This window comes from Oncorhynchus gorbuscha, linkage group LG18, assembly GCF_021184085.1.
Source record: "Oncorhynchus gorbuscha isolate QuinsamMale2020 ecotype Even-year linkage group LG18, OgorEven_v1.0, whole genome shotgun sequence".
NCBI lineage: Eukaryota > Metazoa > Chordata > Actinopteri > Salmoniformes > Salmonidae > Oncorhynchus > Oncorhynchus gorbuscha.
This window is the reverse complement of record NC_060190.1, coordinates 47604120-47742695: the sequence shown is the minus strand read 5'-3', so window position 1 is coordinate 47742695 and position 138576 is coordinate 47604120. Positions and strand designations below refer to the sequence as shown.

Below are 138576 nucleotides of genomic sequence, written 5' to 3'. Positions count from 1 at the left end.
TGGAGAGAGTTTGCTGCACTGAAAGTAAAGGGGCTGAATAATTTTGCACGCCCAATTTTTCAGTTTTTCATTTGTTAAAAAAGTTTGAAATATCCAATAAATGTCATTCCACTTCATGATTGTGTCCCACTTGTTGTTGATTCTTCACAAAAAAATACAGTTTTATATCTTTATGTTTGAAGCCTGAAATGTGGCAAAAGGTCGCAAAGTTCAAGGGGGCCGAATACTTTCGCAAGGCACTGTATGTGGTGTCTTAAAGATTATTTACGGCTGTCATGGTGTTCTTGGGCTTGCAAGCCTCCCCCCTTGTTCCTCCAAACATAATGAGGGTCATTATGGCCAAACAGTTCTATTTTTGTTTAATCGGACCAGAGGATATTTCTCCAAAAAGTACGATCTTTGTCCCCATGCGCAGTTGCAAACCTTCAATATGGTGGTTTTGGAGCAGTGGCTTCTTCCTTGCTGAGCAGCCTTACTCGGTTAACTGTGGATATAGATACTTTTGTACCTGTTTCCTCCAGCATCTTCACATGGTCCTTTGCTGTTGTATTGGGATTGATTTGCACTTTTCGCACCAAAGTATGTTAATCTCAGACTTTTGGTAATTGCTCCCAAGGATGAACCAGACTTGTAGAGGTCTATCATTTGTTTTCGGAAGTCTTGGCTAATTTCTTTTGATTTTTCCATGATGTCAATCAAAGAGGCACTGAAGGTGATTCTTGGTAAAGATTGCCACTCCCCCACCGTTAGAAGATCTGTCTAACTCCAAATCTATCTTTTAGTAAAAAAAACATATTAAAAAATGTGAGAATTGAAGGTAGGCCTTGAAATACATCTAGGTACACCTCCAATTGACTCAAATGATGTCAATTATCCTATCAAAAGCTTCTAGAGCTATGACATAATTTCTGGAATTTTCCAAGCTGTTGAAAGGCACAGTCAACTTAGTGTATGTAAACTTCTGACCCACTGGAATTGTGATACAGTGAATTATAAGTGAAATAATCTGTCTGTAAACAATTGTTGGAAAAATTATTTGTGTCATGCACAAAGTAGATGTCCTAACCGACTTGCCAAAACTATAGTTTGTTAACAAGAAATTTGTGGAGTGGTTGAAAAGTGAGTTTTAATGATTCCAACCTGTGTATGTAAACATTTCACTTCAACTGTACACGTGTAAGGTGACTAGGCATCAGGATATATGGTAAACAGTACTGAAGCAGCAGCGGAAATGATGATTGTTTGTGGATGTGTGGAGAGTTAGTATAAATGTGTGTGCATGTCATGCAGGTGAAAGAGGACCCAAAAGCGACTTGGCGAAAACAGAGTCTTTAATCCAGTAAAGTAAATACAAACAAAAACACAACTTTCACTCGAAATGACGAGGACAAACTGGAGACTCGATCTTGAACAGCAGGTGAACAGCAGGTTGCCTTCGGGAAGGCACTTGAACCAGACAGACTCAGACACCTGCTCACCACGCAGCATCTGAGGAAAACACGACACGACAGGGCGATACACAAACACAGCACGGTGAATTCTAGACAAGGAACCGACAGGACAGGAACGGAACACAAAGGAAGAAATAGGGACTCTAATCAGGGGAAAGGATCGGGAACAGGTGTGGGAAGACTAAATGATTGATTAGGGGAATAGGAACAGCTGGGAGCAGGAACGGAACGATAGAGAGAAGAGAGAGCGAGAGAGTGAGAGAGGGAGGGGGAGAGAGAGGGATAGAAAGAGGGAAAGAACCTAATAAGACCAGCAGAGGGAAACGAATAGAATGGGAAGCACAGGGACAAGACAAGATAATAAATGACAAAACATGACAGTACCCCCCACTCACCGAGCGCCTCCTGGCGCACTCGAGGAGGAATCCTGGCGGCAACGGAGGAAATCATCAATGAGTGAACGGTCCAGCACGTCCCGAGACGGAACCCAACTCCTCTCCTCAGGACCGTAACCCTCCCAATCCACTAAGTATTGGTGACCCCGTCCCCGAGAACGCATGTCCATGATCTTATGTACCTTGTAAATAGGTGCGCTCTCGACAAGGACGGGAGGGGGAGGGAAGACGAACGGGGGTGCGAAGAAAGGGCTTGACACAGGAGACATGGAAGACAGGATGGACGCGACGAAGATGTCGCGGAAGAAGCAGTCGCACAGCGACAGGATTGACGACCTGGGAGACACGGAACGGACCAATGAACCGCGGAGTCAACTTACGAGAAGCTGTCGTAAGAGGAAGGTTGCGAGTGGAAAGCCACACTCTCTGGCCGCAACAATACCTTGGACTCTTAATCCTGCGTTTATTGGCGGCTCTCACAGTCTGTGCCCTGTAACGGCAAAGTGCAGACCTCACCCTCCTCCAGGTGCGCTCACAACGTTGGACAAACGCTTGAGCGGAGGGAACGCTGGACTCGGCAAGCTGGGATGAGAACAGAGGAGGCTGGTAACCCAGACTACTCTGAAACGGAGATAACCCGGTAGCAGACGAAGGAAGCGAGTTGTGAGCGTATTCTGCCCAGGGGAGCTGTTCTGCCCAAGACGCAGGGTTTCTGAAAGAAAGGCTGCGTAGTATGCGACCAATCGTCTGATTGGCCCTCTCTGCTTGACCGTTAGACTGGGGATGAAACCCGGAAGAGAGACTGACGGACGCACCAATCAAACGACAGAACTCCCTCCAAAACTGTGACGTGAATTGCGGGCCTCTGTCTGAAACGGCATCTAACGGGAGGCCATGAATTCTGAACACATTCTCGATAATGATTTGTGCCGTCTCCTTAGCGGAAGGAAGTTTAGCGAGGGGAATGAAATGTGCCGCCTTAGAGAACCTATCGACAACCGTAAGAATCACAGTCTTCCCCGCAGACAAAGGCAGACCGGTAATGAAGTCTAGGGCGATGTGAGACCATGGTCGAGAAGGAATGGGGAGCGGTCTGAGACGACCGGCAGGAGGAGAGTTACCCGACTTAGTCTGCGCGCAGTCCGAACAAGCAGCCACGAAACGGCGCGTGTCACGCTCCTGAGTCGGCCACCAAAAGCGCTGGCGAATAGACGCAAGAGTGCCTCGAACACCGGGATGACCAGCTAACTTGGCAGAGTGAGCCCACTGAAGAACAGCCAGACGAGTGGAAACAGGAACGAAAAGGAGGTTACTAGGACAAGCGCGCGGCGACGCAGTGTGCGTGAGTGCTTGCTTAACCTGTCTTTCAATTCCCCAGACTGTTAACCCGACAACACGCCCATAAGGAAGAATCCCCTCGGGATCAGTAGAAGCCACAGAAGAACTAAACAGACGGGATAAGGCATCAGGCTTGGTGTTCTTGCTACCCGGACGGTAAGAAATCACAAACTCGAAACGAGCGAAAAACAACGCCCAACGAGCTTGACGGGCATTAAGTCGTTTGGCAGAACGGATGTACTCAAGGTTCTTATGGTCTGTCCAAACGACAAAAGGAACGGTCGCCCCCTCCAACCACTGTCGCCATTCGCCTAGGGCTAAGCGGATGGCGAGCAGTTCACGGTTACCCACATCATAGTTGCGCTCAGATGGCGACAGGCGATGAGAAAAATAAGCGCAAGGATGAACCTTATCGTCAGACTGGAAGCGCTGGGATAGAATGGCTCCCACGCCTACCTCTGAAGCGTCAACCTCGACAATGAATTGTCTAGTGACGTCAGGAGTAACGAGGATAGGAGCGGACGTAAAACGTTCTTTTAGAAGATCAAAAGCTCCCTGGGCGGAACCGGACCACTTAAAACACGTCTTGACAGAAGTAAGAGCTGTGAGAGGGGCAGCAACTTGACCGAAATTACGAATGAAACGCCGATAGAAATTAGCGAAACCTAAAAAGCGCTGCAACTCGACACGTGACCTTGGAACGGGCCAATCACTGACAGCTTGGACCTTAGCGGAATCCATCTGAATGCCTTCAGCGGAAATAACGGAACCGAGAAAAGTAACGGAGGAGACATGAAAAGAGCACTTCTCAGACTTTACGTAGAGACAATTCTCTAAAAGGCGCTGTAGAACACGTCGAACGTGCTGAACATGAATCTCGAGTGACGGAGAAAAAATCAGGATATCGTCAAGATAGACAAAAACAAAGATGTTCAGCATGTCTCTCAGAACATCATTAACTAATGCCTGAAAAACAGCTGGCGCATTGGCGAGACCAAACGGCAGAACCCGGTACTCAAAATGCCCTAACGGAGTGTTAAACGCCGTTTTCCACTCGTCCCCCTCTCTGATGCGCACGAGATGGTAAGCGTTACGAAGGTCCAACTTAGTAAAGCACCTGGCTCCCTGCAGAATCTCGAAGGCTGATGACATAAGGGGAAGCGGATAACGATTCTTAACCGTTATGTCATTCAGCCCTCGATAATCCACGCAGGGGCGCAGAGTACCGTCCTTCTTCTTAACAAAAAGAACCCCGCCCCGGCCGGAGAGGAAGAAGGCACTATGGTACCGGCGTCAAGAGACACAGACAAATAATCCTCGAGAGCCTTACGTTCGGGAGCCGACAGAGAGTATAGTCTACCCCGAGGAGGAGTGGTCCCCGGAAGGAGATCAATACTACAATCATACGACCGGTGAGGAGGAAGGGAGTTGGCTCGGGACCGACTGAAGACCGTGCGCAGATCATGATATTCCTCCGGCACTCCTGTCAAATCGCCAGGTTCCTCCTGAGAAGTAGGGACAGAAGAAACGGGAGGGATGGCAGACATTAAACACTTCACATGACAAGAAACGTTCCAGGATAGGATAGAATTACTAGACCAATTAATAGAAGGATTATGACATACTAGCCAGGGATGACCCAAAACAACAGGTGTAAACGGTGAACGAAAAATCAAAAAAGAAATAGTCTCACTGTGGTTACCAGATACTGTGAGGGTTAAAGGTAGTGTCTCAAATCTGATACTGGGAAGATGACTACCATCTAAGGCGAACATGGGCGTAGGCTTCTCTAACTCTCTGAAAGGAATGTCATGTTTCCGAACCCATGCTTCGTCCATGAAACAACCCTCAGCCCCAGAGTCTATCAAGGCACTACATGTAGCACCCGAACCGGTCCAGCGTAGATGGACCGACAAAGTAGTACAGGATTTTGATGGAGAGACTTGAGTAGTTGCGCTCACCTGTAGCCCTCCGCTTACAGATGAGCTCTGGCTTTTACTGGACATGAATTAACAAAATGTCCAGCAACTCCGCAATAGAGGCACAGGCGGTTGGTGATCCTCCGTTCCCTCTCCTTAGTCGAGATGCGAATCCCTCCCAGCTGCATGGGCTCAGACTCTGAGCCAGAGGAGGGAGATGGTTGCGATGCGGAGCAGGGAAACACCGTTGATGCGAGCTCTCTTCCACGAGCCCGGTGACGAAGATCTACCCGTCGTTCTATGCGGATGGCGAGAGCAATCAAAGAGTCCACATCTGAAGGAACCTCCCGGGAGAGAATCTCATCCTTAACCACTGCGTGGAGTCCCTCCAGAAAACGAGCGAGCAGCGCCGGCTCGTTCCACTCACTAGAGGCAGCAAGAGTGCGAAACTCAATAGAATAATCCGTTATGGACCGTTCACCTTGGCATAAGGAAGCCAGGGCCCTAGAAGCCTCCCTACCAAAAACTGAACGGTCAAAAACCCGAATCATCTCCTCTTTAAAGTTCTGGAACTTGTTAGAGCAATCAGCCCTTGCCTCCCAGATAGCTGTGCCCCATTCTCGAGCCCGGCCAGTAAGGAGTGAAATGACGTAAGCAACCCGAGCTCTCTCTCTAGAGTATGTGTTGGGTTGGAGAGAGAACACAATCTCACACTGCGTGAGAAAGGAGCGGCACTCAGTGGGCTGCCCGGAGTAGCAAGGTGGGTTATTAACCCTAGGTTCTGGAGGCTCGGCAGGCCAGGAAGTAACAGGTGGCACGAGACGTAGACTCTGGAACTGTCCAGAGAGGTCGGAAACCTGAGCGGCCAGGTTCTCCACGGCATGGCGAGCAGCAGACAATTCCTGCTCGTGTCTGCCGAGCATGGCTCCTTGGATCTCGACGGCAGTGTAACGAGCGTCTGAAGTCGCTGGGTCCATTCCTTGGTCGGTTCCTTCTGTCATGCAGGTGAAAGAGGACCCAAAAGCGACTTGGCGAAAACAGAGTCTTTAATCCAGTAAAGTAAATACAAACAAAAACACAACTTTCACTCGAAATGACGAGGACAAACTGGAGACTCGATCTTGAACAGCAGGTGAACAGCAGGTTGCCTCGGGAAGGCACTTGAACCAGACAGACTCAGACACCTGCTCACCACGCAGCATCTGAGGAAAACACGACACGACAGGGCGATACACAAACACAGCACGGTGAATTCTAGACAAGGAACCGACAGGACAGGAACGGAACACAAAGGAAGAAATAGGGACTCTAATCAGGGGAAAGGATCGGGAACAGGTGTGGGAAGACTAAATGATTGATTAGGGGAATAGGAACAGCTGGGAGCAGGAACGGAACGATAGAGAGAAGAGAGAGCGAGAGAGTGAGAGAGGGAGGGGGAGAGAGAGGGATAGAAAGAGGGAAAGAACCTAATAAGACCAGCAGAGGGAAACGAATAGAATGGGAAGCACAGGGACAAGACAAGATAATAAATGACAAAACATGACAGTGCATGTTATGAGTGTGTTGGAGTGTTAGTGTGCGTGAGTGTGTAGAGTCCTTTGAGTGTGCTTAGAGACACTGAAGACCTTGAAGCTCTCGACATGTGCTAGACCCCCCCCCCCCCATTTCCTGTAGTCCACAATCAGCTTCTTGGTCTTACTGACATTGAGAGAGATGTTGTTGTCCGGGCACCACACTGCCAGGTCACTGACCTCCTCCCTGTAGGCTGTCTCATCGTCACCGGTGATCAGGCCTACACCGTTGTGTCATCGGCAAACTTGACGATGGTGTTGGAGTTGTGCGTGGCCATGCAGTCGCGGGTAAACAGGGAGTGCAGGAAGGGACTAAGCACACACCCCTGTGGAGCCGCCATGTTGAGGGTCAGCGTAGCGGAGGTGATGTTGCCTACCATCACCATCTGGAGACGGCCCGACAGTAAGTCCAGGATCCAGTTGCAGTGGGAGGGGTCCAGTCACAGGGTCCTAAGCTTGGTGTTGATCTTGGAGGGAACAATTGTGTTGAATGCTGAGCTGTAGTCAGTGAACAGCATTTTCACATAGGTATTCCTCTTATCTAGGTGGGTGAGGTCAGTGTGGAGTGCAATTGAGATTGCATCATCTACAGCTCTGTTGGAGCGGTATGCAAATTGGACTTGGTCTAGGGTGTCTGGGATGATGGTGGTGATGTGTACCATAACCTTCCTTTTAAAGCACCTCATGATTGCAGATGTGAGTGCTACAGGGCGTTAGTCATTGTGGCATGAAGCTTTAGAGTTCTTAGGAACAGGAATGATGATAGTCAGACTGGGACAAAGAGAGGTTGAACATTTCTGTGAATATGCCTGCCAGCTGATCTGCACATGCTCTGAGAATGCTCCCTGGAATATCGTCTGGCCCGAGGCCTTGCGAATGTTGACCTGATTAAAGGCCTTACTCACGTCGCCCTCGGAGAGTGAGATCACCCAGTCCTCTGGGTCGGTGTGGCCCGCAAGCACGGTACATGTTGTTATTGTCAAAGCGTGTATAAAATGCATTGAGTTCGTCTGGAATAGAGACATAGTTGGGCAGATCACGGATGTGTCTTCCTCTGCAATCCGTAATAGACTGTAGCCCTTGCCACATGCAGCGGGCATCAGAGCGTATGGTGTGTGATTCTACCTTATTCCTATATTGGTATTTTGCTCATTTTATGACTCTGCTGAGGGCTACTTGTACTTGTTCCTGTCCTCGGCCTTAGCTTCAGGGTTGTCTGAGATAGCCTTGTGTGTGGTAGCCCTGTCCTTTAGTTTAGTGCCAATTTTTGTGTTAATGCAGGGCTTTTGATTGGGGAAGCAGAGAACCTTCACTGTGGGGACAATATCAGCGATGCATTTCCTTATGAAGCTGGTGTTGGAGGTGGTTAGCCCGTCTATGTTATCGGTGGAGTATCAGAACATAATCTCCCCTGGCAAAGCAGTCCTGTAGCATAATCTCTGATTATGATGACCATTTATCAACAGAGTGAGTCATGGTTACTGCTTCTGCTTGTTAACAGGAAGCAGGAATATGGACTCATGATCTGATTTGCTGATTGGTGGATGAGGGAGGATCTTGTTTGCTTGCTTGTGGGTAGAGCAACAGTGGTCTAGGACTTTATTGCCAATAGTGGTGAAAGAGACGTGTTGATGGAAGTTGGGCATCACATGTCTTAATGATGCAAAATTAAAATTGCCGGTGACAAGAAAGGCAGCCTCTGGATGTAAGTTTTCCTGCTCGTTTATAGCCTCGTACAGTTTGTTAAGTGTCAGCTTGTTATATATCTTGTCCTGAGGTGGAATGTATACAGCAGTCACGATAACAACTGAAAACTCCCTCGGGAGGTAGAAGGTTTTGGCTTTTGACCATCAGATATTCCAAGACAGGTGAACAATGAGTAGAGACTACCACTACCACACTACCAGCACACCATGAGTTGTTGATGAGGAGGAAAACCCCTCCCCCTTTCGATTTCCCTTACTCCATTGTCCTGTCAGCTCGGCGAATAGAGAGTCCATTGAGTTGGATAGCCATGGGGAGTATCTTGTCCGAAAGACATGTTTCAAAAAAGCAGAGAATATTGCAGTTAATCGTGTCCCATTGGTAGCAAATCTGAGTTCTGAGGTCATCCATATTATGATCAAGTGGCTGTACATTGGCCAATAGACTAGAGGGAAGAGGTGGTCAGTTTCCCCTTTTGCCTTAATCTCGCCAGGTCTCCCCCTCTCTTGCCTCTAACGCAGGCGTTTCCTCTTGATACCCCGAAAATTGGGTTGCAATTACAGAAAGAGCCCAGGGCAGAGGAGTCTAAATTGAAGCCGGAATTGGGGTAAGTAACTGCCAATCTGATGTTAAAAAGTGATCATCGGTTACAAGAAATGATAGGGGATACATTTTGTGAAGGTAAAGTAAAGGAAACACCAAAGTAGATAAGTTGGGTCGGAACTCGCAAAACAGCAGCCATCCAGTACGGCACCATCTTATTATTATTACAGTATTACAATACGCTAGGTACGCTCTAGTAAGTGTCATTCATCAGAAGCGGTGACCTTTAGCGGTGACGTGCGAAGCCTGAGTGAAGCGAGTGACCGGGTTCATGGTCTTTGTTTGAAATGCTTATGTTATGTAATCAGCCTTTTTCAGACAGAGCAACAGCTGGGACGCCATCCGGATCACAACCGGAATGTCATGAAAATGATGTTTCCGGTCGTCAGTGTGTGTGTTTGTGTGTGTCAGAATGTTTCGTACAATACTCCAGGTGTAGACAGAGGAGTCTTAAATTCAACTTGGCACACCTATCCAATACGTTCATCTTACATATGAAGTGTCACCGCCAACTCTAGTGCAACACATCAAAATATTGCTCTTTAGTATTATACAGTGCCTTCGGAAAGTATTCAGACCCCTTGACTTTTTCCACATTTTGAAACGTTACAGCCTTTTTCAAAAAAAGGTTTTTATTTTTATCCTCAGCAATCTACACACAATACCCCATAACAACAAAGTGAAAACAGGTTTTTAGAAATGTTTTCAAATGTATTAAACATTTTAAACAGAAATGTCTTATTTACATAATTATTCAGACCCTTTGCTATGCGATTCGAAATTGAGCTCAGGTGCATCTTGTTTCCATTGATCATCCATGAGATGTTTCTACAACTTGATTGGAGTCCACCTGTGATCAATTCAATTGATTGGACATGATTTGGAAAGGCATACACCTGTTTATATAAGGTCCCACAGTTGACAGTGCACGTCAGAGCAAAAACCAAGCCATGAGGTAGAAAAAAAATGTCCGTAGAGCTCTGAGACAGGATTGTGTCAAGACACAGATCTGGGGAAGGGTACCAAAACAATTCTGTAGCATTGAAGGTTTCCAAGAACACAGTGGCCTCCATCATTTTTAAATGGAAGACGTTTGCAACCACCAAGACTCTTCATGGATCTGGCCGCCTGGTCAAGCTAAGGTGACCAAGAACTCCTCAGTAAAAGGCACATGAAAGCCTGTTTGGAGTTTACCAAAAGGCACCTAAAGACTCTCAGACCATGAGAAACAAGATTCTCTGGTCTGATGAAACCAAGATTGAACCATTTGGCCTGAATGTCAAGTGTCACCTGGCACCATACCTACAGTGAAGCATGGCGGTGGCAGCATCTTTTCTGTGGGGGTGTTTTTCAGCGGCAGGGACTGGGAGACTAGTCAGGATCGAGGTAAAGATGAACTGAGAAAGTACAGAGATCCTCGATGAAAACCTGCGCCAGAGGGCTCAGGACCTCAGATTGGGGCGAAAGTTCACATTTCAACAGGACAATCTCCCTAAGCACACAGCCAAGACAATGCAGGAGTGGCTTCGGGACAAGTCTCTGAATGTCCAAGAGTGGCCCAGCCAGAGCTCGAACCTGATCAAACATCTCTGAAGAAACCTGAAAAAAGCTGTGCAGCAATGCTCCCCATCCAACCTGACAGAGCTTAAGAGGATCTGCAGAGAAGAATGAGAGAAACTCCCCAAATACAGGTGTGCCGAGCTAGTAGCGTCATACCCAAGATGACTCGAGGCTGTAATCGCTGCCAAAGGTGCTTGAACAGGGTACTGAGTAAACGGTATGAATACTTATGTAAATGTAATTCCATATTTTTTATTTTCATAAATTAGCAAAGATTTTCTACAAAAGTTTTTTTCTTTGTCATTATGGGGTATTGTGTGTATATTGAGGGGGCAAAAACTATTTTATACATTTTAGAATAAGGCTGTAACATGACAAAATGTGGAAAAAATCAAGGGGTCTTTCTATATACTTTCTGTATATGTGGTGTTTGTACACTCGGTGTACGAAACATATTGAGTTGCACCCCCCTTTGCCCTCAGAACAGCCTCGATTCATGAGGGCAGGGACTATACAAGGTGTTGAAAGCATTCCACCAGGCCCATGTTGACTCCAATGCTTCCCACAGTTGTGTCAAGTTGGTCTGATGTCCCTTGTGTCAGTCTTGATACACATGGGAAACTGGTTAGTGTGAAAAACCAAGCAACGTTGCATTTCTTGACACACTCAAATTGGTGCACCTGGCACATACTAACATACCCCATTCAAAGGCACTTAAATCTTTGTCTTGCCAGTTCACCCTAAAGTGTCACACCCTGATCTGTTTCACCTGTCTTTGTGCTTGACTCCACCCCCTCCTCAGGTGTCACCCATCTGCCACTTATCCCCTTTGTATTTATACCAGGGTTCTCTGTTTGTCTGTTGCCAGTTCGTCTTGTCAGGTCTTACCAGCCTGTCGTTCTGTTTCCTAGTTTTTCCCAGTGCTGACCATTTACCTGCCCTGACCCCGGGCCTGCCTGTCGCCTGTACCTACCTGACTCTGACCTGAATACAAACCTCTGCCTGTCCTCAACCTGCCCTTTGCCCCGTGTTTATAATACATGATCTGAGAACTGTACTATCCACCTCCTGTGTCTGTATCTGGGTCATATCCTGAGTCGTGATATAAAGAAAATGAAAAAGTCCAGGCCCTGATCATAAACAGAGGGCATTATTTGGTGTGTATTAGGAAAGTGTGTCAGAATGTGGTGAAGCAGTGAACACAACATACTGAGTATTGCTTCATCTTGACAATCCATCCAGACAGCTAAACCAGGACAACTCCCCTGGTTCCATCTAACTCACAGCAGAGGCTTTCACATTGATGAGAACAGCGAGAGAGTGCCAGCACAACCACACTTTATCACCATCATTTCCTTTTTAGTTACTCTGTATCAGGTTTAGTTTTACATTTACCGGAAGTGATGAGCTCATACAAGCGCACACACACGTAATGGGCAATAAGTCTGAGTTTATGTGCTGCAGTAGTTTAGGAGTCGGAGAGATGCTAAATTCACTGGGAGGGCTCTGTGCGTTTCAAAGCACGTTTTGAAAAACATTTCCATAACATACTCAGTCTTTCTCACTTTGTGTTTATAAACAGATCACTAATTTTTGAGCCGAGGGAAGAGAGGATGGAGAGGAGAGAGAAAATATTGTGTGTGTGATTAACAAAATGAGTGAGCAATTAGGTTGCTTGAGCAAGTTCGAGGAAAAGTCAGTGGCCTGGATAAGTACAAGTACTGCATAAAAATATCACCGGCATTCAATTGAATTGCCAAGAATTTCTTTCAATTGTGACCTATTAAACTGTTAATAGGGGAGACTGGGGTTGGTTGTCAAATGGGTTGGTTTTCAAAGTGCTTATTACTCCCAATCTAGAGGGTTATGTTTAATAATTTTAAGATTAAAATGTGTGAATTATTTGAAAGAACTCATCCACCTGCTCAGTTCCTGTCAGCGTGACAAAATAATGACATGAGTGGAATTTGTGTTTTTCATAGGATAGTATAAACATACACAGTGCCTTCCCAAAGTATTCAGACCCCTTGACTTTTTCCAAGTTTTGTTATACTACAGCCTTATTCTGAAATTGATTAAATTGTTTATTTTCCTCATCAATCTACACACTATACCCCATAATGACAAAGCAAAAACAAGTTTTTAGAAACTTTGAAAAACATAAATATTAAATTTACATAAGTATTCAGACCCTTTACTCAATACTTTGTTGAAGCACCTTTTACAGCCTCGAGTCTGCAGCGATTACAGCCTCGTGTCTTCTTGGGTATGACGCTACTTGCTCGGTATACTTGTATTTGGTGAGTTTCTCCCATTCTTCTCTGCAGATACTGTTAAGCTCTGTCAGGTTGGATGGGGAGCGTTGCTGCATAACTATTTTCAGGTCTCTCCAGAGATGTTAGATCAGGTTTAAGTCCGAGTTCTTGGCTGTGCCACTCAAGGACATTCAGAGACTTGTCGCGAAGCCACTCCTGCATTGTCTTGGCTGTGTGCTTAGGGTGGTTGTCCTGTTGAAAGGTGAACTTTCGCCCAATCTGAGGTCCTGAGCCCTCTGGCACAGGTTTTCATCAAGGATCTCTATTGTACTTCGCTCCATTCATCTTTCCCCCGATCCTGACTAGTCTACCAGTCTCTGCTGCTGAAAAACATGCCCATAGCATGATTCTGCCATACCGTAGGTATGGTGCCAGGTCTCCATATGTGACGCTTGGCATTCAGGCCAAAGAGTTGTCTGAGAGTCTTTAGGTGCCTTTTGGCACACTCCAAGCGGGCTGTCATGTGCCTTTTACAGAGGAGTGGCTTCCGTCTGGCCACTCTACCATAAAGGCCTAATCGGTGGAGTGCTGCAGAGACGGTTGTCATTCTGGAAGGTTCTCCCATCTCCACAGAGGACTTATAGAGCTCTCTAAGAGTGACCAGTGAGTTCTTGCTCATGTCCCTGACGTCTTGCTAGACAAGAGTCTTGGTGGTTCCAAACGTTTTCCACTTCCAATGATGGAGGCCACTCTGTTCTTGGGGACCTTCACTGCTGCAGAGATTTTTGGGGTAAACTTCCCCAGATTTGTACTTTGACACAATACTGTCTTGGAGCTCTACAGACAATTCCTTCAACCTTATGGCTTGGTTTTTGCTCTGACATGCACTGTCAACTGTGGGACTTCATACAGACAGGTGTGTGCCTTTCCAAATCATGTCCAATCAATTGAATTTACCACAGGTGGACTCCAATCAAGATGTAGAAACATCTCAAGGATGATCAGTGGAAACAGGATATACAGTTGAAGTCAGAAGTTTACATACACTTAGGTTGGAATCATTAAAACTCGCTTTTCAACCACTTCATAAATTTCTTGTTAACAAACTATAGTTTTGGCAAGTCGAGTTAGGACATCTACTTTGTGCATGATAAAAGTGATTTTTCCAACAACTGTTTACAGACAGATTATTTCACTTATAATTCACTGTATCATCCAGTGGGTCAGAAGTTTACATACACTAAGTTGACTGTGCTTTTAAACAGCTTGGAAAATTCCAGAAAATTATGTCATGGCTTTAGAAGCTTCTGATAGGCTATATGACACCATTTGAGTCAATTGGAGGTGTACCTGTGGATGTGTTTCAAGGCCTACCTTCAAACTCAGTGCCTCTTTGCTTGACATCATGGGAAAATCAAAAGATATCAGCCAAGACCTCAGAAAAAAAATTGTAAACCTCCACAGGTCTGGTTCATCCTTGGGAGCAATTTCCAAATGCCTGAAGGTACCTCGTTCATCTGTACAAACAACAGTATGTAAATATAAACACCATGGTACCACGCAGCCGTCATACCGCTCAGGAAGGAGACGCGTTCTGTCTCCTAGAGATGAACGACTTTGGTGCAAAAAGTGCAAATCAATCCCAGAACAACAGCAAAGGACCTTGTGAAGATGCTGGAAGGAAACAGGTACAAAGGTATCTATATCCACAGTAAAACGAGTCCTATATCGACATAACCTGAAAGGAAGAAGCCACTGCTCCAAAACCGCCATATTAAAGACAGACTACGTTTTGCAACTGCACATGGGGACGAAGATCGTACTTTTTTGGAAAATGTCCTCTGGTCTGATGAAACAAAAATAGAACTGTATGACCATAATGACCATTGTTATGTTTGAAGGAAAACGGGGGGGGGGGGGACTTGCAAGCCGAAGAACACCATCCCAATCGTGAAGCACGGGGGTGGCAGCATCATGTTGTGGGGGTGCTTTGCTGCAGGAGGGACTGGTGCACTTCACAAAATAGATGGCATCGTGAGGGAGGAAAATTACGTGGATATATTGATGCAACATCTCAAGACATCAGTCAGGAAGTTAAAGCTTGGTCGCAAATGGGTCTTCCAAATGGACAATGACCCCAAGCATGCTTCCAAAGTTGTGTAAAAATGGCTTAAGGACATCAAAGTCAAGGTATTGGAGTGGCCATCACAAAGCCCTGACCTCAATCCTATAGAAAATGTGTGGGCAGAACTGCAAAGCATGTGCGAGCAATGAGGCCTACAAACCTGTTTCAGTTACACCAGCTCTGTCAGGAGGAATGTGCCAAAATTCACCCAACTTATTGTGGGAAGCTTGTGGAAGGCTACCCGAAACGTTTGACCCAAGTGAAACAATTTAAAGGCAATGCTGCCAAATACTAATTGAGTGTATGTAAACTTCTGACCCACTGGGAATGTGATGAAAGAAATAAAAGCTCAAAATAAATCCTTCTCTCTACTATTATTCTGACATTTCACATTATTAAAATAATGTAGTGATCCTAACTGACCTAAGACCGGGTGTTTTTACTAGGAATAAATGTCAGGAATTGTGAAAAACTGAGTTTAAATGTATTTGCCTAAGGTGTATGTAAACTTCCGACTTCAACTGTATGTGCCTTCAGGCCACTACTCTACTACCACATATCTACAATTCAAAATCCATGTGTACGTGTATGTAGAGTGCATGTCTTATCATGTTTATGTGCCTGTGCCTGTGTGTGTGTCTCTTCACAGTCCCCGTTCTATGTTTAAATCTGTTTTTTAAATCTGATTCTACTGCTTGCATCAGTACCTTGATGTGGAATAGAGTTCTATGTAGCCATGCCTCTATGTAGTAATGTGTGTCTCGCATAGTCTGTTCTGGACTTTGGAATTGTGAAGAGACGTCTGGTTGATGTTGATGCCTGGCCGACGTAAGGCATTAAGCTCTCTAATAGATCAGTGTTATCTTGGTGGTGCAGAAGTGGATCGTATCAGTCAGAAGTCAGATTGTAACAGCGATGTAGAATATAGAATGTAGATATTCTAAGTACATCTGTGTGACGTCTTGACAATTAGCAAACGATGTCTGAAACTGCATCTTCCAGATGCATCATGTATACGTCCGTTGGGCAGAGGAATCTGTGCCATCTGGGTTTGTTGCCTCTCTCTCATTTCTTCTGTCTCACACCCACACATTTCTTTCTATCACACCCACATGGATACGCACACATTTCTTCAAACTGCCATATGTCGTTCTCAAGGCATTAAATGCTGAATTTTGTTAGGAATATCCTTCCATCAAAAGGCTTCCTAAGACTGTATATTATATTGCTTTACTTCCTGTTATAAAAGGAAAAAGCAACAAGCAAACATTGTGACAACCAACCCCGTACTTTGCAACAAACATTGTGACAACCAACCCCGTACTTTGCAACAAACATTGTGACAACCAACCCCGTACTTTGCAACAAACATTGTGACAACCAACCCCGTACTTTGCAAAAACATTGTGACAACCAACCCCGTACTTTGCAACAAACATTGTGACAACCAACCCCGTACTTTGCAACAAACATTGTGACAACCAACCCCGTACTTTGTGACAACCAACCCCACAATGGGGCTGGTTGTCAAAAGTGGACAGAGTGTGTTTGATGGCTTATAACTCCATGTTGGAATACTATATGAGAATAAAGACGGTCCCCAATTCAACCCAATACCTTTCATTCGTTGAAAAGGGTCTTGTAAGATATACTGGTGCTGAGAACTACACATGAGAGTAAAATGTGTGACAAGCAACACTGGTCTCCCCTACAGATTTTTCCATGATGTAAGGAGGGGACTTGATTTCGCCTTATAAGCTGATGACAAAGAGAGAAAATGCAGTGACATCACTGGGCATTCCCCCCCTATTTATGCACACAAATGATTGCATCTCTGACACTGAGGTCACTGACAGACAACAGCTGCTGAACAATGTTCACATTAACACACTGACAGTCACATTACAGATGAACTGGGAGAAGGGTGGGGGGATAAAGAGAGAGAGGATGAGAGAGTGAGGGAGAGACAGAGAGAATGGGAAAGAGAGCGAGGGAGAGAGCGAGAGAGTGAGAGAGAGAGAGAGAGAGAGAGAGAGAGAGAGAGAGAGAGAGAGAGAGAGAGAGAGAGAGAGAGAGAGAGAGAGAGAGAGAGAGAAAGAAAGAGAGAGAGAGAGAGAGGTAGAGAGAGAGAGAGAGAGAGAGAGAGAGAGAGAGAGAGAGAGAGAGAGAGAGAGAGAGAGAGAGAGAGAGAGAGAGAGGGAGAGGGAGAGGGAGAGAGAGAGAGAGAGAGAGAGAGAGAGAGAGAGAGAGAGAGAGAGAGAGAGAGAGAGAGAGGAGATAGAGTCTTGAGATGACTAACAAACACCAGGGGGTTGGGAAGGGAATAGAGGTCAAGGATCAACAGGAAGACACAGAGGAATAGAAAACTACAAGTACGAGGAGAGTGTCCTAAGAGTGGAGGATGGAAAGACAGAGGAGAGAGAGAGTAGGGTAAAAAAAAGGGTAGAAGGGGGGAAAGAAAGCTACAAGAAGAGACAACACTCAGCCATGTCAATAACACACACACAAAATCAGAACCAGGCTTACCACGGGACAGAGAGCGAGAGCTCGGAGGGTGGAGGATAAGGAGACCCATCCCCTCTCTCTCTCTCTCTCTCTCTCTCTCTCTCTCTCTCTCTCTCTCTCTCTCTCTCTCTCTCTCTCAGAGTATACACACTATAATACCATGGTGATGGTGACCTCACTCAGACAGGGTTATTTTAAAACGCCAGGCAGGCAGCGTTAATTATCACTGTCACATTAGCACGAGCATTTTCTCACTGTCTGACAGGCTTTATGATAGTTACAGTAGAGAAAAATCGGAGCTCATCCAAGAGGAATGGTGGTTGAATACACTGGGATCTCCATCATGGCCTAGAGATGATGCTGTCCTCCTATATTAACTATTAAATTAGTATATTACGACTCCCTCACGACACAATGCTTGCTAGAGTTATCCCTCTATAGTGTGCGCATAAGTTTACAGTGCCTTTGGAATTATTCAGACCCCTTGAATCTTTACACATTTTGCTACCTTACAGCCTTATTCTAAAATTGATTTTTTTTTTATCCCCCTCTTCAATCTACACACAACACCCCATAATGTCACCGCAAAAACAGGTTTTTAGACATTTTACCAAATGTATCAAATATAAATAACTAAAATATATAAATATAAATAACTAAAATAATATATATACATACATTTTCAGACCCTTTACTCAGTACTTTGTTGAAGCACCTTGGGCAGCGATTACAGCCTCAAGTCTTCTTGGGTATGTCTCTACAAGCTTGTCACACCTGTAATTGGGGAGTTTCTCCCATTCTTCTCTGCAGATCCTCTCAAGTTCTGTCAGGTTGGATGGGGAGCGTTGCTGCACCTTGTAAATAAGGTATTCCTGTTTTTTATTTTTTTTAATGCATTTGCTAAAATGTCTAAAAACCTGTTTGGCTTTGTTATTATGGGGTATTGTGTGTTGATTGCTGAGGATTTTATTTATTTAATCCATTTATATTAAGGCTGTAACATATATATTTTTTGTTTTAAGTCAAGGCGTCTGAATACTTTCCGAAGCCACTAGACGTCCAGTCCCTGTCCAAATGTCTGTCTGTGTGTGTATTTACACACACCTTCGATTTGCAGTGTCTCTGTCTCTGCAGCATGGACAGACCTGCTCTTTAATCATCCCGTCCCCCACACACACACACTGGGCAATAAGCTCTCTAATAGATCAGTGTTATCTTGGTGGTGCAGAGGTGGATCGTCCCAGTCAGAAGTCAGATTACAACAGCCTGATGTTCTTTACTGCACTACGGCACAGAGCACTTGTTCATATGGCACTTCCCTGCACTTTGATGAATACAACTGTGTCAGTGGTCAAAAGTAATGCACTATATAGGGGATAGGGTGCCATTTGGGATGCAGACCACTTATTTTACAACATATCACTACCACAATCTAGCCTGTACTGTGAAAGAGACAATTCACCGTCTGTCTGCCGTCTGTCTGTGTTCTCATCATGTGGCTTCCATTACTCTGGATCTATCTCTCCACATGACTAGCTTAATGCTTTTGATGGCTCATAAACCAAGAGAGATGGCCTTATGATGAGAGCAAAGACAAATCGCCCTCTACACTGACAAATCGCCACTGACAAATCGCCCTCTACACTGACAAATCGCCCTCTACACTGACAAATCGCCCTCTACACTGACAAATCACCCTCTACACTGACAAATCGCCCTCTACACTGACGCTAACTGACACTGGACCAAATGTACTATTGTACGTCTACTCATCTGGCCCAGTGTGAGAATAATTTGATTTCAAATCAAATTCATTTATAAAGCCCTTCTTACATCAGCTGATGTCACAAAGTGCTGTACAGAAACCCAATGCTGGTGTAGAAACCAGCCTAAATGTCACGAATCCCGCCGAAGATGGTGCCTCTTCCTGTTCGGGCGGCGCTCGGCGGTCGCCGTCGCCGGCCTATTAGCTGCCATCGATTCCCTTTCCGTTTGTTTCTGTTTATTGGGTTTAATTGGGTACACCTGTTTTGAGTTAGTGTTGTTTGTAGGCTATTTAAGGGCACTAGGCCCGCTGGGTATTGTGCGGGCTTGTTCTCTGTTATTTTGGTGTTGGTGTATTAGTGTTCTCATTCTCATCTCATTATTTTCCAGACAGTTTTAGTCCTGTGTATTTTGGACGGGTGGTTTCATGCGCCCTAGTGTTGGCATGTCCATGTCTCCGCTGTCGTTGGAATAAACAGATTCACATACGATATTACCTGCTCTCTGCGTTTGACTCCTCCACCGCACCATTTATTGAAGTCGTAACACTAAAACCCCAAACAGCAAGCAATGCAGGGGCAGAAGCACGGTGGCTAGGAAAATCGAATCAAAGTTTATTTGACATGTGTACGGAATACAACAGATGCCTACTTACAGGCTCTAACCAATAGTGCAAAAAAGGTATTAGGTGAACAATAGGTAAGTAAAGAAATAAAACAACAGTAAAAAGACAGGCTATATACAGTAGCGAGGCTATGAAAGTAGCGAGGCTACATACAGACAACGGTTAGTCAGGCTGATTGAGGTAGTATGTACATATAGATATGGTTAAAGTGACTATGCATATATGATGAACAGAGAGTAGCAGTAGCGTAAAAGAGGGGGTTGGCAGGTGGGGGTGGCGGGACACAATGCAGATAGCACGGTTAGCCAATGTGCGGAAGCACTGGTTGGTCCTCCCAATTGAGGTAGTATGTACATGAATGTATAGTTAAAGTGACTATGCATATATGATAAACAGAGAGTAGCAGCAGCGTAAAAAGAGGGGTTGGGGGGAGGCACACAATGCAAATAGTCTGGGTAGCCATTTGATTACCTGTTCAGGAGTCTGGCTTGGGGGTAAAAGCTGTTCAGAAGCCTTTTTGTCCTAGACTTGGCACTCCGGTACCACTTGCCATGCGGGAGTAGAGAGAACAGTCTTTGACAATTTCTAGGGCCTTCCTCTGACACCGCCTGGTGTAGAGGTCCTGGATGGCAGGCAGCTTAGACCCAAATTAAATCAAATTTTAGAAGCTGTTTTTCAGTCTCTCTGTCCCCGCTTTGATGCACCTGTACTGACCTCGCCTTCTGAATGATAGTGGGGTGAACAGGCAGTGGCTCGGGTGGTTGTTGTCTTTGATGATCTTTTTGGCCTTCCTGTGACATTGGATGGTGTAGGTGTCCTGGAGGGCAGCTAGTTTGCCCCCGGTGATGCGCTGTGCAGACCTCACTACCCTCTGGAGAGCCTTACGATTATGGGCGGAGCGGTTTCCGTACCAGGCGGTGTGAGTGTTTTTGGTGACAAGCCAAATTTCTTCAGCCTCCTGAGGTTGAAGAGGCGCTGCTGCGCCTTCTTCACCACACTGTCTGTATGGGTGGACCATTTCAGTTTGTTTGTGATGTGTACCCAGAGGAACTTAAAACTTGCCACCCTCTCCATTACTGTCCCGTCGGTGTGGACCCAGTGATGTACTGGGCCTTACACACCACCCTCTGTAGTGCCTTGCGGTCGGAGGCCGAGCAATTGCCGTACCAGGCAGTGATGCAACCAGTCAGGATGCTCTCGATGTTGCAGCTTTAGAACCTTTTGAGCATCTGAGGACCCATGCCAAATCTTTTTAGTTTCCTGAGGGGGAATAGGCTTTGTCGTGTCCTCTTCACGACTGTCTTGGTGTGTTTGGACCATTCTAGCTTGTTGTTGATGTGGACACCAAGGAACCTGAAGCTCTCAACCTGCTCCACTACAGCCCCGTCGATGAGAAGGGGGGCGTGCTCTGTCCTCCTTTTTCTGTAGCCCACAATCATCTCCTAAGTCTTGGTTACGTTGAGGGATAGGTTCTTATTCTGGCACCACTCTGACCTCCTCCCTATAGGCTGTCTCGTCGTTTTCGGGGATCAGGCCTACCACTGTTGTGTCATCTGCAACTTAATGATGGTGTTGGAGTCGTGCCTGGCCATGCTGTTGTGGGGGAACAGGGAGGACAGGAGGGGACTGCGCATGCACCCCTGGGGAGCTCCAGTTTTGAGAATCAGCATGGCAGATGTGTTGCTACCTACCCTCACCACCTGGGAGCGGCCCGTCAGGAAGTCCCCGATCCAGTTGCAGAGGGAGGTATTAAGTTCCAGGATCCTTAGCTTAGTGATGAGCTTTGAGGGTACTATGGTGTTGAATGCTGAGCTGTAGTCAATGAATAGCATTCTCACATAAGTGTTCCTTTTGTCCAGGTGGGAAAGGGCAGTGTGGCGTACAATAGATATTGCATCATCTGTGGATCTGTTTGGGCGGGATGCAAATTGGAGTGGGTCTAGGGTTTCTGGGATAATGGTGTTGATGTGAGCCATTACCAACCTTTCAAAGCACTTCATGGCTACGGACGTGAGTGCTACGGTTCTGTAGTAATTTAGGCAGGTTGCCTTTGTGTTTTTGGGCACAGGGACTATGGTGGTCTGCTTGAAACATGTTGGTATTACAGACCCAATCAGGGACATGTTGAAAATGTCAGTGAAGACACCTGCCTGTTGGTCAGCACATGCCCGGAGCACACGTCCTTGTAATCTGTCTGGCCCCGCAGCCTTTCCCCCCTCGTCACTCTACACGCAATACCCCATAAAGACAAAGCAAAAACAGGTTTTTAGACACTTTTGCAAATGTATACAAACATTAACACTGAAATATTACATTTACATAAGGATTCAGACCCTTTATTCAGTACTTTGTTGAAGCACCTTTGGCAGCAATTACACCCTCAAGCCTTCTTGGATATGACGCTACAAGCTTGGCACACCTGTATTTTAGGTGTTTCTCCCACTCTTTTCTGCAGATACTCTCAAACTCTGTTACTGTAGCTTGGATGCTGCACATTTATTTTCAGGTCTCTCCAGAGATGTTCGATCGGGTTCAAGTCCGGGCTCTAGCTAGTTCACTCAAGGACATTCAGAGACTTGTCCCGAAACCACTCCTGCGGAAGGTGAACCTTTGCCCCAGTCTGAGGTCCTGAGCCCTCTGGCACAGATTTTCATCAAGGATCTCTCTGTACTTCGCTCTGTTCATCTTTCCCTCAATCCTGACTAGTCTCACAGTCCCTGCTGCTGAAAAACATCCCCACAGCATGATGGTGCCACCACCATGCATCACCGTAGGGATGGTACCAGGTTTCCTCCAGACGTGACACTTGGCATTCAAGCCAAAGAGTTCAATCTTGGTTTCATCAGACCAGAGAATCTTGTTTCTTATGGTCTTTGAGTCTTTTGGTGCCTTTTAGCAAACTCCAAGCGAGCTGTCATGTGCCTTTTATTGAGGAGTGGCTTCTGTCTGGCCACTCTACCATAAAGGCCTGATTGGTGGAGTGCTGCAGAGATGGTTGTCCTTCCAGAAGGTTCTACAATCTCCACACAGGAACTCTGGAGCTCGTCAAAGTGGTCACCTCCCTGACCAAGGCCCTTTTCCACCGGTTGCTCAGTTTGGCTGGGCGGCCAGCTCTAGGAAGGGTCTTGATGGTTCCAAACCTCTTCCATATAAAAATGATAGAGCCTACTGTGTTCTTGGGGACCTTCAATTCTGCAGACATTTTTTGGTAACCTTTCCCCAGATCTGTGCCTTCACATATTCCTGTCTCAGAACTCCATGGACAATTCCTTCAACCTCATGACTTGGTTTTTTCACTGACATGCACTGTCAACTGTGGGACCTTATATAGACAGGTGTGTGCCTTTCCAAATCACGTCCAAACAATTGAATTTACCACAGGTGGACTCCAATCAAGTTGTCGAAACATTTCAAGGATGATCAATGGAAACAGGATGCACCTGAGCTCAATTTCAAATCTCATAGGAAAAGGTTTGAATTCTTATGTAAATATATATATATATTTTTATACATTTGCAAACATTTCTAAAAACCTGTTTTTACATTGTCATTATGGGGTATTGTGTGTAAATTGATGAGGAAAATGTGTATTTAATCCATTTTAGAATAAGGGAAAGGGGGGATAATAAGGCTGTAATGTAACAAAATATGGAAAAAGTGAAGGTGTCTGAATACTTTCCGAATGCACTGCAGATCATCTCTATACTGACATGTTAAAAGGTTAACACGCACACCCCAAATAGGTTGTTAGAGCGGCAGTCTGTGTGCATGCATGTATGCATGTGTGTGTATGTGTGTGTTGGTTTTTATTTGAGGATGTGTGCAGGAAGGATGGAAGACTAGACGGATGTAATCCTCAGTCAGCCAGGCAGCAGATCTGCCTCGAGCCTGAGCACCTTTATATTTAGCCAGCGGTAAATTAGGAAATGAATCAAAACAGCACTGGCAGAGAGAGAGATTATCTCTACACTGTATAAACACACTTAGACATGTACACACACACACAGCCGTGGTTACAAGAGTAATAACATTTGCCTGGTTACTGTATTAGAAATGAATGTGTCTGCTTTGGCAGGGAGGGAGCTGTGTGACATCTTTAACTCATGGAGACGAGAGCTCTCCTGTACGGCTCCTTTGCCAGGGCAGGATCCCAGCACTGCTATATGGTGCCAAAGGCAGAGCTTTGATGACATGAGAGGACCTCTAGTCAAAAAGAGGAGAGAGTATCACACCGGTCAAAGCTCTATGTTCTATTTAAACTCCAGTAAAGTCCACAGCATACTAATAGACCACAGTGGTCAGCAACCTATTATGTTATTTGCCCCAATAACCAACTGTTTGACGGAAAGATATATGTGCCTCAGAACTGGACGGTTGCCACACCACAGAACCTGTAGCCCCAAAGTTAGAGCACATAAGCATTTGTCTATCCACCAGTCATCAGCTCTGGGCTTCTGTGGACAGTCAGAAAATAATGAACATAACATTTCTTCACCACAGGGGGGGGGGTTACGTTTTTTGGGGTGAAGGAATGTAGGCAGAGAGACTCTGTGACTCAAGCGTTTCCATGATCCAATGATCCGAGAACAGCACATTCCGAGACACTGCAGAGTTCCAGATGCGAGCATATCGCTGACTCTGTGTGTGTCTGTTTAGACCCTCCATCACTGAGCAGAGTCACAGCATCTATGTAAGTGTTCCATCCCTGATCAGAGTCACAGCATCTATGTAAACGCTCCATCCCTGATCAGAGTCACAGCATCTATGTAAACACTCCATCCCTGATCAGAGTCACAGCATCTATGTAAACGTTCCATCCCTGATCAGAGTCACAGCATCTATGTAAACGTTCCATCCCTGATCAGAGTCACAGCATCTATGTAAACACTCCATCCCTGATCAGAGTCACAGCATCTATGTAAGTGTTCCATCCCTAATCAGAGTCACAGCATCTATGTAAACACTCCATCCCTGATCAGAGTCACAGCATCTATGTAAACACTCCATCCCTGATCAGAGTCACAGCATCTATGTAAACACTCCATCACTGAGCAGAGTCACAGCATCTATGTAAGTGTTCCATCCCTGATCAGAGTCACAGCATCTATGTAAACACTCCATCCCTGATCAGAGTCACAGCATCTATGTAAACACTCCATCCCTGATCAGAGTCACAGCATCTATGTAAACACTCCATCACTGAGCAGAGTCACAGCATCTATGTAAGTGTTCCATCCCTGATCAGAGTCACAGCATCTATGTAAACGTTCCATCCCTGATCAGAGTCACAGCATCTATGTAAACGTTCCATCCCTGATCAGAGTCACAGCATCTATGTAAACGTTCCATCCCTGATCAGAGTCACAGCATCTATGTAAACGCTCCATCCCTGATCAGAGTCACAGCATCTATGTAAACGCTCCATCCCTGATCAGAGTCACAGCATCTATGTAAACACTCCATCCCTGATCAGAGTCACAGCATCTATGTAAACACTCCATCCCTGATCAGAGTCACAGCATCTATGTAAACGCTCCATCCCTGATCAGAGTCACAGCATCTATGTAAACGTTCCATCACTGAGCAGAGTCACAGCATCTATGTAAACGTTCCATCCCTGATCAGAGTCACAGGGCTCTATTTTCGACTGTCTTTAAGGCAGCGCTAGTGTCAAACGATTTGCAATTTCGACTTGTACATTTTCCATCCCTTGCACCATGGTTAGAAAGGTGTCAGTGACTTTAGGTAGTCTGTTTAGGAACATCTAGTCATTTACTAAAAAGACTGGTTATTGGTTTTATTTATAATTTTGTTTAGAAAAATGCATTTTTCACTTTCCTCTGTTGGACCTAACTGTCAAATCGCGGGAATTTGTCAACGGTGCTGAATCCACTTGTAGGCTATTTGACTTTAGTTTGTTTACCTTTCACGTGGCAAACTCACTGCTAGCCATATCAACGGCAATGGTAGACTATAGCGATATACATTTGGGGGCAGTGAGTGAACATTCCCCATTTCTCTTTATATTGTATCCTTTTCCAGCTCCTGTGAAAAGTTTGGATGTGGCTTAAACCCTCCATGTACCTCGTCTTAATATTATATATCCTACTGCTACGATTGTATAGGTTTATCTAGCCAGATAGCTAGCATAGTAGCTAGATAGCTAACACCACAGATGAAAGGATTAGTTATCCTACTCTTTCCTAACAAGCTATCTGCTTAGCTAGTTTGCTTATTGCATGCATGTCCGGGCATGTACACAAGCCTCATTATTAGTGAATTAACTAAACTAATATTTGTAAAAGGAGATCCATTTCTGAATACTGCACTTTTCTGTTGGAGAATGAGATGGCTTTCTGCTGCTTATTCTCCCAGCTAGATATTCCTCTGCATTCTGCAGTGTTTGTGACTCAGGCGATGAGTGGCGGCTGGCACAACAGCAGCCTTGCTGTGTAGATGGACTATAGGCAAAACCTATAGAGAATGGCTGATAAGACTCGAAGTGGCCAAAATCGGCCCGGGATATTATCTCGGCCGATTATTGGTCGTTCTCTACTTAAAACTTGTTTATTAATCAAAACCCAGACCTTTCACACCACCACACCAATCATCCCCACTGTGAAAATAACAAAAATATTTCTGACACACCCTCGGATCCTATAGCTCTATCGCTAGATAGATAGTTAGGTTTGTTAAAATAGAGCCCACAGTGTATATGTAAACCCTACAAAAAAAGGGGGGGGTGGTCAATGCAAATAGTCAGGGTAGACATTTGGTTAACTATTCAGCAGGTTTATGGCTTGGGGGTAGAAGCTGTTAACGAGCCTTTTGGACCTAGACTTGGCACTCCGGTACCGCTTGCCGTGCGGTAGCAGAAAGAACAGTCTATGACTAGGGTGGCTGGAGTCTTTGACAATTATTTAGGGCCTTCCTCTGACACCGCCTGGTATAGAGGTCCTGGATGGCAGGAAGCTTGGCCCCAGTAATGTACTGGGCCGTACGCACTACCCTCTGTAGCGCCTTGCGGTCGGAGGCCGAGCAGTTGCCATACCAGGCGGTGATGCAACCAGTCAGGATGCTCTCGATGGTGCAGCTGTAGAACTTTTTGAGGATCTGGGGACCCATGCCAAATTTGATTGGTCTCCTGAGGGGGAATAGGCGTTGTCGTAACCTCTTCACAACTGTCTTGGTGTGTTTGGACCATGATAGTTTGTGGGTGATGTGGACACCAAGAAACTTGAAGCCAATAAACTTAAACCCAATAAGCAAACTTTATATATAACCTAACTGATATTCTCTCTAACACTATGTCTAAAATGATATATTTTCACACACTGCACAGCTCACAGCATGCGACTAGCACTTTGTCTCCTGCAAACACCAGAGTAGAGCAAACACATCCAGGACCCAAATGTGTTTAATTTAATTTCCTTTGGAGGAATTGGAGTCTGAGCAAAGAGCAAAACATCACTATCAATTCTCCTCTACTGTCTCTGCCCGTAGAGAGAGCAGGAGAGAAGAGTACAAAGGAATGAGGAGCCAAGAGTAAGAAGAACAGACAGACTGATACAAAAGAGAATGAAAGTGTAGGAGAAAGATGGAGAGAATTGCCCTCAAAAAGTAAGTGAAGTCATAAGAAGAGCGGTATTCAGATTCCATTGGGTTCAGGGGGGAGGTTATGCTCAGAGTTGGTGAGTAAAGTTGAGGCTGTAAGAGGCCCCAGTCAGTAGCAGTGCATCAGTAAAAGTGACACACACCATCTCTGTCTCAATATCTGATCACAGAACAAAAGCATGGGACATTGGAGAAGAGTAAGCTACACTTAATGGTGCCCCTTTACTAGTGTTACCTCGCCTGAAAACAGATTGAATATCAACCAACAAACGATTGAGCTCTGCTGATTCTCTTGCATCATCTGATCTCACTTTCATCACTTTGATCTCCTGCCGTCCATCTCGGAGGGAAAAACACAGACTTCACGACTGCACAGACCACCTGACGTATAACTGGGGAAGCGAACTAAACTCCCATCTCATCTGAGACCAGTAAAGTGAAGAGAAGTAGCTAGGTCAAAATGATGGACATAGTGTAGAGATGTACCAACCTCGGACACGGGCATAGCAGCAGCCACACATGGCCAGCACTTTTCGGAACAAGTGTTGACATCCGCACCCCCGCTGATGGTGACCCTCCTTCATGCTGATTCACTACCGCTTGTCCCGAAAAGTCCAGGGACGGGCATGGCACAGGACACAACACACTCACCCACAAATACACAAACGCATTCCTGTGGTAATCCCCGGAAGATATCAGTATTTTTTCAAATCTGACAATAGGAAAAGAAAGCTTGTTCCACTCTCTGTTAAGTCACGAAGCAGCAGGAGGATATCCAAAGACGAGATGTGTAAAAGTGAAAGAGGGAGAGAGAGAGAGAGACGTGGAGAAACAATATGCTTTCCACGACTCACTTGAGCTCTCTCTGTGGTTAGATAGTGGGCTAACATTCTGTATGAGAGAGAGAGAGAGAGAGAGAGAGAGAGAGAGAGAGAGAGAGAGAGAGAGAGAGAGAGAGAGAGAGAGAGAGAGAGAGAGAGAGAGAGAGAGAGAGAGAGAGAAATATAAGGAGAGAGGGAGGCAGGAAGAGGAGATGGGATGGAGCGAGGGAAGGAAGGTGGAGTCTACAGCTCTGCTCGCTGGCTATTCCAGCATGTAGTTCCCTCCTCCCCTTGTTTTTTCCTCTTTTTTATCCTTCCCATTCTCCCTCACCACACCATACAGGTTTCATTCTCATTCACCCAGGGTCTGCTTCTCTCACTCAGACATTACCTTGGCAGCCCTGCCTCACTCTTCTCTTCCTATGTGCTCCATTTGTGGAAAGTACATGTTGTTTATAATACTCATTGTTAATTGGCCTCATGGTATACCTGTTTACTGTATACTTTCTGTTCTCCTTTATTCCTGGTAGTGTTGTTGTCTCCATGTAAGTGCATATATGTTTGCCTAAATGTTTGATTAGAGTATAAGGAATGATACAGTTCAATATTTATAACTGGGTGTATATAAAATGTCTAGTCCAGGGCGACATCTTTGAGGAGGCTCATTTATTTACAGACGCTTGAATGTAAACACGTGCGCATATCAACAGCATTCAGCGGCACACACACATAGGTGCACACACACACACAAGTTTAACACAGGCATGCACAAACCCTAATACACACAAACAAAGATAACCACATAGTTCATACACTCACAGACACACTAACACATACTTGACTTGAGTGGGAGGGCAACTAAAAAAAGGATGGGAACGACTTGGGCTTTCAGTGACATTTTTTTTTGCGCTTTTTTTCTAAGAAAAGGAGAAAGGACAATGACAAGTGGGAAACATGGTACTGACTAAATCAGAGAACAGCAACATAGTATCAGACCAAGTCAGGCCTCAAAGAAGTCCTCAACATAGAACCCATGAAACAGATAAACAGATAAAATAAGAGAAGATATGGAGGGAAAAAGGGAAAGAGAGAGGACAGAAGAGAGCAATGTATGGAGTGACATGGTTACATTAAAGTGGAGCAGAAATAATGCTCATTGCCCAGCCTGTGCCAACCTTGCCAATGCTCAGGCGTGTCCCAAATGCACCCTACTCCCTTTATAGAACACTCAGTTTAACCAGGGCCCATAGAGCACTGGTCAAATGAAATGTTCTATACGGATGGAATAGGGTGCCATTTGGGATGCTCAGCCTGATTACCACCAACCACCATAACTGACTGCACTGCATACCAACCAGCCCATTCACTCACTCTGTACCACTCACATCACTCTCTCTCATCTCTTTCACATCTCTCTCTCATCTCTTGCAATCCATTTTCAACTCTAATTTCTTTTCAATCCATTTTGTATATAGTTCTCTCACTCATTTTCCACTATTCTGTCATGCCTTTTAGATACATGTTTTGTATTTACAGAGCAATTATATGTGTCAGTTCAAGACCCTGGTGAGGACGATGAGCACACAGAGGAGCTTCACTGAGACGGTTTTTGACAATTTGTGCAGAAATTAATTGGTTGTGCAAACCCACAGTTTCATCAGCTGTCTGGGTGGCTGGTCTTAGACGATCCCACAGGTGAAGAAGCCGGATGTGGAGGTCCTGGGCTGGTATGGTTACATGTGGTCTGCAGTTGTGAGGCAACAACTTCTCTGGCAACAGCTCTGGTGGACATTCATGCAGTCAGCATGCCAATTGCAGGCTCCCTCAAAACATGAGACATATGTGGCATTGTGTTGTGTGACAAAACTGCACATTTTAGAGTGGCCTGTTATTGTCCCCAGCACAAGGTGCACCTGTATAATAATCATGCTGTTTAATCAGCTTCTTGATATGCTACACCTGTCAGGTGGATGGATTATCTTGGCAAAGGAGAAATGCTCCCTAGCAGGAATGTTAACAAATTTGTGCAAAAAATGTGAAGGAAATAATATTTTTGTGCCATGTGGGATCTTTTATTTTCAGCTCATTAAACATTTTTATTTTACCTTTATTTAACTAGGCAAGTCAGTTTAGAACAAATTATTATTTTCAATGACAGCCTAGGAACAGTGGGTTAACTGCCTTGTCCAGGAGGAGAGAAACATATTTTTACCTTGTCAGCTCAGGGATTTGATCTTGCAACCTTTCAGTTACTAGTCCAATACTCTAACCACTAGGCTACCTGCCGCCCCAACATGGGACCACCACATTACATTTTGCTTTTATATTTTTGCTCAGTATATATCCATCCTCTTTCTATCTCATTTGCTCTCTATTTTGACTGTCTCGTTCATGGGTGGACAATCACTACCCCCCCCCCCCCCCAGGAGATTAAGGCTATAAAAATATTGCGATGTGCTTGGTCCCGTGGCAATCTACTTAAGCCCCTTTAAAAGCCCTGCCTAAATGACAAACCAAGTGACCTGAAAAGCTTTGACCTTTTTCCAATAACCATGCTTCTGAAATCTAAACACCGCCATATTAGCCTTTCCTTCCCATTCAAAACTGTATAAACATCTGCCCCCTGACCCAACCCCAGCCCCTGTCGCACTTCTTATTTTCTGCACTCTCCTGAAAACAACATCCAACTCCTGCCAAAGGAAAAGTGTCTTGATTTCTCTCCCTACACTCTTAGAGAAAAAGGTACTTTTTTAGAACCAACAATTATTATTTGGCTGTCCCCATAACAGAACCCTTTGAAGGACTCCTTTTGGTTCAGGTATAACCCTTTTGGTTCAGGTATAACCCTTTTGGTTCAGGTATAACCATTTTGGTTCCAGGTATAACCCTTTTGGTTCCAGTTATAACCCTTTTGGTTCCAGGTATAACCCTTTTGGTTCAGGTATAACCCTTTTGGTTCAGGTATAACCCTTTTGGTTCCAGGTATAACCCTTTTGGTTCCAGGTATAACCCTTTTGGTTCCAGGTATAACCCTTTTGGTTCCAGGTATAACCCTTTTGGTTCAGGTATAACCCTTTTGGTTCAGGTATAACCCTTTTGGTTCCAGGTAAAACCCTTTCCACAGAGGGACCTCTGGCCTGGAGCCCTCCAGCTGCAGACAGGCAGGCACCCCTCTATGTGCTTACCTGCCCTGTCTGCAGCAAGGAGCCGAGGGACTCAACCCATGGCACAGAGACTGGGTCTGATGCTGCCACTTAGTGGTGAAGCAAATCACTGCACCATATAATCCATTTGGATCCATGCAGTCCACCTGAAATACTTTTGTGTGACCCACTAGATTTGATGGTTGATTTGATTCTGATTGACAGGTCAAACTGACCCTTGATAGAGGGCTACTAGATTTGACAGCACACCCCTTACCATCCTCAATCCCCACTTCCTTACATCGACCCAGCCTCCCAGTCTCAGGATCTCCCTATCTCACTAGGTCTCTGTGTCCATCTGAATCCCCTCTCTGCTCTCCACTTCTCCTCACCCGGCAGTAGTCAGTCCTCATTGGTCTCAGAAGTCTGCAATCCAAGAGAGATTCAGGACAGAGTCAAGCCTACTGAATGCATTAAGCCAACAGACTGGATAATGCACACAACAAAATTAAATTAGACTAAATTAAATCAGACTCAAACTGGATTTGGTGATTTATGTTAATTGTGCCTGAAAAGATTACATTTAACCAAGGAATATTTAAGCCTCAAGCCAGTTTATATCTCAGCCCTAGAATAAGTGGTCTCATCTCATCTGTGGAATGCCTTTGAGAAAATACACAGGGCAGCAGCACAATGTTGTCTGGAACTATGTAATGTTAACCTGTTTATCTCAGAGGGCGTGTCAGCCAGGGGCTGGATCTTATGTTAATTATATGGAGCCATCCAGTCCTCCAAAGTTTCATGTAGCGCTCTATATTCTACTTTGACCAGTAATGTCATGTTTGTCATTTATTGTCATGTCTTGTCCCTGTGCTCCCCATGCTATTCGTTTCCCTCTGCTGGTCTTGTTTGGTTCTATCCCTCTCTCTCCCCCTCCCCCTTTCACTCTCTCGCTCTCTCTTCTCTCTGTCGTTCCGTTCCTGCTCCCAGCTGTTCCTATTCCCCTAATCATCATTTAGCCTTCCCACACCTGTTCCCGATCCTTTCCCCTGATTAGACTCCCTATTTATTCCTTTGTGTTCCGTTCCTGTGCCGTCGGTTCCTTGTTTTGTATTCCATGCTGTTATTGCGTTTCGCCCTGTCCTGTCGTGTTTTTTGCCGTGATTGTGTATCACCCTGTCCTGTCGTGTTTTGTGCCTTCTTCAGACGCTGCGTGTGAGCAGGTGTCTCAGTGGACTACGGCCTGCGCCTACCCGAAGCGACCTGCAGTCTGTGGCCGCTTCTCCAGTTGTTTTCCCTCTACTATCTAGAGGATCTCAGTTATTTGGTTTTGAGCATTAATAAACTCTGTTTCTGTTAAGTCGCGTTTGGGTCCTCCTTCACCTGCATGACAGAAGGAACCGACCAAAGAATGGACCCAGCGACTTCAGACGCTCGTTACACTGCCGTCGAGATCCAAGGAGCCATGCTCGGCAGACACGAGCAGGAATTGTCTGCTGCTCGTCATGCCGTGGAGAACCTGGCCGCTCAGGTTTCCGACCTCTCTGGACAGTTCCAGAGTCTACGTCTCGTGCCACCTGTTTCTCCCTGGCCTGCCGAGCCTCCTGAACCCAGGGTTAATAACCCACCTTGCTACTCCGGGCAGCCCACTGAGTGCCGCTCCTTTCTCACGCAGTGTGAGATTGTGTTCTCTCTCCAACCCCACACATACTCTAGAGAGAGAGCTCGGGTTGCTTTCGTCATTTCACTCCTTACTGGCCGGGCTCGAGAATGGGGCACAGCTATCTGGGAGGCAAGGGCTGATTGCTCTAACAGATTCCAGAACTTTAAGGAGGAGATGATTCGGGTTTTGACCGTTCAGTTTTTGGTGAGGAGGCTTCTAGGGCCCTGGCTTCCTTATGCCAAGGTGAACGGTCCATAACGGATTATTCCATTGAGTTTCGCACTCTTGCTGCCTCTAGTGAGTGGAACGAGCCGGCGCTGCTCGCTCGTTTTCTGGAGGGACTCCACGCAGTGGTTAAGGATGAGATTCTCTCCCGGGAGGTTCCTTCAGATGTGGACTCCTTGATTGCTCTCGCCATCCGCATAGAACGACGGGTAGATCTTCGTCACCGGGCTCGTGGAAGAGAGCTCGCATCAACGGTGTTTCCCTGCTCCGCATCGCAACCATCTCCCTCTGGCTTTGAGACTGAGCCCATGCAGCTGGGAGGGATTCGCATCTCGAATAAGGAGAGGGAACAGAGGATCACCAACCGCCTGTGCCTCTATTGCGGAGTTGCTGGACATTTTGTTATTTCATGTCCAGTAAGAGGCCAGAGCCCATCAGTAAGCGGAGGGCTACTGGTGAGCGCTACTACTCAGGTCCCTTCATCTAGATCTTGTACTACTATGTCGGTCCATCTACGCTGGACCGGTTCGGGTGCTACATGCAGTGCTTTGATTGACTCTGGGGCTGAGGGTAGTTTCATGGACGAAGCATGGGCTCGGAAACATAACATTCCTTTCAGACCGTTAGACAGGCCTACGCCCATGTTTGCCTTAGATGGTAGTCATCTTCCCAGTATCAAATTTGAGACACTACCTTTAACTCTCACAGTATCTGGTAACCACAGTGAGACTATGTCTTTTTGATTTTCCGTTCACCGTTTACACCTGTTGTTTTGGGTCACCCCTGGCTTGTATGTCATAATCCTTCTATTAATTGGTCTAGTAATTCTATCCTATCCTGGAACGTTTCTTGTCATGTGAAGTGTTTAATGTCTGCCATCCCTCCCATTTCTTCTGTCCCTACTTCTCAGGAGGAACCTGGCGATTTGACAGGAGTGCCGGAGGAATATCATGATCTGCGCACGGTCTTCAGTCGGTCCCGAGCCAACTCCCTTCCTCCTCACCGGTCGTATGATTGTAGTATTGATCTCCTTCCGGGGACCACTCCTCCTCGAGGTAGACTATACTCTCTGTCGGCTCCCGAACGTAAGGCTCTCGAGGATTATTTGTCTGTGTCTCTTGACGCCGGTACCATAGTGCCTTCTTCCTCTCCGGCCGGGGCGGGGTTCTTTTTGTTAAGAAGAAGGACGGTACTCTGCTGCCCTGCGTGGATTATCGAGGGCTGAATGACATAACGGTTAAGAATCGTTATCCGCTTCCCCTTATGTCATCAGCCTTCGAGATTCTGCAGGGAGCCAGGTGCTTTACTAAGTTGGACCTTCGTAACGCTTACCATCTCGTGCGCATCAGAGAGGGGGACGAGTGGAAAACGGCGTTTAATACTCCGTTAGGGCATTTTGAGTACCGGGTTCTGCCGTTCGGTCTCGCCAATGCGCCAGCTGTTTTTCAGGCATTAGTTAATGATGTTCTGAGAGACATGCTAAACATTTTTGTTTTTGTCTATCTTGACGATATCCTGATTTTTCTCCGTCACTCGAGATTCATGTTCAGCACGTTCGACGTGTTCTACAGCGCCTTTTAGAGAATTGTCTCTACGTAAAGGCTGAGAAGTGCTCTTTTCATGTCTCCTCCGTTACTTTTCTCGGTTCCGTTATTTCCGCTGAAGGCATTCAGATGGATTCCGCTAAGGTCCAAGCTGTCAGTGATTGGCCCGTTCCAAGGTCACGTGTCGAGTTGCAGCGCTTCTTAGGTTTCGCTAATTTCTATCGGCGTTTCATTCGTAATTTCGGTCAAGTTGCTGCCCCTCTCACAGCTCTTACTTCTGTCAAGACGTGTTTTAAGTGGTCCGGTTCCGCCCAGGGAGCTTTTGATCTTCTAAAAGAACGTTTTACGTCCGCTCCTATCCTCGTTACTCCTGACGTCACTAGACAATTCATTGTCGAGGTTGACGCTTCAGAGGTAGGCGTGGGAGCCATTCTATCCCAGCGCTCCCAGTCTGACGATAAGGTTCATCCTTGCGCTTATTTTTCTCATCGCCTGTCCCCATCTGAGCGCAACTATGATGTGGGTAACCGTGAACTGCTCGCCATCCGCTTAGCCCTAGGCGAATGGCGACAGTGGTTGGAGGGGGCGACCGTTCCTTTTGTCGTTTGGACAGACCATAAGAACCTTGAGTACATCCGTTCTGCCAAACGACTTAATCCCGTCAAGCTCGTTGGGCGTTGTTTTTCGCTCGTTTCGAGTTTGTGATTTCTTACCGTCCGGGTAGCAAGAACACCAAGCCTGATGCCTTATCCCGTCTGTTTAGTTCTTCTGTGGCTTCTACTGATCCCGAGGGATTCTTCCTTATGGGCGTGTTGTCGGGTTAACAGTCTGGGGAATTGAAAGACAGGTTAAGCAAGCACTCACGCACACTGCGTCGCCGCGCGCTTGTCCTAGTAACCTCCTTTTCGTTCCTGTTTCCACTCGTCTGGCTGTTCTTCAGTGGGCTCACTCTGCCAAGTTAGCGGGTCATCCCGGTGTTCGAGGCACTCTTGCGTCTATTCGCCAGCGCTTTTGGTGGCCGACTCAGGAGCGTGACACGCGCCGTTTCGTGGCTGCCTGTTCGGACTGCGCGCAGACTAAGTCGGGTAACTCTCCTCCTGCCGGTCGTCTCAGACCGCTCCCCATTCCTTCTCGACCATGGTCTCACATTGCCTTAGACTTCATTACCGGTCTGCCTTTGTCTGCGGGGAAGACTGTGATTCTGACGGTTGTCGATAGGTTCTCTAAGGCGGCACATTTCATTCCCCTCGCTAAACTTCCTTCCGCTAAGGAGACGGCACAAATCATTATTGAGAATGTATTCAGAATTCATGGCCTCCCGTTAGACGCCGTTTCAGACAGAGGTCCGCAATTCACGTCACAGTTTTGGAGGGAGTTCTGTCGTTTGATTGGTGCGTCCGTCAGTCTCTCTTCCGGGTTTCATCCCCAGTCTAACGGTCAAGCAGAGAGGGCCAATCAGACGATTGGTCGCATACTACGCAGCCTTTCTTTCAGGAACCCTGCGTCTTGGGCAGAACAGCTCCCCTGGGCAGAATACGCTCACAATTCGCTTCCTTCGTCTGCTACCGGGTTATCTCCGTTTCAGAGTAGTCTGGGTTACCAGCCTCCTCTGTTCTCATCCCAGCTTGCCGAGTCCAGCGTTCCCTCCGCTCAAGCGTTTGTCCAACGTTGTGAGCGCACCTGGAGGAGGGTGAGGTCTGCACTTTGCCGTTACAGGGCACAGACGGTGAGAGCCGCCAATAAACGCAGGATTAAGAGTCCAAGGTATTGTTGCGGCCAGAGAGTGTGGCTTTCCACTCGCAACCTTCCTCTTACGACAGCTTCTCGTAAGTTGACTCCGCGGTTCATTGGTCCGTTCCGTGTCTCCCAGGTCGTCAATCCTGTCGCTGTGCGACTGCTTCTTCCGCGACATCTTCGTCGCGTCCATCCTGTCTTCCATGTCTCCTGTGTTAAGCCCTTTCTTCGCACCCCCGTTCGTCTTCCCTCCCCCCCTCCCGTCCTTGTCGAGAGCGCACCTATTTACAAAGTACATAAAATTATGGACATGCGTTCTCGGGGACGGGGTCACCAATACCTAGTGGATTGGGAGGGTTACGGTCCTGAGGAGAGGAGTTGGGTTCCGTCTCGGGACGTGCTGGACCGTTCGCTCATCGATGATTTCCTCCGTTGCCGCCAGGATTCCTCCTCGAGTGCGCCAGGAGGCGCTCGGTGAGTGGGGGGGTACTGTCATGTTTGTCATTTATTGTCATGTCTTGTCCCTGTGCTCCCCATGCTATTCGTTTCCCTCTGCTGGTCTTGTTTGGTTCTATCCCTCTCTCTCCCCCTCCCCTTTCACTCTCTCGCTCTCTCTTCTCTCTGTCGTTCCGTTCCTGCTCCCAGCTGTTCCTATTCCCCTAATCATCATTTAGCCTTCCCACACCTGTTCCCGATCCTTTCCCCTGATTAGACTCCCTATTTATTCCTTTGTGTTCCGTTCCTGTGCCGTCGGTTCCTTGTTTTGTATTCCATGCTGTTATTGCGTTTCGCCCTGTCCTGTCGTGTTTTTTGCCGTGATTGTGTATCACCCTGTCCTGTCGTGTTTTGTGCCTTCTTCAGACGCTGCGTGTGAGCAGGTGTCTCAGTGGACTACGGCCTGCGCCTACCCGAAGCGACCTGCAGTCTGTGGCCGCTTCTCCAGTTGTTTTCCCCTCTACTATCTAGAGGATCTCAGTTATTTGGTTTTGAGCATTAATAAACTCTGTTTCTGTTAAGTCGCGTTTGGGTCCTCCTTCACCTGCATGACAAGTAATTCTGCATAGATGTTTACCTATTGCCTTGCAGTGCTGTGATACGGCTCTTAAACCTCCAGTAATGCTACCGTACTGAAGCTTCCATGGAAGAAGATACAACTACCTGCCAAAATAATGGAAACACTTTGAAAGCAAGTGCTTCCACACAGGTGTGGTTCCTGAGTTAATTAAACAATGGGCCCAACATGCTACGGTTCATGTATAAAAAGGGTGGGCCATTATTTTGGCTACCATAGGATGACAATAACCCCATCCACAGGGTACGGGTTGTCACTGACTGAATGGTTTGATGAGTATGAAAACGTTTTATACTGAACAGAAATATGAACGCAACATGCAACCATTTAAAAGATTTTACTGAGTTACAGTTCATATAGCAGACCACCCTAGTCCCTGTGCCCAAGGTAGCGAAGGTAACCTGCCTACCGCCCCGTGGCACTCACATTGGTAGCCATGAAGTGCTTTGAAAGGCTGGTCATGGCTCACATCAACAGCATCCTCCCAGACACCCTAGATCCACTCCAATTTGCATTCCGCCCAGACAGATCCACAGATGACGCAATCTCAATCGCACTCCACACTACCCTTTCTCACCTGGACAAAAGGAACACCTATGTGAGAATGTTGTTCATCGACTACAGCTCAGCGTTCAACACCATAGTGCACATGAAGCTCATCACTAAGCTACGGACTCTGGGACTAAACACCTCCCTCTGCAACTGGATCCTGGACTTCCTGACGGGCCGCCCCCAGGTGGTAAGAGTAGGCAACAACACATCTGCCACACTGATCCTTAACACTGGGGCCCCACAGGGGTGTGTACTTAGTCCCCTCCTGTATTCCCTGTTCACCCACGATTGCGTGGCCAAACACGACTCCAACACCATCATTAAGTTTGCTAACGGTACAACAGTGGTAGGCCTGATCACCGACAACAATGAGACGGCCTATAGGGAGGAGGTCAGAGAACTGGCAGTGTGGTGCCAGGACAACAACCTCTCCATCAACGTGAGCAAGACAAAGGAGCTGATCGTGGACTACAGGAAAAGGCGGGCCGAACAGGCCCCCATTAACATCGACAGGGCTGTAGTGGAGCGGGTCGAGAGTTCCTTGATGTCCAACATCACCAACAAACTATCATGGTCCAAACATACCAAGATAGTCGTGAAGAGGGCACAACAAAACCTTTTCCCCCTCAGAAGACTGAAAAGATTTGGCATGGGACCCCAGATCCTCAAAGGATTCTACAGCTGCACCATCGAGAGCATCCTGACCGATTGAATCACTGCCTGGTATGGCAACTGTTCCGCATCTGACAATAAGGTGCTACAGAGGGTGGTGCGAACGGCCCAGCTACCTGGGGCCAAGCTACCTGCCACCTAGGACCTATATAATAGGCGGTGTCAGAGGAATGCCCATAAAATTGTCAGATGCTCCAGTCACCCAAGCCATAGACTGTTTTCTCTGCTACCACACTACAAATGGTACCGGAGCGCCAAGTCTAGGACCAAAAGGCACCTCAACAGCTTCTACCCCCAATCCAATTAGACTGCTGAACAATTCATAAAAATCACCACCGGACAATTTACATTGCCCCCCCCCCCCTCTTGTACACTGCTGCTACTTGCTGTTTGTTTGTTACCTATGCATAGTCACTTTGCCCCCACCTACATGTACAGATTACCTCAACTAGCCTGTACCCCTGCACACTGACTCGGTACCGGTGCCCCCTGTATATAGCCTCGTTATTGTTATTCTTATTTTGTTACTTTTTATTATTACTTTTTATTTTAGTCTACTTGGTAAATATTTTCTTCTTCTTGAATTGCAATGTTGGTTAAGGGCTTGTAAGTCAGCATTTCACGGTAAAGTCTACACTTGTTGCATTCAGCATTTCACGGTAAAGTCTACACTTGTTGTATTCAGCATTTCACGGTAAAGTCTACACTTGTTGTATTCAGCGCATGTGGCAAATAAAGTTTGATTTGATTTATAAGGAAATCAGTCAATTATAAATGAATTAGGCCCTAATCTATAGATTTCACATGACTGGAAATACAGATATTCAGTGTCTGTTGGTCACAGATACCTTAAAAAAAAGTAGGGTGTGGATCAGAAAACCAGTCAGTATTTGGTGTCACCACCATTTGCAACTGTTAGGCCGGTAGGACGTACTGCCAAATTCTCTAAAACGGCGTTGGAGGCGGCTTATGGTCGAAAATGAACATAACATTTTCTGGCAACAGCTCTGGAGGACATTCCTGCCGCCAGCATGCAATTTGCTCCCTCAAAACTTGAAACATTTTTAGTGTTGTCTTGTTTGTAAAAACTACTCATTTTAGAGTGACCTTTTATTGTCCCCAGCATAAGGTGCACCTGTGTAATGATCATACTGTTTAATCAGCTTCTTGATATGCCACTCCTGTCAGGTGGATGTATTATCTTGCCAAAGGATAAAATGCTCACTAACAGGGATGTAAACAAATTTGTGCAAAACATTTGAGGGAAATAAGCTTTTTGTGTGTATATAAAGTGTTATAAAGTATTGACTCATGGGTGTGAATACTTATGTAAATGAGATATTTCTGTGTTTCATTTTCAATACATTAGCAAAAATTTCAAAAAAAAAGTTTTCGCTTTGACTTAATGGGGTATTTTGAATTCAGGCTGTAAAAAATGTGGAATATGTCAAGGGCTATGAATACTTTCTGAAGGCACTGTACATAATTAATCGTCTGACAATATGCAAATGCAATAAGCACAATAAGCACTTGTTGTCTCAAATACATTGTTCCAGTTGTCGGTTTGCTAACTTGCGAATTTGAGCCATATTAGCATACACGTGACGTCAGTTAAAACAACTCAAAGCAAAACATGGTAACAAAAATAAGATAAAACTAGCTGAAACGAGCCACTTACAATTCCCTACATGGCAGTTTCTTGTCATTGTTCTTTAGCTCTCTGTCCATCCAGAATCACAACGCATGGCCTGCGGCCCATGTTAGTCCTATAAAACAATTTGGCTCCACTGGCATAAACTGCTTTTAGTGAAGCACCATTGTTGCTCATTGCTCTCTGTCTGTTCGAGTGAAAGAGGTGTTGTGAGTGAATGGGAAAAATGTATTTGGTTCTTTAAAATAAAAAATACAAAAATCGGGCTACTTCACATTTTGTATCCATGTCATGTGTCCCAGTCAAGACCATCCCATTGGTGGGGTTTAACAAACTGCAGTGTGTTTGGTAACAAGGATGTGTCCCACCGTAAACTCTGACCAGACAGGACCATGTGTAGTTGGATGGAATGAGAAGGTGGAGCGAGTCAATCTGCCAGACATGTGGGACGTCAGAGAGAATAAAGAACAGACCAAAAAAGATTATGACTGAGGCATCATGGGAAAGGCTGTTGATCAGACTTTGATATTCATATTTACCTTCTCCTTCCTGGCTTCCCTTACAGTCCTGTCTTCAACTCCACTGGACTGGTCAGTCTGTTCTGACTGCAACCTTTACACACTCCTCTGTAAGCACATTTGTGTCGTTTTTAAGCTTCACAAACCATGAATGATACATCAGAACAGTGTCCAAACTAGGGAGCCACGGGATGGTGAGGTAAGTATGACTGTAAGATAAATAACTCTCACTGGTCAGGAGGACAACCCAAGGGTGTGTTGGTTTGAGGGGAACTTTGGCACCACAGTCATACCTGACTCCTTCAAAAATGTTGTCCAATAAGGGAACGGATTAACTGAATGTAAACAATTGGGGGAAACCTTACATGACACTTGTGAGTACACTACATAATTTGCTAACACTGTGTTACAGTAGCTCAGAGAGGACAATATAATGGGAAAAGGGACAGTCAGTTAGTTTTAACGCATAGGTCTCAATGCATTTGTGGTTTGCAGAGAGATGGAAATGGCCACAGTCAATAATCCCCTCCTGAAATCCTCAGTAATTAGGATGAGGTGAGAGAGCATGTGGCTGACTCAAGACACATGATGTCTATGTTAAGACTCCTCCTCTGATCCTCATGTCATCAGGCAAACTGTGGGATGGTCAAGGGAAATGCACCGGCGTAGACGGGCCTGTGTGGGAGACCTGGATGCACCTGTCACTCACTGTAAGGACACAGGAGAAGAGGTGGACGAGGAAGTGGCTGCTGTAACTTCACACGGTTGTTTGGTGGCGTATCATATATATACATCTGGATACCTTAATTAAGACAGAAAATACAGAGAATACTTTTTTGAGCGTTTTGAACATTATCTTCTCAAAAGAGTCAGAGTGTGAAGAAACCTGTTGGATTTTGTAGGTAAGTGCATTCCTCAGGGATGTGTTTTTAAAGATTTTCGAGTAGAAACAGTTTCTACTAGAGACAGTTTTGAAGATTTAATTGTAGATTATGTGTTATTTATAATGATATGGCCTCCTAGAAATGTCAATCTCCATTTTTTCTTTAACAGTTTTGCATGATATGGGGTCACTGGGGTCGCTGAAACACTTGCACTAATGTGATTGTATCGAATCAACTCAAACTTTATTTGGCACATGTGGTGGCAAGTGTAGACTTTACCATAAAATGCTTACTTACAAGCACTTAACCAACAGTGCAGTTCAAGAAGAAGAAAATATTTATCAAGTAGGCTAAACTAAAAAAGTAATAATAAAAAGTAAAACAACAAGAATAACAATAACGAGGCTATTTACAGGGGGCACCGGTACTGAGTCAGTGTGCAGGGGTACAGGCTAGTTGAGGTAATCTGTACATGTAGGTGGGGGCGAAGTAACTATGCATAGGTAACAAACAAACAGCAAGTAGCAGCAGTGTACAAGAGGGGGGGGGGGGCAATGTAAATTGTCCGGTGGCGATTTTTATGAATTGTTTAGCAGTCTAATGGCTTGGGGGTAGAAGCTGTTGAGGAGCCTTTTGGTCCTACACTTGGCACTCTGGTACCACTTGTCGTGCGGAAGCAGAAAAAACAATCTATGTGTGACTGGAGTCTATGATAATTTTATGGGCTTTCCCCTGACACTGCCTATTATATAGATCCTGGATGGCAGGAAGCTTGGCCCCAGTGATGTACCGGGCCATTCGCACTACCCTCTGTAGCGCCATACGGTCAGATGCTGAACAGTTGCCATACCAGGCAGTGATTCAACCGGTCAGGATGCTCTCCATGGTGCAGCTGTAGAACCTTTGAGGATCTGGGGGCCCATGCCAAATCTTTTCAGTCTCCTGGGGGGGAAAAGGTTTTGTCATGCCCTTTTCACGACTGTCTTTGTATGTTTGGACCATGATAGTTTGTTGGTGATGTGGACACCAAGGAACTTGAAACTCTCGACCCGCTCCACTACAGCCCCGTCGATGTTAATGAGGGCCTGTTCGGCCCGCCTTCTCCTGTAGTCCACGAACAGCTCCTTTGTCTTGCTCACATTGAGGGAGAGGTTGTTGTCCTGGCACCACACTGCCAGTTCTCTGACCTCCTCCCTGATCACCGACAACGTCTCATCGCTGTTGGTGATCAGGCCTACCACTGTTGTGTCGTCAGCAAACTCAATGATGCTGTTGGAGTCGTGTTTGACCACGCAGTCATGGGTGAACTGGGAATAAAGGAGGGAACTAAGTACACACCCCTGAGGGACCCCAGTGTTAAGGATCAGCGTGGCAGACATGTTTAGTTTAGGTGTTTAGTCCCAGAATCCTTAGCTTAGTGATGAGCTTCGTGGGCACTATGGTGTTGAACACTGAGCTGTAGTCGATGAACAGCATTCTCACATAGGTGTTTGTTTTGTCCAGGTGAGAAAGGGAAGTGTGGAGTGCGATTGAGATTGCGTCGTCTGTTGGTCTGTTGGGGCAGTATGTGAATTGGAGTGGGTCTAGGGTGTCCGGGAGGATGCTGTTGATGTGAGGCATCTGTAATGCTTTATGCATCAGTAATAGGTATATACAAAAACTCAACATCTCTGAGGCTTATTCTCTTAAGAGAAAAACAACAGGAGTAGTTTCAGTGGCCAGGATGACAGAAATGCCTCATACAGGTGTGGCTGGATTTAAAGCCCAAACACGAGCGGCAGAAGTCCCACGTGTGACTCAGGTTATTCTTAATGTGATGTTGCCTGATTTAGCATTGTGTTCAGAAGGGATTTCAGATCCTGATCCAGTTATTCAACACTGAAGGCACGTTGAGCATGCTCAGCCACGACCGTTCCGTTGCCATACACAGAGATTAGACAGGCAATCTGGGATTCAGACAACAACAAACCGGACATCCCGACACTTTTTTGGTTAACAGCTGAGCGATGGGGCTAGAGAAATGTAACCACTCTCAAAGAGATTAGCTATCATGATCCCTGACGGAGCCTTACGTTACATTATCTTCAGTCAAACTGTCCACCATATCAGATATGTGTTGTTGATCTACAGATCCCTCTAAGAGCTCCTTGAATGGCTGTGTGGGTGTGCCCATAGAGATAGATAGAGGACTAGTGCACAAAAGCTTGTTTTAGCATGGGCAGTGACATTGAGCACTTTCACCATTTTGAAGTAATCAACTCAATGGGACTTCTTATGTGTTAAGGAAGGATCAAATAATTCCATACAGGTCCAATCAAATCAAATCAAAATGTATTTGTCACATACACATGGTTAGCAGATGTTAATGCGAGTGTAGCGAAATGCTTGTGCTTCTAGTTCCGACAATGCAGTAATAACCAACAAGTAATCTAACTAACAATTCCAAAACTACTGTCTTATACACAGTGTAAGGGGATAAAGAATATGTACATAAAGATATATGAATGAGGGATGGTACAGAGCAGCATAGGCTCTACAGTAGATGGTATCGAGTACAGTATATACATCAGGTCATCAGGAGGGATCAGCCAATGAATTATACTCGTGAGGAAACATTCCATAACTGCAGGTGGCAGTAAATTGACAACCTTGGCTTTATACCTGTTCAAACACACTACAGGTGGCAATATGCACTCTTTCAGTTTATTAAACAACTCATAGAAGTAGTAGAAGAAGAAAATTGACTACTTCAAAATGGTGTCTCACAGACGCCATAATGGGACAGATTCAATGTTGCGTTCCTCTATCTATCTTTATGGGTGTGCCTCAACTTCAATGCTAACTCAATGAACAAACTGGTCTGACCACTGGTTTCGTTCCCTAGATCTCGAGGTGTGGGCCCATGCCAGACTGTTTCAGTCTTTGACCTCTCTGGTTCTATTCCTCAGAGCTCCAGTTGGGATGTAGACTGAGGGTCCAGTTCCGTCTCTTCTACTCTGCTTTCGGGTCTCTCGAAGCCAACAGATGGCCACCGTGAATAATTCTGTGTCCGAGGACCCCCTCCTAGGCAAAGGGCCTGACGAAGACGCCTCAGAGGTGTCTTTGTCAGAAAGTGAGTCGGATTCTGGGAGTGTCCTCTCAGATGACTCAGTGCTTCCAGACTACCAGCAGGAAGGTGGTTCACGGGGCACCGCCAACACGCTGTATGAGGCGTGTGCTCGGAACAACACCCTGGCACTCCGGAAGGTTCTGGAGAGAGGGGTTACCAAAGAGGAGGTCATGAAGGTGGACCACAATGGTTGGGTATGGGTCTCTTGTTATTTCACATTTCGATGCCTTTTGGTGGTGTATGATCCAGTGTGTCGTGAGGGTTACTAGTTAAAATACCAAGAGCACCATGCCCTGTATATAGACACTGAATGCTTTCATTAAAGCCATGCAGAATTGGTTTTGGATTTAATTGCAGCCTTGAATCCGATTTTTAAAATATCATTCTAATTCTAATTATTCACCCAATAGACCGGTCTGATGGTGGCGTGCTATAAGGGTTTTTTGGAAATTGTGCAACATCTTCACCACTGTCCCTACCTGGACATAAATCACCAGGACAACGATGGCAACACTGCACTGATGATCGCTTCACAAGCAGGTTAGCCACTCTCACCAGACCTATTAGGAAATACTACACAGTAAAACAAGCCTCACTAGCAAGATTTCTAGGTTGTGTCCCAAATGTCACCACCCTTTCTAGAGTACTATACTGAACAAAAATATGAACGCAACATGTAAAGTGTTGGGCCCATGTTTCATGAGCGTAAATAAAAGATCCGAGAAATGTTCTATACACACAAAAAGCTTATTTCTCTCAAATGTTTTGCACAAATGTGTTTACATCCCTGTTAGTGAGCATTTCTCCTTTGCCAAGATAATCCATCCACCTGACGGCATGATCATTACACAGGTGCACCTTGTGGTAGGGACAATAAAAAGGTCACTCTAAAATGTGCAATTTTGTCACGCAACACAATGCCACAGATGTCTCAAGTTTTGAGGGAGCCTGCAATTGGCATGTTGACTGCAGGAATGTGCACAAGAGTTGTTGCCAGAGAATTGAATATACATTTCTCTACCAACGTCGTTTTAGAGAGTTTGGCAGTACATCCTACCGGCCTCACAACCACAGACCACGTGTAACAGTGCCAGCCCAGGACCTCCACATTCGGCTTCTTCACCTGCGGAACCGTCTGAGACCAGCCACTCTGACAGCTGATGAAACTGTGGGTTTGCGCAACGAATTTCTGCACAAAATGTCAGAAACCGTCTCAGGGAAGCTCATCTGCATGCTCATTGTCCTCCCCAGAGTCTTGACCTGACAGCATTGTAACCGACTTCAGTGGGCAAATACTCACATTCTGACTCAGATACTCAGATACTGACTGGTTTTCTGATCCACGTCCCTACCGTCTTTTAAAAGATATCTGTGAGCAACAGATGCATATCTGTAATCCCAGTCATGTGAAATCCATAGATTAGGACCTGATGAATTTATTTGACTGATTTCCTTATATGAACTGAAACTCAGTCAAATATTTTAAATTGTTACATATTGCATTTATATTTTTGTTCAGTTGTCACAGGCCTTTAATCTTTTCAATGGCATCTCATGATCTCCTAAACCCATTATCACCATGTGTCCTTCTCCAGGTCACACCATTACAGTGACCTACATCCTCAACTACTACCCCGGAGCAGACACAGAGATCCGGGACTGCCGTGGCTTCACTGCACTCATCAAAGCTGCCATGCAGGGCCGAGACGATGTGGTATCTTCCCTCGTCATGGCCGGTGTGTGAGAGGCCTCCTCCACTTCAACACTACTATACACCCTACTGTATACATCAGGGAATATCTTAGAAGTGTTTAGACAACCAAACAAATAGATGTTAGAAGTACAAAAATGTAATCTACCTACCTGTGTTTACTGGGTATAAGCCTACATTATATGTTTGTGCATCGTTCACAATGGCAAATAGCTCACATGTGTGTATTATCAGAGGCACCTCAGTGTTCGTAGTAAATAGGGGCAGACTGGCCATCTGGCAATACTGGCCAATACCAGATGGGTTGGTCCATTTTTAGCCAAGTAGGCCTGTCTAACTTGGGTTTTTTGCTCAAAATTATAATTATCCTTCTAATATGGGTGCCTCAAGGAAAAAAATTAGCCGATGTGTTGGGCATCAAGGAAAAAATGGGCTGGTGTGTTATAGATGCCGGGGACGATTTCTGGTCCCAGTCCGCCCCTGGTAGTGACACACTACAGTTGATTGTGTCCACTGCCATCTATTAGGTCCCACTAGGTGAAGTAATTCAATTACTCCAGATTCCAAAGGGCATACCTCTAAGCAGATTCGGAAAAAAGGACCAGAGAAGGAGAGAGGAGGAAGGGATAGTAATACACATTGAATAATGGGATTACCCAATGCTTTGCTCCCCAGTCAGCAAATTTGCAATTATGGTCTTAATTCATTTCTGTTCCATTTGGGGCTTGGCATGAACATACTGATTGAAGGCCTAAGGTTATAGGAAGTATGTAGTAATGTAGTTGGGTTGGGATGGGATGGATGTACCTGTCGTGTGTCTACCCATGTTTGAGGTCAGCTTTCCCTGGTTGATTGAATGTGTTATTGATGGCTGAGAGGTTTAAGGGATCAATTTGGGGACATCAACCTACCTTAATTCACTCTGCCATAATCTTTGATTCCTTCGTCTTGGTTGCCAGGGGATTATCCAGGGTTATTTAGCTATTTTGGCCTCTGCGGAAGATCAGTAGTATCCAATGGAGTCACAGTCTCTCAATGCTAGTTCACATTTATCAATACTCTGAAAGAGTTGAGGAAAACATGTTCAGCTAGCTGTAGCCTTCAAATCAAATCAAATGTATTTATATAGCCCTGCTTACATCAGCTGATATGTCAAAGTGCTGTACAGAAACCCACAATAAAACCCCAAACAGCAAGCAATGCAGGTGTAGAAGCACGGTGGCTAGGAAAACTCCCTAGAAAGGACAAAACCTAGGAAGAAACCTAGAGAGGAACCAGGCTATGAGGGGTGTCCAGTCCTCTACTAGCTGTGCCGGGTGGAGATTTTAACAGAATATGGCCAAGATGTTCAAATGTTCATGAATGACCTGCATGGTTAAATAATAATAATCACAGTAGTTGTCGAGGGTGCAACAGGTCAGCACCTCAGATGTAAATGTCAGTTGGCTTTTCCTAGCCGATCATTGAGAGTATCTCTACCGCTCCTGCTGTCTCTAGAGAGTTGAAAACAGTAGGTCTGGGACAGATAGCATGTCCAATGAACAGGTCAGGGTTATATGCTATGTAACATCATGAAAGTGTTTCAATGGATAAATATTGTGGCCTGAAAGCAATTGTTTTCCTTCTCTGTTATTTCTCTCCCAGGTGCAGACCTAAATGCTGTAGACTCTACGAAGCAGAGGTGTGCGCGGGACTGGGCACTAAAGACGGGCCGCTACGAGACGTTGAACCGCCTCCGCCGCCTCAACCTGCGACCTAGAGCTGAGCAGTTCACTGAGAGCTACGTCCCCGAATGGCCAGAGCTGAAGGTGCTGGTGGCCAAGGCCATGGCCAACAAGAGCGCCAGCCAGAAGATCACCCAGCGCATCAAGTCCACCTTCGGCTTCAACTTTCCCCGAGATCCCCAGGAAAACGGGGTCTTGGACCACATGGTGCGTATCACCACCAGCATCCACAGCCCTCTAGTGGCCACCGGCTGCCGGCCCCTCTGCCCCACCAGCCCCCCTGAAGTGGGGAAGAGGCGCCTGGCCGTGCCAGAGCTGGCGAAGAAGCATTCAGAGAAGGAGCTGGGGGAGAGCTCTGTGTGCCACAGCAATGGCTCCGTATCCTCCGTCATTCCCCACGTCCACTCAGCCAAGACCATCGCCACGTCCTGCTGTGTGGACACAGAGCGCAGGGGCAGCATAATCTCTATAGCTTCCACCGGGGTGCGCACCTTCATCCCCAGGCACATGGCCCACAGGAACAGTGTGTTCCCCTCTGGCTGTATCCCAAAGATCCAGATAGTCAAGTCTGGAGAGCCCACGCCTAAAAAGGAGAAGAAGAAGAAGAGGCACAAGGGTCATCTGGAGCCGCCCATATGGAAGTACAAGGCAGAGAAGCAGGAGAAGAAGAAGGCAGAGAAAGAAAAAGAGAAAACCAAGAAGGAAAAGAAACAGAAGAAACAGAAGAAGTGAGGTGTCTAACAATGCCAATTTATTTTAATTCCGCCCACTTCCAATATTATTTTCCTAGAGTTACACTTAAAACGTTATGCCACGTTCACACTGTGAGCTTGACTGTATCTGAATTCTGAAGTACTGCTCAGTACTAGAAGGGCTGAACTCCAGATCATTTGGCCAACGCAGTAGAAGTTTTTCTTAAGGTCATATCATTCATACTGTTTTGTAAATATTTAGTTTTGTAAAAACTGTTTTAGAGACTTTCTTTGACTTTTAGGGGATGGATTAAACTATTATCCAGGGTATACCGATAATACAATGCTGTCTTTTTGTCTTGTTGGCATGGGTGTCAATGGAGAAATACGATGTTGCTGTATCTAAAACAAATGTACTACTCAGGGTTTACTGATTTACAAGGAATTTACAAGGAACTTTCAACTGCCTTTGGTCTCTTTCAACAGCGAAAGAGACAGTCTTCCTAAACCATCATCCTAGATGGTAATTTCTCTTTACACATAGACCTACTGTATGTACAAGTTTATTGCGGAAAAGGATAGGCTTAGTCCCTTTCTGAATTCAAGACTCACAAAAACACACGTATACTAGGCCTACACCTCAGGGATAACTTAAATCAAATCACAGTGCTAAAATGATCATTTTTGCAAATGTTTAAAGGCTTATGCAAGTGTGCAAAAATATTGCGTTTTGTTGAATGCTTATATAGAAACGAAGGCACTTTGGGTAGTGCAGTTGGATATTTCTGCTGTCTGTATTTTTCCAAATTTGGATGCCATTTTCAAACAATAGCTATCTTACTACTGATATAATTAATTGATTTAGTTGATAAATGTGTTGGTCCTTTTATTTGGTAAATATTGTAAATAAACCATAGTGAGATGATGTGATTTTATGAAGAGATTTGATTATGTGCTGTGTACTGTGGTGCTGAAGATATTTTTAAGACAACTTGGGACAACTTAAAGGAAAACTCCAACCAAAAACTACCCTTTGGTAATTGTTTCATTAGTCCATTGTTGATATATTCCCAAAATGTTTTGCATGTCAGCAATCAAGTTTTCAAGATATGTAACTTCCAAACGACAAAATCTCAGTCTGAGATGGGGAACGAAGTCAAAGGTAATGGGAAGTTAGTTCTGGCCATACCATCATTAAGTATCTAAAAACAAATCTGATGGATGAGCCAGACATAAGCACACGCTGGTGCAGAGTTGGCACCTTTTAAATTATGTAGGTAAAAAAAAACAGATTTCACTTCGCCTACGCATTACCTCAAGCCTGCCAGCAGAGAGCGACCTTGTTTCTCTTTTTACATTCCTCATTGCTTTACTTGAGACTTCCTCTTCGTCTGTAAATACGATCAGGGTAAGAGGTCCTAAGTACAATAAGTGAATAAAAAATACTTTAAAGATCAGACTGTAATACACAACACTAATGAAAAAATTATACATCAATCACATTGGCTCTTTGGATTCATAGTTCTCTACTAAGAACTCAAACCCTTACATTTCTATTTTTAAAGTCTTGCATTTCAGTCTCACACTCCTATTCATCAGCCATAGTGCGTCTTACAGTTGGTCAGGCAGTGTTTGCTCTCTACCCTTCGCTCTGTGTAGGCTATGTGTAGGCCTCCCACATAAAAACATAGTACAATTTCCTATAGAATAATATAGTACTTACTATAGAATTCTATATTATTCTGTAGTAAACTTTGATAAACTTTATTATACTGTAGAATACTATACTACACTCTGTAATATCCCTTGATTATATATAGTACTTGCTATATAGAATGTTGTAGTATACAGTAGAATACTATTCTGCACACTGTAGTATCCCTCGATTCTGTAGTGCTTACAATATAATTTTGTAGTATACTACAGAATACTATACTACACACTGTAGTATCCCTTGATCATGTATTGCTTACTTTAGAATGTTGTAGTATACTGGAGAATTCTATAATACACAATGTAGTATCCCTCGGCGTGTAGTGCTTACTATATAATATTAGTATACTGGAGAATACTATTCTCCACATTGTAGTATCCATAGATCATGTAGTGCATACTATAGCATTTTACTCCAGTAAAGTCCACAAAAACACTATAATGAATACTACAGTAGACTTCCGCAAAAACACTACAGTGAATACTATAGCATACTTCCACAAAAACACTATAGTGAATACTATAGTATATAATTATAGAAATACTACAGTATTTAGAGCATAGTATACTACAGTATTTTCTCTGGGGTATAGCTGTATATATCTGTACAGTATGTGTGGGATTCAGTGAAATTCAGAGAGATAATACCCCTTCAAAGACTCCGCCTGTCTGGTCAGTCTGGCAACTGGGAGTTGACGGGGGGCCAGGGGCATGCGCCGCCATGATGTGCAGACCAATAACCCTATCAAGTTGGAGGACACACTATATTATGGTCTAGAGCTAATTCAAAAGAGTTCAACCTATAAGCAAATACCTGCAAATGTAATTAGTCTATAGTAGGGTCAATAATCATGGATGATTGATTTAATTAAGTAAAGAGATTACAAACTTTATTTTCAGTAAATTGCTGCACTTTTCATTCTTTGACTGCTGGACACGGAGAGTTACAGAGTAAAAAAGAGCTTTCTTCTATTTAAAAAAAAACGAGAGGGCGATAAAGATCACGAGTGCTTCACTGTGTTTGTCATCTAGATGGTAATCGTATTTTGGGTTCCGAGAGGAATGTTGGGAGGATACATACAGCAAGACAGAGGTGCATTGCATTGAACACTATACTGTTCTTTATGACTGCATTAAATAGCCTAATACTGGATACTTTCTATGAAGTGAAAAACTATTTTTGAATGTGTGCAGCAATTGTGTGTGTGTGTGTGTGTGTGTGTGTGTGTGTGTGTGTGTGTGTGTGTGTGTGTGTGTGTGTGTGTGTGTGTGTGTGTGTGTGTGTGTGTGTGTGTGTGTGTGTGTGTGTGTGTGTGTGTGTGTGTGTGTGTGTGTGTGTGTTTGTTTCTGTGTGATATAGATAGATAGATAGATAGATAGATAGATAGATAGATAGATAGATAGATAGATAGATAGATAGATAGATAGATAGATAGATAGATAGATAGATAGATAGATAGATAGATAGATAGATAGATAGATAGATAGATAGATAGATAGATAGATAGATAGATAGGATGGATGGATGGATGGATGGATGGATGGATGGATGGATGGATGGATGGATGGATGGATGGATGGATGGATGGATGGATGGATGGATAGATAGATAGATAGATAGATAGATAGATAGATAGATAGATAGATAGATAGATAGATAGATAGATAGATAGATAGATAGATAGATAGATAGATAGATAGATAGATAGATAGATAGATAGATATAATAAACTGGATAAAACTAGCATGGGTGACATACGTGTGCAGGGCCACACCCTCTTCTACTGTCAACGCATACATCAACCCAAGGTGGGGCTGAGTGGAAGGACAGTATGAGGTAACTCTGATGCCTCCACAATGTAACACAATACAATGAGAACAGACTAATTACTGTACTGCATCCAGCCTAAAGGCACGTTTCGGTGTCTATGAGGAAGGGATGTCTAGGAGGAAGGATGGATTTGGTTTCTGTGTCCTCTTTTCTAAATGTATAGTGTCAATGTCAATACACTCACACTGCTTATTTTTCAGAAGTTCAGTAGCATAGTCTGCTAAGGGATGTGGTATCTGTCTGACATCTAAAGCTAATTGTCTGCATTTCCACACAATCTATTATTACCCATGGCCCTTCTAGGTAAGAGATCATTATTAAATATGTTTAAGTTATTGATAAGACTTAACTAGATCAATGATAATTCAATAATCAATATTGTGTTGCACCTTCAACCAAACTGATAAATAAATACATATTAAACAGAAGGCATTTGAACCCAGTCTGGCACAAAGAGAATATTCATTTGGGAGACAGGCCCATGCACAATCTATAAACACATGATCTCTATGATTTCTATTTGACACATAGAAGCTAAATATTTATATCATTTAATTATATTATACAATTTAATGAATTGCTAGTAGTTCATTCACTTCAGTCGAAATAAAACGTTGGTAGAGCATGGCGCTTGTAACGCCAGGGTAGTGGGTTCGATCCCCCGGGACCACCCATACGTAGAATGTATGCACACATGACTGTAAGTCGCTTTGGATAAAAGCGTCTGCTAAATGGCATATATTATATATTATTATATATTATATTATATATTAAAATGTCAGTTACACTACTAGCTCCTCACTGGGAATAAATATTTTTTTCTGTCAAATTGCCGTTACCTTGCCTGCTAGATCAGTCAACTAAAGAGTAGGCAGTTTCTGATCTCATTGCTTTTTCAACTCGGAGAAAAAGTACAACACAGACAACAGCTGCCACTGTTCATATCTCCTGTGCTGGTCCTATACGCCAGCCTTTCAGAAGCTTTGCCTTCACACAGGTGGTGTCTGCGCGGTCCTAAATCCATTCTGCACACAAACCTACCAGACCGCTCTGAGGCGTCCGCATGGTCCTAAAGCACCCCCATCCCAGATTTGTATCACAAGTGCAATGATAGGGCACACAAAAATGCAATTTCATGTGGGGGGGGCCATGTCCCCCGTTCCCGTCCCCGTCCCCAGTGAAAGTTGCGCCCACCGTTCCCCATGGGTATCATAGAGATCATGTAAGGTTATATTATGTGTGTGGTACATGGTGTATAGCTACAAGGTTAAAGGCATATTCAATATGTAAACCACCTGCTTTTAAAAGTTTACGTTTTAAGCCTTGACCAGATAATACAAACGTTACATTGTGCTTTCTAGAGGGCCTACCAACTTTATTTTATCGACATACTTCATAATAAGAACTAGTTAGCCGTTACTCCCCTTTAATTAAATCCTCCACCCACCCCCTTCAACGTGTCTGTCTGTCTGTCTGTTGTCTAACTGGAGCTGTGTGTTTTTGTCCGCTCCGCTGTCAATACCACACTACTAGCCCAAATATTAATGCAATGCAATGGGAATCTAGCGATCATGGCTAAGAATCTAATTGTGTTAAATATTCTCGTCCTGGTTTGCATATTTGGAACTTATGATGGTAAGTGTAATGTTTTTCCGATTAAGTTTTTATTCCCGCCTGTGTGTATTTACTTGCTCTGTTTGTGAATGGAATTTACATTGCTTAGTAATAGCACAACATGGCGCACGGATTTGGTATCAAGCAAGTCGAGTTAGCTAATTGAACCTGATTGTTTACGGCCAATAGTATTGCAATAGAGATGAACATAAGAAAATCAGCTATCTACCTACACTGTTTGACGTTATGTTTAAATATGCTTTACTGCTTGAGAATAGCATAACGTTAGTTCTCTGGCCAGCTAGAAGCTAATTGGATGGATACTTGGATCGCGTTAGTAAACATCTCAGACATAGCACCGTTTTTAGGATTTGGGATGAACAGCCAAGGTTGTCTACCAAGGACCTTCCACCATTCCTTGATACAATTCACAATAATCCAAAAGCAGTGGTTTAACAAATTGCCTTGAGTCATTTAATCAAAGTTTAATTAATTTGCTGTATTCTCAAAAAACGAATATGGAAATATTAGTTTATTTATTTATCATAAACTACCTCATAATATTCAATATCAAAGCATTTAAATGTGCTCACTCAGATTCCTCATCAAGTAAGGAATGAGTTCCTTATTCCCAAATTTGACCTTGTGTTTTTGTCGTCATTTCCTGTGAAAATCTGTTATTTAGCAGTTTATTTTGGTGTGTGAACTGTAAACTCTGCAAACAAGATAGCTAGTGTCGTGGTTTTAAAGTGCAGCTCTAAACGCTTTTGCTGAGACTACAACACAATGGTTTAGCAAACTGGTGTCTGAGGCTGACCTATTTAGCTTCGAAGCGCTGGAGTACATTGCGAAACGGGCCATTGTGTGTTGTTCTACCAATCAGCCTGAGTTCGTTTATCATTACTGGATAATATAAATTTATGAAAAGCATAAATGAGTAAACAGAACTCGGCCTCAGTTCTCCCTCTCCATGGCCTTTAGCGTGTTTCGTACATGTAGAGAGAAGAGGCTTCAAGGTCTATAGACACTCAGTCCTAGTCTCTTAAAAAAAAAAGCCCTTGATCGTGAACTCCTAATGTTTGAATAACATGGATGATATGATTGGGCGCTTGTGGCTTCAAAAGAGTGTCCAACAGTGTAAATACAGATTTCATGTATATGGACCTTTTTCTCTGGGCAGGGCAGGGGGCTTGGTTGTATCCATGTGTGGAGATTAAAAATGCCCAAACAATGGAGATTTTCCAGTTTGTTATCTAATCTATTGGAATGAATGGCGATAAAAGCCTGGACTAAATTATCACAGCTTCTCTTTACAACTGTGATTTATTGTGAAAGTCTCAGCCTATTTCAACTTTAATCCTGTTTCTTTCTGTGGGCCTATTTAATTGCTCTTCTCAACTTTTGTCACTTAGCCTAATTTACCCATTTAAACATATCCTTTTCTATATGCTTTATCTGTTGAGTCTGCAAAGTTAAGTAACTAACTTTAGGATGATCTAGTTTACCATTAGGAGTTGGATAAACCCATTGTTGATGTGATCAATGACATTAGGCATATTTTTCTCCATGCCTTCTCTGGAAAATAATTTAACTCTGTGGAAGGTTATGCCCCATACACATCGTGATGTATTTCATTATGCTATACGTCATCTTCACGCAATCTCATTCAGTTACTACTGGACAGAGAGCATAGGGTTTCACAATAAGACAAAATGGAGGAGAGCCTAGTTTCTTGTCAGAGATCGCATTTATTTTGGGACATTGCAAATTATGACCTTTAAATTCAAGACAGAAGAAACATTGTTTCAGGTGATAATAAAACATGTTTTGTTTAGTTAGTTTTTCCTCAACTTGTTTATCTAATTTTCTAGCAAGTCAAGCTAGTTTACAGAGTAGCTAGCTAAAGAGCTGCAAGACTAGAGGTGTGTTCGTAAATTAAATCTGGAGTGCCAGAGTGCGCACAGGGCGTTTGTAAATTCAGAGGTTGACAGTTCGTAAATTCAGAACATTTCGCTGTTGGAGCGTTCAGAGTGCACACTGGACGCTCTGGGGAGAAGTAGGTTTGATCCGCGTTCTGAACTCACAACGGCACCCAAGCTAACGTTGACTATTTAAAAACTGACAATCTGGCAACGCTCTGAATTTACGAACGACCAGAGCGCACTCTTTGTCACTCTAAAGTGAATTTACGAATGCACCCTAGCTTGCTAGCAGAGCTGGTTAGGCTGTTTTCATATTATCCAGAGCATTGGTGGTTGTAACTGTGCTTAATTAAAATTAAACCATTTTAATTAAGCTTTTTTTCAGATGTTTACTGACACCGTCCATATTCAATGGGTGTTGAGCGTTCGTAAATACATCAGTTATTCTGCGCTCTGTGAATTTACGAACGCACCCTAGGTTGAAGATACTGTTGCTAGCGACCTCAACCTAATAATCATCATCAAAAACAAATGTAATTACCATCACAAACTAAAACGTGAGGCAACAGTCATATAATGTGTATTATTTAACTTGACTATTCCAATAGGCCTATCCATTCCTATAAGTGAGTACTAATTGTTTAAATTAATTGCCTAAAACCACATTTTTATCTTGTTTGGTAACTTCCTGTTCTATTGACAGACTCTGGCGACACTAAATAAGATGCAAAGTTTGGAAACGTTTTTAGTATATGGCATCCGTTTCGCCACAGAGCCTTACACTGCAAGGGGGAGCTGTGATACCACTCCAAGAATATATATTTTTTTAAATCACCATCTAGCAGGAACAGTGGTCAGAACCTGGTAATTTCAGAATGTAGGATTGGATCTAAACCTAACAATGTCAATTACTAATTCCTCTGAACATGGGGAAAAATTCACTAGGAATAAATACTAGAAACAATACTCCAAGCCGCAGCTCCATAATGATTGGTGTGGGTGGCTTTTGACCATTTATTTGGAATCCCCGTGTCTTATCCATTAACCAGGTTTCCCTCCAACATTTCTTTAGCCAGTAAAGTACATGTCGGATCAAAAAATGTATGACTGGCCTAATGGTAAACTTTCCAAATGTCGTCAAAACAAAATACAGTAGACAAGGTGAGGTATTTTTATGTCAATAAAATTAATTATGAGAGAAATGTCGGTGGAAAAGCTTTTATGCTCAAATATTGAAATAATAACAATCATATCAAAATAAAATTGTAGGCATGCGAAAAACGTGTGGACCTACCACTACAACTTGTTGGAAATGGATGCAGTTTATTAGGCTGCAGATGAAACTCTGGGCTAGAGCACATGTGACAATACCAGAGTGGGCACACTCACTTTATAACAAAACAATTTTTTTGTGAGAAAACCATGAAAATGCGATGGAAACCCATTTAACCGCAAAAGGTATTTATGTGCACTGGGTCATCACGCAAAGCCTTTTATCCGCAAGTCAATTTGATGGAAACGCATTTCCGGTGGGAAATTTTCACGTGAAAATCTGTCACCAATTTGATGGATACCTAGCTATTGTTAAAAATGCTTTGGGTCCAAATCAGATATTATGTACAATATTTATTGAATGTTATGAGTCCTATCATTTCAAATTACCAATTTGGGTCCAATCAATTATCTTAATTCCTCAGATCAAGTTATATTTCAACAAAATAATGGTGCAGGAATGCTAATCTTATCTGTTTCTAACTACAGAAACAATTTCAGAACAATCTGAAATGGAGGGGCCTCCCGAGTGACGCAGTGGTTTATCAAATCAAATGTATTTGTCACATACACATGGTTAGCAGATGTTAATGCGAGTGTAGCAAAATGCTTGTGCTTCTAGTTCCGAACATTTAATCATTTAAGTCATTTAGCAGACGCTCTTATCCAGAGCGACATACAAATTGGTGCATTCACCTTATGACATCCAGTGGAACAGTCACTTTACAATAGTGCATCTAAATCTTAAAGGGGGGGGGGTGAGAAGGATTACTTATCCTATCCTAGGTATTCCTTAAAGAGGTGGGGTTTCAAGTGTCTCCGGAAGGTGGTGATTGACTCCGCTGTCCTGGCGTCGTGAGGGAGTTTGTTCCACCATTGGGGGGCCAGAGCAGCGAACAGTTTTAACTGGGCTGAGCGGGAACTGTACTTCCTCAGTGGTAGGGAGGCGAGCAGGCCAGAGGTGGATGAACGCAGTGCCCTTGTTTGGGTGTAGGGCCTGATCAGAGCCTGGAGGTACTGAGGTGCCGTTCCCCTCACAGCTCCGCAGGCAAGCACCATGGTCTTGTAGCGGATGCGAGCTTCAACTGGAAGCCAGTGGAGAGAGCGGAGGAGCGGGGTGACGTGAGAGAACTTGGGAAGGTTGAACACCAGACGGGCTGCGGCGTTCTGGATGAGTTGTAGGGGTTTGATGGCACAGGTAGGGAGCCCAGCCAACAGCGAGTTGCAGTAATCCAGACGGGAGATGACAAGTGCCTGGATTAGGACCTGCACCGCTTCCTGTGTGCGGCAGGGTCGTACTCTGCGGATGTTGTAGAGCATGAACCTACAGGAACGGGCCACCGCCTTGATGTTAGTTGAGAACGACAGGGTGTTGTCCAGGATCACGCCAAGGTTCTTAGCGCTCTGGGAGGAGGACACAATGGAGTTGTCAACCGTGATGGCGAGATCATGGAACGGGCAGTCCTTCCCCGGGAGGAAGAGCAGCTCCGTCTTGCCGAGGTTCAGCTTGAGGTGGTGATCCGTCATCCACACTGATATGTCTGCCAGACATGCAGAGATGCGATTCGCCACCTGGTCGTCAGAAGGGGGAAAGGAGAAGATGAATTGTGTGTCGTCTGCATAGCAATGATAGGAGAGACCATGTGAGGTTATGACAGAGCCAAGTGACTTGGTGTATAGCGAGAATAGGAGAGGGCCTAGAACAGAGCCCTGGGGGACACCAGTGGTGAGAGCGCGTGGTGAGGAGACAGATTCTCGCCACGCCACCTGGTAGGAGCGACCTGTCAGGTAGGACGCAATCCAAGCGTGGGCCGCGCCGGAGCTGCCCAACTCGGAGAGGGTGGAGAGGAGGATCTGATGGTTCACAGTATCGAAGGCAGCCGATAGGTCTAGAAGGATGAGAGCAGAGGAGAGAGAGTTAGCTTTAGCGGTGCGGAGCGCCTCCGTGATACAGAGAAGAGCAGTCTCAGTTGAATGACTAGTCTTGAAACCTGACTGATTTGGATCAAGAAGGTCATTCTGAGAGAGATAGCGGGAGAGCTGGCCAAGGACGGCACGTTCAAGAGTTTTGGAGAGAAAAGAAAGAAGGGATACTGGTCTGTAGTTGTTGACATCGGAGGGATCGAGTGTAGGTTTTTTCAGAAGGGGTGCAACTCTCGCTCTCTTGAAGACGGAAGGGACGTAGCCAGCGGTCAGGGATGAGTTGATGAGCGAGGTGATGTAAGGGAGAAGGTCTCCGGAAATGGTCTGGAGAAGAGAGGAGGGGATAGGGTCAAGCGGGCAGGTTGTTGGGCGGCCGGCCGTCACAAGACGCGAGATTTCATCTGGAGAGAGAGGGGAGAAAGAGGTCAGAGCACAGGGTAGGGCAGTGTGAGCAGAACCAGCGGTGTCGTTTGACTTAGCAAACGAGGATCGGATGTCGTCGACCTTCTTTTCAAAATGGTTGACGAAGTCATCTGTAGTGAGGGGGGGGGGGGGGGGGAGGAGGATTCAGGAGGGAGGCGAAGGTGGCAAAGAGCTTCCTAAGGTTAGAGGCAGAAGCTTGGAATTTAGAGTGGTAGGAAGTGGCTTTAGCAGCAGAGACCGAAGAGGAAAATGTAGAGAGGAGGGAGCGAAAGGATGCCAGGTCCGCAGGGAGGCGAGTTTTCCTCCATTTCCGCTCGGCTGCCCGGAGCCCTGTTCTGTGAGCTCGCAATGAGTCGTCGAGCCACGGAGCGGAGGGGAGGACCGAGCCGGCCTGGAGGATAGGGGGCATAGAGAGTCAAAGGATGCAGAAAGGGAGGAGAGGAGGGTTGAGGAGGCAGAATCAGGAGTTAGGTTGGAGAAGGTTTGAGCAGAGGGAAGAGATGATAGGATGGAAGAGGAGAGAGTAGCGGGGGAGAGAGAGCGAAGGTTGGGACGGTGCGATACCATCCGAGTAGGGGCAGTGTGGGAAGTGTTGGATGAGAGCGAGAGGGAAAAGGATACAAGGTAGTGGTCGGAGACTTGGAGGGGAGTTGCAATGAGGTTAGTGGAAGAACAGCATCTAGTAAAGATGAGGTCGAGCGTATTGCCTGCCTTGTGAGTAGGGGGGGAAGGTGAGAGGGTGAGGTCAAAAGAGGAGAGGAGTGGAAAGAAGGAGGCAGAGAGGAATGAGTCAAAGGTAGACGTGGGGAGGTTAACGTCGCCCAGAACTGTGAGAGGTGAGCCGTCCTCAGGAAAGGAGCTTATCAAGGCATCAAGCTCATTGATGAACTCTCCGAGGGAACCTGGAGGGCGATAAATGATAAGGATGTTAAGCTTGAAAGGGCTGGTAACTGTGACAGCATGGAATTCAAAGGAGGCGATAGACAGATGGGTAAGGGGAGAAAGAGAGAATAACCACTTGGGAGAGATGAGGATCCCGGTGCCACCACCCCGCTGACCAGAAGCTCTCGGGGTGTGCGAGAACACGTGGGCGGACGAAGAGAGAGCAGTAGGAGTGGCAGTGTTATCTGTGGTGATCCATGTTTCCGTCAGTGCCAAGAAGTCGAGGGACTGGAGGGAGGCATAGGCTGAGATGAACTCTGCCTTGTTGGCCGCAGATCGGCAGTTCCAGAGGCTACCGGAGACCTGGAACTCCACGTGGGTCGTGCGCGCTGGGACCACCAGATTAGGGTGGCCGCGGCCACGCGGTGTGGAGCGTTTGTATGGTCTGTGCAGAGATAACCAACAGGTAATCTAACCAAACCTAACAATTCCAAAACTACTACCTTATACATACAAGTGTAAAGGGATAAAATAATATGTACATAAAGATATATGAATGAGTGATGGTACAGAACGGCATAGGCAAGATGCAGGAGATGGTATCGAGTACAGTATATACATATGAGATGAGTAATGTAGGGCATGTAAACAAAGTGGCATAGTTTAAAGTGGCTAGTGATACATGTATTACATAAAGATGCAGTAGATGATATAGAGTACAGTATATACATAAACATATGAGATGAGTAATGTAGGGTATGTAAACATTATATTAAGTAGCATTGTTTAAAGTGGATAGTGATATATTTTACATCAATTTACATCAATTCCCATTATTAAAGTGGCTGGAGTTGAGTCAGTTTGTTGGCACCAGCCACTCAATGTTAGTGGTGGCTGTTTAACAGTCTGATGGCCTTAAGATAGAAGCTGTTTTTCAGTCTCTCGGCCCCTGCTTTGATGCACCTGTACTGACCTCGCCTTCTGGATGATAGCGGGGTGAACAGGAAGTGGCTCGGGTGGTTGTTGTCCTTGATGATCTTTATGGCCTTCCTGTGACATCGGGTGGTGTAGGTGTCTTGGAGGGCAGGTAGTTTGCCCCCGGTTATGCGTTGGGCAGACCTCACTACCCTCTGGAGAACCTTACGGTTGTGGGCGGAGCAGTTGCCGTACCAGGCAGTGATACAGCCCGACAGGATGCTCTCGATTGTGCATCTGTAGAAGTTTGTAAGTGCTTTTGGTGACAAGACAAATTTCTTCAGCCTCCTGAGGTTGAAGAGGCGCTACTGCGCCTTTTTCACGATGCTGTCTGTGTGGGTGGACCAATTCAGTTTGTCTGTGATGTGTACGCCGAGGAACTTAAAACTTACTACCCTCTCCACTACTGTCCCATCGATGTGGATAGGGGGGTGTTCCCTCTGCTGTTTCCTGAAGTCCACAATCATCTTCTTTAGTTTTGTTGATGTTGAGTGTTATTTTCCTGACACCACACTCCGAGGGCCCTCACCTCCTCCCTGTAGGCAGTCTCGTCGTTGCTGGTAATAAAGCCTACCACTGTAGTGTCGTCCGCAAACTTGAGTTGGAGGCGTGCATGGCCACGCAGTCGTGGGTGGACAGGGAGTACAGGAGAGGGCTCAGAACGCACCCTTGTGGGGCCCCAGTATTGAGGGTCAGCGGGGTGGAGATGTTGTTACTTACCCTCACCACCTGGGGGCGGCCCGTCAGGAAATCCAGTACCCAGTTGCACAGGGCGGGGTCGAGACCCAGTGTTTAAGGCAGTGCATCGCAGCGCTTGAGGTGTCACTACAGACCCGCGTTCGATCGCTGGCTATGACACTGCCGGCCGTGACCAGAAGACCCGTGAAGCGGCTCACAATTGGCCCTGCGTCGTCTGGGTTAGGGGAGCTGGACGACGTTTCCTCTGACAAATGAATGCGTGGCTTTCGTCCTTTGCCCCTCCCGAGTCCGTAGGGGAGTCGCAGTGATGGGACAAGACTGTAACTACAAATTGGATATCACAAAATTGTGGAGAAAAGGGGTAAAACAAATTATAATAAAAAATAAAAAACATCTGAAATGGTGGGTGTCTATCTTTCTTGTTTTTTTTTACCCCCTTTTCTCCCCAATTTCATGGTATCCAATTGTTAGTAATTACTATCTTGTCTCATCGCTACAACTCCCGTACGGGCTCGGGAGTGACGAAGGTCGAAAGCCATGCGTCCTCCGAAACACAGCCCAACCAAGCTGCACTGCTTCTTAAAACAGTGCACATCAAACCCGGAAGCCAGCCACACCAATGTGTCGGAGGAAACGCTGTGCAGCTGGCGACCTTGGTTAGCGTGCACTGCACCCGGCCCGCCACAGGAGTCGCTGGTGCTCCTAAATATTCAGGTAGATATTTGCGTAAAATGGTCACACTGCATTCAGAGCCTTGCTTTCATATCCATAATTATGAATTTTTGTGTATTACAGATCAGAGACCCATGATGGAATTTGTTACTGCAATTCTGTTACCGGGTGTAAATCCACTTCACTTAGCGTGTAGTTCAATAAACCAAAATATATATATTTTTCAAACTCAAGGTGTCTTGTCATTCAGTTGTAGGATGTTGATCACTCTTTTGTTTCTGAGAATGTTCCTGCCCAGCAAGAAATGCAAACTTGTAGTGTATTCAAGGTTTAAAAATACTTATAACGTTTATAATTTCCACTTTAAAATGTCAGACTTGATTTGCTGTAATGAACAATGTATCAACTACTGCAAAAAAATGTTCTGTTCCTGCATGATTATTTTCCAGGTGTAACAAACTGGCTGAAATGAAGATCCTACATCTGTAGCTGACACCCCATTCTTTCTGCAGACATCTTTGAATTTTAAATTCGGAGCAGATAGGCCTATTTAACAGTTTTAATGTGGTCGCATAAAAAAAACAGAGGGCGAATTTACTGAAATGATGTTACCAAACTTTGCATCTGCACAGTTCTTCCAGTAAAAGTGTTGTAAAATGTTCAGTGTAAATTGTTTAAAATAGTCACTGTAGTCATTAAAAGTAGTCAACAGAGTTGTATTTGTTTGTTTGCCATACATTTAAAGTGAAGTGTCACAATGTACAAAGCAATACAATGTGCACAGGTAGCCTTTTTTCTCCTTCTCTCTACTGTACCCTTTTTCTCCTCTCTCCCTCCCCCACTCCCTTCACACAGCCCTGTCGCCAAACAATACCTGTACTGTGCTTGACTTTAGGAACACGCCAAACCCCCGCTTTTAACACAACCATGGTCCTCAAGTGTTTGCTCTGCCACACTATTTCTTCGACAGTCTTGACGCATCACAGCATTCTCTAAAAACGGAGAGAAAAAACACGTTGCTGTTGAAAACATTTTCTCTCACTCACTTTACTTCTACCCCACCTCCTTTCTCCCAAGTAAGGCCTAGCCTGTCTGTGTAGACATTGTAAGTTTACAGCCTATTTATTGTATATGTTTTACTATAGTGCCAGTGAATAACCTTGCCACACATTCAGCACAGGGCCACTTGACGTGTGTACTTGTGCGGTGTGTCTGTGTGTACTCAGATCTACGCTCAGATCCGGTACAATAACACAGATGCAGTTTGTGGTGTGTATTTGAAATCTCATCAAGTTCCTCCCATTTTTATCTAAAATACTTGCATCTAGATTTATATAAGCCATATTTCCTTTTTAAAAGTGCTTTTAACTTAATGGCAAAAATAGATGTTATGAAACTTTCATCCAAAATTATACAAATTCAATAACAACATAAAATAACAACCTTCTTGAGTTCATGTGTGCTGGATCATGGCATGTGTGTGCGCAAAAAAGGTCTGTGACTGGATATCAAATGTCCAGAAGGTGCCATGGCACTGTCCAGCATTGTAATCACCCCAATGGTAAAATAATTGACAGTACCAGTCAAAAGTTCAGACACACCTACTCATTACAGGCTTTTTCATTCGTTTGACTATTTTCTACATTGTAGAATAATAGTGAAGACATCAAAACTATGAAATAACACATGGAATCATGTATTAACTGAAAAAGTGCTAAACAAATCAAAATATACTTGAGATGACTGCTTTGCACACTCTTGGCATTCTCTCAACCAGCTTCATGAGGTAGTCACCTGGAATGCATTTCAATTAACAGGTGTGCCTTGTTAATTTGTGGAATTTCCTTCCTTCGTAATGTGTTTGAGACAATCAGTTGTTGTGACACGGTAGGGGTGGTATACAGAAGATGGCCCTATTTGGGAAAAGACCAAGTCCATATTATGGCAAGAACAACTCAAATAAGCAAAGAGAAACAACAGTCCATCATTATTTTAAGACATGAAGGTCAGTCAATTTGGAAGGTTTTGTCAAGTGCAGTCGCAAAACCATCAAACGCTATGATGAAACTGTCTCTCATGAGGACCACCACAGATAAGTTCATTAGAGTTAACTGCACCTCAGACATTGCAGCCTAAATCAATTCTTCAGAGTTTAACTAACAGACACATCTCAACATCAACTGTTCAGAAGAGACTGCGTGAATCAGGCCTTCATGGTCTAATTGCTGCAAAGAAACCACTACTAAAGGATACCAATAAGAAGAAACTGGAACAATTGACATTAGACCGGTGGAAATCTGTTCTTTTGGTCTGATGAGTCCAAATGTGATATTTTTGCTTCCAACCGCCATGTCTTTGTGAGATGCAGAGTTGGTGAACGGATGTCTTTCGCATGTGTGGTTCCCATTGTGAAGTATGGAGGAGGAGGTGCGACTGTGGGGGTGCTTTGCTGGTGACACTGATTTATTTAGAATTCAAGGCACACTTAACCTGCATGGCTACCACAGCATTCTGCAGCGATATACCCTCCCATCTGGTTTGTTTTAGTGGAACTATCATTTGTTTTTCAATAGGACAATGACCCAACACCCCTCCAGGCTGTGTAAGGGCTATTTGACCAAGAAGGAGAGTGATGGAGGGCTGCATCAGATGACCTGGCCTCCACAATCACCTGACCAACCCAAATGAGATTGTTTGAGATGAGTTGGACAACAAGTGCTCAGCATATGTGGGAACACCTTCAAGACTGTTGGAAAAGCATACCAGGTGAAGCTGGTTGAGAGAATGTAATGAGTGTGCAAAGCTGTCATCAAGGCAAAGGGTGGCTACTTTGAAGAATCTCACATATAAAATATATTTTGATTTGATAAACACTTTTTGGTTACTAGATGTATTTCATGGTTTTGAAGGCTTTTAATCTTATTCTACATTGTAGAAAACACTAACAATAAAGAAAACCCCTTGAATGTGTAGGTGTGTCAACTTTTGACTGGTACTGTACATAGATTGCCTTTCTTATGGGTCTATTTTAAGTAATATTTAGGCTAACTCATATTTTTGCCTTTTGAAATGTACACATTGGGGTCGATTTGATGTATAAGATAACAAAATATATATATATAATAGGCTCCACCACTAAGCATTAATCTAGTGATATCATTTTACAGTGTGTGTGTGTAGTCTGTATGAGTCAAGGCCACAGATGTCATTAAGAAATGTTTTTTCCCTTCTGACGTGGGAATACTCCCACAGCATAGTAGCTGAAACTGAAAGACCCCTCAGACACAAACGGGCAGGTGGGTGTGCGTGTGTTAATTTCTAAACCACACCAAATAAAAGCCCCCAAATAAATGATTACTTCGCTCAAGCCCAGGGGAAGCTTTAAACCACAGCTGTTCTTGTGCCAAGGTTGGGAGGTGGAAGGGTTTACTTTTTTAAAAGAATATTTGTAAAATATCCATGGCCTTTAATTTTGCATGTACGTGCCTGTTGATAAACCGCATCAGAGTAAGGAGGCTTATTAAAGGCAAACAGGATATTGTGTGTGTGTGTGTTTTTTTGTGTGTGTGTGTGTGAAACAGTATGATTGAGATGTTTGATGAAGAGAGGTTACAGTGAGTGACCAACTCACGTTCCCTGGGTTTGTGATATTTGGAAAGGGAGAGTGATTTAGATAGAGGATGGGAAGGGAGGAGCTGGACAACAAGGGAGCTGGGCGAGGTAGTGAGATAAGAAAACGTAAGTCATGGGATTTGGGAAAGAGCCATGTAATTATATTGAGAGGCGTGTATTCGTAACATGCTTGCAGCATTATCTTCTACTACATGAGTCATTCAGTCATTGAAAGAAGTCTGTTTTTCCTTATCTCATTTCTATTAGTATTATCTATAACTGTATTATCGAATCTTCTGTAGTCACTCATTGTTTTTTTTTCCCCTCCTCAAATTGAGACTATGCATCCTGTCTGAATTCCAAGGACACTTGTGTTAGGGAGTCCTTGGAGTATCTGAGGCCAGACTCCATTAGGCACTATAATTAGTTAGAATCCCCGAGCTGACAAGGTGAAAAATCCACCAATGTGCCCTTGAAATAGGACCAATATAAACACTCACCTAATAATAATTATAATAATTATCATAATAATTATTATAACCAGACACAAGTTTGGGCCTCCTAGCTATTAACTATCAGGTTTTACTGTCTGTTTAAAAATGGGAACTCTTTGAACAGACCTCGCTATGGCCTTGAATTGATCGACATGGAAACGTATTTTGTTCCAGCATAGCACTACATGTTCTCACCGATCTGATGTAGCATGTTTTCTAATACTAGAGTTTCTCCAGATTGTAGTCTTGCCTCAATGGTCAATCCAACATGTGAACGTAAACATGCCTCAAAACATTCTCACTGATTAAGTACTGTTTGAGAAATACACTGCCTGCTTAAGATCACTGAACCTGTGTCTAGAAAGCCAACTAGCTTTCGCTATAGAATTAGAAGACTGGGAGCCCAGATACAATAACAGAAGCATGCGCACACACACACACACTTCCTGTGTATCGATCGGAGTGGGATAGTCGGGGAGGTAGGGGATGGGGTGAGTACAGTGGTGTGTTTTTTTTTTTCTTCTTCTTCTTCTGCCTGGTGGCGTCTGGGTATCTTAATCAGTTATTCCCTGTCTGAGTGCTGCCTGGTGGCGTCTGGGTATCTTAATCAGTTATTCCCTGTCTGAGTGCTGCCTGGTGGCGTCTGGGTATCTTAATCAGTTATTCCCTGTCTGAGTGCTGCCTGGTGGCGTCTGGGTATCTTAATCAGTTATTCCCTGTCTGAGTGCTGCCTGGTGGCGTCTGGGTATCTTAATCAGTTATTCCCTGTCTGAGTGCTGCCTGGTGGCGTCTGGGTATCTTAATCAGTTATTCCCTGTCTGAGTGCTGCCTGGTGGCGTCTGGGTATCTTAATCAGTTATTCCCTGTCTGAGTGCTGCCTGGTGGCGTCTGGGTATCTTAATCAGTTATTCCCTGTCTGAGTGCTGCCTGGTGGCGTCTGGGTATCTTAATCAGTTATTCCCTGTCTGAGTGCTGCCTGGTGGCGTCTGGGTATCTTAATCAGTTATTCCCTGTCTGAGTGCTGCCTGGTGGCGTCTGGGTATCTTAATCAGTTATTCCCTGTCTGAGTGCTGCCTGGTGGCGTCTGGGTATCTTAATCAGTTATTCCCTGTCTGAGTGCTGCCTGGTGGCGTCTGGGTATCTTAATCAGTTATTCCCTGTCTGAGTGCTGCCTGGTGGCGTCTGGGTATCTTAATCAGTTATTCCCTGTCTGAGTGCTGCCTGGTGGCGTCTGGGTATCTTAATCAGTTATTCCCTGTCTGAGTGCTGCCTGCTTCGTTCAGAGCTCTTTCCGCCACCCTCGTCTCGAGTAACACCTCCAACCTCAACCCCAGTTTACAGAATGTCAGCAAGTAATAATCACCGATCAATTCTCACTACTTTACTGTAGATGTCCATGTTTTTGAACTCTTATCTTCACAGGGTTCTGGTTGCACTCTCAATTAGGCTCCTATCAACATTAAGCCTATTAATCAATCTATTTGCAAAAGGACGAACCTTCTGGAAACCAAAAAGCTCATGTTTCCTTCATTCCTGTGACTGTGTGTTGTGTGGGAAATACAAATGCAACAGAGGGTCTGGTGTTAACATTGAAGTCATTTACAGACTATGATGGAAGAAAAGAAATATCGGAATTTCACACCATGTCAGCCTCTGTGCCCAAATGAAATTCAATTATCCAAAATTTCACTGAGGCAGTCGCTGTCTAGACTGGATTAATGACAGCTGCAGCTGCTCACACAAGTCAACCCCCTCCTCTGTACAAACCACTACCACAAAAAAAAGCCCTCGCCGCAGGTGTTTAAAACACATTGAACGCCCCTTCTCTGCCTTTACTTTTTGTTTTTACTTCCCCTGTCCTCGTTTTCAGGACTAGGCTGCCTGGGACTAATCCCAAACCTCCAGTACAGACTACAAACTCCTAAAAAGGGGTTTCCCCCTTTCGTCTTATCACCCCTCCCTGTACACAGGAAGCTGGCCCGGAGGATGGCTTATCCAAAAAACTACATTCTGGGTTCACTCCCCTACCCCCACTGATCTCAGCTCAGTCTGGGTTGGTGAAATTCCCTGTAATCGCCACACAAAGGGCCAATGTGATGTTGATTAAGGATTATGAAATTGTATGGGCAAAGTCCACTTCTGATTATAGTAACACTGTCAGTAGAACACCACTATTTAAAAGCAAGCTGTCTGCACTAAACAGAGACCTTTTGTCTTTGAACCTCAATTCTATCAAGTATGTCTACCATTATAGAGCCTGTATGTTGAGCGTATCAAATTACCCAGATGTCTTTGAGCTTTCTTGTGATGTCTGCAATGTGCAATAACTTGTCAAATTGCTTCTCATTCTCTCTCTGTGTGTGTGTGTGTGTGTGTGTGTGTGTGTGTGTGTGTGTGTGTGTGTGTGTGTGTGTGTGTGTGTGTGTGTGTGTGTGTGTGTGTGTGTGTGTGTGTGTGTGTGTGTGTGTGTGTGTGTGTGTGTGTGTGTGTGTGTGTGTGTGTGTGTGTGTGTCATTTCTGTGATCTGGTTCACCCAAAGAGACCTCACTGCCTCTGCTGTGCTCACCTTGCTGTCTGACAGACCTGTGTAAATCTCTCATACTCCCCATACAAAAGTCTACTGAACTGGGTTGATATTGTGTGATTTTTATCCAAAAACCTGTTTCAGGCTAGGCGTTCTAGGTGAAATAGTTACGTGAGGTGCAGGTTATTAACAACAGTTTATGGCAGTGAAGGATAGTCTGTCACAAAAGTAAGCAAGAAAATGATAACTTGCCTACATTTTTACTGCTCATCACTCAAATATTTATATTTTCTCCTTAGCTAGCTAAATTAAATGAAGGCTCTGTCCTATTTAGAAAGTTAGCTTGAACTAGCTAATGTTACTTGCTCTAGCTAGCTGGTTATGGAACTTGTGGACAATAGGCGAAGTAGGAGAAGAGGATTCATAAAAATTGGTAGCAAGCTGGCCTTTTAAAACTGAACTGTATTCTTGTGAGAGATTAGAATCTTAGAAAGGGAAAGAGGTACTCAACATTGTATCTGTGCCATTATGGCATCTGTAATAGCATGGGCAACTCCATTAGAGCTATCTCCATTTTTAAAGTAGTACATTTTTTCCCAAACATCAAAAGAATAAGAAAATGTAAAGCTAATATTTGTGATTTACCGCTACTTGCAATACTGGAGTCTTGAACCAAATCTTGTGTGTCACCAGTTGGTGGTGATGTAGCTTAAAGCCATTTACAAACTAGGCAAACCAATATTAAAGAAAAATACAATTATCTTATCATTGGCTGATCACTCACAAGTTAGGAATCCCCACCTAGTTTACTACTTTAAAATAGTGGAAGCCCTCAATGTGAAATCAAATCTAACTTTATTTGTCACATGTGCCGAATACAACAAGTGTAGGCCTTACTGTGAAATGCTTATTCACAAGCCCTTAATCAACAGTGCATTTCAAGAAGTTATGAAAATATTTACCAAATAAACTAAAGTAAAAAATACAATTTAAAAAAAGATAATAATAATAAAGTAACACAATAACGAGGCTATATACAGGGGGTACCGGTACCGAGTCAATGTGGAGGCTATATACAGGGGGTACCGGTACCGAGTCGATGTGGAGGCTATATACAGGGGGTACCGGTACCGAGTCAATGTGGAGGCTATATACAGGGGGTACCCGTACCGAGTCAGGTTAGTTGAGGTATTTTGTACATGTAGGTAGGGGTGAAGTGACTATGCATAGATAAACAGCGAGAAGCAGCAGTGTACAAAACAAATGGAGGCGAGGGGGAGGTCAAGGTAATAGTCCGGTGGCCATCTGATGAATTGTTTAGCAGTCTTATGGCTTGGGGGTAGAAGCTGTTAAGGAGCCTTTTGGACCTAGACTTGGCGCTCCGGTACCACTTGCCATGCGGTAGCAGAGAAAACAGTCTGACTCTCGGACAATTTTATGGGCTTTCCTCTGACACCGGCTATTATATAGGTCCTGGATTACAGGAAGCTTGGCCCCACTGGGCCGTACGCACTACCCTCTGTAGCGCCTTACGCTCAAATGCCGAGCAGTTGCCATACTGCTCGGCATCAGGTGCCAATGTAGAACGTTTTGAGGATCTGGGGACCCATGCCAAATCTTTTCAGTCTCCCGAGGGGGAAGTCGTGCCTTCTTCAGGACTGTCTTGGTGTGTTTGGACCATGATAGTTCTTTGGTGATGTGGACAGCAAGGAACTTTAAGACTCTCGACTCGCTCCACTACAGCCCCGTTGATGTGAATGGGGGCCTGTTTGGCCCACCTTTTCCTGTAGTCCACGATCAGCTCCTTTGTCTTGGTCACACCGAGGGAGAGGTTGTTGCCCTTGCACCACACTGCCAATGTCCATGTAAAATCGAGTTATTTCCAAGTAGAGATCTCTATCCATCTCTGGAATGGCTATAAATGTTTCCCGGCCTGCCGCTGAACGTGTCTTTTTGAAATGGCCAGCTTTGGCACGCAGTTTGATTTACCTTTTGATACTCTATTTCCAGGATGAACCACCTCTGTAGGGTAGGGGTGTTGTGCTGTCTTGTTGTACTCTTGTGATGTTAAAAACACCATTAGCTAATAGGGTCAATTTTGTGACCGTTTGGGTTAAAAACATGTTTGTCCCCATCTGGAATGGTTTCAAACAACACACTTTTCTGCATCTGCTTAGTTTTGTGAAATTATGCCATTTGGGGCATGGTAAATAATTGAAACATTTCTAAGAGGTTATAGTTCAAAAGATTTTTAAAGGATCATCAAACTAAAGGGTTGTTTACCTCTTCAATGACTAGAGATTTGTACAATGTCAACTTAGTCCTAGTCCCTGACCTAAAATACTGAAGATGTTGAATCACTCTCTGGAGCCTTCTCTATCCTGATTGACCATGCTACCAGCTTTATCAAAAGGAGATATATTTCTCTTTAAAATGTCGGACTATTTTCTAATAAACTCACTGGCTATTATTTCAACGTGTCCTTACAAAAAGTAGTGTTGACGTCTGTCTGATTTTTCTCCAAGAGAAAAGCTGAAATAGTTTGGTTATTCTCTGGGAAATGGTGTTGTTCAGTTGGAGGAAAGATGTAATAAACGCAGTGAATCTTTTTTTTTTTCTTTAGTCCAATGCTTTATCTGACATGATCATAGGGAAAGTTGGTGTCAGTATAAAATAAATAGAGCCAGCACACTCAGAAGCTCCAGCACAAACAACATTTTGATCCAGCAAGGATCTTCATCAGGTCATCCTTGCAGGATCGAAACGTTGTTTTGTGAACAAAGATACCTGCTGGAGCTGCTGATTGTACTGCCTCTGTTCATTTTATACCAACTTTCTTTGGCCCTGCACCCCGCTAAAGGATGTGCGTTTGATCACGCTGGACTAAGTTGGTGCCAGGGAAATGTAATTGTCAAAGGGCCCGTGTGTGGTACTGCTGCTGTCGATGAGCGCCCTCTGCTGTATATATACTTGCATCTCATACAGTGGAGTGAAATTGTCATTAAATGTTTTTTTTTTATGTGGCAGTGCCAGCACAACTTCTTATGACATTACAGCTTTGAGCATGTTTTGAGTTTATCCAAACCATTATTCTAAAATATTGAAATAATCTCTCTCTCTCTCTCTCTCTCTCTCTGTACAGCTTTGTGGTGTAACTGCACCACAGCCCAGTGTGAGAAGACTGGCTCCCAGTGTGAGACAGACGGGGCCTGCATGGCCTCCACGTCCTTCATCAATGGGCTGGAGCAGCACATCCGTATCTGCATCACCCGGGACAAGCTGGTACCCCCGGGCCAGCCCTTCTACTGCCTGAGCGCTGAGGGCCTCCTCTACACACACTGCTGCTACACTAACTACTGCAACAGCCTCGACCTCAAAGTAACCTCTGGTGAGTGTCTTGACCTCAAAGTAACCTCTGGTGAGTGTCTCGACCTCGACCATGGAATATAAGCTGTATACCGCCACACACAAGCACATGTCCCAGGTTGCACACCTCACATTACGAACCACAGGGCTAGGATGTCTGCTACAATAGAGGACAAGGGTCTCAAAACCCAGTTCAGTGAATTGTGTTATGTTCACTCATGAAATGTGAAATATGTATTTAGTCTGATTCTTTCTCTTCCCTCTCTCAGTGACGTCTCGGCCGGGCCTGGGGGGTGTTTTTGGCCCTGATGGTAAATGGGGTCCAGTGGAGCTGGTAGCAGTGGTCGCAGGGCCCGTCTGCCTGCTGTGTGTGCTGCTAATCATGGGTGTGTTCCTGTTCCAGTACCACCAGCAAGCCTACAGCCACAGGCAGAGGCTGGAGGTGGAGGACCCCTCCTGTGACCATCTCTACATGGCCAAGGACAAGACCCTGCAGGACCTAATTTACGACATGTCCACCTCTGGATCAGGCTCCGGTCAGTACAGCCACACTAGGGCTCTGATCAATTCAAGCAGTCACAAAACAGGGAAAAAAGAGATTAGTGACTGTAGCTTTAATAATGTCTTCCATAGAAGAAAACAAAATGCATAGGGGGAAATGTGGTTGATATTAGGCATGTGTCACAATGTGATTGTCTAACTGTATAGTCCTCTTTCTTTTTGCCTTGTCTCTGTGTCCCATATGCCTTGGTCCTCTTCGTCCTGTGTCTCTGTGAAGGCCTCCCTCTGTTTGTCCAGCGAACAGTAGCCAGGACCATCGTGCTGCAGGAGATTATAGGAAAAGGGCGTTTCGGGGAAGTGTGGCGCGGCCGCTGGAGAGGAGGAGACGTGGCGGTGAAGATCTTTTCGTCCAGAGAGGAACGCTCCTGGTTCCGCGAGGCTGAGATCTACCAGACCATTATGCTGCGCCACGAAAACATCCTGGGATTCATCGCCGCCGACAACAAAGGTAACAAAATACTGGCCGTCGTTCTATGACATCACAACAAATATTCCCCTTCGAAGAGCACTGCTTGTAGATTTCTGGTGTTCGGGTCAGTTTTTCGTATTTAGGTGTAGGGTCTGAACATTGGTCTCTGAACGTATTGTCGAACAATCTTTCTGTCATAGATAATGGCACATGGACCCAGCTGTGGCTGGTGTCAGACTACCACGAGTATGGCTCTCTGTTTGACTACCTGAACCGTTACTCCATCACCATCGAGGGAATGATCAAACTGGCACTGTCTGCTGCCAGCGGCCTGGCACACCTGCACATGGAGATCCTGGGCACACAGGGTGAGGGTGTGCCTCTGTAAATATAGGCCATGCTTCATAGCTGGTAGGAAACGCCAGCTCTCCCATTCAGCCTGGTCAGAGTCTGGGTTATGGATCTGCCCGGTATGACTTATACAGCAGCCCCTCTAAACTCAAGCATCTCTGTTGAGTGCACTGACTCACACCAACAGAGATGTTCCTTGATAGGTCAATTATTGATGTCATTCTGGAAGAACATTTACGTTTTCGTCTACTGTAGTATGCAATGGTATATTGCAGATATCTATGATTGTTTGATTCAATTGAATTGGACAACATAAAACACACGTTTCACACGAACATGTTAATGATCAGTTACATGACTTCCATTGATTGCCAGGAATGCAGTAATTGTCAGGTAGGCTCACTCTCTCGGCCCTCCTCTAGGTAAGCCTGGTATTGCCCACCGGGACCTCAAGTCTAAGAACATCCTAGTGAAGAAAAACAGTACCTGTGCCATTGCTGACCTTGGGCTGGCCGTGCGCCATGAGTCCACCACCGACACCATAGACATCGCCCCCAACCAGAGAGTGGGCACAAAGAGGTGCAAACAAACACACGTCCTCAACCGTAAGAAGTACTTGGTTTCTCAACTTACAACCCTCATGCCACCCCAGCTTAATAAAACACACATTCTCTCTGTCAGGTACATGGCCCCTGAGGTTCTGGATGAGAGCATCAACATGAGGCATTTTGATTCGTTTAAGTGTGCAGACATCTACGCTCTGGGCCTGGTTTACTGGGAGATCGCACGCCGCTGCAACGCTGGAGGTCAGACAGGCTCCCCCTCAGCACACTCTGGCTGGTCCCAAATGGCACCCTATTCCCTATATAGTCAACTACTTTTGACCAGGGCCCATAGGGCTCCCTGTATAGTGCACTATTTTTGACGAGGGCCCATAGGTCTCCAAGTGGTAGTGCACTATATAAGGAGAATGGTGTCATTTGGGATGCATCTCTCTATCGCACTGTAGTTAAGTTTAATTCACAATTGATTAGAAACCTGACCTTTGACCTCTGCCCCAAGGTATCCATGAGGAGTACCAGCTACCGTACTTTGACCTCGTGCCCTCTGACCCCTCCATAGAGGAGATGAGGAAGCTGGTGTGTGACCAGAAGCTACGGCCCAACGTGCCCAACTGGTGGCAGAGCTACGAGGTAGGGACACATGGATATGCATGTTCATTTGAGGTCAATCAAACAATCCTATTATTAAAACACAGCAGTCACTCACTAATATGAAAGTGTCACTGGTTTCTTATCAGTATTACATTGTATGCAGTGTATTTTAAATGAAGTATGTTTATTTGGCGAGCTTGTTCTCTGGGGATGCATTGGTGGTTTCGATAAGCTTATTTATCCTTGTGCATATGACTTCCTCTAACCTCATTTTCCTCATGTTCGCTCAACTGTTGGTCCAATTTTCCTGAGCTTTGTATAACATAGATAAAGTACAATCTTCCTCTTTTCTCTCTCCCTCCCCGTCCCCCAAGACCCTGCGTGTGATGGGGAAGATCATGAGGGAGTGTTGGTACGCCAACGGAGCCGCCCGCCTCACCGCCCTGCGCATCAAGAAGACCCTGTCCCAGCTGAGTGTCCAGGAGGACATCAAAGTCTGAGAGGGCCCTATCTCAAAGACCTGAGGAGAGCACTGGGGACTCTGTCCTGCACTAAAAAAAATACTGAGAGAGATAGAGGAACAGTGTCTTTTCAAAGAACGCACAAGCTAACGACAGAAAATGTAAACAAACAAAATAACATCACATGACTCTCCTGACAGTTTTTTTTAAAGCCACCTCCGCCTGAGTTGTGACAAACCCTACCTCGTCTATTCAGCCAAAACTACTGGCAACCCCTGTCCATTCCTTGCCCCCAACCTATCCCACCATTCTGACCCACAAACCTGTTCCTGCAGCCCCCTTCTCTGTTCTGTTCCTACTAAAATCACTGCAACTACTGATATTACTACTGCTCCCGATAATGCCCATGTTAATCTCAATGGCAGGATAAACACTGAGTGTACAAAACCATTAAGAACACCTTCCTAATATTGGGGTGGAACCCCACCCACCCCTTTCCCTAAGAACAGCCTCAATTCATGTTGACTCCAATGCTTTCCACAGCTGTGTCAAGTTGGCTGGATGTCCTTTGGGTGGTTGACCAGTATTGATACACACGGGATAAACCAGCAGCGTTGCAGTTCTTGACACACTCAAACCGGTGCACCTGGCACCTACTATCATACCCCATTCAAAGGCACTTAAATCCTTTCTCTTGCCCATTCACCCGTTGAGTGGCACACATACACAATCCATGGCTCAAGGCTTAAAAATCCTTCTTTAACCTGTCTCCTCCCCTTCATCTACACTAATTGAAGTGACATCAATAAGGGATCATATCTTTCACCTGGATTCAGCTGGTCAGTCTGTCATGGAAAGAAAATGTTTTGTACACTCAGTGTACACTCTGTATAAAACTGTAGTTAGAGGATGTGTGTAATTTAATTTTATACAATATTTTTTATTCGATTCACAAGTACCTATACATTTGTATTTGTTTGCCTTTATATTGTATTGATGCTATGTTGAATCACTGACGGCAGAGGTCTGTTTTTCAATTGTTTTCTTTTGTCAGGGAGTGTGTGTGTGTATAGGGGGAAGATGAGGTCTGTCTTTGAATACTGTATACTGACCTCTCCGTTGTATGTACATACACACTGAGAAATTGATTTTAAAATCCACGAAGACCAAGTCTTCCTTATTTATGTGGGCATGTTATGTATCATTTATGGTAGCAGTGGTCTATGAGTCACAGAGATCAGGTTACCAGAACATAGGTTTACAGCAACCAATGTTGTTTTGTAACTCCTATTGCCTACTTAGAGGCAGGAATGGTCCATACAAACACCCGGCTCTATGGTATATCATGACGACGGACTGTATAGCCATTTCGTGTGTGTGTGTGTGCACGCGTGCGCACACACAGACGCTCTAATGACGGGTTGCTGTTATGAAATCTATTTGATTTTGATTTGAGTTTCATTTGACAACAGTTTAACACTGGTAACTGTTCTTGGATGGGAGACCATGGGAGGGGCTTATTTGTGCTGTCAATCATCCACTGACAAACCAATGGAATATCTCCAAAGCAAAACTACTGTACACTGTCATTGAAAGCGCATACCGAGTCCCTCCAATTTGATGTCTCACATTACTATAGAACAGTATTTGAGTCAAATTGTAAATAGTTTATATAATGATTTACCTCATGTCAAATCATATTACCAAATGTTATTTTCAGGAAAACTATGTACTGTTAAAATTTTTGCTTTTTGTTTTGTTGACCACTTACTCAAAAGGTACTGCGGACTTAAAGCCTCTTTCCTTGTGTTCTTAATCCTGCCAGTTTGCTGTGAGTTCCTAGAAAATGCTCTGCAGGGCCCATGTGTGCACTACTAACTCCACAGCACCGCAACCAAACCGTTCAAGTTCAACACCCCTCACTGTTTTACTGCAGATTATACCAATGAAAGCAGTGTGTTTAATATGTTCAGTAAGCATTTTAATCACAGTTCCTCAGTGATAGGTAAATACCTCTCCCAGATTTCACATTTTCAGAAAGCTAAGTAAGAGTGAGGATTCATCAGACCCTCTGTAAAGGGTGCTTATTCAGTATGGCTATAGCACATACAGGCAGGGGTTGAACCTTTGAAAAATGAAATACTACTGATACTTATGACTGCTGTTCCACAGGAAATACTGTATGTATTTAGTGTTGATGACCATGTCATGCTCACCTGTACTGTATTTTTTTAAATATAGTTCTTGGGAGATGTTTAAGAACATGTGTACATGTTCTTCCTGAAAATGTGGTTGTTTATGGTTGTGAGTGGGAGGCAGGACCTGAGTGTTTGTCTGCATACTGTTAGACAATCTCACCACACATCTGCCTGTCTTTGGTTAGGGAGTGATCCTATGCAAATGTCATAGGCCATGGTTGGGATGTGTCTATGGCCTTGTTTTGAGCACACACTGTTAAGGGGTGTTGTGACATGTATTGTGTTTAATGAAGCACTGAATTATGAACACCCAGGTCTCTATCCAGACATCTGGACTAAAACCATGAACCTTTTCAAGACTAGTTTCCAATCATGCATATAGCCTAGAGTAATAATACAACCGTTTTCCTAAGTTGTGTTTATTTTACTCACATACCAGTGTGTACATTAATGCAAAAACCATTTCCATTAGTGCCTTTTGATGTGTCCTCCAATGCAACCTTTCTACACCTCATTCAAATCAGAACAAAGGTCTAGCCCCTGATCCATGGTCATCCCATTGCCCTAAGTTAGTGCTGTATCACATCCTGCTCTTCCCACAACCTCCAGCCGACCTACAACCTTACTGCTCCACCAAAACACATTAAAAAGTACATTTTTTAAAAAACCTTTAAAACCTTTATTTAACTAGGTAAGTCAGTTAAGAACAAATTCTTATTTTCAATGATGGCCTAGGAACAGTGGGTTAACTGCCTGTTCAGGGGCAGAACAACAGATTTGTACCTTGTCAGCTCGGGGGTTTGAACTTGCAACCTTCCGGTTTTACTAGTCAAACGATCTAACCACTAGGCTACCCTGCCGCCCCAAAACGAATTACAGGAAACTACAGAAAATCTATATTTATTGCTCATGCATTAAATTACAGTTCACTTGAGGAAGAAAATAAATCATTTAAATACACATCTTATTCATACCTTAAAACCAGTGAGCAAAAGTCTATTTTGAAAAGTTGAAAATGTACTGATTCAATGGCCCAAGAAAGTCCCTTTCATACATGGTTTGCCCTCTGGGAACGTGAAAAGGAAAGTACAGGTAGTAATGAAAGGCTAAAATGGAATCCTAAGTTAATGGAATAAAGTCACGGCAAAAAAGGGACTGTCCAAAATGTCAACTGCTTCACCAAATTACCCCCAACACAATCAGGATGAAGCTCTAGGATACATCCAATCAGAAGACAGGCAATTGTGAACAAGCGACTGAGTCCATGATCAATCCACGATCAATCCACACACTCACACTGCATGTTGAAAACTTTCAAAAAATAATTTCATCTAGCGCTAGAAGGATTGAGGAACACCGTTAAACAAACCCTAAAGACACAGACTCGTGTTACTGCCATAAAAATGTCTCCAGTCTTCTGGGTTTGACAATGTGTGTGTCAAATCAAACAAGGACACACGAGCAAAATCATAACACTTCAATTCACATGACACTTTACAAACTGAAGAAAGAATAAGAAAACATTGTGAAATGTACGTTATGCCAAATAGCAAATCAGAAACAACTCGTGATTACATAAGTCAGTGGTTGTGCATCGATATTAGAAATAAAATTAATTACAGCTACAGCAGTGCCAACTCAGACATTCCAGACTTCACCTACTGTAACCAAAACAGCGGAGTTGCTGTGGTAGCTTCCAGTACTAATATATATTGTTCCACTGTGACATACATGATCTTTTGATCCATGATTGGCTTGTTGTGCTTTATAGACTCCAGCCCTATAAGGATGATGGGGGAAAAGGAATGCTGCTCAGTTAAGGGACAGGGTGGAAAGTTTCCGACTCCTCTCTCCAGTGTCTACAGACCAAATGGGAGAGAACAGGTAGGGAATGGATCTGTCTGAGAAGTGGATAATTGATCCCCTTCACATAACTAGACATCATTCCTTCACTGTATCGGTCCATCACCTGCGCCAATAGAGGGACACTAGGTTGTGTTGGGCCGCTCAGAGTGGACAATGGACATACAGCTCCACTCCATTGGCCACTTCTGGTCCGGCTTCTTGTTTGGTTTTGGCTTGGTTTAAAGTGTCCCTATGTGTCTATATTGCTGAATTGAGAAAGTCAATGGGATTCACATTTTTGTGCAGAGAGAGAGATCCTCATGTTCAAGACGTACATTTGTACAGGAGGGGTTGTTGAAAGATTCCTTTCTTTCCCTCTCCCACGTCACTCCTATTTCTTCCTCTCCTCCAGGATCCTCCTCTCTATTTATCCTCATCTTTTTGGAGGAGGCTTCCCTTCATCACTCCCTCAAGCAGTTCCTGAAATACAAACACCAGATAAATCACTATTTCACCTTAAACTATTTAATTCCTTTAAAACCACAAAACAATTTTAAAACATTGCTTCCCAGGGACTGAGTTGAAACTGAATGACATTCACATCGTTTTCAATTGATTCATCAAGGTCAGTGCATAGCGCAGGTTTGTGTTTACCCTTGTCTCCGTCTCCATTAGTGAGCACCAGTGCCTGGAGGATGTCTGAGAGAGAGACGATACCCTTCACCACCTCCTGCTCATCAACCACCACCAGCCTGTGCACCTGAGAGAGAGGAGACAAATCATAGGTTACACAAACTAAAGGCTTTAGCAGTTCCACCTTCAAGTAAGGTGATGTTGACTTAGCAATGGCAAGGTCAGATCTCAGCACCGGTGTATATATTACATTATGATTGTGTGTACTACTTGTATTGACCTTGACAAACTACCAAGAAACTGTTTAAATTGTGGACCCAAACAGTAATAGAATGTGTATACACAGGTGTCTCTCACCTCTGCCTCTACCAGTCTGTTTATGATGGACTCCAGTGTGTCGTGTGTGTTGCAGGTGAGCACTCCCTCAAAATACTGAGAGCGGTGCTGCAGGGCTTTGGTCACAGTCACATCCAGGTTGTTGTACGTCTTCTCTGCAGCTAGGTTCTGTGTGGGGGACATTATTACTTCTATATGCTGCTTGTTTTCAGTACTCTTTGCCTGTCAAACACCCACAATGAGCTAAAACAACTATTTTCTGCTGATCAGTGACTATACTGTTTAAATATGGCTCATTGGTAGCACAGCTGTCCAGTACTTACAATGACATCAAATTTGGAGTAAATGTCCACCACTCGTCCTGTGTGTTGAGAGAGAAAGACATGAGCACATGAGTACTACATACCATATAGAAGTCATATTTAACCCTTCTATCAACAAACTGTCCCCCCCTTACTCACCATTGTCATCGACGACAGGCAGGGCAGACACTCTCTGCTCCACGAAGATGCCCAGTGCTGTGTAAAGAGGTGTGTCAGAACGCACCACTGCAATCTTATGGAATGTTCCGATGCCCAGTTCCTCTAGAGTCTGGCCTAAGAAAGCAGGTTTCGGCATCTCCGATATCTGGGAATAACACAAGGTTACACTAATATAAGTGGCTGGAGAAGAAAAAAAAATCACACAAATGAAACAAAGTATATTACCTCACCACAATCAATAAACATTGGGGTGTGGATTTCATTATCAAGACCTACAGACCTAGAACTGCTCGTCTTCTCTCCTGCCGAGAAAGCAACCTTGAGATGTCAAGGAGCAGCGGGTGATAAAACGTGGTGAGAGATGAACGGGGAGAGCATGAGAAAGAGGATCACAAAAGAGACTCACAAAGAGCTTGAGGAACTTGAGGATCCTCTTGTGAGTGAGGATGTAGAGGGTGTTCCCTGTCAGAGGGTCGATCACAGGCAATCTGTGGATCTTATTCTTCAGCAGAGACGACACGGCGTCATACAGACTGAAACAGGGAAGGAGAAAGGGGATATTAAAATACCTTTGTGACCATATCAGGGCCCTTTCAGACAAACTGTGCCAGTCAACTGAATTGAGCTCTGGCTACTTGGACCAACTGTCCAGTGACAACCCTCACCATGGCAGTAGACCTACCTTTCATTGGGGGATATGCTGACTAGGGGCTTGAAAGAGTCTTGAAGGTAGACTTCTATGATGAAGGATAACAGAATAGGCACTAGTTAGCCTTATGCCAGTAGATGATCAGTCATTAATTATTACAGTTACTAAATGCCCTTACCTCTCCACGTCTCTATCTTGTGCTCCTCCAGCTCATATATCTGCACCTGAAACATTAAAACAGGTGAAAATGCTGACTAACAGAGCAAGGGTAGTGAGAGGCATGAAGGTCAACTGTTCATTAGATATGATGTAAGTGCTGCAAATCACTTGTCGCACCTTTCCAACCTCCACCACCACTGATATGATTAAAATGTGAAATTGAGATAGGGAATGCTATAAACATTCAAACATAGAAACAGTGGAATACGAGGGCAGCCTGGAAGCTAGGCCTTACCAAAGGAGACTTGTAGTAGCGATGGAGGATGTTGATGAAGTCTGTGATGGTCAGCATGCCTGCAGTGAGAGATCAGCAGCAGAACAGAGTCAACTCCACTCATTGTGCATTATTAAAAATAAAATACAAAAAATAAAACACCCAAAATCCCAGGCAACAGGTGACAATGGACAGTCTTTCTCACCTACAAAACACTGCTTCTTACAGTCCCAGAGTGGTGCTGCTCTCACCCCATTAGACACCAGAGCGAAAAATGCCTTCTTTACCTACGGAGAGATCAACCAAGTTATACACAAACACAAAGCAGCATCTTGGGTCTAGATTAATTTGACAGGAAAGAGTTCAAATCAGGATGTGGTCTTGCCTGCAGTGAAGTATCGAACACCACCAACTTGGAGCTGGTAGGGACCAAGTCATAGCACCGATGAGACTTCATAAACCGGGTGTAGACATTATAATCCGAGTCTGAGGAGAATGAGGACAAGAGGGAAACGGGTTCAAAAAAGCGTCTGCTAAATGGCATATATTATTATTATTATTATTACTGTGCATTCATTATATACTTTTCAATTGTCATATAATTTTTTTTTTTTAGAGCTGCCTCAATAGATTCCAACATTTGTCACAATATAACACTGAGGATTCCTTCCTACACAGGCAACATAATAGTTTTTACGAACTCAAGTAAATCAAATTTTAAAATTCATTAAAAAAGAGCAATCCACTCAAAACCAATAATTGCTATGATTCACATTCCTGAATAACTAATATATGAGAACAACATTTTTGGTGAACATAGGTTTTATTTTGTCGTTATAATACAATTGGGGGCAACATGAGAATCGTTGGGGATATCTATTACAGCTTAATCTACTACAAAACACACAATGCAGTGCTCTATCTCTGGTCAAGCTGGAAAGCTAAGAGCTACACACTTTTTTTTGGAGCCCCTGGTTTAGACCACGTTTCCCTCGTGAGTGGGTGTTGCCTTGGCAACGACACTCACAAACACATAGTACAAGGAGGACTAGTCTGGGTACGTCTTTTTTAGCTAACATTCCACTCCTGTCATTTGCCAGAGAGACTGCCTTTAAGCAATTTCAACGTTCAATATGCAGCCGGATTTCCGGCGCAGTTGCTGATTGGTAGTTGGAAACATTAATATTTTCCATAACAAAGTTACGAACATGGGGTGCTCACAAATTTGGCGCAATATAGAATTTGAATTTTAAGAACAATAAACGATACTGTTACAATCTGCTGCAGTCATTCTCGTCATTAGGCAGTGTCAATGGAAGATCATGTCGTTCAAAGTGGCTAGAAAGGCCTAATTATGAGAGAAAAGAAAAGCAAAACGGGCACCTGTCGTCATTCCTCGCACATAGAGCTAAGCAAGTCATCAGGACTTGCTAATTTCAGTTATATTATTTGTCCCGTCTCTCAAGTGATTGAGTCCAGACAGGCTACTTGAGGAAACTTTCTGAATGGACATTAGAGAACTAGCGAATTCACACACACCATAAAAAGGACTCAAAGCAACCAGCACCTCGCAAACACACAAATCACTTTCTCCTAAAAACGTATTCTGAACCTAGGCTCATCTCAAATCTTGGCTGTAGTCCATCAGAAAGTAGCCCTAGGCTACATTATAGCGTAATGCTATAACAGCCTATGTTTCATTAAATAGGCCATGGCATTTGGTGATGTTCAACTTCAATTCATTGGCAGGTGCATCAGACAAAATAATGACAAGTCTGATTTTCTAGAAGGTCTATGTCCTTAGAGTTGGAAAATGCAGTGCAGCAATGGTAACTGTATGTATTTCTCTCATCCCTCCATCCCAGAAATGATTTCCCCTTACGAGATTCTACCCTATGACAAATAATGTCAGTATACAAAAAGTTATTGCTCACATAAATCCTTTAAATCATATATATTTGGAAAGCTGTCATTCACAGAGGTCAGTCACATTTTTAGAATATTCATGGCAACAGAACCCGGACCTTTGACCTCTAGGGTACATATCAGAATTGCCTGTATAGATTATTTTAAAAAGAAAACCCCGATACATTTTAATCTTTGTTTGACACGTGGTTCTTCTGAAAAGGTCACAAAATTACCTACATACAGTGCCTTCGTAAAGTATTTAAGACCCCTTGACTTTTTCCACACTGTTACGTTACAGCCTTATTCTAAATTTGATAACGTTTCCTCCCCACCCCCATCAATACCCCATAATGACAAAGCGAAAACAGGTTTAGAAATTTTAGATGATATTTTGGTTATTAAAAATAAAACTTTACATAAGTAATCATACCCTTTACTCAGTACTTTGGTGAAGCACCTTTGGCTGTGATTACAGTACTAACTATTTAGCAGTTTAGGATGGGGGGGTGTTCAGGGTCCTGTTGGTTCATCGGTACTGTTTGCTGCGCGGTAGCGGAGAGAACAAGCCGAGACTTGGGTGGCTGGAGTCTGACTATTTTTAGGGCCTTCCTGACACCTCCCCGTATAGAGGTCCTGGATGGCAGAGAGCTTGGCCCCTGTGAGGTACTGGGACATACACACTACCCTCTGCCTTGTGCCTTGCGGTCAGATGCCAAGCAGTTGCCATACGAAGCGATGCTCTCAATGGTGCAGCTGAAGAAATTTTAGGATCTGAGGGCCCATGCCAAATCTTATCTGTGTGGACCATGATACTTTAGGGATGTGGACACAGAGGAACTTGAAGCTCTCGACCTACTCCACTACAGCCCTGTCGATGTGGGTGTGCTCGGCCCTCCGTTCCCTGTAGTCCACGATCAGCTGTCTTGCGGATGTTGATGGAGAAGGTTGTCCTGGCACATTACATTTTTTATTTAGTAGACTAATACATTTTTCATAGTTTTTCCGTACTGGTCCCCCGCATGCAGGATTTCTTATACGTGTCCGGATTAGTGACCAATTCCTTGAAGGCGGCAGCTCTAGCCTTTAGCTCTGTGCGGATTTTGCCAGTAATTTATGGCTTCTGGTTAGGATATGTACGTATGGTCACTGTTGGGACGACGTTGTTGATGCACTTACTAATGAAGCCGGTGACTGATGTGGTAAACTCCTCAATGCCATCGGATGAATCTCGGAACATATTCCAGTCTGTGCTAAAGAAAGTAATGTAGTTCAGCAGCCGTTTCACCGGACCATTTCCGAATTGAGCTTGTCACTAGTACATCCCGTTTGAGTTTTTGCTTGTAAGCCGAAATCAAGAGGATAGAGTTATGGTTAGATTTGCCAAATGGAGGGCGAGGGGATTTTGTATAAAACTCTGTGTGGAGTAAAGGTACTCTAGAGTGTTTTTGCCTCTAGTGGCACAGGTAACATGCTGGTAGAAATTAGGTCAAACAAATTTTGGTTTTCCTACACCGAAGTCACTAGCCACTAGGAGCATTGCCTCCGAGTGAGAATTTTCTTGTTTACTCATGGCCCTATATAGCTCCTTGAGAGAGATCTTAGTGCATTATCAGTTTGTGGAGGTAAATAGACAGCTATGAAAAATATAGATGAAAACTCTTGGTAAATAGTATGGTCTCTACAGCTTATCATGAGGTATTCCAACTCTGGTGAGCAGAATGTCGAGACTTCCTTAATACTGGAGATTGCGCACCAGCTTTTAACGAAGATACACAACCCCTCACCTGAGCTTCCCGACGCCACCTCTGTCCAGGCGATGTATAGAAAAAACAGATAGATTTATATTCACCGTGTCTTTGTTCAGCCACAACTCGGAGAAACCTAGGATATTACAGTTATTCAGATCACATTGAAAGGATCATCTCAAACAGAGCTCATACAAGTTATTCTCAGGTGATTGCACGCTCGCCAATAGAACGGAGGGTAGACGCGGTTTATTCACTCTCCGACGTAGTCTCGTCAGCTATCCCACATGTCGGCCTCTATAGCAGTCTCCTTCTTCGAGGGTCGGGGATTTGGGCCTGAATGCCTTTTGCCTCCCGACTCATTGAAGTAGAAATTTAAGTAATGATGGCTGTTCTGATGTTAAGAAGCTCTTTTCGGTGACGGAAACATTAGGTACAAAAAAAACTAAGATCGCTAAAAATACCTAAAAACAGCACAATTGGTCAGGAGCCCGTAAAATGGACGCTGTTCCTACCAGCTGACATCCATGACTATATCCATTTTACATGTTTGAAGTTTAAATATTGCACCTATTGATCAGGACATCTTTAGAAAATCAGCGATTCAGACAACCTCTTGGGCATATTCTTACCTCAATTCTGTGGATAATGTAACATCTTTATATCTGGCACATTTAGTTGAATATTCAACATCACTATGAACATTTTAAGATATTATTGGGCAAACTACAATTATATTTCATTCAGATATGGTTATGCCAAAATGTATCCAATTTTCAATTCCCCATTGAGTTGTTTGAAGGCCATATTGGAAAAAGTATTCTGTGGGGTTAATTTGTGAATCCTGTGATGGCCCTTTATCTACAAATCATTTTAAAACCCTGTTCTAGCTGTGTGTGCAATGTGGTGCCTCTATCAACAAAGTCACAATCCAAAAACATAGCTGAACCACTAAATAGAATTCTATAGCCTCACTCACACCTACAGGGTCATTGCGTTTTGGTACACCAGAAATACATTAATTTCCAATGGAACCATGCGTTTGCCTCAAGGTTATGTTGACCTGAACATTCCAAAAATGTGTCTGATGGACAGATGTGAATCTAAGTTTTCTATTGATATATTATTAAAAGAGTATAGATGCGGTAAAGAAGTCAGCACGTGGGGGAAAGATCCCGAGTCTCTTCATTGCCTCAAAGCAAAATTTGCATACCTTAAGGCTAGAAATCGGAGTAAAATACTTGTATGGATGTCAAGCACAAATAGGGTTGCACATTTTGGGGATTATTCAGAGGTGGAAACTTTCCGTGGGAATATAAGGGAATTAACGGAAATATGCAAATTAATACCATTTCAAATTTAGATGGTTTTTTGCATTGGATATATTTACCATATCATATGGAGACAGAAACAAACCTTTAACCTTATGATGAATAGACAATTGCAAATAATTAAATCTTTCCAATAGAAATAAAACAATTTAGTTCCAAATTGAACTTTAATGAAATTAGTTGACTATTCACATGTGATGATTTCATGGAACAACAAAAGGGAATATGGAATGATCCCAACGATCCATCGCATTTTCAACATAAACTCAGCAAAAAAAAGAAGTCCCCTTTTCAGGACCCCGTCTTTTAAATAGAATTCGTAAAAATCCAAATAACTTCACAGATCTTTATTGTAAAGGTTTTAAACCCTGTTTCCCTTGCTTGTTCAATGAACCATAAACAATTAATGAACATGCACCTGTGGAACAGTCATTAAGACACTAACAGCTTACAGACGGAAGGCAATTAAGGTCACAGTTATGGAAGCTTAGGACACTAAAGAGGGCTTTCTACCGACTCTGGAAAAACATCAAAAGAAAGACGCCCAGCGTCCCTTGTTATCTGCGTGAACATGCCTTGGGCATGCCACCAGGAGGCATGAAGACTGGAGATGTGGCCAGGGCAATAAATTGCAATGTCTGTATTGTGAGACGCCTAAGACAGCACTACAGGGAGACAGGACGGACAGCTGATTGTCCTTGCAGTGGCAGACCACATGTAACAGCACCTGCGGGACAGGTACAGGATGGCAACAACTGCCCGAGTTACACCAGGAACACACAATCCCTCAATCAGTGTTCAGACTGTCTGCAATAGGCTGAGAGAGGCTGGACAGAGCTTGTCGGACTGTTGTAAGGCACGTCCTCCCAAGACATCACTGGCAACAAAGTCGCCTATGGGCACAAACCCACCGTCGATGGACCAAACAGGACTGGCAAAAAGTGATCTTTACTGAAGTGTCGCGGTTTGGTCTCAACAGGGGTGGCGGTCAGATTCGCGTTTATCGTTGAAGGAATGAGCGTTACAGGCCTGTACTCTGGAGCGGGATCGATTTGGAGGTGGAGGGTCCGTCATGGTCTGGGGCAGTGTGTCACAGCATCATCGGACTCAGCTTGTTGTCATTGCAGGCAATCTCAACGCTGTGCGTTTCAGGGAAGACATCCTCCTCCCTCATGTGGTAATCTTCCTGCAGGCTCATTCTGACATGACCCTCCAGCATGATAATGCCACCAGCCATTCTGTTCGTTCTGTGCTTGATTTCCTGCAAGACAGGAATGTCCGTGTTTTTGCTCAGTTTACATCTGTAAAATGATAGTCTAGAAATTAAAGTTTTGGTTGTCTTCCATGTCTTCTCCCTGGACCTCCTCAATGTCCACCTCTTGAACATCAGACTGAGGCTTCATCTTCACGGTCACTTCCTAATCTAGTTAAGGATGGCTTGTTGTCAGGCTCAAAAAGCCTCATATTTTCCCGGATGGTCACCAATTTTTCAATCTTTGTATTGGTCAGCCTGTTGCGTGCTTTGGTGTGTGTGTTCCCAAATAAGGACCAGTTGCGCTCTTAGGTGGCTCAGGTTGGTGGAATTTGGAGGATGATGAGGCAACAGGGGAAAGAGCCTCAGATCCACAAAGTCCCTTCCACTAGGTGGCTGATGAGATATGTTGGCACGACTGTCATATTGCATCTCCATCCCAAAGCCCTTGCTTGGAAGTGTACTTGGCCAGACTACCAAGAACCTTGCCCTCATCCAGACTAAGGTTGCGAGACATGGTAGTGACGACACTATAGGCCTTCTGTGGTACAAGGTTATTGATGACTGCCTTCAGCTCATCTGCAATGTAGAGACAGGTGTGTCTGTTGTCCCTTGTGTCTGTGCGCTTGTAGAATACTGGTTGAGGGGTGGAGATGTAGTTAACTATTCCTTGGCCACGAACATTCGACCACCCATCAGTGATGATTGCAATACAGTCTTGCTTGACCTTCACTTGAACTCTGCATCCAGCAAATGAGTAGATAAAGCATGTGTGGCTGGAGGGGTGTATGCTGAGCAGAGAACATTCAGAAATCTCTTCCAATATACATTGCCTGTGAGCATCAGCGGTGAACCAGTTGCATACACAGCCAGAGCAAGTCATTCATCAGCATTTCTCTGACTATGTCTGATTCCAGGAGGACCATGTGCTATTGCTATCGATAAGGTGTCTGGGACTTTTGTCAGAGGTTGCTTGTTGTGAGCGGTGAGTGAACTTTATGCACTTGGCCAGATTATTCTGCATCTTTGTTGATTTTTTCACAAAATATTTGGCACTGTATTTGCAAATGTACACAGCTTTTCCTTCTACATTAGCTGCAGTGAAATGTCTTCACACATCAGATAGTGCCTGTGACATCTTAACCTTTTGCCTGTAGGGGGCAATATTTTTGTTTATGGCTATAAAAAAATACCCATTTGAAACAGCCTCAGAAACTAGAATATGCATATAATTGTCAGATGATGATATAAAACACTAAAGTTTCCAAAACTGAAAAATATATTGAAAAAAAAAACTTTAAAAAAATAGTCTGTGAGTATAACAGAACTGATATTGCAGGCAAAAACCTGAGGAAAATCCAATCAGGAAGTGCCTCTTCTTTTGAAACCCTTCTGTTCCTATGCATGCCTATCCTCCATTTAAAGGGATATCAACCAGATTCCTTTTTCTATGGCTTCCATAAGGTGTCAGTCTTTAGACAGTTTCAGGCTTTTATTTTAAAAAATTAGCATGAAAGATCACATTCAGAGCCCCCACTGATCCACTTACGCAGAGTGAGTTTTGCGCTACAGAGTAAAGCGGCCATTGTTCCACCCGGTGTTATTGAAAAACCTACACACTCGGTTGATATATTATTGAATATATATTTTAAAAACAACCTGACTAAAGATTATAAAAAACATTTGACATGTTTCTGTGGACATTATGGAGACTATTTAGAATTTCCGTCTGCGTTGTCGTGACCGCTCTTTCCTGTGGATTTCTGAACATAGCGCGACAAACAAACGGAGGTATTTTGGGTATAAAAAATTATCTTTATGGAACAAAAGGAACAGTTGTTGTGTAACTGGGAGTCTCGTGAGTGAAAACATCCGAAGATCAAAGGTAAACGGTTAATTTGATTGCTTTTCGGATTTTCGTGACCAAGCATCCTGATGCTAAGTGTACATAATGCTATGCTAGGCTATCGATAAATTTACACAAAGGCTTGGATTGCTTTCGCTGTAAAGCATAATTTCAAAATCTGAGACGACAGGTGGATTAACAAAAGGCTAAACAGTGTTATGCAATATTGCACTTGTTATTTCATGAATAGGACTATTTTTCTAGTAATATTAATTGACTGTGGCGCTATGCTATTCAGCTGTTGCTGGCGAAAATGATCCGGCAACGGAGATGGGTAGCGTCAAGAAGTTAACATCCCGTTCTTAGCTTCCCATGGAAAAATTCCAGAAAAATTCCAGAAATTTTACAGAAAGTTTACGACCCTTTGCAACCCTAACACATGTTCATGTCATCGTTACCAATCAACTGCATTCAATTTAAAAGTGACTGACTACCACCACCGATTTCTGTATGCTAGCTATGCTAACCAGCTTATACGAACGGGAGTTAGCATTTAGCAGTTACTTCTAAACCTGAAAAGGGACAACTTCTACATGTTCAGCAGTGAAAATAGCCAAATCGGACTTAAGTAACCACATTGTGTGCCTGTTACAATACATAAATCATGATGGATTTTACGAATATCCACTTTTTTGAATATGTGCCAATTTGGTCAATGAAACATTCCATTGACTACTTTGCTGCAACTATACGTGAGCAAGAACATGTTGTATACTGACATTGGTACTTTACACTATGATAAACAATTGTAAAATAAAAAATAACATTTAAAAAATTAAAAACATGGGCGGGAGGAACAAAACAGTGATAACACGGAAATCTACCATTGCTGCACTGCTTTCAGACATTTTCCAACTCTAGGGACATAGACCTTGAAAAACAACAGACATCGTTGGCCAAGTGAGCCCGACGGCCCAAATTTGGGGGGCTGGCTCATGGACTATAGCGGTCGCCTAAATGCACTGGAGTAGGCTTGCCTTCAGCAAGTATTCATAAACCTTGACTTATGTCACATTGTTGTGTTCGACTGAAATAAAAAAAAATGCTGACTAAATACTTCTCACCCCAATCTACACACAATACCCCATAATGACAAAGTGAAAACATGACATTTAAAACCATTTTGAAAATGAAACAGATATGTCATTTACATTAAGAAAAAAGAAGTCCACCTGAGGCCAATTTAATTGTTTGGAACATCATTCAGAAATAAACTATCTATTTAAGGTCCCACAGTTGATACCCACATACGCTATGGTCACAAGATGCAGGCCTCCTAACTGTTCCTAGAATTTCTAAGCAAACAGCTGGAGGCAGGGCTTTCCCCTATAGAGCTCCATTTTTATGGAACAGTCTGCCTATCCATGTAGGCAACCTTTAAGCCTTTACTGAAGACTCATCTCTTCAGTGTGTCCTATGATTGAGTGTAGTCCGGCCCAGGAGTGTGAAGGTGAATGGAAAGCCTCTGGAACAACGAACCGCCCTTGCGGTCTCTGCCTGGCCGGTTCCCCTCTTTCCACTGGGATTCTCTGCCCCTAACCCTATTACAGGGGCTGAGTCACTGGCTTACTGGTGCTCTCTCATGCCGTGCCTAGGAGGGGTGCGTCACTTGAGTGGGTTGACACACTGATGTGATCTTCCTGTCTGGGTTGGCACCCCCCCGTGGGTTGTGCCGTGGCGGAGATCTTTGTGGGCTAGAATTGGCCTCGTCTCAGGGTGGAAAGTGGGTGGGGTTATATCCTTCCTGTTTGGCCCTATCCGGGGGTATCATCGGATGGGGCCACAGTGTCTCCTGACCCCTCCGGTCTCGGCCTCCAGTATTTATGCTGCAGTAGTTTGTGTCGGGGGGCTAGGGTCAGTTTGTTATATCTGGAGTACTTCTCCTGTCTTATCCGGTGTCCTGTGTGAATTTAAGTATGCTCTCTCTAATTCTCTCTTTCTCTCTCTCGGAGGACCTGAGCTCTAGGACCATGCCTCAGGACTACCTGGCACAATGACTCCTTGCTGTCCCCGTCCACCTGGCCGTGCTGCTGCTCCAGTTTCAACTGTTCTGCCTGCGGCTATGGAATCCTGACCTGTTGACCAGATATGCTACCTGTCCCAGACCTATTATTTGACCATGCTGGTCATTTATGAACACTTGGCCATGTTCTGTTATAATCTCCACCCGGCGCAGCCAGAAGAGGACTCGCCACTCCTCATAGCCTGGTTCCTCTCTAGGTTTTGGCCTTTCTAGGGAATTTCAACACCTGCATTGCTTGCTGTTTGGGGTTTTAGGCTGGGTTTCTGTACAGCACTTTGAGATATCAGCTGATTTACAAAGGGCTATATAAATAAATTAGAGTTTTGACAATGCATGTCAACATACAGGGGCTCCCGAATGGCGCAGCGGTCTAAGGTACTGCATCTCACCAATCTGGGCTTTATGGGAAAGTCACCAGACAGAAGCCACTCCTGAAAAAAAGGCATGACAGCACGCAAAATGGAACATTGATGACTGAGCATAAGGCAAAATATTCTGTGGACTGATGACAAATGTAACTCTATAGCCTGAATGCAAAGCACTATGTCTGGAAAAAAAAACAGCCACAGCTCATCACCCACCTAACACCATCCCCATCGTGAAGCGTGGTGGAAGCATAATGCTATGGAGATGCTTTCCAGAGGCAGGGACTGGGAGACTGGTAAGGATAGAAGGAACAATGAAGTGAGCCAAAATGTGACATACCGGCTCAAATCGGTCTTATGTAGGAAAATTTGTACTTTTTACATTGGATAACAGTAGAAACTCTGAGCTACAAAACTTGTAAACTCACGTTTGAAAAAAATTGCCTTTTAATATTTTGGTACTACTATTGGAGAGACGTTCTTTGTCCTACACCCATTCGGCAACGTTCACACCCCCTTAAGGTTTAGCCCCACCCATCTCTTTAAGGGGGAATAGAGATACTAAGGGCAGGCATTTATTTCAAGAACAGAGGAAAGGACAGCAGGAAGGGACAGAAGAAGCTATTTTTACAAGATTAATGGTGGGACACTGCCAGTTGAATAAGTCCTTAAATGTGATAGGAAAGCATCCAACAGGAAAGTGTGATTATTGCCAGGAAACAGAGACCATGGAGCATGAAGGCAGTATCAGAGGGAAAGAGAGAGGCTGAGCTCTAGTATGAGGGAGAAGGGGATAAAGGAAATTAGATTAGAAATAGTATATTGAGTATAAGATCATTAGATATAGTCTATATAAATTTCTTCCTGTCTCTCCAGCTGGCGGTAATGCACCATAACGTTGGATGCCAACCGCCGATAAAGTCCACCGAAGAAGAATCTCTTTAAGGGTTGATCCAAGCATTCTGTACTAAACAACAGCAGTCAAGCACCCAAGCTAACTTTCTAGCTACTTCCAGATACAAATCAGAGAACAGCTCACTGAACATAACTCGCCCTAGCCGAGCTGGTTAGGCTGTTATGTTATCCAGACGTTGGTGACTGCAACTGTGCTATCAGATTGTCTGTTTGTAAGTTCAGAGCGTTTCGCTCTCTGGAGCATTCAGAGTGCACACTGGACGCTCTGGCCGAGGAGTAGGGTTGATCCGAGCGTTCTGACTTGAGAACGGCAGTCAAGCAACCAAGATAACTGGCTAACATTGGCTAGTTTGCTAGCTACTTCCAGACAAATGAGAGAACACCCCACTGACAATTTTAGGCTGTTTTCATGTTATCCAGTGTTGATGACGAACTGCTGCTGGCAACAATGTAATTACGCTTTGTCAAAATTAGAAACATGTTATATCTGAAAATGTAGCTCGCAAGACTGTCATTCATGGATGGACTCATCTCCTGTCGGATGCCAATGAACTATAATCCCAACTCATGACGTTACTACCCTGCAACCAGCTAAACAACCAGGTTCAATGTTAGATAGCTAACATTAGGCTATAGCTAGCTAAGCAAACGGGTCTGAGATACGAATAATAAGATCATAAACGTAACATTAGCTAGCAAGCTAACGTTAACTAGCTAGCTAACAGTAAACTAATTTGAAATGAAACCACTGTCAAAATTAGAACCATGTAATATCTGAAAATGTAGCTAGCTAGACTATTTTACCAATATACATCATTCACGGATGGACGCTTCTCCTGTCGGATGCCATGGTTTCCCTTAGTTTGAAGCTGTAATCCGGATTTCTCCATCCCCTTAGCTATCATACTCAAATTCCACTGATTTCAAAACTGGGTCCTCCAGAAAGTGGAGTGCAACACTTATGCAGTTTTACTACACAATAAAACAAATTTAAAAGCTGCGTTAGACGGGATTACCTACAAATACTGACCAGCTCAAATAGACAGAAGCAGATAGATATATGGCACGCTTCTAGGCTCGTAATTTAACAATTGTATTAACAGGTGGCATACAAGTTTCTTATTAAGTTTGTTGTTAAGGCACATGAAAGTTCACAGTGTAGGTACATGACGTAATGATGCCATGTAAAATGTTGTGCAACACAGCATTCCAAACATAGACCATTGTCTGCTGTGTGGAACGAGCAGTCAACAAGTCGAGCAGTCATTTGAAAGTGTGAGAACATTTCAGCGAGACAACTCAAAAGGCGAAATCCATTAATAATGCCTAAATAATGGAATTCATTGTCCTTGACAATCAACAGTTCTCTGTCGTGGGTGATGTTGGCTTTCGCCGACTGGTCGAGCACCGGTACACACTACCATGTAGAGGTCAACTGATTAATCGGAATTGCCGATTAATTAGGGGTGATTTCAAATTTTCACAACAATCGGAAATCTGTATTTTTGGACGTCGATTTGGCCAATTTTGGGGGGATTTTTTTTAGACCTTTATTTAATCTTTATTTAACTAGGCAAGTCAGTTAAGAACACATTCTTATTTTCAATGACGGCCTAAGAACGGTGAGTTAACTGCCTTGTTCAGGGGCAGAACGACAGATTTTTACCTTGTCAGCTCAGGGATTCGATCTTGCAACCTTACAGTTAACTAGTCCAACACTCCAACCACCTGATTACATTGCATTACATTGTAAACCAAGGTAGGTTGCTAACTAGCATTAAACTTATCTTATAAAAAAACAATCAGTATCACTAGTTAACTACACATGGTTGATGATATTACTAGTTTATCTAGCGTGTCCTGCGTTGCATATAATCGATGCGGTGCGTATTTGTGAAAAAGGAGTGTCGTTGCTCCAATGTGTACCTAATCATAAACATCAATACCTTTCTTACAATCAATACACAGAAGTCTATATTTTTTAAACCTGCATATTTAGCTAAAAGAAAACCAGGTTAGCAGGCAATATTAACCAGATGAAATTGTGTCACTTCTCTTGCGTTCATTGCACGCAGAGTCAGTGTATATGCAACAGTTTGGGCTGCCTAACTTGACAAAATTTTAAGTAATTATGACATTACATTGAAGGTTGTGCAATGTAACAGGAATATTTAGACTTATGGATGCCACCTGTTAGATAAAATACGGAACGGTTCCGGATTTCACTGAAAGAATAAACATCTTGTTTTCGAGATGATAGCTTCCGGATTCAACAATATTAACGACCTAAGGCTCGTATTTCTGTGTGTTATGTTATAATTACGTTTATGATTTGATAGAACAGTCTGACTGAGCGGTGGTAGACACCAGCAGGCTCGTAAGCATTCATTCAAACAACACTTTAGTGCGTCTTGCCAGCAGCTCGTCGCTGTGCTTCAAGGTTTGTGCTGTTTATGACTTCAAGCCTATCAACTCCCGAGATTAGGCTGGTGTAACCGATGTGAAATGGCTAGCTAGTTAGCGGGGTGCGCAGTAATAGCGTTTCAAACTTCACTCGCTCTGAGACTTGGAGTGGTTGTTCCCCTTGCTTTGCATGGGTAACGCTGCTTCGAGGGTGGCTGTTGTCGATGTGTTCCTGGTTCGAGCCCAGGTAGGAGTGAGGAGAGGGATGGAAGCTATACTGTTACACTGGCAATACTAAAGTGCCTATAAGAACATCCAATAGTCAAAGGTTAATGAAATACAAAATGGTATGGAGAAAAATAGTCCTATAATAACTACAACCTAAAACTTCTTACCTGGGAATATTGAAGACTCGTGTTAAAAGGAACCACCAGCTTTCATATGTTCTCATGTTCTGAGCAAGGAACTTAAACGTTTGCTTTCTTACATGGCACATATTGCACTTTTACTTTCTTCTTCAACACTTTGTTTATGCATTATTTAAACCAAATTGAACATGTTTCATTATTTATTTAAGGCTAAATTGATTTTATTGATGTATTTTATGAAGTTAAAAGAAGTGTTCATTCAGTATTGTTGTAATTGTCATTATTACAAATAAATAAACAAAATCGGTCGATTAATCGGTATCGGCTTTTTTGGGTCCTCCAATAATCGGTATAGGTGTTGAAAAATCATAATCGGTCGACCTCTACTACCAAGTGCGCTATTTTTCAGATGTTGCCCTACCGGAGTTACACAGTAATAGCGTCACTACTATTAGCTTCACAACATACATACTATGGAACACGGTTTGGGACTTTGTGTGACGAAAAAGATACAGTAGCACTGTCAAAGCTGTACAAAAAAAAGTCTGCAAATAAGCAAACACTGGTCGCGAACGATGTATTTACAATACCGCGTTGGTAATAAAGCATAATTTGTTCGACCGCAACTTCTGGGGTAGCTAGCTTTGGCACCTAGCTAGCACCAATACAACCAGCCTGAAAACAATGACCAGTAGAAACTGCAGTCATTTTCATTATTCTTAGCAATGATTTAGGAATCTTTGTGAGTAAGTACTAGCTAGGTTGCCAGTTGTTGTTCACCTATTGAAATTGAACTTCATGTCATGAAAATAAATAGCCAGCCAGCTACTTAACCATGTTGCCCAAAGCTAGCTAGCATCATCTTGCTAGTGAGGCTCAACCGGACCGGGTTATGTGTTGTGAAGCTAGCCACAATAAGGATTAGGCACAATAGTGGAATTTGCGGTTTGCGGTTTGCCTTCAAAATAAAAGCATGTCATTGACAGTGAATGAATGCAAAGATAATAATGCCATACTTTTACTTTTAAGGTTAAGTCCTCTATTGTGGCTAATCGTTATTGTGGATAGCTTCACATAGATGGGTCCGACCACCATTAATCAAATAATAACAATAATAATAATAATAATAAATAATAATAATGATGAGACCTAGCTACATAGTAAGCTAGCTAACTAAAGCTACTGAAACAGATGGTTGTTTTGCTATGTTTTAAGGGAAGAACATTGCCTGCATCCATGATCTAGCCAGCTCTTTTTTTAATGACAACTTTACCAGCATCATGTCATACGTATCGATGAATAGTTGCGACATATGAAATACAAGTGAGTGTAATCAATGTGTAATAACTAGATAAAAAAATGTATGAACGCGTTAAATTATTATGTGACGTACAGTCATATTCAGGTCCTGATGGTTCAAATACTGTTATTTGACGTATATATATTTTTTGACACGCAACGGCGTTCCATAGAAATCCTGGTTGAGAATGAAACGACTGAACAAATGAAAAAAACAGCACAGCAATTAAGTGAAATAAATAGGTTTTGATTATGTTTTACTAGTAATAGGGACATATGTAAACGCCAACAAAGTAAGTTTTTGGTCAGTGTGGTGCGTGTGTAACCTTTAACTAGACAAATCAGTTATGAACAAATTCTTATTTACAATGACGGCCTACCCCGGACAACGCTGGGCCATAGAACTCCCAATGACGGCCGGGTGTGATACAGCCTGGAATCAAACCAGGGACTGTATTGACGCCTCTTGCACTGAGATGCAGTGCCTTAGATCGCTGCGTCCATGGGTGTGTGTTAACTATTTAACTGTAATAGAATGCTTAAAAGGCCGCAAATTTTTTACAGCGGTTATCGATCTTGTTTTTTTAGGCAAGGAAAATATTGGATATCGGTATCTGACAAAAATGTTATATCGGTGCATCACTAGTTAGAATGTTTCCAATCAAATGTATTAATTAAGTTAAAACGTTTTCCTATGAGACTCATTTACATAAACATTGATAAATGATAGCTGAGGGGTTTTGAAATCCGGATCAAATCCTCTGACCTCATCGAGATTATTCTTTTTTTTTTTTTTTACTGCCGAAAAAGCAGTATCTTTGGCAAATGACAAGAGTGGAATGTAATAGCTGAACAGAAAAGGCAACCAGGCTAGAGGACAAGTAGTCTTGAAAACATGACCATAGACATAGTTACTCTATGCCAAAAGAGTCCATCATTGAAACCAGACCATAGCCACTGTGTTGCCTAGGGTCGGGTTTTCAAGACTAGAGGGCGAGCTGGGAGGAGGAAAAACACATTGTGCGATGGTACTTGAAGGAATAAATGAGCTGAATAATTTACTCCACTGTTTATTTGTCAGCAAATATATACTTTGTAATGCTGATCGACGGATAGATATGCCCATACCATCTTTTAACCGATTTGGCAATCTGGAGTGCAGATAGTTGTTTTAAAAGCGTTATGAAATGTGATAGGGGATAACAAACCATCTCCATTGACGGGAACCTTATGACATAGCACATCACATTTAATTTCTAGGGTGGATTATCCATTTAACAATTTCTCACCATGCATAGGATTAAGATGGCTCCAGCATGCATACCCTAGCTATTTATCCTAAAGGATAGCTACAGACAGCAATGAAAGGATGAATAGCTAGGCTATGCATTAAAAGTAAAATATGGTTCTTTACCTTCTAGAAGTGGCTCCTTTTTACAATCCACATCATCAACAGAAAGTGGCATCTGAAAGAGGGTCAGAGTATAGGTTCATTGATTCATTTTAACTACACTTAACACATTTATAAATGCAAGATGTAAAGTGCCAGTCCCATGCATGTTTCATAAGCTGAAATAAAAGATCCCAGAAAAATGCACAAAAAGCTTATTTCTCTCATTTTGTGCAGAAATGTATTTAAAACTGTTAGTGAGCCAAAATAATCCATCCATCTGACAGGTGTGGCATATCAAGAAGCTGATTAAACAGCATTATTACACAGGTGTACCTTGTGTTGGGGACAATAATTAGGACACTAAAATGTTGTTTTGTCACAACACAATGCCACAGATGTCTCATGTTGAGGGAGTGTGCAATTGGCATTTGACTGCAGGAATGTCTACCAGTGCAGATGCCAGAGAACTTAATGTTAATTTCTCTACTATTGGCTGCCTCCAACATTGTTTTAGAGAATTTGGCAGTACATCCAAACAGCCTCACAACCATAGACCATGTTTAACCACACCAGCTCAGGACCTCCACATTCGGCTTCTTCACCTGCGAGACCATTTGAGACCAGCCACCCGGACAGCGGTTTCCTGATGTCAATGTTGTGAACAGAGTCCCCCATGGTGGCGGTGGGGTTATGATATGCACATGCATAAGCTACGGACAATGAATACAATAGCACTTTATCGATGGCAATTTGAAAACATAGATATACCGTCATGAGATCCTGAGGCCCATTGTCGTGCCACTCATCCACCACCATCATCACAATTCCAGGAAGCTGAAAACGGCCCAGTTCTTCCATGGTCTGCATACTCACCAGACATGTCACCCATTGAGCATGTTTGGGATGCTATGGATTGACATGTACGACAGCGTGTTCCATTATCCGCCAATATCCAGGAACTTAGCACAGCCATTGAAGATGACTGGGACAACATTACACAAGTTACAATCAACAGCCTGAGGCAAATGATGGTCACACCAGATACTGACTTGATTTCTGATCCAGGCCCATAACCTTTTTGTGGGCATCTCTGAACAACAGATGCATATCTGTATTCCCAGTCATGTTTAATCCGTAGATCAGGGGCTAATGAATTTACTTCAATTGACTGATTTCCTTATTTGAACTATAACTCCGTAAAATCTTTGCAATTGTTGCAGGTTGCGTTTATATTTTTGTTCCTTGTAATTGCTGAGAAATGCCAAGGAAATAATCACTTATGTTTCCTCTACAGGAACCCAGTGCTTTTTATATTACCACCAATGTGTTAGTCGTGGCTAATCATCGCCTTCCTTATATCAGGAATATGAACCATCAAACATACTGCTGTCTGAAAGTTGTCCAATAATGTTGGTTTGCTATTCCTAACCCAATATGTAACGAACACGTGGGAGTCATTGCCTAACTGTCCTTGTCTCATTTAGATACAAGAACCTTTGGACAGAAAGGTAACGCGTTAGCAAACAACAGGCTTAGCTGGATCACACTAAATGAGAACTTGTTTTCAACTAGCCGACCTGGTTAAATAAAGGTGAAATCAACACTAGCTAGGATAACGTTACTAGACAGTTCAGTTCCTGCTGTCAATGTAGCGTTAGTTAACACAATAACTACCTAACGTTTACTTCGCTAAGTGAACTAGAGTAAGATTAAAACTTCTGGACGCTGACATAGCCAACGATGGCCACCAATTTGGTATGTTAAGTATCCATTATGTAAACAAGTTAGCGCTAAGAAGTGAACGTTACTGACTGAAATGTGACAACGACAATGATGCAACAAATTAACGTGAGCTAGCCACTACTAATGAGCTTGGTACGCTGACCAGCGTTACATTACCACAGATAACGAACTTGCTAGCTGTAGCTAACTAATATGTGTCAGCTTGAACGTTGCTCGAGGTGTAAGCTACTTACACACTCCATTTTCCATTCACGGTCTCGTCCTTGCTTGGTCCTGTAAGCGAAGTAAACAACCAAATGTTCTTCTCACGCCGCACTTTTTCCCAGGGTATCGGTTTATTAAACTTAGCTGGACTGATAGCGTGAAATGAACGAGGAGAAAGATGCCTTGGAATGACTGGAACTCCCCCGGAAGCGCGAGAGATTGCGATTGACCCCTCTAACAGTACTTCCTTCTGATTGCGCATGACCGTGAAGAAAGGGTGAGACGGGGTAAAAGGGGTAGCCTGGGTACCATTCTATTTAGCTAACATTCCATTCCTTGCCACTCCTTGTCATTGCCAATGAGACTGGCCTTTTGGCAATTTTCAAATATGAACATTATATCATTAATGAGCTCGAGGAGAGCAGTGGATTTGATCCTGTTTCGATAACCCTCCCTGCTTTCATCCAATCACAATGTTTATGGAAATTAGACTGATAAGAAAACGTTCTAAACGAATTCATACATTTGATTTGAACCATTCTAACATTGGGCATTCTAATGGAATACATTTCATTGTAAAATATTGGGCGTGGGGAGAACAGAGGGTTTACATTTATTGTATTTTTACCACCAGCCAATGTGATCACATAACACCAGAGAAGCTCTCACCCATTCAAACATCCCCGCCAGTTCGCTGTAAGCAAGCGCAAGGTTAATACATAGGCTTGGCTATTATTCCACCATTCGTTTGCTATCCTATATATATGAGGCCTTGCCTAATACAGTGACTTTAGGCGACCACCACATATGCCAGCCAGAAACAAAATACATGTTTTTTTGTCTGACGCACATTTTGTGACAATGAATTTAAGTTTAACGTCCCCAAATGCAATGCACTTTAATTAAATATGCGATAAAAAAAAAAGGATCCTTTAATGAAACCGTGGCTGTTGAATTGGGCACCCGATCGCAAAACCAACATTTGAAGGTGAGCCTAGGTTTTGGGAAAGGAGAAATATGATTTGCGTGTGTCTGAGGTGTGCTTGGGGCTTTGATTGATGGGGCCTTTTCGGCCTCGGGAGAGATGTAGGTCAAAATCTATGCGTCCTCCGAAACACGAACCAGCCAAGATGCACTACTTGTGTTTAATCCGGAAGCTAGCTGCACCAATGTGTGGGAGAAACACTGTACACCTGGCGACCATGTCAGCATGCATGCGCCCGGCCCGCCACAGGAGTCACTAGAGCACGATGGGACAAGGAAATCTCAGCCTGCCAAACCCTTTCCTAACCTGGGACAATTGTGTGCTGCCTCATGTGTCTCCCAGTCACAGTCAGCCTGGGATCAAACCCGGGTCTGTAGTGACACCTCAAACACTATGATGCAGTGCCTTAGACCGCTGTGCCACTCAGGAGGCTCTCACAAATTGATTTTAACAAACAATTAGTCCCCCAACAAATGCGGCCCTCAATTGAATTCCAAAATCCCGATGTGGCCCTCAAGCCAAAAGGTCTGAGGTTCATCTGTACAAACAATAGTACGCAAGAATAAACACCATGGGACCACGCAGACGTCATACCGTTCAGGAAGGAGACATGGTCTGTCTCCTGGAGATAAACGTACGTTGGTGCAAAAAGTACAAATCAATCCCATAACAACAGCAAAGGACCTTGTGACGATGCTGGAGGAAACAGGTATAAAAGTATCTATATCCACAGTAAAACAATTCCTATATTGACATAACCTGAAAGGCCGCTCAGCAAGGATGAAGTCACTACTCCAAAACCGGGATATTAAAGCCAAACTATGGTTTGCAACTGCACATTGGGACAAAGACTGTGCTATTTTGATAAATGTCCTCTGGTCTAATGAAACAAAAATATAACTGTTTGGCCATAATGGCCATCGTTATGTTTGGAGGAAAAAGCGGGAAGCTTGCAAGCCGAAGAACACCATCCCAACCGTGAAGCACGGGGGTGGCAGCATCATGTTCTGGGGGTGCTTTGCTGCAGGAGGGACTGGTACACATCACAAAATAGATGGGTTCATGAAGTAGGAAAATTATATGGATGGAAAATTATGTGGATATATTGAAGCAACATCTCAAGACATCAGTCAGGAAGTTAAAGTTTGGTTGCAAATGGATCTTCCGAATGGACAATTTTCTTTTTTTTAACCTTTATTTAACCAGGCAAGTCAGTTAAGAACAAATTCTTATTTTCAATGACAGCCTGGGAACAGTGGGTTAACTGCCTGTTCAGGGGCAGAATGACAGATTTGTACCTTGTCAGCTCGGGGGGTTTGAACTCGCAACCTTCCGGTTACTAGTCCAATGACCCCAAGCATACTTCCAAAGTTGTGGGAAAATGGCTTAAGGACAATAAAGTCAAGGTATTGGACTGGCCATCACAAAGCCCTGACCTCAATCCTATAGAAAATGTGTGGGCAGAACTGAAAAAGCATGTGCGAGCAAGGAGGCCTACAAAGCTGATTCAGTTACACCAGCTCCGTCAGGAGGAATGGGCCAAAATTCACCCAACTTATTGTGGGAAGCTTGTGGAAGGCTACCTGAAACATTTGACCCAAGTTAAACAATTTAAAGACAATGCTACCAAATACTAATTGAGTGTATGTAAACTTCTGAGCCACTGGGAATGTAATGAAAGAAATAAAAGCTGAAATAAATAATTCCATCTACTATTATTCTGACATTTCACATTCTTAAAATAAAGTGGTGATCCTAACTGACCTATACAGGGAATTTTTACTAGAATGTTCTGAAGTCTGTCCCTGTACATTTCAAAAGTGCTATAGAGTTATATTGACTACGTCAATCCTAGCTCACTCATGAATGTCTTAATCAAAATGACAGATTGCCTCTTATCAACTCGTCGTCTCCTTATGCCATAGTTGACAATCCTCCGTAAAGACCATCAAGGTGCGCGCCAACTTGTAGTCCTAAAACTGGAAATGATTTACCTCTGGTTCCTTCAGCCATCATTCTTATGGGGAAAGAATTGGGTTTTGGTATAAAAGCCAAAAATAAGGTCTGAGGTTCACAGGCTTAGGCGATCTTTTACATTTTGTTCTGAGATAATGTCAGTTAACATGACCTTTATGAATTATGAAGCCTTTAAGTGCTTTTTTGATATAAATGCTTCAAAATTCCAAAAGGTGACATTTGCTGATGAATATGATCTCATAGAACAAAACATATAAGATCTCCTAAGCCTGTTTAACAGAGACCTTATTTTCAGTGTTGATCCAAAAAACAAAATCTCCATTAATTTCCCCATAAGCTTTGGCCAACAAGCCATGGTGGAGTTAGTGCTTACAAAAAGACGCCATTACTATTGCCCTTTATGATAGTTTAGGTTTAGTACAGGGACATAATAATAATAATATATGCCATTTAGCAGACGCTTTTATCCAAAGCGACTTACAGTCATGTGTGCATACATTCTACGTATGGGTGGTCCCGGGGATCGAACCCTCTACCCTGGCGTTACAAGCGCCATGCTCTACCAACTGAGCTACAGAAGGACCACTCATTATTATTATTATAGTACAGGGACAATTACATAATTGTTAGTGTCATAATTAATCTTTGCTCAATTTTGTCAAACAAATAATTACTAATTTCCTGAGACTTGTGGAATTCTTATTCTTAGTTAGAGTATCTACAGCACAACTAATCAATAAAAAAATAGACTTTTAATGGAGTAAAGGATTTATTTATATATACAAAACTGTTTACAGCAAGATTTCTCAGTTAACATTGACCGTGGGGATATTGGTTGCACAACACCACCTGGTTTTTTGCCCATTGGATCAAGGCAACAGAAAAAAAACTAGAGCACCTTGAGTCAGGTAGGGAAGCAGGTGGGTTGAATAAAGGGGGTATTGAAGGGTAAGGTAAGGCACAAGACACAGCATCACCAGCTTCTCTTTGACCATCAATCACCTATCAATCAATCAACCTACTACTTACTCAAAGAGAAGCACTCTATCCCAAAAAAACATCAAAATAACAAATAATAGATACTAGGGGGTGGATAAATGAAAGTAATGTCAGTAAAAACCATTGGCTTCTAATTGATCTTCTGTTTGTAAGGCTAAAGTGGACACGCAAATCAGGTTATGGTGAGCACTGTGTGACCGCTGCTATTCCCTGACTCAATACTAAATGTATAAGTCATAATGGGTCATACAGCGTCCTTATTGAGCTTGAGCAAGCCTACATCACTTCTGGAATCAAAACCCCAAAACTAAACCAGCAGATCCTGTGGTCCCCATGAACTGGTTTGCAGTCCACAGTGGTAAGGAATTATCAGTGAATGCAAAAACTGCAAGTCCATAATATTCTTAATTATAGTATAATTATATGCAGACATTTTATTAAATATGCTGCTGAATAAACAAACTTGTATTATCTCAGGATATAACCAACAACACTATCGAACCTGTGTATAGGATTCTAGTTCTCTGGGATCAAAAGGCCACAGCTTTGAAATATAACTGATCCCTTCCACTCTTCTAATCTGAAACTTCATTCAAGGGTGCCTCATCTACTGGATAATTACAGCTCAATTATTAAAGTCAGATGACAGATCCATCACAGAGAGGAAGGGAGCGAGGACCAATCTGCCAACCAGAAGTGCTGAAGAACATCAAAATGTATTCTAGAAAATAAAAATTGTTGTTTTCTAAAAGACATGATTTACAGTTCAAGGATGAAGTGTAACCTGAAGTTGACTTGCTGAAAGTTTTACAGTGAAACAATGTTAGCCAAGACCAATGCAAGAGGAAATGTATTTCCGCAACACACGTATTGTGTGAAAGAAAACTCATTCCAAGATACTGTAACTAAGACATTAATCAGTTGTATATCACAGCAACTTTCCAATGTCGCTACAACAGCAATGTGAACTGTGGCTCTCTGCCATGGCCGGTGTATTCATTGAAGTATACAGATGACCTGAGAAAAGGAGTCGAGGTGTACAAGGTGAAGCTAGCCAGTGAGTCAGGGACACTGGCCAGTCACTGCTCCATCTGTTGATGCATGGCTAGCTAGTTGATTGCAATTATCAGATTATCAGGGAGAAGTTTTTTGTGTGTAAAGTTTGAGTTTGTGGCTCATACATTACATTTGGCATTTTCATGTTTTGTTTTTCATGGGGTTTGGTTTAAGCCAACCAAACTTGACAGAGTTCAGTAAAACTGACAGTGAAACCCTTGTGTGACACCTCTCAGAGTTCTCCTTTGTCAGTCTTGAGTGTGATTGGCTGCCTTTGCAAAACACTATTGAATTATAAATGGCCACATTGCAACTGCAGCTCCTTGGTGCTGGGGAGGTCATGATTGGCAGGCTGGTGGTGATGTGTCTCCTGGTTTCGGCCAATGAGCTTACTGCTGTCCTGGTTAGACCCTCTTACATCACAGCACACTTCTTATCTTCTGAGGCAACGTTCCCATCCGCCCTTTCCATCTCCAGAATGATCCGCTTGAATAACTCTACAGCGGTCTGCAATGCAGAGATTAAAACAAATCAATAAATACCTTAATTATTTTGAATAAATCACACAATTTTGGTGAGTAGCTCTGTCTACAGAAAATATATATTTGTCTACCTCGTTCTCCTTGGCAGAAGACTCCATGAACGCTGCTCCCCATGAGTCGGCCAGCTTCTTCCCTTCTTCTGGCTTGATCACCCTGAGGGGAAAAAGGACACACTGAGCATGATGTAATGAAATCACATGCAGTATCTTCAGGAGGCACTTATGTACCTCTATAGTCACAAGGTCCACGGCCTTGGCTGGATAACCAAGGTGAAACCATATATCAGATAGTGTCATGGTTCTACACATACTGTACCAGCCATGCATGTGAGTGGGAGCACCATTGCTCTCCACCGTCATTCAGCTCAAGTAAGTTTACCTTTCCATGTGGAGATCCTTTTTGTTCCCAACAAGAACAGTTGGCACCCTAAAAGAAAACATCCATTGATATTTCTTACATGAAAAGCAAAAAAGTTTTAAGACACAAAATAATCAAAAGCAGCATTAAACCTTTCATAATTTTGGTTAACTTACTGTATTTTCCCAACCATATCTAGAAGCTTGTCATGAAGAACCTGAACAACTTCAAAACTGCAAAAAGTGAAAGACAAAAAGAGACAGGTTACTAGGGTCCATGTGTGCATTGATGCACAGAGAACCATTTATACACACAGTAGTCACAAGGGTAAAGATGTTCCCCCCTACTACCGTTATGATGTATATTGTGCTATTTCTATTTTTGTTTTTTTTATTACCATTTTCATTATTTTTTTTCACTTCATCCTACATGTCGGCGCTTGGACCATAAGATTTTCACTGTACCCTGCAATCACACCTACAACCCTGTACAAGTGACTATTGAACACAATCTCTGATGGATAAACTCAGAATGAAATGTACCTGTGACTACTCACCTTTTCATGGAAGTCACTGCGTAGACCAAGACATAACCATGGATGTCCATTGAATGAGACTGAGGGAAAATAGAGTACTCGTCCTGTAGCGATAAGGGGAGAAATCGGTTAGATTGAAAACAAAAAACAACAGACAAGTGCTTCTGAAATAAATATCGATCATTGTTTTTTGTCAATATCCCAACAATTCTACATTTCATCTGCGCAAACTGCCACTGATCACCGGAACCCAGCAGGTATATAGTGTTTTTATTTCAGAAACTGAGGTAAATAAAATGAGTAATGTAGTACAATGTAAAGCATACATACCTGACCCGCAGTATCGACCAACTGAAGATTGAAGTCTTGACCGTTGACAGACACCATTTTGTTGAAGGCTGGAAACAGATGAAGAGACAAGTGGTCAAGCCCAAGCCACGGGTGTATTCATTAGTCAGATTCCGTTGCAAAATGTTTTGTAACAGAAGCCGTTTATCCTAAACGTACAACGTTCCGCAACGAAAACAAGTTTCTATTGGACAAATTGTGGTAGGTCCCTAGGGTAAACAATAAAAGGTTTCAGTTGCTAAATGTTTAGCAAGGGAATCTGACTATTGAATAGTCCTACATCACAGGCAACATACATGAGAAAATGGTAATTGCTGGATATAACATGGTCATGAAATGAGAATACATTCTGGATACAACCACCTATAACTTATTTTCATCCATGCATATTATTTGATCCTCAACGGCACCTTACAATGGGTGCAATTAGATAAACAAAACTGATCCAATACATTTATATAAAATAAATAAATACTTACTGTTTTCAATGGTAGGGTCATATGAATCTACGAACTGTCCTTCCACGAACTGTATTGTGAGAGAAGACTTTCCTGTAGAAGTAAAGAAATAATGTATTAAATAATGTATAGTGGTGGCCGATGAGCAACAATTTCCAAAATCATAGAAAATTACCATTTGTTAAGTAAGGAACGGAAAGTTATCGAACTCTGAACAACTGTTATAAATTGTAATTGCCTAACGTTAGCTGTGACAGTAGATATTTCACAATGCAAATATTTAACTGTAGACGCGAGACAGTGCCACATCGAGGAACTAGTTACTTGGCTGCCGTTGTGGCAAAGTTAGCAAACAACTTTGGCATGGTGAATATAAATAATGATATCAACGACAACGTTTCGTAATTGTCGACAACTTATATACAAACATGGACACAACTAAGTTACACAATTATGGTATTGTGTTTTGGTATTAACTAGCTAACATTTGCTAGTTTAGCTAGCAATAGCGTAGCTATGCAAACAAAAACAAAAGCTGGCTAACGCGTTAGTTAGCTAGCTTCTGATGTGACTCACCTACAGATCTGTACCCAATCACAGCAATCTTCCTGTATTTTGGTTGAGGCATTGCGTTAAAATGGTTACTTCAATAGATAGCCAATGTTGAAATCTATGGCAGTTTTAATAACGAAACAAAACTTTATCGCCACATTCGTATCACGTCACGTGACAACAACAAACTTTACAATGCCGCTAGAGCTAACACTCCGGTAGGGGCCTCGAGTTGCAACTTCAGAACTGAAGCTGGTTGAACACGTATTTCGACTGATAATTGCAATATATCGGTTATCGGTACAGTTATTTTTGTTGATAATTAGTTTGAAATTATCTAAAGATTAGTTTTTAGAATGTAAAACAGGAAACTAAAACAGCTTATTCACAGCGGTTACGCTTTGCGAGTCACACTGTCGGAAACTGGACAAGCACACCGTCGTAAAAAGACACACGTCAGAGCTTGACATGAGGGTGCCATTGGGTTACCACTCGTTACAACAGCCACAAAGTAAATATATCGTCATTCATGAAAACAAAAAATGTGCCTTTTGGTCCTAATTTAAGGTTAGGAAAGGCATAGACTTAGTATTGTGGTTAAGGTTAGGGTTAGGTTTAAAGGCATATTTTAAGACGATAAATTGTAGAAATAGGCGGAGTTTATGACTTTGTGGCTGTGGTAGCTAGGGACGACAGTGGTATTGAGGTATAAGGAGGGTGCCCCATTTTGTACAGCAGATGTCACTCTGAACCTGAATTAGTTATCTACAAATGTGAGAGAGACAAGCTAGGCCTTTTTAACACATATTGCAAAACACGTTAATCTGAGCATTTTATAATAAAAACAATGACAATATTATCATATACATACCTTTACAGAAACGTGCTTAAAAAAAATATATGTTTTAAATAGGCCTATGTGAATGGTGGGCCCTGTTATATTTTTGGAAAGTGATCACTCCAAAATTTGTCTGTTAGACCACTTTAGGCAGCTATGAAATGTTTATGTTAGGTTGAGTGCACTTACGCCATCTTTGTGTAGATCCAGCAACACCTCAATGACGAAATTGAAGAAGGTAAAAATGATGACATACTTATCTTTACCATACCATGTGGTACTAAGGCACATAACAGATGGTGCGGGACATTGATTTGTCTCGACATAAAGATTAGCCAATTTGAGGCTCTAAAAACATCAGGCAATCTTCCAGATTGGAGTGAAATTTGGTTTCCAAATCAATACATTTTTTTAGTATGCTATGCAAAACAAATGAGAAACAATGGTATAAGAAATAGACTGAAAATATTTATTCCAGTAAAGAGTCCTTACAAAAACTATTTTCATATACTTTTAACCAGAGTTCAAATGTATAGCTAGCTAACAATCATACATCATAGTAAAGCATACAGTTTTACAAGACATACAGACAATTTAACATGTAGTAGCCTACTGTTCTGGCATTTTAATGACAATACATTTGGACGATTCAGGAGAGGTTTTACCCCTGTGAGACAAACACATGAACATTCACTTGATGTCAAAATAAATCTATGGACACACTCATAATTAAAAAACAAAAACGTGATTTTAAAAAATGAAAGGAACTTGAGATATTGGAGAAAAATCTCCATGCATTAATGCAACATTGCACAAAAAATGAATGTACACTGACAGACACAAACACACACACAGGCACGCTTTTACTCAAACACAGGCACATAAACACACACACACACACACACACTGTAAACACATCACAGTTTAACTTGGTCTTAAATTCCAGGCCATTGTTTCCGGTCTCTACCTTAAATTGCCTTTAGCGCCATGGTGCTAAGCATTGCATGTTGCTGTTCTCGTCACAAAAGGCAGCTGTCCAACTTTTTCAGTCCAACAATACACTGTCCCTATTACACAAGGTTGTGATACAAATGTGTAAATGAGAATGATATACTAAAAAGGAGTATAGTAGAATTGGCCATATGCATAGAAGTAGAGTTACTGTACCCGTCCCTTACTTTCATTACTGTTAACCGATTTACTGTTATTCTTTGACACCATGCAGACATCTTCTTTCCAAAACATTCCATTAAAGGACAACAGAAAGAAGTGATATGATGTTCACAAGTTGACACAGCAGAATAAATCATTTGAATAATAAATAAGGTCATAAGTGCAAGAGAGGAAAAGCCAGATCTAAAGAAGTACATAGAGCTGAAGTTCTTGTGGAGTTCCTTCCAGTCAAAGAGTCGGGGATCCAGATGTTTTGAGATTTCTGCTGAAATGTCTGCCAGTCACTTTGGATGTCTATGAAGTGTTCATATATTGGGAATGACCTTGGGACTCGAAGATGACCATCTCCATACTCTACGCATAGAAACCTAAATTCTTGCTCCCTTTCTGTTCATTTTGTTTTCTTCACCATTGTCTCCCTCTTCTTTTTTATTTTATTTCTCACTTACTCCGTTATAGACCTGACAGAAAAGGAGACAAATTGCATTGGTCCCCTTTGGCGCAGTACCTGTACCTATTCTCTGTATGTATGATCATGTCTGAGGTCCAAGTCCATTCCTGATCAGACGATATGTTTCATCTAACCAAGTTTCCTCCTCTTCTCATATCAGTGGTGACAGGATCACCAGTCGACCATCAGCAAACAGGTCAATCTTTCAGTTAGAGTTTACATCAGCTCAATATTTGGGGACACTGATTTCTGGTAAACTCACTTTGGTTAGCCATGGTCATTGGCTTGTTCAAGTGTCACTGAATCTTTGAGAGTCCATTAGCCAATAGGAGCCTGAGTGGGATGGTGGAGCGGGACACAGTCGACGGCAGTTTATGCAGCCCTGTGACAAGATAAAGGACCAGATTAGGGAATCGGCCGATTCACAACGTGTGTGAGCATGTGTACATGCATGCAGGGTTGTGTATCTGTGTGTGACCCCAACATACCGAATGCTCTAATGAGTTCCCTCTGTACAGTCCATGTGAGAGTGTTGATCAGACAGGCAGAGGTCAGCCCGGCAAACAGTATGTTATACAGGAAGACGATGTGGAAGTTTCCCAGCCAGTTAAACCGACCAAAGTCTCCCAGCAGATCAAACCGGGTGATCCCTGAATCATCAAGACCAAAGGACCAAACCATTCAATGGTTAATGTTTAGAAAAAGCATCCATTTGTTGGTGTTTTATATGCATGTCAGTCTGTCATACAAGAGCACCTGACACCAAGTCCTCCTCTGCAGACTTACCCAAAGTCCTAGAAAATACAGGCAGAGCTGAGCTGAGCACCAATAGAGAAACACAGTTCCCAATAATCTGAGAAAAGAGAGGAATAAAGTTGGGTTATTATGAGAATGCCCCACGGAAGAGAGAGTGAGCAGTGTGTGTGTGCCAGTGTGTGTGTGTGTACCTGTGTCAGTGTGGTGTCCTGTGCGCGGGGGCGTAGTCCAGTGAACAGTGGGGAGCTGTAGAAACCCACTACTGAGGAGATCATGAGATACAGGATGAGGATCACCTGCACTGCAGCCCCTAACGAACCAAACATGGAGAACGAGGCAGCTCCCAGGAGAGGGTCCTTCAAGGGGCGAGAGAAAGAAAGTTAATACTATTTACATCCTGTGATAATACAATTAAAATGTCAATAGTACACACATTATATAAACTCTGTTCTGTTTAATTATATAAACTCTGTTTCATAGTGTATACAGGTATACTATATGCTATACAGTGTCCCTTAAAAAGTTACAAGGCAAGAACTAGTAGCAACAACATATCTTTGTTTGAATTAAAGATATTTGCTGAATTATTAGTTATTGCTTGTTAAGGAAAGCATCCCCTCACCTCCATCCCTCGAGGCATAGCTGTATCGTCAAACAGCAACTCCACCACATGGTAACACACAATAAGCACACACACCACCTGGGAAAGAGAACAACACTCACATCAAAATACACACAACATTTTGAATGAGGAGGCGAGATGAGTAGTGAGTCTGCCTCTCCTCACCGTTACAGCCAGCAGCAACAGCATGGCCAATGGGTATCCTAGGTTACGCTGCCATGGTGACGCTCTCTTCCGTATCTCTGAAGGCAAAAACAGAAATCCAGAGTTAGTGTCTGAGAATCCCAGTCTTTTTATCGTTTGGAGTTTTTCCTGACCAGGTGACAAACTCCAGGCCCTAATTATAGCCATTCTTCCTGGCCAGGCCTCGTAGCGTAGGACATGTTCTGTGTTTCTAGGAAAGTCAATGACCTCTTACTAGAGGTCGACCGATTAATCGGAATGGCCGATTAATTAGGGCCGATTTCAAGTTTTCATAACAATCGGTAATTGGCATTTTTGGACTCCGATTATGGCCGATTATATTGTAATCCACAAGGAGACTGCGTGGCAGGCTGACCACCTGTTATGCGAGTGCAGCTGCTAGCTAGCATTAAACTTATCTTATAAAAAAACAATACATTTTAACATAATCACTAGTTAACTACACATGGTTGATGATATTACTAGTTTAACTAGCTTGTCCTGCGTTGCATATAATGTGGTGCCTGAAATTGTGTCAGTTCTCTTGTGTTCAGTGTAAGCAGAATCAGTGTATATGCAGCAGTTTGGGTTGCCTGACTCGTTGCGAACTGTGTGAAGACCATTTCTTCCTAACAAAGACCTTAATTCATTTGCCAGAATTTTACATAATTATGACATAACATTGAAGGTTGTGCAATGTAACAGCAATATTTAGACTTAGGGTTGCCACCCGTTCAATAAAATACGGAACGGTTCCGTATTTCACTGAAAGAATAAACGTTTTGTTTTCAAAATGATAGTTTCCGGATATAACCATATTAATGACCTAAGGCTCATATTTCTGTGTGTTATTATATTATAATTAAGTCTATGATTTGATAGAGCAGTCTGACTGAGCAGTGGCAGGCAGCAGCAGGCTCGTAAGCATTTATTCAAACCGAACTTTCCTCCGTTTGCCAGCAACTTTTCGCTATGCTTGTAGCACAGCGCTGTTTATGACTTCAAGCCTATCAACTCCCGAGATTAGGCTGGCAATACTATGGTGCCTATAAGAACATCCAATAGTCAAAGGTCTGTGAAATACAAATGTTATAGAGAGAAATTGTCCTATAATAATGACAACCTAAAACTTCTTAACTGGGAATATTAAAGACTCATGTTAAAAGGAACCACGAGCTTTCATATGTTAGGAGCAAGGAACTTAAACGTTAGCTTTTTTACATGGCTCCTATTGCACTTTTACTTTCTTCTCAAACACTGAGTTTTTGCATTATTTAAACCAAATTGAACATATTTCATTATTTATTTGATTTTATTTCTGTATTATATTAAGTTAAAATAAAAGTGTTCACTGTGGATAAGAGCGTCTGCTAAATGACTTAAATGTAAAATGTAAATGTGCATTCAGTATTGTTGTAATTGTCATTATTACAAATATATATAAAAAAATATTTAAAAACATCCGATTAATGGGTATCTGCTTTTTTTGGTCCTCCAATAATCGGTATCGGAATTGAAAAATCATAGTCGGTCGACCTCTAGTTCTTACCCAGAGCAATCCGCCGGGCCTGAATGTTGAGGAACCGGTTCCTCAGAACCTCTGCATTCACATTAATCCATAACGAGTTCCCACCTACAGAGGAAAAAAAGAGTTGTAATTTTGTGATAAGCTTCTATTCATTCCCTTTAAAGATAAATAGCATCACTTTAATTATGCATGAAAGGGACAAATTATGGCATAAAATTGGCATATGTTATATCATGGATATACAGTACGTTATGTCATGAGACTTACTAGTAAGGTTCCTGGATAGAGAGGCCTCTTCAAACTCAGCACAACTCATTGTCTCATCAAGGTCCTCCAGCAACTGATGATGGAAGACATTGACTCAGACCAGCACATACAGTACATACCAACACCACACACATACAGTACATACCAACACCACACACATACAATGGGGTACACCTATACACAAAGCTATATACAGCTCTGGAAAGAATTGAACTGCAAAATTAGCAGTTTCTTTTACCAAAACTTGCTTCCTTCTGCTCTGACAATGTTCCCCAACTCTGAGGATTGGTTTTTCCAGCAGGACAATGCCACACAGCCAGGTAAATCAAGGTGTGGATGTAGGACCACCAAATCAAGACCAGCCCAATCTCCAGACCTGAACCCTGTTGAAAATCTCTGGAATATGATTAAGACTGGTGGAGAGCATGCCAAGACGCATGAAATCTGGGATTGAAAAATCAGGGTTATTCCATTAAATATTCATTTCTGAACTCTTCCTAAGTTAAAACATTAGTATTGTGTCGTTTAAAAATGATTATGAAGTTATTTTCTTTGCGTTATTCGAGGTCTGACAACACTGCATCGTTTTTGTTATTTTGACCAGTTGTCATTTTCTGCAAATAAATGCTCTAAATGACGATATTTTTATTTGGAATTTGGGAGAAATGCTGTAAGAAGTTTATAGAATAAAACAAAACAAAATAATTTTACCCAAACACATACCTATAAATAGTCAAACCAGAGAAAGTGAACATTTTGCAGTGGTCTCTTAATCTTTTCCAGAGCTGTACACACAGCACATAAACTAAAGGACAAAAACACACCAACATGAGTCTTACACAGACACACTCACCCTGGGTTTGACCAGTAGCCTTCCTGTGACGCTGAACATGCGTGATAGTCCTAGAGGAGTGCATACTGTGGGAGACACAGGGGATACAATCATATAATAAAGAAATACATTGTCATCCTCATATTTATGAAATGCCCCCGGCCCGGCGCCTGGTAAACATGTACTGTACTTACACAACAGCAGCAGGACTCCGAACAAGGATATGCAGGAGTACAGATAAGGCAGGTAATACTCCCACAGATCTGAGAGACAAACGATTTAACACATTACAAATACATTTAGGAATTAAACTTACATTTCACATTTGCAACAGACTAAATATGAGAAGAGGTGGCAGGTAAAAGATAAAAAGCACATAAAACAGTTAAGGATGTGAAAGTGAGAGAAAAGGGAGAGAGAGAGAGAGAGAGAGAGAGAGAGAGAGAGAGAGAGAGAGAGAGAGAGGACGAGAAGGGGGTTGTTTTACCATAAAGACTTTGTCTGGCCATGTTGTCATCAAGGATGGCTGATGCCACCCACACCATCCCCAACACGAGCAGGGTCAGGAGGAAGAGGACTACTGCTGTCTCATACAGACGGGCCATCACACCCTGTGTACAGAGGGTATACTAACATTATACCACATGTTATATACACCGAGTGTACAAAAACACTTGGAACACCTAATATTGAGTTGGACCCCCTTTTCCCTAAAAACAGCCTCAATTCGTCGGGGCATGGACTCTACAAGGTGTCGAAAGCGTTCCACAGGGATCCTGGCCCATGTTGATTCCAATGTTTCCCCACAGTTGTGTTAAGTTGGCTGGATGTCCTTTGAGTGGTGGACCATTCTTCATACACACAGCAAACTGTTGAGTGTGAAAAACCCAGCAGCGTTGCAATTCTTGACACACTCAAACCAGTGCACCTGGCACCTACTGCCTATCCATGTGTAAATTGACTCGAGGTTTAAAAATCCTTATTGAATCTGTCTCCTCCCCTTCATCTACACTGATTGAACTGGATTTAACAATATCAATAAGGGATTTTAGCTTTCACCTGGATTCACCTGGTCAGTCTGTCATGGAAAGAGCACAGTGTACATATACATGATGCTCTTTCATTAGCCTGGTCCAAGTCTGTTTGTGCTTCAGCCAACTCATCATAACACTCAGTGGATTTGGCTCGAGCACATCTGCTACCAGTCTGCTCTGTCACTGAAGCAGGTACCTTTTTGGATCCAGCGAAGCCTTCAGACTCAGTGAAGAAGTAGGCAAAGGGCAGGAGGAAGACCAGGGATAGGTTGGAGAAGAGGAAGACTATATTCCACAGTCCTGCATTGAGAGATGGAAACAGACAGTGTTACAGACAGTGAGAGGTCACTCTCTACATGCTATACACTCTTAGAGCCTTTTTTTCTATCTAGAATCTAAACGGGATCTTCAGATATCCCCATAGGAGAACCCTTTGAAGAAACTAGAACCCTTTCCACATAGGGTCCTACATGGAACCCAAAAGGGTTCTACCTGGAACCAAAAAGGGTTCTCCTATGGGGACAGCCAAAGAACCCCTATGGAACCTATTGTTCTAAGAGTGAAGTCTCTAGTGGAGTTTCATAAATGTTTGTTTTAAAAGTTCAAGGCTCTGAGGAGCTCGTATCTGTAGTCTTATCACCACTGAGTAAAGGGAATAGCTACACCCGAAATGGGAAAGCAAATATGTGAAGCATATGCACTGAACCAACTACCTGCTGAGAAGATCTTTCATTAGAACATGACTTTAAACTGTCCTTCATCCTTCGCACAAACAAAATGTCTGTATGCATTAGGTGTGTGTGTGTGTATGTTAATGTCGCTGCTTGTGTGTGTGTTTACCGTGTATAAGGGATCCGTTAAGCCACTGCATGTAGTAGCTCTGTGGGAAGGAGAGCAGGACCTCGTTGGACAAGATGGAGAGTGGTAGGAGTAGAACAGCGCCCACAGAGACAGAGAGAGTGAACGTACAGAGCCACAGCCTAGAGAAAGACGGTAAAAAAAATCTAATTCTCTCTAAAGAAGCAGCAGTCCCATATGATACATAGAAATATCAAAAATGTAGGTAGGTTCAGTATATTGGTTCTGACATTCTGTGGTAGAATAGATATGATTGGTGGTAATAAAGCCTCTATTGTTCAAAGTTACTCACGCAATTTTGTTGACTGTTGCATCTTCACTGTTATCTACAATTTAAAAGAACACAACGCAATTGTTAGTATGGATTACAGAAGAGAAAAAACATGCGTGGGGTTGAGGGGTTAGACAGGCTGGGCAAGAAACTGAGAACCTGATCAAAGACAAGAACTCCTTCCCCTAAATTCCCGAAGGGTGACAAGCACACATTGCTCAATTCTCACCAGTGGTGTAGTGGAGGGTATACGTAGGTATACCTTTTTAGGCCCAGCACTGTACACAGGGCAGTAGGCCTACGCGTGACTGTTCCAAAAATGCAATTTGTGTGAAACCACTGTTCCAAAATGCTCACCGCACATGCAAGCGGTTTCATGGACAGATGTAAAGATCTGTTAGAAAGAGGGGGGCTTTAAAGATGCAACAACCACCATGGGTTGCTAATAAGATTAGGATAATGCCTTTGGCTGCTAGACAATGAAAGAACTTTGAAAGAAAACCAATAGAACAGGAGAAGTCTTCATAAGAATAATTGCCTCCACATGTATATGGTGGGATTTTGGCCATAGGCTATTTTCAAGCAAGGTAAGACACGCCTCATAATATGAGGCAGAATGTCCAGGTTTCAAACAAATGAAGGAACAGGAAAATATAGTGATGCGAAAGACCGGCATAACTGTCTTCTAGTCGATGGAAAGCCTTTCCCAAAAACCTGCTCTATTAAATGTTAACTAGCTACAAAGTAGCACATGCCTACCTGTCAGAATGATATCATGATGATTATTTTAATCAAGCAATCTAGTGCCATTTCTTATGCAAACTCCATCTCATGTGCTACAGAAACACTGCTTATAAAACTAGGTGCTAGGTGCCTGCACACTTGAATTAAAGGTCAACTACTCTAAAAAAAAAAAACTAAATTTCTTAGATTTTTCCCAGACCTCAAGTGGTTTAAGTAAGCATTGTTAGACTTAGAACATACTTTTTTTTTTTACAGAAAATCAACAAAATTGAGTGACAGAACGAATACCTGATTTTTTTTAGGGGGGGGGGGGTCTGAAACCGGTGAATTACTGACTCAGTTGATCCGTTTCAATAGTAGGCCTACTATTAGCCTACTGCACAGTACAGCTTGGGGTTAGTCTGACTGTGAAAGATCAATATCGGATTCATCATTTCAAAGAGTATGTCACTGTTTCTCATAGAAGTTTTCACACGGTGTGTTTCCTTCAGGCCGTTTGGAAAAATGTTGGCAAAATACCCACTTCTCCAGGCACCACTACACCACTGATTCTAACAAACACCTGCAGGCTAAAACTGTTCTTGGAGTAACAATTATAAACGACAAACATGTTTGCACATATGTGGAAGAGTGTGTGTGATCAAGCAAAACAAATTATTGTGTAGGCCTACGTACAGTGTGTGTCTGTGTGTATGGCTGTGTGTGTGTTTATGCTGCAGGCTACAAACCAGGAACAATAGGTTCTTTCTGAAATTCAATTGCCCAAAAGCAAAACACTAATCTTTATCAAAGTACAGTAATACATTGTTTGAAGATCTCTGCGCCCCATATGTGTATGGCCCTGATCAGATCGGCCAGCTATTTCCAACAACTGAACAAATCAGTGCACAAATTAGTACGCATGTGCAAGTGTTTGGAAAGGGGTGGAGGTGGTATTGAACAATTTGCTAACCCGACCTTATAAGATTAAGAATTTTGTCATAAAAACGGAATTATCATATTTGGCACAGGCTTCGACGTTGAGGCTTATTCCGTACACCATTGTTTTGTACCAGCAAATTAAGACTGGATAGACAGCCTAAGTACAGAGTCCTTTGTTGGTTAAAGTAAAACCCATGGAGCTCTCCGTTTCCCCCTTACTTCTCTCTCTCTGGCATCCTACATGGTTTACACACTACACAAGAGACATTACTAGAATGGAACCATAGCAGAAATATCTGGTTTGTGAAAACCCCCAGTCCACACACCTATATTGGCTGTCCAAGGGGTGCCGCAAACCGTATATTCCTGACTAGATGGGCGCTGGTTCTGTGTGTGTGTGTGTGTGTGTGTCCAAGTGTGTTGATTGGGGGTTGTTGTGCACTGTGTATGCCCTACGGAGCGTATTATTAACCCAGGGGAACATTCCTTGCGCCCCTCGCCCAGTCTAACAGGACAGAGGATCCGGGAGACCAAGGGAGGTTGCATAACAGGCTCTGGCTGTAATTTGTACCAGAGTGTATTTTGGAAAGCATCCTGTCCACCATACCAACGCTTGGTGTAAATTCCTAATGGAAACATGCACTCACAAGTGAGGTGGGGGCGGCTGCAGTGAAAAACACCCTAGCTCATGCCTGCACACATAAATTAGTTATGGTTCCTTCATAGTAAACAACAACTTGTTTATATAGACATACAAAATCTATACACAGCAGTGTGAAGCAAGGGCAAACATATTCTGATATATGCATATTCAGTGCCTTTGGAAAGTATTCAGACCCCTTGACTTTTTTCACATTTTGTTACGTTACAGCCTTATTCTAAAATGGATTAACTAAATTTTTTAATCCTCTGCAATCTACACACAATACACCATAATGGCAAAACAAAAACAAGTTAGACATTTTTGCAAATGTATTAAATATAAAGAACAGAGAGCTTATTTACATACAGTGGGGCAAAAAAAAGTATTTAGTCAGCCACCAATTGAGCAAGTTCTCCCACTTTAAAAGATGAGGCCTGTCGTTTTCATCATAGGTACACTTCAACTATGACAGACAAAATGAGAAAAGAAAATCCAGAAAATCACATTGTAGGATTTTAATGAATATATTTGCAAATTATGGTGGAAAATAAGTATTTGGTCACCTACAAACAAGCAAGATTTCTGGCTCTCAAAGACCTGTAACTTCTTCTTTAAGAGGCTCCTCTGTCCTCCACTCGTTACCCGTATTAATGGCACCTGTTTGAACTTGTTATCAGTATAAAAAACACCTGTCCACAACCTCAAAGTCACACTCCAAACTCCACTATGGCCAAGACCAAAGAGCTGTCAAAGGACACCAGAAACAAAATTGTAGACCTGCACCAGCTTGAGAAGACTGAATCTGCAATAGGTAAGCAGCTTGGTTTGAAGAAATCAACCGTGGGAGCAATTATTAGAAGATGGGAGACATACAAGACCACTGATAATCTCCCTCGATCTGGGGCTCCACGCAAGATCTCACCCCGTGGGGTCAAAATGATCACAAGACCGGTGAGCAAAAATCCCAGAACCACATGGGGGGACCTAGGGAATGACCTGCAGAGAGCTGGGACCAAAGTAACAAAGCCTACCATCAGTAACACACTATGCCGCCAGGGACTCAAATCCTGCAGTGCCAGAGGTGTCCCCCTGCTTAAGCCAGTACATGTCCAAGCCCGTCTGAAGTTTGCTAGAGAGCATTTGGATGATCCAGAAGAAGATTGGGAGAATGTCATATCGTCAGATGAAACCAAAATATTACTTTTTGGTTAAAACTCAACTCGTCGTGTTTGGAGGACAAAGAATGCTGAGTTGCATCCAAAGAACACCATACCTACTGTGAAGCATGGGGGTGGAAACATCATGCTTTGGGGCTGTTTTTCTGCAAAGGGACCAGGATGACTGATCCGTGTAAAGGAAAGAATGAATGGAGCCATGTATTGTGAGATTTTGAGTGAAAACCTCCTTCCATCAGCAAGGGCATTGAAGATGAAACGTGGCTGGGTCTTTCAGCATGACAATGATCCCAAACACACCGCCCGGGCAACGAAGGAGTGGCTTCGTAAGAAGCATTTCAAGGTCCTGGAGTGGCCTAGCCAGTCTCCAGATCTCAACCCCATAGAAAATCTTTGGAGGGAGTTGAAAGTCCGTGTTGCCCAGCAACAGCCCCAAAACATCACTGCTCTAGAGGAGATCTGCATGGAGGAATGGGCCAAAATACCAACAAGTGTGTGAAAACCTTGTCAAACGTTTTCTGAAAGTCTTCACCTCTGTCATTGCCAACAAAGGGTATATAACAAAGTATTGAGAAACTTTTGTTATTGACCAAATACTTATTTTCCACCATAATTTGCAAATACATTCATTAAAAATCCTACAATGTGATTTTCTGGATTTTTTTTCTCATTGTCTGTCATAGTTGAAGTGTACCTATGATGAAAATTACAGGCCTCTCATCTTTTAATGTGGGAGAACTTGCACAATTGGTGGCTGAATAAATACTTTTTTGCCCCACTGTAGGTATTCAGACCCTTTTCTTTGAGACTCAAAGTTGTGCTCAGGTGTATCCTGTTTCCATTGATCATCCTTGAGTCCACCGGTGGTAAATTCAATAGATTGGACATAATTTGGAAAGGCACACGCCGGTCTATATAAGGTCCCACAGTTGACAGTGCATGTCGGAGCAAAAACCAAGCCATGAGGTTGAAGGAAGTGTCCGTAGAACGCTGAGACAGGACAGACACAGATCTGGGAAAGGGGACGAAAACAATTCTGCAGCGTTTAAGGTCCCCAAGAATACAGTGGCCTCCATCAATCTGAAATGGATGAAGTTTGGAACCACCAACACTCATCTTAGAGCTGGCCGCCTGAGCAATCCGGGGAGAAGGGCCTTGGTCAGGGAGGTGACCGAGAACCCAATGGTCACTCTGAGTTCTAGAGTTTCTCTGTTGAGATGGGAGAAACTTCCAGAAGGACAACCCTCTCTGTAACACTCCACCAATCAGGCCTTTATGGTAGAGTGACCAGACGGAAGTCACTCCTCAGTAAAAGGCACATGACAGCCAGCTTGGAGTTTGCCAAACGTTACCTAAAGACTCTCAGACCATGAGAAACAACATTCTCTGGTCTGATAAAACCAAGATTGAACTGTTTGGCCTAAATACAAAGCATCACATCTGGAGAAAACCTGGCACCATCCCTATGGTGAAGCATGGTGGTGGCAGCATCATGCTGCTGTGGGGTTGTTTTTCAGCGACAGGGACTGAAAGACTAGTCAGGATTGAGGGAAAGATGAACAGAGCAAAGTAAAGAGAGATCCTTGATGAAAAACTACTCCAGAGCGCTCAGGACCTCAGACTGGGGTGACGGTCCCCCTTCCAACAGGACAACGACCCTAAGCACACAGCCAAGACAACGCAGGAGTGGCTTCGAGACAAGTCTATCAATGTCCTTGAGTGGCCCAGCCAGAGCCCGGACTTGAACCAGAACAAACATTTCTGGAGAGACCTGAAAATAGCTGTGCAGCAACGCTCCCTATACAACCTGACAGAGCTTGAGAGGATCTGCAGAAAAGAATGGGAGAAACTCCCCAAATACTAGTGTACCAAGCTTGTAGCGTCATACTCATTAAGACTCACTGCCAAAGGTGCTTCAAAAATATATTGAGTAGAGTCTGAATAATTATATAAATATATTTTAGTGTTGTATTTTTCATAAATTAGCAAAAATGTCTAAAAACCTGTTTCTGCTGTGTCATTATGGGATAATGTGTCTAGATTGAAGTGGGGGGAAAAAACGATTTAATCCATTTAAGAATAAGGATGTAAAGTAACAAAATGTGGAAGAAGTCAAGGGGTCTGAATACTTTCCGAAGGCACTGTATACATATATACGGCCGTCCTGGCTGTAATACAACACCTACTTGTACAGGACCAAAGGAGGACATTGGGAGGCATACAGAACTATCAAGAGTCCAATCAATTACTTTTAGAGTTAAATCAGTAGTGTTGAGCCACAGAAACCCAGCAGACCTTGCAGTTCACTGTGACCTGGCCTCCACTCCACTCCACTCCACTCCACTGACCTCTCAGATTCACACGTACCTATGGTAAACTCAGCATTCCTCTTGTAGTGGGTGATGACCAGATAGGAGACAATGTAGAGACATATGAAAAGCAGGACACAGATCTGTGGAGATAAAAAAAACACTGAGATCAACGTTTAGGATCAGACTTCCTATGATTAATCCATGCTAATTGTGGGAATAAGTCATCAATCTTATTATTCGGTCATTGTAGCAACGGGTCATCAAAATTGATTCAAGTTTTAAAAACAATTCTAATAAATGCAAAATGGTAAAAATGTGTAGAATTGCACGAAATTATTGTTCTCTCTGCTGTCAAGAGGGAGGCCCGCTAAAATGTTTTGCTCGCAATGTGGGGGAGGGGGTATGGATGTGGGTACGCAGATCCGCAAGCAACTGCGCCCCCCCCCACATGAGTTCAGATTTTGTTGTGGCCCCCAACCCCATCCAAGTTGGCCATCCCTAGTCTAGGCCTCCCTGCACTCATTAATTCATGTTGTTGTCACATTCGGTTGAATAATTCAACAAGAGTGTCAACAGCGGGATACACTCAGATTAGAAATCAACATCCTTGGCTTTAGATTACACCTATCTATACATGCTTTACATTGTTTGCGAAATCAGACATAATATCACTAGAATCCAACTGTTCATTTTCAGGAGATGCTTTCATTTCAGCTTATCTAAATTGGTTAACATTTCAACTGTATCAAATTATTTAAAAAATTTAATCCACAAAAAAAAAAAAAATGTACACCAATCAAAATAAAGTTCTTTCCTCTCTTTCTTATGATGCAAGTGTCGAGATGTGGTAAATCCCCAACAAAACTTTTGTGTTCTGATAGATGCAATGGAAAGACAATGTATTCCATTGAGTCCATTATGGCCAATACTGGGTTGTGTTTGACAGGTCATTACAAATATATCCGCGGTCGTAACGTTAACGGGTAAAAACAAGAGGCACACGCAAATGCATGAAAAAGTCACAGGAGTAAAATAAAAGCAATCAGTCCAGTGAGATTTAAGTGACGAGTGGATTTTGCCCCCCTCACACGGGAAATAGATGGCTGAAAAAAGACATATGGGCGGGGACATGCGCGTTGCTAGTTGTTTGTTTCCTCATCTCCATTTGCATTTATAAAGCAAGAATTCACTCTATGGAGAAAATACACACAACGCTGCTGTCGACCCCGAGGGTTGCTGTATAACAGAGGTGAGTAGGTTCGCACAGGGCAAACAAACACCAGACAAAGTCTTCAAGTCCTCTGTCACACTAATGCAGATCATTTACAGGCTTTTCAACCTCCAGCTGGTTCATCAAGACATCACCCCAATGATCTTAGAGATGACTGAGCCCAGGAACACACAGGAGAGTCAATCATCTCATTCGCTGTTACCTGCACTGTGTTTATTTTTGCTATGGTTGCCCGATTAACACCATGCATGCCCTCTGTCAAAGCTGGGCGTCTTTAAACGTTCAAAGAGAAAACAAGGATAAGACTGAACATGCACATTCAAGGGAGTGGAAAGTCAATTTTCTCATCCACATCAAACTGTATATCTTGCTGTTTGTTTGAAGACTTCTGAACAAAAGCCAATAGACACATGCTATGAACCCGTTTAGCCACAACTCAGAAGAGTGATTTATTGTTGCATGTGTGGCGAGATGAATGCAAATCATCACCTGTGGTTCTACCTTCAAAACAATAGTTTACCCTCAAGCCTGCATTCCAGGAGGCACATCCTAATGTATGTGAATCAATCACTGATCAGTAGAATCAAGTTAAACTCTGCATTCTCTCCCTTTACTCTCTCCCTTTACAACAAAATTAAGTTCTTGTTTATTATCGAAAAATGGAAGATCCCCAGGTTAGTGATACTGTATTGTCTGTAGGTAGCCTAACTGTATTACAGATGCTGAATTACATAATTGGAGTGGATTTCTAGTTACCAAATGAAGGTTTTGGCAATCTGTGACTGTGATTGAGCACCTGGTTTTATAAACAGGGTCATCGGGGTTAGTTATGTAGTAGATAGATGAGGGGGTCAGATGATCAGGATTACCAGATTAAGCAACGAGAGAGTGGAGAGGAGACCGGCTGGGATTACAAAAAAAGCCAACAACATAACAAACTAAATACTCACATACCCACCGATCCCCTATAAAACAGAAATGACCAGACATTTTCTAAAATGGAGGACACTATTCTTCCAATTTAGGGAACTAGGAATGGCAGCAGTTCTGTGCCAGAATCAAAGAAACATATCCCCACCCTGGTCTGAATAAAGATGACGCAATCAGGTTAACGAATAACAGAGAGAGAAAAACATAATATCATAAATATGACATAAGGAGATATCTGCAGGATCAGAGGTAGCTAAGTAAATGTTCTGTTCCAGAATATTCCGGTGGTCTAATAAAATACTCCAATATAACATGTTGTGAAGGTAAATAAAAACAGAGCTACATCCTATAACTGTAAATGTTAGCAATGTGAGCACTCCTATCTGAATGTGATCCTTGTTTACAGGGAGAGAATCTGTGTCTGTGATGATGCCCCTAATGTATACTAGGACATGATGTGTCTGCTGACTTGTATAATCATGTACATTTGATAAGATTGACCCACAAATGGCAGCCACCACAGACTTACCTAGTGAGTGGATGAACGACAAGGCAGAATTGGATACCCCACCTCATAGCCTACCCAGTGACACCAACATCCAATGAACTAGGGCAGAGCTCAGTAGTTGTAACAGATCATGTTTAGCATTAAGAACTACCATACCTCACACATCCAATATACTCTTAGTTTCTAAAACATTTTCACTGAATGTTTGTCTCTTTATTAAGTGTGGATTGACGTCATGTCCTTGCCAGTCTTTTTTGGAGTCTAATAAATCTGATGGTTATAATGTGATGATGTCACTGCAATTATACCAGAGTTGAGTTGCAGGCTTAGCTGTATACAAGTAAAAGCTTTGTTAGAGCAATGTACTACAATATAAATACTCAACTGCAGAAAATGCCTAATAACAACTATTCATTTCCCATTCCCAAACTGAAAGACAATGCTACAGAGTGACACGGTGCTCCAAATAGCCAACTGAGACATTCAGATGCTTAAAGTACATTATGTGTGACTTGCTCTGTAATAAAGCAAGCCATCTAAAACCTGTCCTTGGCCAGTACTAAAATACAGGCTGAAGAATAATAAACTGGGCTGGACTGAAACAACCTGGGCATTCAGACAGCTCAGAGAGAATGGAGCCCATGCTGGGCAGTTTGAGGATTTTGGGAGACAGGGGTTTTAAATCCACAGACCACAAAGCTGAACTTTGGGCCTCTTTACACTACAATACTTTGACAATGGATACTAGTTCCAGTAAAGATTATATTGTATTGTAAAAAGACAGATCTAGATACAAAAATCTGCCTTTTAGAGATGTCTCCCACACTACCTCTGGGTATTATAGTGTAAAGACAATGGCTTTCCCACACCACCTGTCCCTGCAAGAAGTACCTTAATATCAGTAGACAGCATTCTTGCTCTGTCAGCTAAATTGAAAATGAAAAGGATTATAAATTATCCACACATTTGTGAATCGTTGCATTAATCAAATGTGCAACATAATGTTGAATATAGTTTAGATGAGAAGCTCCTGTAGAGTTTGACTTGCTAATACGAATTTGTTCTTAACTTACTTGCCTAGTTAAATAAAATACATTTGAAAACATTTTGATTGTCTAAATACTATGGTATTTACGGTATGGTAATAGCTGCACTCACACATGAAGCTGGAATGTGGCTTTGGCCACACCACATCCAAGGCTAAAGTAAGGTGTAAAACAGAAAAGTTGCACATCTGATGTTGAAGAGAGCTAGATCTTACTACACACATTTTACTGATGTAAATCCACCCTTTGATAGAGAGATGTGGGAGAGAGGGCAAACATAGCCCATGTCACAATGCTAACCAGCTTATACCCAACAGCTAATGCCCAGCTCGCTAATGCCCCAAACAAAAGTCCCACTGTATCAGAGCAAACTGCCAATAAATGACAGACAGAGAATACGGAGCACCATTGAAGGTTCACAGCATATACAAGCAGCATATACTGTATATAGATGCACGTTAAGTTGAGCCTCCAATCCCAACAAACACAGACATCATGTTCGGTCACAGCAAGACTGTCCTTTGTGAAGGACAAAACACCACAGGCTTATATTTTTTATCCTCCTGAACGAACAGATAGACAGAGCCCCACTGAGGGCACCTTCACCTGCTCTAGTCCAGAGGACAACAGTGTTCCCTGTCACAGCTCTGACGCACACTCCCTATCTGTCTGTCTGTCCCCACCTATCTGTCTGTCATTCTGTCTGGTATTTCGGACTTTCACATCAGAATATTTCCTTCCGCTCTCAGTCGGTCTCTATCCTCCTCTCTGCAGTTGTGTAAACACTTTCAGGTTAGGCTAAGCTGCCAGCCCACTAGACAAACTCAAGTCCTGTGTGCTGAAGGATTTCGCCAGTATTTCCTATTAGTCAGTGAGCTGGACACTGGTGTCGTAAGGACAGAACAAAAGATGACCGTCTCAGGCATGTTGTTAAAAGTTTGGATGTAAAGGTAAAACATCATATTCATACAAATATTTAGCTTGTTAGTGCTTTACACAACAAGTATTTGCTGAATATTTCTGTGAGAAAAAGCACACCTCTGTGATGAAAGGTTGTGCTACTAATGCATGGCTTTGTCATTGAGACCATGTTGTGTCCATTCAGCCCTACTGGAAAATAGGAGTGGAGGAATGGTATTATTGATAACTATGCATGCCACTGTACCTGTTAAGACTGAACAGCCTTTCGAAGGGCAGATGTAGGTCATGAAAAATTTAACTAGCACTACCACTACTTCATTAAAAGGCTGCACACTCTGTCCAGCCTAAGGCGCGTAGGACACACGTGCATGTGGATAGAAACGCATTGCCCACATAAACACAAAGATAAACGCCATTAGCAGCCTATAATGCACTCACAGGAATGGGCGTTAGAAAATAGAGAGAGAGTCTGGAATGACTTAATGTCATCTGTATCAGTGAGCCAGACAGGCAGAAGAGAGACAGAGATCTACTGTGCTAAGCAGGGTCATGGGTCACTTCCCTGTGCTGCTGTGGTGATAGAGCCATCATGCCAGGATTACATGAGCACATACAGCGCAACATTTAATGCGTTTCAAATTTAACAAATACTGGTCCAACGACATTTTACACTACATAAAAATGGCAACAGGTCTGACATCCCATAACATATTGTGCTTTGAGCACATACCGGTGCAGCAATAACCAATTTTTTACCACAAATACCCAGGTTCTCATTGTGACTCGGTTTTTAGAGCTGAATATTAGGTTGAATTAAAGTTAGGCTACATTGTACACTTCATTGATGCTAAGATGTTGATGCTTCAACATCCGGATCTACCAATACACAGACAATGGTGTTAATAATTATAGTAAATGTAATGTATATAATCAAGAATGCAATAACTATCCTGCATCAGGCCTACTTGGTGAACTATCTAATTACTGTCTGATGTTTGTTGTTACATTGTAGACAGGTGTAAGATTAAAGTGCATGCGGCTGCACAATATTCTTAAGCAGTCTACAGTAGGGGCATATTTTGGGGTTGAATAGCAGCAACATGACCTCACATTTTTCTTTATCAAAAACACAGGAGGGACGCTGAAGGTATAAAGTAGTAATGGTAGGGCAAAGGGGTAATTGAGAAATATGACACAGATGCACAAATTCTAACAGCAAGTTCCTGGAATGGCCTACAGCCAGACATATTCAGCAAATTGTAAATGTTATGAGATACAATTGCACTTGCAGCTGACTGATGATCACGGCAGTGCAGCGAGAGCACTCCAATCAACAGGCAAGCTCTCAATTTCACCGCAGTCGACGAGAACAGACTGTACTTACTATGGTCTCTCTGACTCGGTCGTGGAAAAGCTGTTCCCGGACCGACACGTCTTCTGGAGCTTCCATGCTCCGACAACCATAACGCGGATTGTTCGCCCTTTATGTGGCTCAAATGTACATGTTTTCTGGTCCTTGTTGCTGCCTCATCAGACCAGAACCGCAGCGCAGCTTGTCCTCGTTCCTAGGCTGCCTCATGCAAATGAGTCGTGTCGCTGCCTCTCTGCTCTTGTGAACAGATTGTCCCTCTGCGCCACAATGGGCGTGCAGTTGTCGCGGTGCGGTGTCCAAATATGATCTGCTACCAATGACTGTATGTCGTATACCCACATGAAAAAAATACTGCAGTTTACTATAGAGGTCTACAGTACTTACAATATAGTGCTATAGAATACTATACTACACACTGTAGTATCCCTCTATCATGTGTAGTACTTACTATAGAATGGTGTATTATCCTGTAGAATCCTATTGTAAATTATACAGTATTATCTGCAAAAAAACACTGTAGTAAATACTACAGTAATGTCCGCAAAAACACAACACTTTTTTAACTATAGTAAAAACTACAGTATTACATTTGCATGGAGCCTGCCCACTCCCCCATATCGCAAATTTGTGCCAGCCATAAGTGAAAAAGTTACATACCAAGTATATAGCATATATTGTGTTCCCTGCTTGTTACTGGAAATAGAAAGAACTGAACTGTCCGTTTAGGCCTACTTATTTTTTTATTATTTTCACCTTTATTTAACCAGGTAGGCTAGTTGAGAACAAGTTCTCATTTACAACTGTGACCTGGCCAAGATAAAGCAAAGCAGTGTGACACAAACAACAACACAGAGTTACACATGGAATAAACAAATGTACAGTCAATAATACAATATAATTCAAAAAAGTCTATATACAGTGTGTGCAAACGGCGTAGGCCATAGTAGTGAAGTAATTACCATTTAGCAAATTAACATTGGAGTGATAGATGTGCAGATGATAATGTGCAAGTAGAAATACTGGTTTGCAAAAGAACAGAAAAGTAAATAAAAACAATATGGGGATAAGGTAGGTAGATTGGATGGGCTATTTACAGATGAGCTATGTACAGCTGCAGCAATCGGTTAGCTGCTCAGATGGTTGATGTTTAAAGTTAGTGAGGGAGTTATAAGTCTCCAGCTTCAGCGATTTATGCAATTTGTTCCAGTCATTGGCAGCAGAGAACTGGAAGGAAAGGCGACCGAATAGGTGTTGTCTTTGTGATGACCATTGAGATATACCTGCTGGTGTTGTTATTGAGACCAGTGAGCTGAGATAAGGCAGAGCTTTACCTAGCAAAGATGACCTGGAGCCAGTGGGTCTGGCCAGCCGACTAGAGCATACAGGTCGCAGTGGTGGGTAATACAGTGGGGAGAACAAGTATTTGATACACTGCCGATTTGTAAGCAGGTTTTCCTGCTTACAAAGCATGTAGAGGTCTGTCATTTTTTTATAGGTACACTTTTTTTTTATAGGTACACTTTTTTATAGGTACACTTTTTTATAGGTACACTTCATGTGAAAGACGGAATCTAAAAACAAAAATCCAGAAAATCGCATTGTATGATTTTTAAGTAATTAATTTGCATTTTATTGCATGACATAAGTATTTAATACATCATTTAGTTTTACTAGCGTTTAAGAGCAGTTGGAGGCCACAGAAAGAGTGTTGTATGGCATTGAAGCTCGTTCGGATGTGGAAGGGCCAGATGTGTACAGAATGGTGTCGTCTGCGTAGAGGTGGATCAGGGAATCACCCGCAGCAAGAGCGACTTCGTTGATATATACAGAGAAAAGATTCAGCCTGAGAATTGAAGCCTGTGGTACCCCCATAGAGACTGCGAGAGGTCCAGTCAACAGGCCCTCCAATTTGACACACTGAACTCTGTCTGAAAAGTAGTTGGTGAACCAGGCGACGCAGTCATTTGAGAAACCAAGGCTGATGAGTCTGCCGATAAGAATACGGTGATTGACAGAGTCGAAATTATCGATGTCGTTTATGATATCGTTTAGTACCTTGAGTGTGGCTGAGGTGCACCCGTGACCAGCTCGGAAACCGGATTGCACAGCGGAGAATTGGGTGGGATTAAAAAATGGTCAGTGATCTGTTAATTAACTTGGCTTTTGAAGTCTTAAGAAAGGCAGGACAGATATAGGTCTATAACAGGTTGGGTCTAGAGTGTCACCTACTTTGAAGAGGGGGATGACCGCGGCAGCTTTCCAATCTTTAGGGATCTCGGACGATACGAAAGAGAGGTTGAACAGATTGGTAATAGGGGTTGCAACAATGGCGGCGGATAATTTTTAGAAAGAGAGGGTCCAGATTGTCTAGCCCTGTAACGTCTGTCGTCGGAAGGAGTGGACCAAAGCGCAGAGTGAAAAGTGTTCATCATTTTTTTATTTATCAAAAAACACTCGAACAAAGTAACAAAACGAAAGCGTACAATTCTGTCAGGTAACAGAGACAAAACAGAAAATAACTACCCACAAAACACAGGTGGGAAAAAGGCTACCTAAGTATGATTCCCAATCAGAGACAACGATAGACTCTGATTGGGAACCACACTCGGCCAAAAACAAAGAAATAGGAAACATAGAATGCCCACCCTTATCACACCCTGACCTAACCAAATAGAGAAATAAAACGGCTCTCTAAGGTCTAGGTGTGACAAAGCCCAGCTGATTTGTATGGGTCCAGGTTTTGCAGCTCTTTCAGAACATCTGCTATCTGGATTTGGGTGAAGGAGAAGCTGGAGAGGCTTGGGCAAGTAGCTGCAGGGGGTGCAGAGCTGTTGGCCGGGGTGGGGTAGCCAGGAGGAAAGCATGGCCAGCCGTAGAGAAATGCTTTTTGAAATTCTCGATTATCGTGGATTTATCGGTGATGACAGTGTTACCTAGCCTCAGTGCAGTGGGCAGCTGGGAGGAGGTGCTCTTGTTCTCCATGGACTTTACAGTGTCCCAAAACTTTTTGGAGTTAGAGCTACAGGATGCAAATTTCTGTACTCACTGGTTATGGAAAATGTGTTATTTGTGTAATTCTCGCGTAGGTTTCCTAAAAGGAGAAAGCCTCCACTTCTTTGTAAAAAATAATAAGAGTCATGTCTGCAAAAACGCTATAGTAATACTACATTATAAACTGGGTGGTTCGAGTCCTGAATGCTGATTGGCTGACAGCCGTGGTATATCAGACCATAGATCACGGGTATGACAAAACATTTATTTTTACTGATCTAATTGCGTTGTGTCGTGCATAAGAACCGCCCTTAGCAGTGATATATTGGCCATATACCACACCCCCTCGTGCCTTATTGCTTAAGTATACTACAGTCTGCAAAAACACTACATTAATTACCATAGTATATACTATCATTAAAATGTGTATTTATAAAGTCCTTTTTACATCAGCAGTTGTCACAAAGTGTGTATGCAGAACCCATCCTAAAACCCCAAAGAGCAAGCAATGCAGATGAAGAAGCACGGTTTTCTATTACTACAGTATTTATACTATAGTTAACTGTAAATGTTAAGAGTATACTACACTAAATAAATACTATAGTGAAAACAACAGTACAGTCTGTAAAAACTATAGTATTTATAACCAGTGTCGACCTGTCATTCAGGGCAGGTGGGGCATTGATTTGCCTGATTTGCAATGTTATTTTGGTATTTATATATGTCACATATAATTTTGCAAACCATGTAAAATACGACGTGTAGGGGTTGGTAATGTTTTCTAGTTGCGCCGTGATTTGCTCAGTGTTCTGTCACTCACGGGGACACTACATCACCGCAAAATCTACGAGTAGAGCTAGAAAATTCAAGCCCCTTGGGTACTGCCATAGAGTTACATTAGAAGTGCCCATCCAAGAAGGCTCAAGGTCATTGACCACTTCAGTGAGTTCAAGACAACTGGGAACTCTGAGAAAAAAAACTAGATCCCATCGGAAAAATACGGTCATCCAACTTAGAATTCCAAGTCGGGAACTCGGGCCTCTGTCTTGAACTCCGACCTGAAGATCACTGACATCATCATGATTTGACCTTGTGTTTTTCATAGTTCCCAGTTGTCTTGAAACCACCATAAATACAAAGAACTACTAGACTTTTATGACTAAATTTGCCCAAAATGATCGCCGCACCACCTTCCTGTTCAAGTGAGCACCGCACAATAAGGTGAGTCCAAAAATGTATTGTATGCTGTTGCATAAATTATGTAATATGCCTGGGAGATATGTATATTGTAGCTAAGAAAGTAATACCAAGTGTATGTTGTGTAGTAAGCTGTTAGTAGCCCATGTGCCCCACCCTAATAATTTGGTCCCTTTCCCCCTCATAACTTAGCCTACTGTTGTGACTTGGTGGTGCACATGTAGCCTATAGATAGCCTGTTTTAAAGAAATGGTATCATTGAATAATGTAAGAGCTAGCATTGTCTGCTTATATGCCCCCTTTATTTCTCCTAAGGTTCTGACTTGGTGTACAGAGAGAAAACTGTAAGAACGGCCCATGTTCTGAATTCTGTTGCTGAACATTTTAAAAGTACTGAACAGATATTTAGTTATATTGACTACGTCTGTCCAAACTCGCTCATTAATGTCTTAATTGAAATTGCGGATTGCCTCTTATCTGCTCGTAGTCCCCTTATGCCATTGTTTGTACGTAGTAATTGTCAGTAGAAACCACATTTGTTTAAGCAAGTCAGCCATGTCCGCTATGTTTTTGTAAAAGGCACTAAATGAAGCTGAAAGCTGTTTTGCTGCCAGACAAGGCTCCACTGATAGCCAGGTGTAGCAGTGGTAAAGATTCACTCCAAGGTACTGAGAAGAAAGCTCTGCTGTTTGGACAGCTTTATGTAGGCCCCAACATTTTGTGGGCACCGTTGTCACCATTCTAGGGCAATTAATGTATTGTTTAGTGTTGTGTTGTGTAGTAGCTTTGCTAGCATGCATCTAAAAAATAGTTTTCCCCACCAAAATTGACATGCTAAAGTCATCACTGTTTATAACATAGTATACTGAAGTATTTTTTAATGTGGGTATATACTGGCTGGTACAGAATCAGTTTGGGGTGTAGCTTATGATTGACATTTCAATTGTTGTTCGAAATTGTTCCTTTGATGAACACTATTCAAGCAACATTCACATGATGAACAACCCAATAATTTTTCTAATATCTTACCAGGTAAACTCAGCAAAAAAAGAAACATCCCTTCATCAGGACCCTGTCTTTCGAAGATAATTCGTAAAAACCCAAATAACTTCACAGATCTTCATTGTAAAGGGGTTAAACACTGTTTCCCATGCTTGTTCAATGAACCATAAACAATGAATGAACATGCACCTGTGGAACGGTCGTTAAGACGCTAACAGCTTACAGATGGTAGGCAATTAAGGTCACAGTTATGAAAACCTAGGACACTAAAGAGGCCTTTCTACTGACTCTGAAAAACACCAAATGAAAGATGCCCAGGGTCCCTGCTCATCTGCGTGAACGTGCCTTAGGCATACTGCAAGGAGGCATGAGGACTGCAGATGTGGCCAGGGCAATACATTCCAATGTCGTACTGTGAGACGGCTAAGACAGCACTACAGGGAGACAGGACGGACAGCTGATTGTCCTCGTAGTGGCAGACCACGTGTAACAACACCTGCACAGGATCGGTACATCCGAACATCACACCTGCGGAACAGGTACAGGATGGCAACAACAACAGCCTGAGTTATACCAGGAACACACAATCCCTCCATCAGTGCTCAGACTGTCCTCAATAGGCTGAGAGAGGCTGGACTGAGGGCTTGTAGGCCAGTTGTAAGGAACGTCCTCACCAGACATCACCGGCAACAACGTCACCTATGGGCACAAACCCACCGTCGCTGGACCAGACAGGACTGGCAAAAAGTGCTCTTCTCTGATGAGTCGCGGGTTTGTCTCACCAGGGGTGATGGTCAGATTCATACTTGTCGTCGAAGGAATGAGCGTTATACCGAGGCATGTACTCTGGAGCAGGATCGATTTGGAGATGGAGGGTCCGTCATGGTCTGGGGCGGTGTATGACAGCATCATCGGACTGAGCTTATTGTCATTGCAGGCAATCTCAACGCTGTACATTACAGGGAAGACATCATCCTCCCTCATGTGGTACCATTCCTGCAGGCTCATCTTGACATCTTCTAGCATGACAATGCCACCAGCCATACTGCTCGTTCTGTGTGTGATTTCCTGCAAGACAGGAATGTCAGTGTTCTGCCATGGCCAACGAAGAGCCCTGATCTCAATCTCATTGAGCACGTCTGGGAGCTGTTGGACCGGAGGGTGAGGGCTAGACCCATTCCCCCCAGAAATGTCCGGGAACTTGCAGGTGCCTTGGTGGAAGAGTGGGGTAACGTCTCACAGCAAGAACTGTCAATCTGGTGCAGTCCATGAGGAGATGCACTGCAGTACTTAATGCAGCTGGTGGCCATAACATATACTGACTGTTACTTTTGATTTTGACCCCCTTTGTTCAGGGAAACATTATTCCATTTCTGTTAGTCACATGTCTGTGGAACGTGTTCAGTTTATGTCTCAGTTGTTGAATCTTATTATGTTCATACAAATATTTACACATGTTAAGTTTGCTGAAAATAAATGCTGTTGACAGTGAGAGGACGTTTCTTTTTTTGCTGAGTTTATATATATATATATTGACAGTTGAGGTCAGAAGTTTACATATACCTTAGCCAAATACATTTAAACTCAGATTTTCACAATTCCTGACATTTAATCCTAGTAGAAATTCCCTGTATTAGGTCAGTTAGGATCACCACTTTATTTTAAGAATGTGAAATGTCAGAATAATAGTAGTGACAATGATTTATTTCAGCTTTTATTTCTTTCATCACATTCCCAGTGGGTCAGAAGTTTACATACACTCAATTAGTATTTGGTAGCATTGACTTTAAATTGTTTAACTTGGGTCAAACATGTCAGGCAGCCTTCCACAAGCTTCCCACAATAAGTTGGGTGAATGTTGACCCATTCTGTTGTGCAGATGAGTGAGGACCCAAAAGCGACTTAACAGAAACTGAGTTTATTTAAGTCCAAACAGAAATAACATAATCCTCAATCCTTTACAGGAAATGTCCAAACGGGGAAAACAGAAATCCTCTAGTTGTAGAGGGGAATTGCAGGATAAGCGGCAACAGACTGCAGGCCCCTTCGGGTAGGCGCGGGCCGTAGCTGACAGAGACACCTGCTCACACGCAGCATCTGAAGATAAGGCAAAACATGACTGGACGGAACAAGAACACAGCAAACAGCAAACAAGAATCCGACAAGGACAGAGGCAGAAACCGAGAGAGAAATAGAGACCTAATCAGAGGGCAAAATAGGGGACAGGTGTGAAAGGGTAAACGAGGTCGTTAGGAGAATGAGGAAGAGCTGGGAGCAGGAACGGAACGATAGAGAGAGAGAGGGATAGAGAGAGGGAAAGAAACCTAATAAGACCAGCAGGGGGAAACGAATAGAAGAGAAAGCACAGGGACAAGACATGACAATATATGACAATACATGACACATTCCTCCTGACAGAGCTGGTGCCTTCTTTGTAGGCCTCCTTGCTCGCACATGCTTTTCCAGTTCTACCCACAATGATTCTATAGGATTGAGGTCAAGACTTTGTGATGGCCACTCCAATACCTTGACTTTGTTGTCCTTAAGCCATTTTGCAACAACTTTGTGAGTATGCTTGGAGTCATTGTCCATTTGGAAGATCTATTTGCAACCAAGCTTTATCTTCCTGACTGATGTTGCTTCAATATATCCACATAATTTTCTTTCCTCATGTACTCGTCTATTTTGTGAAGTGCACCAGTCCCTCCTGCATCAAATGTCAGGAATTGTAAAAAACTGAGTTTAAATGTATTTGGCCAAGGTGTATGTAAACATCCGACCTCAACTGTATATATACCGTATATTTACATTACATTTAAGTCATTTAGCAGACGCTCTTATCCAGAGCGTCTATATGGAACAGGGTTAATTATGTTTCCACCACTGAGGTATAATAAGAATTGGAGACTGCGTCCAAGATGTCATCGTTTTCAAAGTAATCTACTCACGTTCGCATACACCGATTCATGGACCATCTATATACAGGTTGCATCCGGTTTAATGCGAACCAACATCACATTTGCACTAGAACTCATTGCACGCAGGGAGCTGCACGAGCAGCGACAACATCATTAAGTCATCCAAAAACATGGCAGACATTGGATGTATGTAAAATAATATATGGATGGAAATAAAGTTGGACTCAGAAACACTTGAATAGTTCAATGGATGTTTTGCCCACAAAGGTAATGACTAAAGTGTCTCATTATGAATTTTCTAATCTGAATTTTCTATGTGACCGTCTATGGGAATTGTCTTTTTGGGCCGGGCGTCAGTTAAACTGCAGTACGGAAGCAAGACTGTAGGAGCAGTCGAAACTGTGCTTCTACGGTAAGCCTGGCCCCTTGGTTCAGACCAAGGGTAAACAACAGACTGCTGCAACTTAGTTGTCTGAAAGTGATACACAACATCCATGGGCTAGCAAAAAGCCACTCCTAGTGTAACAGTATAACTTTAGACCATCCCCTCGGCCATACCCGGGCGCGAACCAGGGACCCTCTGCACACATCAACAACTGACACCCACGAA

The 138576-nt window shown here is 43.2% G+C and overlaps 6 protein-coding genes across 8 annotated transcripts in view; 2 read left to right on the top strand and 4 right to left on the bottom strand.

Moving 5' to 3' along the window:
* The window catches only part of LOC124003401 (rho guanine nucleotide exchange factor 25-like), a 67168-nt gene extending 38838 nt beyond the window's left edge, over positions 1-28330 (bottom strand). The window contains exon 1 of one of the 2 annotated variants that reach the window (XM_046311631.1): positions 27920-28330. In XM_046311631.1, the coding sequence (XP_046167587.1) occupies positions 27920-28013 (94 nt within the window). In that variant the 5' untranslated portion in view covers positions 28014-28330. The remainder of the gene's footprint in view (positions 1-27919) is intronic. The other variant, XM_046311630.1, reaches the window with a different exon arrangement.
* A 13375-nt stretch (positions 28331-41705) lies between these two features.
* Positions 41706-50170, top strand: LOC124003978 (photoreceptor ankyrin repeat protein-like). Its single transcript, XM_046312685.1, has 5 exons — positions 41706-41926; positions 44857-45211; positions 45428-45557; positions 46613-46753; positions 48373-50170. Exons 2-5 carry the CDS (start codon positions 44933-44935, stop codon positions 49182-49184), a joined length of 1362 nt encoding a protein of 453 aa, XP_046168641.1. The 5' UTR covers positions 41706-41926; positions 44857-44932; the 3' UTR covers positions 49185-50170.
* A 3997-nt stretch (positions 50171-54167) lies between these two features.
* Positions 54168-76630, top strand: LOC124002561 (activin receptor type-1B-like). The gene is made up of 9 exons (XM_046310041.1): positions 54168-54323; positions 72843-73088; positions 73336-73602; positions 73845-74075; positions 74237-74404; positions 74810-74966; positions 75069-75193; positions 75450-75580; positions 75916-76630. Exons 1-9 carry the CDS (start codon positions 54233-54235, stop codon positions 76039-76041), a joined length of 1542 nt encoding a protein of 513 aa, XP_046165997.1. The 5' UTR covers positions 54168-54232; the 3' UTR covers positions 76042-76630.
* Positions 76631-79084: 2454 nt separating this feature from the next.
* On the bottom strand, positions 79085-101731 carry LOC124002560 (5'-AMP-activated protein kinase subunit gamma-1-like). Its single transcript, XM_046310040.1, has 13 exons — positions 101463-101731; positions 99508-99559; positions 82964-83064; positions 82784-82865; positions 82600-82658; positions 82324-82369; positions 82179-82233; positions 81903-82029; positions 81476-81641; positions 81338-81375; positions 81036-81182; positions 80700-80805; positions 79085-80525 (listed from the first exon to the last, which is right to left on the bottom strand). The coding sequence occupies exons 1-13, from the start codon at positions 101469-101471 to the stop codon at positions 80515-80517; spliced, it is 999 nt and encodes a 332-aa protein (XP_046165996.1). The 5' UTR covers positions 101472-101731; the 3' UTR covers positions 79085-80514.
* Positions 101732-105151: 3420 nt separating this feature from the next.
* Positions 105152-109695, bottom strand: LOC124002993 (GTP-binding protein Rheb-like). Its single transcript, XM_046310883.1, has 8 exons — positions 109267-109695; positions 108712-108783; positions 108215-108282; positions 107906-107988; positions 107526-107582; positions 107371-107418; positions 107064-107145; positions 105152-106957 (listed from the first exon to the last, which is right to left on the bottom strand). The coding sequence occupies exons 1-8, from the start codon at positions 109316-109318 to the stop codon at positions 106865-106867; spliced, it is 555 nt and encodes a 184-aa protein (XP_046166839.1). The 5' UTR covers positions 109319-109695; the 3' UTR covers positions 105152-106864.
* Positions 109696-110526: 831 nt separating this feature from the next.
* LOC124003882 (limb region 1 homolog-like protein) lies at positions 110527-130134 on the bottom strand. 2 transcript variants are annotated; one of them, XM_046312513.1, is made up of 16 exons: positions 129871-130134; positions 123906-123990; positions 118077-118110; positions 117767-117906; positions 117123-117226; positions 116380-116503; positions 116087-116155; positions 115914-115978; positions 115061-115133; positions 114815-114898; positions 113248-113324; positions 113083-113160; positions 112652-112816; positions 112491-112557; positions 112193-112354; positions 110527-112086 (listed from the first exon to the last, which is right to left on the bottom strand). In XM_046312513.1, the coding sequence occupies exons 1-16, from the start codon at positions 129934-129936 to the stop codon at positions 112001-112003; spliced, it is 1479 nt and encodes a 492-aa protein (XP_046168469.1). In that variant the 5' UTR covers positions 129937-130134; the 3' UTR covers positions 110527-112000. The 2 variants fall into 2 exon arrangements, with proteins under 2 accessions (XP_046168469.1, XP_046168470.1); XM_046312514.1 differs by lacking the exon at positions 129871-130134 and having other exon boundaries at positions 117767-117806; positions 123906-123977.
* Positions 130135-138576: the final 8442 nt, after the last annotated feature.

What these genes read in the sequence shown, in the direction of transcription:
- LOC124002993 (XM_046310883.1), bottom strand. Translation starts at nt 109,318, where the DNA reads ATGCCTCAACCAAAATACAGGAAGATTGCTGTGATTGGGTACAGATCT. An exon ending in GATTGGGTACAGATCTGTAG is followed by an intron (nt 108,784 to 109,266) that starts GTGAGTCACATC and finishes TTACTTCTACAG; the next exon opens with GAAAGTCTTCTCTCACAATA. An exon ending in TGACCCTACCATTGAAAACA is followed by an intron (nt 108,283 to 108,711) that starts GTAAGTATTTAT and finishes ATCTGTTTCCAG; the next exon opens with CCTTCAACAAAATGGTGTCT.
- LOC124002561 (XM_046310041.1), top strand. Translation starts at nt 54,233, where the DNA reads ATGCAATGCAATGGGAATCTAGCGATCATGGCTAAGAATCTAATTGTG. An exon ending in CACCTCTGGATCAGGCTCCG is followed by an intron (nt 73,603 to 73,844) that starts GTCAGTACAGCC and finishes GTCTCTGTGAAG; the next exon opens with GCCTCCCTCTGTTTGTCCAG. An exon ending in CAGAGAGTGGGCACAAAGAG is followed by an intron (nt 74,967 to 75,068) that starts GTGCAAACAAAC and finishes TCTCTCTGTCAG; the next exon opens with GTACATGGCCCCTGAGGTTC.
- LOC124003882 (XM_046312513.1), bottom strand. Translation starts at nt 129,936, where the DNA reads ATGGAAGCTCCAGAAGACGTGTCGGTCCGGGAACAGCTTTTCCACGAC. An exon ending in TAACGGATCCCTTATACACG is followed by an intron (nt 117,227 to 117,766) that starts GTAAACACACAC and finishes CTCTCAATGCAG; the next exon opens with GACTGTGGAATATAGTCTTC. An exon ending in GGCCAGACAAAGTCTTTATG is followed by an intron (nt 116,156 to 116,379) that starts GTAAAACAACCC and finishes TTTGTCTCTCAG; the next exon opens with ATCTGTGGGAGTATTACCTG.
- LOC124002560 (XM_046310040.1), bottom strand. An exon ending in GCTACTACAAGTCTCCTTTG is followed by an intron (nt 82,370 to 82,599) that starts GTAAGGCCTAGC and finishes TTAATGTTTCAG; the next exon opens with GTGCAGATATATGAGCTGGA. An exon ending in ACAGACTGGTAGAGGCAGAG is followed by an intron (nt 80,806 to 81,035) that starts GTGAGAGACACC and finishes CCTCTCTCTCAG; the next exon opens with GTGCACAGGCTGGTGGTGGT.
- LOC124003978 (XM_046312685.1), top strand. Translation starts at nt 44,933, where the DNA reads ATGGCCACCGTGAATAATTCTGTGTCCGAGGACCCCCTCCTAGGCAAA. An exon ending in AGGTGGACCACAATGGTTGG is followed by an intron (nt 45,212 to 45,427) that starts GTATGGGTCTCT and finishes TTCACCCAATAG; the next exon opens with ACCGGTCTGATGGTGGCGTG. An exon ending in GATGATCGCTTCACAAGCAG is followed by an intron (nt 45,558 to 46,612) that starts GTTAGCCACTCT and finishes GTCCTTCTCCAG; the next exon opens with GTCACACCATTACAGTGACC.